Source organism: Triturus cristatus, chromosome 1_2 (assembly GCF_964204655.1).
Source record: "Triturus cristatus chromosome 1_2, aTriCri1.1, whole genome shotgun sequence".
NCBI classification, from domain to species: domain Eukaryota; kingdom Metazoa; phylum Chordata; class Amphibia; order Caudata; family Salamandridae; genus Triturus; species Triturus cristatus.
The window spans coordinates 901,018,514-901,162,692 of record NC_140580.1 but is presented as its reverse complement, the minus strand read 5'-3'; the positions used below and the strand labels follow the sequence as shown (position 1 = coordinate 901,162,692).

General features: G+C 46.0%; 2 protein-coding genes across 11 annotated transcripts in view; both read left to right on the top strand.

Moving 5' to 3' along the window:
• CPTP (ceramide-1-phosphate transfer protein) overlaps positions 1-11,408 on the top strand; it is a 148,877-nt gene extending 137,469 nt beyond the window's left edge. For all 10 annotated transcript variants that reach the window (XM_085609607.1, XM_085609596.1, XM_085609600.1 and 7 more), the window contains one exon: positions 4,730-11,408. In XM_085609607.1, the coding sequence (XP_085465733.1) occupies positions 4,734-5,252 (519 nt within the window). In that variant the 5' untranslated portion in view covers positions 4,730-4,733 and the 3' untranslated portion in view covers positions 5,253-11,408. The remainder of the gene's footprint in view (positions 1-4,729) is intronic.
• A 29,613-nt stretch (positions 11,409-41,021) lies between these two features.
• Positions 41,022-111,350, top strand: LOC146868269 (taste receptor type 1 member 1-like). The gene is made up of 8 exons (XM_085624102.1): positions 41,022-41,251; positions 51,676-51,979; positions 61,728-62,471; positions 64,830-65,042; positions 76,149-76,269; positions 78,467-79,285; positions 81,066-81,282; positions 111,206-111,350. The coding sequence occupies exons 1-8, from the start codon at positions 41,022-41,024 to the stop codon at positions 111,348-111,350; spliced, it is 2,793 nt and encodes a 930-aa protein (XP_085480228.1).
• The last annotated feature ends 32,829 nt before the right edge of the window (positions 111,351-144,179 follow it).

Sequence of the window (144,179 nt, the reverse complement as noted above, 5' to 3'; positions counted from 1 at the left end):
TCTCTCTCCATGCCCCCATTTCTCTCTCCCTGCCTCAATTTCTCTCTCCCTGTGCCCCCTTTCTCTCTCTCCCTGTACCCCCCTTACTCTCCATCCCATTTTCACGTGACCCATAGCTTTGGCTGCAGGTGAGTTGGCACAACTCCTGTGAGAGAAGTGTCTCTAGATTAGGTGGCACGTGCCCCTGCTGGGACCAGTAGTAGTAGTAAGTAATAGTTTATTAGCATAGTTAATTAAAACCATTGCAATTCATCCTTAAAAAGAAATAATAATAAAAAAACACTAATGTGTACACAATACATTATTCATCACTTAATAAAATTACATTCACGTAGTAACTGTATTTTTAATTCCTTTTAAAAAGTTCATAAGATTTTATATGTTGATAGAGTTAAAATAGTAAACGTATTGTTCTAAATGTCCTCTGTGTTTTATGGCAAGGGGACAAATTACAGTATTTACTCTTCTTCCACCTTCCATAGTTGATACAATGTAAATAGGGATCTGCTTATTTTAAGAGCCTCTAAGAATATGACGGTCGGTCAATTTTCTGCATCTTTGTTTCTACCACCTTCAAAAACTTCACAAGGCTACAATTCAACTGCGGGTCACTAGGTGTAAAACAGGCAAGAACTGCCTGCCTTCGTGAGCGTATTCCACGGTGGTTGAAGTGGTGTTTCAGTAACCGTTTCCTTTCCTCCAACAGCTTCTCGCAGGAGCACAACAAATGTTCCATGTCTTCAGATGCCTTGCCACATAGGCGACAGAGGGAACCCCCATTAACCCTCAGCCACTGCGGAAAGTGGCGTGTGCATGGTAACACGCCTAGTCTGTATTTGAGGAACTTCAGTTTTATATGACGTGAGTAGCCGAGGTCAAGGTAACTCTGGTGGCCTTGTTTGGAGTAGGAGTTTAGGATGATCCACCCATGTGACCTCTTTGCAACACACGCTTTATCTTCAATCCATGAAAGATGTTTTATTGTTCTCTTTACTATTCTTTTGATCGTGGTGTGATTGGTAGGAGTATTCCACAGCTCCTGTAACCCTAGATTCACTAGGCTGCTTTTCAAGTATTTGGCAGCTGGCGATGCCGGATACCGTTCTAATTCTGACCATAAGTAGCTGTTTAGGGTTCCTTCATTTGCCTTACGGACTTTATCCCAAGTCATTATATATGCACCTTGTCTTGCCAAAGACTGCTTCTGTCCTCCAAATTCCAGCCTGAGTTGGGCCGGAGAGGTTTGTTTTGGCAAGCTGAATATGGTTCTGTATGCTGATGCCACAGTTCTGTCTAGGGTCGCCGCATCCCTACCTCTCTGTACTTCGCTCCCATAAGTAATTGTGGGCAGCAGTTTAGCTCTTATAACTTGTGCCAGGGGCAAGAGGGAGGGACTGGTGAGCTTACCATTAAATTTTTTTAACGAAATAGATATCGCAATGCCTTTTCCTCTAATGCTTGCTTTCTCAGCGGTAAATTGGCCACCATTATCAATTTTGACTCCCAGGTATTTGTACACTGTTGTGTCTTCAATACGGTTGTTGTTCCAGAACCAGCCATAGCTGAATTTCCTTTTTTTATTAATTGACATAGTTTGTGTCTTCTGTAGATTTATTGTCAGTTGGTTATCATCAGAATACAACCGAGTGGCATCTAGGAGGTTTTGTAGCCCTATTTTTGTTTGACTAATTAACACTATGTCGTCCGCATATAGTAATGATGGTAATGTTTGGCCTCCTAGTTTCGGTGCATGGGAATTGCAGGTATTTAAAATCGGGGTTAAATCACTTAAGAATAGATTAAAAAGGGTTGGAGCCAAGACACATCCCTGTTTTAAACCCTTATTAGTTGGGATGCGTCTGGACAGATGAGATCCATCACCCAACTTAACCTGTATCCAGGTGTCACTGTGCAGGTTGATAAGTAGATTTAGCAAGGGCCTCGGGATCCCCCACTTGTTCAGTTTAGACCACAGGAGATTTCGATTGATGTAATCAAACGCTGCCTTATAATCAATAAAGCACAGATGGATTGGCATTTTGATAGTTTTCGCTTTATCGATTAACATGCCCATCGTCAAGATGTTCGTTGTTGTCCCAACATTTTTAGCAAAACCTGTTTGATTTACAGGGATTAAGGAGTTTTCTGTAGCCCAGAGCTGTAATTCTTCCAAGAGGATCCCAGCAAAGTACTTGGCCTCATTATCCATAAGGGCAATCAGTCTGTAGTTGCTTGGTTGTGATTTATTACCTGATTTGAGTATAGGAGAGATAATTGAGCCCTTCCAGGAGGCAGGTAATATATTGAACTGTATTATTTCATTAAATAATGGCTCTAGTGCTCCAGCCCATTCCCTATCGCTCCGTTTGTAAAGGATGGGAGGTATACCATTCGGGCCGGGTGCCCCTTCCCTTCTTCCCTTTTCAATTTGTCGCATGATTGTCTTTTGTAAGTTTATTTCTCTTGTATTCATGATTGTATTGCCACAAGCTTGTTTATGGGAAGTTTCACACAGTGTTGTTAGTTTATTGCCCTCATTTCCTATCTCAAAGTCAGAGGCCTTTTGTTGTGAAAAATGATCTTTAAGATACTTTGACCATGCAGCTTCGCTAATATTAGAGGATACTCCATCATGCACAGGATTTAAAAAGGAATTAATTGATTTCCAGAATTTCGCCCCATCATTTTGTTTTATGTCAGCCTGTAGTTTTACCCATAAGCTGTCCTCCATTTCTTTATTTGCTATCCACTTTGTTTGTTTTAAAGAAGCCTTCAGTTTCCGTAAGCGGTCTTGTTTCACCGTGTCGCATGAAGAGTACCGAAGTTGACGCATTGTTCGGTAGATACATTTCTTTATACATTTTATCTTCACTTGATGTTCCTTTGTGAGCGAGGGCATATTGTTATCTGCTGGGACCATGGTCAGGCGTTTGTCTGTTACACAGAAAACCACGTCTCCGTTAAACTGCAGTTTGAGAGTATTTTTGGTTATTGTGTTTATTTACTTTACCAAATGAATCATGGTGGAACCGGGAATCTGATGCCAGAGCATCCCAGGAATCCAAAAAGTAAAACTGAAAAAACACATTTTGGAGAAAAATCATGTGATGTTGCAGACATCGCTTCATCTCTTAGTGGTGTTTAATGTAGGTTCATTTACAAACCCCAGCCATCATATAAGGTCCCTGGAATGCCTTAGACCTGGCAGAGTCTCTTGATGCCCATGGGCAACAGTAAAGAGCATGTTCACCGCTGAAGAGAGTGACCACTTCACCATTCATCCCTTTGTGCCTGCAAACAGAGCTGAATACTTCACCTTTCACCACTTTGCATCTGCAAACAGAGCTGACCACTTCACCTCTGAATAACATTTGCACAAGCGTCGCTGACACCCCGTACTACCGATTTTTAGGTCTCGCCTGACCCAGCGCATGCGCTGGTCTGGCGAGACTTATTGAGAGGGCTCCAAAAAGTGATATCAGGCCAGCCTAGAGCTACAGTGCATGTGCGCGGGCGAGCGCGCTGCTTTTACCGCAATTACTTTCACTTTCGCGGCCGCTTTGATGTTTGATCACGATCACTTTCACTTTCAGCGGCACGGCCGCTTGGCATAGCCAATAGGTCTCGCTTTTGGGACCTTACACGTGTTTAGTTATGCAACTGTTGCATGGCTAAACACTTATAAAGGTCCCAAATGCAAGACCTATTGGCTATGGCAATGCTTGTTTTTATTGCATATGATGCCCCAATCACTTCAAGTACATTTGTTGTGATCGGTAGTCCCTGTCCCCTGCTATACATTCCATCGTAAATGTTTAGATCCTGTTTTTTGTATCTTTATTCATCCATTCACACTCCTTTACGTTAAAATAGCCATAGCTTTACTGTACAGTTGCTAGAATAGCTTATAATATGGTATAGTGTGTAATTTTTAAATAATCACTCCACTGCAAACAAAAACATTGATAAAAAACACTACCATTTACAATGCCAGTAGCTCCAACTGCAACAAATGCGAGACCTATTGCATTGCAAATGCTTGTTTAAATAAATGAATTACTTCCTATTTAACAATTGTTTTCATTAAGTAACTTAAAATAAAATTATTCTGATCTATTTGTTCAAATGAGTTGCTTATTATTGTTTTACATTTAATTACTTAATACTAAATATTTTTTACTTAACAATTAGTTTCAGTTTAAATTACATTTTTTTACTTGACCTAACCTTTACACTATATGTTGTATGCTGGCACATATGTTCGTATTGTTAAGGTTAGGACATAAAAAAAGTACCTGAAAGTAAAGTCCTGAGTACTAAGAGTGGCAAATATACTTGCAATGTAATGATTCCAGGTGTAAAAACCGTGATGCAATGACTCCCAATATGACTCCCGTGATGTAACAGTAGCATACCCTGAGAATGACCTGCAGGCCAATGCAGACTCGCTGTTCCTCCCTACTCTGTCCTCACAGAGCCTCCAGGGCTCCAAACTGTAGCCTTACTTTTTCCTTGCTGCTGCTTTCCTGTTCATTGTCATGTGATGAATTTGCATTTGGGTACGAATACATGTGTACGTTGTGAGTGAAAGTGAAGTTGTAGCCTAGTCTTGCTAATGTCAAAGGCTCTTCCTGTAGCCTGACCATTGCTTCCTTACCATGCAGAAACTCTTTTGGCCTACTGACCATTTGTGTGCTGACATTTTTTTTACATTTCTTTGGTAATCCAGGTTCATGAACAGTCTGGGCAGCATCTTCACGTTTGTTTCAAAAGACGCAGTGGCCAAAATCCAAATAATGGAGGGTTACCGAAACAGTGCAGCGGGCGACAAATACAACTCCTTGCAGTCCATGGTGGAGTATGAGCTGGCAACTAAACTGGTGGACCTTGAGACGCGAGGCGATCATCCCATCTCTGGCTGTCGCACCATCTTGCGCCTTCACCGTGCCCTGCACTGGCTTCAGCTCTTTCTGGACCGACTGCGGACCAGCACTACAGAGAGCAAAACGTCCACGATGTGCACAGATGCCTATAATGAGTCCCTATCGAACTATCACCCATGGATTGTCCGCAAGACTGCCGCTGTGGCCTTCTGTGCCCTTCCAAATCGTGACACCTTTTTTGATGTCATGAATGTGGGCACCCCTGATGAAGTGCTGGCAATGCTCAACGAAGCTATGCCCTACGTTGCCCAGGTGTACGAAATCACTCAACAGCTGTACGCACAACACAACCTGCTTGATCTCCCTTAGTAGAGGTTTGCTTAAGCTGTCTAGTTTATAGGACCTCAAAATTAATCAAAGGAAATTTTGGATACGGTGAAGGGTCTGATCTTATTTAGAAAGTAATTCCCATCTGGAGTCCTTCGAAGGAGAATTGAGGACACTCCTGTTTGATCTAAAATACCACTTTTTTGTTTTTAGTCTATCAACATGCCACAATTGTTCCTTACATCACCTAAATTTCAGAAACGTGTTGCCTTTTTATGGTAATTCTAGTTTGTTATAGCTCCATTTGCATTCAAAGGTGCACTTTCATCGGTGAGGGGCATTTTGGATTGATGTCTTTTGACAAATGCAGCATATAGTTTATTTTTCTTGCACAAACACGTTCCTTATTTTACCATGTTCTTAATTACAAACTTCTAGGATATTTTGTATTCTAGTGTGCTCTGTTCACTCATTCTTCATGTCTGTTTTGCAGACTGTTGCGACTGAATTACGTAGCAGGTTTTTCCACCTACATCAGGATTCATCAAACACTGTTTTGTTTGAAGACCATTTCTGGAAGTCTGCTTGAGTGACAAAGCGGACATGCTGGGCACTGTTGTTAAGTTCCTGTGTGAAAAACACAATCCAAAGGCGATGGATGTGTCAAGCTTGATGTTAAGGCATTACTATTGTAAAGGAGTATTGGATGACTTCCTTGTATTTATTGTGCTTGCTACTTTAGGGCTTCAGTGTGCTCTCAAGAGCAGGATCCCCTAAAGGCATTGCAGGTTTCAACAAAGACCTCCACAGTATTGTTGACCTTGACATATCAACAGAGCTCTGTAGTTTAGTTCGTAACAGCCTGCAGTTGAGTTTCTCTCGGGTAGTGATGGGTTAACTAAATGACAGTAAAGAATACCAGGAGAAGGAAAATCCGTCCCAGTTTCTTAAACTGGTTCATACAGATGACGAAAGGACAGTCTTGTCCACAGCCACACACATTATTCTATGAGAACAGGTAGAGCTTTCTGTAGCCGGAATTGAGGAGAATGATGCGTTTAGTATGAGTGATATCTAGTGATCAGATGGAATAGCCCTGGGGTGCCTGCCGTCCTCTTTCTGGTCTGCGTGGTCCATCGCTGTGGTGACTATGAAAGGGAGGGCGGGAGTTCTTTAGAAACATAACCAAGTCTGCTCGTCAAATGGAGCGTGGATACTGTTCTATAGATTATGGATGGCAGGGTGATCACTTCATTCCAGGTCATTACAGACATAGTCTCTAGTTCTGAATTTTACACCTACTAATAATTCAATTCAGTGTTGTGGGCTAATCTAATGGAAGCAAAGCAAGACTACAACACCCAGAATGCACTGCCCTATCACACAAAAGTCCAGGACTGAAAGCAGTGTTTGTAAAGTCATGTAGGGAGGTGCTCACCCTAATCGGTAGAGCTTAGTTTAAGACGAATGTGCCCATTTATTTAAAGCTGGATGTAGTTAGTTAAACAAAAAAATACACACTTGTTTTGTAACGTAACCTCAGTTTGTGTGTGTGCAGGAATTAACTGTTTCCCCAGACTGACCGTACCAGCGATAATGGGAGGAACGGTCAGAGTCTTCAGAAGGGCAGAACGCAAAGTGGAGACATGCTTGAATGTCCGCACAGCACACCAGCATAATGATATACAGGGCCGGACTGGTAACCGAAACCGGCCCTGGCAAACTGCTCGGCCAGCCCCCCTGGGAGGGAGGGGGGTGTGCGTCTGTTCTGTTTGCTAGGGCCGGTTTCGGCCGATTTTGTTATAGGGGGCCAATATTGCTGGCTCCCTGTAACAAAAATGGTCTGAGGGGCCCAAAACTGCCCCCCCCCCCCACACACACACACCCTGGTTGCCCACCGGGAAAACGTCCGGTGCCCGCTACGGCCAGTCCGGCCCTGATGATATATGTAGCAGGAAAATATAAATAATGTTATAGTTTGATGCGAGAGAATGGGGCTATTAATGATATCCCTAACATGTCCTGTGCTTATAGCTCCCTTAGCAGCTTCAGTGACGCCATCAAAAGTGTGAATGATGATTTGATGTGTGATGTCCGCAGTTGCTGGCACGAGGGAAGGACCTTGAGTTCTTTTTGATTGAGCTTTATTTGATTTGTTTATGATGTGCTTTGGTGTCTGGTCAATTAAATAGTCCATTGCTCACAAAATGAAGCCTTGCACAGCAACCCTGAGGCCAGGGCCTATGCCCTGCACCTTTTCCTATGCCCACAATACCCATTACACACTGCCAATAGGCAAGCACAGCAGACTTTGAACAGAGATTGGGTTATTTGCCATGCCCTTGGAACGATTCCTGTGCACCCACAGCCTCGAGCTCCTGCCATGCGTAGTAACCTACTGGCACAGTGCTAGACTTTTGGATGAGCGATGCCCCTCTCCCGTGCCCAGTTGGCCTTGCATGGCTTTCGGCTGTACGAAGCAGACTTTAAATACAGTGTGTGGCTTCACCCTGCCTAGAGCCCCTAGAAAGCACTGAATGTTTCCTGATATGTTGGCATGCTTTTCTCTCACTTCAGCCCTCTGGTCTCCTGCCCCCCCCCCAAAAAACCTATTTATGGGAAGAGACATTTTCCTCTGTATTGTTCCCTGATTTTTAAAGAATGTGGACCTGTTCGATCAGTGTCCAAAATGTAAATGTTCTATTACTTTTGTTTTACCTAATACAGGTATTTCGAAAGTTTCTAAAGCACTCCATTTTACAATATACAACTTTTTAAGCTATGGAAAGTTAAGTAATTTGCATATAAAAGGCCATTTTGTTGAAATCTGGAAGTCTGGATTAGGATCTATCAATTCTAGATCAAAATGGGGCCCATATATCAGGTCTAGCTGCACATTCATGGTTCATGGTGTTATTTGCTGTAAGCCACCTTTGGTAATACCTTTTCTCCTACTCCTGTCTGCTAAAATGCAACTAATTTCTTGTATTCTAGTTGTGTCCTCAAAGTTGCATATTGTTCATTTGGCATTGCAATGACTTGTCTGTAATGCTAGGTGTCCTGTTTGCTTTGCCTTGCATAGATTGCAAATAGGCTCAGTTTTTTGGGTGAAGTCTAGGTTGAGAGCAGTACTACTTTGGAATCAGAATGGTTGGTATGGAAGCCTTAATCCCGTTGTTCCTTTCTGAAATCTTTGCAAGTGTGTACCCCTTGTTTTCGTGGTTGGTGAAAGTGCTTACACCCCCGGAGAACCTATACTACATTTACAGGTGTAGAGTGCGGTATGCTGTTTTCTAGCATTGCAGAGTGTGAGGAGTGCCTTGATTCACGAGGAACACGCATCTAGTGGGTCCTGATGCCCCACAACTCCTTCAAAAATAGTTATAAATAGCATATAACATTGTGTTTCTGCGTATGTAATGTATGCTAGCCTGGTTTTCAAGTACAGTAGTTATAAACAAAGGCATTTAGCACAAGTACATAGACCTTGTGGGTGTGACCAAAGCGGTTTCCTCTTATAAAGTGATTCCAGAATGGAATCTGCGAGGCATCAAGCAAAGCAGGCTTTTCTTAAGTCTTGCGCGATGTTCTGTGGAAATAAAATGGTAATTGACCATCAGAGTTTAGTAATAAAGTGTAGATTGGTTTATTACTGCACCTTCCCCAAATAATGTTTATTGGACCTCATTAATTAACATGTTTGTGTATATTTCTAATTATCAAGATTATTTTGGGAAGACGGCTTGTGTTTCTTTCTGAACCAGAGAAAAGCAAGGCGGCCTTAGGAGGAAAATAACCTTGCCTTCTAAGTAAAAATATATAGCACAAAACACCCTTTCATTAACACTACAGTGCCGCTGTGCTGGTCCTGTCGTGTGATTATATAGTCTCTTATCTTGAACCAGGCATCTAGTTCACTCTTCATTTTAGGCACCCAACCATACCTTCATCTTAAATTAAAGCTACTGTATATTAGTTTGCACTGCGGGAGGCAAGAACTTTTGACATCTATTTTAACAAAACAAAAAAAAAACAAGGAAAGCAAAAAAACGAGTTAGGAAAAACTAAGTATTATCTTGAGTTCCTCCACCCACTCCAACATCATCAACAGCATTTTTAGTTTTGGTCCAAGAGTAAGAGATAATAAGCATTTTAGAAGATGAGACCTTATATTAAGGTGCTAGGAGTTTGGCACACTGACCCTCTCTGCTGCATGGTATGCCATAACCCGGAACACCTCTTAAAATAGGAAGTCGTACGTTCCAAAGTGGTGGTGTACTGTAAAACACGCTAGGTGTTTATGAATGGTTACGTCACCCCAAAGCACAATGCAAACCCGGCTCTGGAAGATAGTGCAGAAAGGTCAGAGTTTTGGCCAAGGGCTCATTGTGGAAGTTGGGTATACTTTCTAAAAGTGGGGCAGGGTTGTGTGACCTGTGCATTCTGTTGTGAACATTACGATTACACTCTGCTTCCTCTTCTCACTTTGATCCTGTTTTGCAGTTAATGTGTTGCCAAAAGTTAATTAGATTTTCTGCTACTGAATCCATTACCTATGACTCAGGTGCTTGGCTTGGTTTAGAGGCATCCTGTTCTGAGCAGTCTTCCTTGAGTGTAGCTTCAGTGGTTTTTAGGTCCTATATGGAGGATATGGCTCTTCCGTATATGAAGTTGTATTACTACTTATGGCTCACACCTGTACACTTCAGCAGAATGGATGGTGTGTTCCCTTCTTTAAAGTCTTTTGTAACCAAACGCCTCTCTCGACTGCAGGATCCTGTTTGTGCAGGAGGTAGGCGTTCTCCCATGCAAAGTTGTTAGACCACTTATCAAACCAAATGCTTACTTTTGTAAAACGTAAGTTGCAGTTTAGATCTGTTTAACCATTTCATCCTAACTGATTTGCAGTGAATAATAATTTACAGGAAACGACTTTTCTGCAGATGACAGGCCTACATCAGTGCCCATCGGACAGTGGTCACATACCCAACTCTAGTGTGTTAAACTCTAGCAGGACCACTACCTGGTGTAACTGTTCAAAAAGATGGTAAAATGTCAAATTTGCTTAAAATATTTAAAACGCCTTTTCTTTTCATTGTTTGTTGTTTTTTAAAAATGCTAATTTCCAGCTGTCTTGGATACCTACACTTGTGTCCTAGTCCCTGTGCAAAAATGGCTCAGCCTGGATTTGAAATAACCAGTTATAAGAAATGTCATGAAGGTTTAAATTGTTTTCTTTTATTCAAAGTGAAACGTTCCTTAGTTTACTGCAGCTATTCAGTTTTGATGTTGAACTGATTTTTGTACTGATGCATATTTCTGTTACAATGCCACTGGAACAGCTCAATTGCACTATTTGCCAAAAAAATGACACTGGGTTTGACTGCACAGCTCTGGGCCTTCAAACGAACATCTAGACACTTGCAAATGTATTTCACAACCAAAAAGAGTGCTCACCCTGGGAGCAACTCTCCTGCCATCCAAAGACTTTTTAGTGTTGGGTTATATTGTGTTGAATGGATATTTCTTGGGTTATGCTGTGTAGAAACTCGTACACCGGCACAACCGACAAAGAATGTAGCCTTTTGTAAAATGTACTGTACAAAATGCGTATCTTTCGTCTGTGTCTTGTTAAAAATAGAACAGCCCTACCTTGTTTATTGATAGTATGTCTGTAAACCTTTGGTCCCTGCAGCATTCTTTCTAATAAGTATAGCTGGTTTTCCCCGAAGGAGCAATTGCATTTTATTCTTTTGTACATAAGCCTCTACCTGCTGGATTTACATTCAGTGTTAGAGGATAAAGCACTTTTTATATTTTTCACTGGATAGTTATTTGGCTCTTCAAAGATCGGTTGATAAATCTCAAGATTTGGACTTTTTTAGTGTTCAGTTGTAGCGTAAAATCCTCCAATTTCTGGAGAAAACTGCAAATACTGAATAGAATCCTTGGATAAATTTCCTCTACTAGAGCAAAGATATTGTGGAAGACATTTGGCGGGTGGATTCCATTGCGTTTTTAGAGTTTCTTCTAGAAAGTAGAGGATTGTCAGTTACTGCCAAACTCTAAACCAGACCCACGGATACACGTGGAGGTTGAAATAGTACCTCCTTTTCGATTTTGGTGTTAGCTACAAAAAATAAGATGCTAGATTTTCACAGATTTTCCTGCAATAAAAACACTGTTGTGTTGAATAAATAATTTGTGTGTGTGTGACATTTCTTATTGTTTACTCAGATCTCGGACCAAACCTCCAACTGTCAAGGATGGAATAATACAGTTGGAAAATGCTCATATCCGATAGGTGACTGATTATTAAACGGACCATTGCTGCCTATGGTGCCAAGCGACTGTAGAAGAATTATCAGGCAAATAAAGATAGCCAGTCAGCTTTTGGAGAGCCTCCACCTGCAGCTGACCATTAGACATCACAATTTCCCCTCAAGTGATTCTAGATGCCATTTTTCCAATTTATTTTGCATGCAGCACCTTACGCTTGGATTTTATGCAGTGCTAATGTCACATGTGCGATGAGAATAGTATGTATTTGTGTAGTTGTACTTATGAAGTGGAAACAGAGCTGTTCAGCAGTCGAGTGCTGTTCAAAAGAAGGGGTAGAATACAAGACATCCATGGACGGAAGGACACCTTATTTATAGCTAGCAGAGGTCTTTGGTCATTTGTCATCTAGAACGGGGGGTTGTTCTCGCATACAAGGGTCTCCCTTGAAGATGTGAATCATCAATTTCCTTTGCAAATAGAGTTCTAGATCCTGGGTATTAAGAGGGGAGTAACAATCGAACTTTAAGCACATACATGCACACTAAGTCTCGAGCACATGAAGTAGTAAACTAACACTCAACAGCAATTACCCAAAACTGCTCTTTCAGACTGTATCTGGCTGGACAGTTCTTGTAGAGTGGGAAACCACCTGGACCCTGCAAAATTTAGCCTTGTGGGGACTTTCAATTTTTAGCAGCTCTTAATGTTCACTGAGCAGCTCGAAACATAGAGCTAGTATTCCCTGGGCTCCCTCACAAAGTTATGCCACTTTGAGGCTGCTCCCTGCACCTGATTTGTGGTGGGTTCCACTAGCACTCTAATTTAGAACACTTGTAACGCATTAGTTCCAGGAATCTGGAAAGCTCCAGGTTAGCTACCTGAGAATTAAAAGGAATAACATCTAGAATTCTGCTGTCTTTCGGTAATCCCAATTCAATAACATCATATCCCAGTAAACTTCCACTGAAAGGTCATCTCACTTTCACTATCGCAGATTCAATTTTGTCACCCACCCGGAGGGTCACTAGGATCACAAACTTTGGGGGGGAAATGGCTCCTGACTGAAACACACTATATTTAATGAAATGCTTTGACAACTTAATATAAACTATTGATCCCTTCATTTAACAGGGGATATTTTTGGTATTGCACACATTTCAAAACACTGCACGGTCCTTCGGAGAACGAACGGTGCACTCATGAATATGGAAAATTGGAATGTATGTGAATGCATGGAGTGCTCCTGTATAGGGAGTTTGGTACTCCATCACTGGATGGGATGGGATAAGGTGAGAAGTTGGCTATTTCGAACCTGATGGCTACAATGTCTTAAGGTTTCCTAATAGTCCACATGTTCTTAAACCAGTGAGCGAATAGACTCTTTGGGATGACATCATCAGGGGTACCTCTTCAAGATTTTAACCATCTGACCCATGGAGAGGATAATGGCCCTTGACTTCTTTGCTGATAGTGGAAAGCAATTGCTCAATGGTTGGCACTTTTCAAGAGAACCTCCAAAAGCACAAGGTACAACCTTCCAAGATGTGGTATCGTTTTTCAGAAGGCAAAGGGGAATGGAAACAATGACCTTATGGTGCTTCGGAAAGAACAGGTATTCTAGTGTGAGAGGATAGCACTCTTTGACTTTCCTCTGCTTTCACTGAGGTTGAGGTGAGGGATATGATCCTTCCCCCCTCTAGCCATAGAAGTTGCGCCAACCCTTTCAGGTGGTGACCCCTGCTCAGAAGACTTTGTAATGAATAGAATGGTTTCCTAGTTTTTAGTGATTCCAGCAATCCTAGTGTTGAGGTCCCCCAGGAACCATAAGCCAAACCTTCGGTCCACTTTCTTGGTGACATTTTGGTGACCAAGCTATATGATCTCTTTGTGGCAAGAAGACTTCCTAAAAAGGAGCCTGCTCTTGAATACTCGCATCAAAATTAGTGGGCAGTTCTCCCTTTTATTAATCTTTTCGGAGTACAATGAAAAGGGAATCTACTGTAGGTGAACTAAATCCTGACTTTCTCTCTCTGAAACGGGGCAGACACAATGAGGTTCTTATTCATTATTAGCTTTCCACCAACATATTAACAGTGTCCAGACTAAGTTACCCGAGGACAGCAATGTACCCATCTTCCCTGGAACCCAACCTGGACGTTAGTATCCTGACTGGACAGATGGGCATGGACAATAGAATCGCAAATCTATTATCCAGCATCTCCTACATACACAGCATCCATTTTCCTGGAGATTGCCAAATTGGCACTTCCAATAGAAATGCTCATGGACACTCAAAAGGGTTCAGCTAATTGGAGAATGGATCCCACATGAGATTAATCTCTGAGTGTAACACGATATGGGTATGCTATGAGGATGAAAGACCAGCAGCAAATGTAGCAGAAGTCCCACCCTTCATTTTTTTTTATTCCACCTGAAAGATCCTCCTTTTCCACCTGAGGTTGTTGAATCACAGAGACCATCAGGGGACCAACTATGGTGCTCACCAGCAGAGCCCTAGGCTGCTGCTGGCTGAGAGCTGAAAACAAACGCCCCTCTTCTTTTTCCATGTTAGACTAATCTCCCTTGTCTTGCTCCTCTAGTCCCAGATGTTGGAACAGATATTGTCTCCAACATACCTGCGAATGCAAATCATCTAGGAGACTGACCGGTAGGAAGAGAGAATGGTCTGGTCTCTGAAGCAGAAGGAGTAGATACTCCAGATCTTTAAAAACCCTTATGCGTGCAAGCAGAACAAACTAAGGGAAAGACTTCAGATCTACAGGTGTGTTGCTTGCATCAATACTGGAATATACCGTAGAATAAGGAAGAGGCAGGAGGACGAGAGGAGGGAATCTTGGGCTTAGTCAGCAATTAGATCGATGTTGTCCCCCCTCCTCCACAGCCTGTCCAGCACAACAATTTAAATTTAATTTTGGTGCGCTTTGTGGACAGCATCAAACAACAATGGACAAGTCTGTATGTACTCAGTTTGTCACAAGTTCCCCAGAAAGTACTCGCAGCCTGGGCACATAATCCTTCCACAGTGGACCTATGGCAAACTTTAATGTTAACATGTTGAAATGAGGCATTAAACCTACGTGTTTAAATGTTTGACAATCTTCCCTAATTCTTGATAAGAGACACTGTGAGCTTCACCAAAGTCCAGAAGTAATAGATCTGCAAGCTTTACAAATGATCCTCTAGTCCTGGCCAGTGTCATTCTCTTCAAGAGACCCACTATATAGCAGAGCTGGTCTTGGTTATTATTGCTAGTCTGCTTTCAACAGGATGTCCAATTCAGTGAGGTTGCTCCAGGAATCAACCTAATAGAATGGTTGGCAACACTTCTCTGGAGCAGATACCAAGGATATTTACCTATGCTTAGCTGGGTTCCACATTCCTCCTCTCTAACTCAATAGGGAAGGAAACTACAGGCAAGGAAGCAATCAATATTAATTTACCCAACTTGCAATCCATCTCAGCACTCCACCATGGGGGTTGGGAGACCAAGAGATAAGAAGATTGTAGAATTAATACAGGACAAAAGGGATATTATTGCGTGTAATTTCCAATAATGGCAACATCTGAACCATGAATGCCATAAGAAATATAGTCTTGGTCTGGCTTAGAGATGTGGTTGAAAGAAGTATGATCCAGATATTGGACCTAAGAAAATTAAAATGGCTCCAGGTACCTGAAAGGGGAATAGAGAAGCACGCTATCCTCCTAGGATGTGATGTTGATAAATCACTAGGGGAATTTACCCTAGTTTGTCACACAACATGGCCCTATGCAACAAGACACTATTTGATGAAGACCCTCCTGTACTGCTGTATCAATTTATTTTTCTATTTCTTGGGTCTTTCCCTTCTTTTTGATGTACCGGTTGTGTGAATTTAAATTTACTATATATAGGTTAATATTTTTCATGTGCACCAAGCTTTATTTCACCTAGATTTCATAACAAAATGGAACAATTGAAATGGCCTACAACAGGTTGGACAAGTAAAAAGTAGCTACATTTTTCTGGGGTTCTGGATGCTACATAGATTTGGGGGTTTGTGCTCTTTCCTTTTCCTGAAAATAATCTTTTTATGGCTCAAAATTTTCACTTAGATTTAATAAAAAAAATCCCTCTTTGTTTCGTGCTGCAATAGACTGTTTTACTGTGTGCAGTGATTTCTTCTCTGCAGTTAAGCCGCACACCTTTTGTATGTCATACTTGGGCAGTTTTTAGGTGAGTTTCTATACGTTTTGCACAATAAAGAAGCTGAGATGGCAGATGATTAGCCTTTAGGTGATATTATAAGGCAGAACCATCCTCACATAAGAACATTAACTTTAAGGCAGGTTGCCACCTATCTCATATCATGATGGGATGCAACCAAGTGGTACCTAATATGGCGAGTGGAGAGAGCCCCAGACTGTAATTGGAATTGTTGGGCTGCTGCAGACAGTCCAGAAATCCTCTGGTGAGGGTCAAAATTGGTCTTTTAAAGAAAGTATTCATAGGGTCCCTCAGAGAAATTCAACTGCCCTGTCTGTAGTACAGGGGCGGAGGAGCGTCGCCCCACTGCTTTCTTGCAGTGTGAGAAGCAGAAACATAAAGTGGTATTACATTTTTATGTTTCTGCTTCTCGCACTGTGAGAAAACAGAAGGGTTTGGTTGGGGGTGGACAGGTCTGCTCAAGGGCAGTGGAGGAGTAGCTTGCCCAATGCTGAGGGCCCTGACTGTTTGGTCAGCCCTCTGGGGCCGGCCAAACCAGTCTTGTGCACTCTCCCTTTTTTCCATGAGGCTGCATCCAGCCTACATGGAGAAAATGTCCTCCCCTTAGGTGCCTGTGTGGTCGGCATCCCAATCAATCACAACGCTGCCATTGCAGCGTTGTGATTGGCTTAGGGGAGGGGAGAGAGGCAGTGAAGACGCGGGACCCGGGAAAGGTATATATATATTTTTTTATTTAACCCCCACTTCCCTCACAACCCCCCTCCTGTGGGCAATGCCGGCCGCCACTGCTGTTGTATACTGTGTGTCCCCATTTTCTGTAGGTCTGAGTTGGTCCCTGGAATGTTGCGAGTAAATGGTGTTATACAATTTTGGCATATCATGCACAGCTAGGAGATAGTGAGTTGGTGGGAAGATGGAGATTTGATAGGACTGACGACCTGTTGTTGCTGTAATGTAAGCGCCCAACCATAAATAAAGAACTTTCCTCCAATCTGAATGGCTTCAGACATTTGTAGGAAGACCCTGCCCTCTGATTTCAACACTTGCCTGCCCCATTAATTACAGGCAGGGCTGCCACTCACAGGTTAACAGAGAGTTACTTAGGCCAGTCTATTCCTCCTTTGTGCCCTTGTTTTGGGTCTCCCTCTCTGTAGGAAAGTACCCCTTTTTGACATGGTCACCCCCACTTTTTTGCCTGGTACATGATGTGATTCCGACTGGAAGTGCACTGGGCTCTTGCTAACCTGATCCTTGTTTCCAAATCTCTTTCCCAAAACTACAATTGTTCCCCCAATTGGCAATACCTTTAGCACCGTTTATAAGTCCCTAGTAAATGGTACCACTGGCACCTCGGCCTGAGTTACTAAAGATGGTTCCCTCAAGGGCTGCAGCACAAATTGTGCCACCCTAAGGGACCCTTCACCAAAGTCATGCATGGCTCCCTTCGCAGGATGTGTGTTTTGGAGCACACAAAAGTGAAAACCCGACTGGACACACATCCCTGTGTGCCATGTCCCTTAACACTGCATGTAGTATTTGTAAGTCTCTCCACAACAGTAGGTCTTACAGCCCTAACCCTAAGGTACGATGATGAATGTCACATGTGAGGGCATACCTGCATGTGCAGATATGCCCCTGTGCCTTTCAGTTCAATAACTGCCATTGAACACAGAAGCCATTTTAGAACATGTGATGGATACTGATGAAAACGAGTTCCCCAGCTACATGATGGCCTCACTGAAAATCGGGATGCTTGGTATCGAGCATCTTGTGTTCACAAACCCACCCTGATTCCAGTGGTGGATTAGTGACTATATGCACACAGAGGGCACCTTAGAGGTGTCCCCTGAAAACCTACCAGCCTCTGGTGTATTGGCTGACTGGTCTCTGCCAGCCTGCCACCCGAGACAGATTCCTGACCTCCCAGGGTGAGAACCTTTGCTCTCAGGTGGTCAGATAAAAAGCCTGCATGGGAAGAGAGTGTTTACACCCCCTCCCTCAGAATGACCTAATGGTTAGCACTCCTAGGCTGGCGAGCCTCAAAGAAGCTCCTGCCTTGGAAATGCGAGTCTAGCTCCCTTCACAAGAGAGGAGGATGACCCCCCCCCCTCTTTGTCCAGAGTCCTCTGACACCTGGACAGGTAGGAAATTAGCTAGTTGGGTAGGTGTGCCCACCCACAGGCTAGTACCTCCTCTAAGGTGACCTAACCTGATGTGGGCACAACTTTTCAGACGTGGCCATCTTTGTGTTGGCACATTTAGGAACTCTGGGACAGGGTTATGGCCACTTCCCACAGGAAGTGGTCATATATGGGGCATAGTGACCCCAAGTGTCAGTAGCCCATTGGCTACCACCCTACACTCCCCTAAATTCAGTATTTAGGAGAGTCCTGGCACCAGGAAATCGCATCCTGCCGACCTGAAAGACGAAGAAGGATGTGAAGAGTCGCATCCTGCAAGAACTGAAGACTCAACACCTGACCTGGCGCCAACCCTGCTGGCCTACCAGCTGACTTCGACAATTGCAACAAAAACGACTTGTATTGCGGCTGCTGAATCCCCAAAGCCCAGGAGACCTGCCAGTACTTCACCAGTGCCCAAGACCTCCCAAGAAGTAGCGGACCTGCTTTGCTGCAACCATCAATCAATCAGGGGTTTGTAAAGTGCACTACTCCCCCCTAAGGGTCTCAAGGCGCTGGGGGGAGGGGCGGTACGGCTCCGTTGGGGGCATCTGAAGAGCCTCCAGTCTGAACCTGCAGATTCTTTACGCGAAGACCGATTCCCATAAAGTAAAATTGGGCACCCAATGCTGTTTGGCACCTCATGCACCTGGCCGCCCTAGTGCCGCAGGTGGTGTTCTGCTAGTGCTGCCTTTGACCTAACCCACCACTCCCCTTAATTCCTGGATATTGACCCTGTAAGTCACTGTACTGTACATGAACGTTGCATTGACCTTTCTTCCCATAGGATAACATTGCAGCTTCTAAAAATTGCACTAAGTATCGACTTTTTGAACTGAAAAGTATTTCTATTTAAAAACGTATTTGCCTGAACAAACTGCTTCTGGTGCCTAAACATATATGAATATACGTGTTATTTTTAGAAATTTGTGGGGATCTCTTTCTTGAGTTGCGTCTCATTTATTGACCAGTGTGTGCATTTTCAGATGTCATGCACTCTTCTAAGATAAGCCTAAGGCTGCTCGACCACACTACCACCTAGAGGAGCACCTTGGGATTGCTAGAGCACGCCCCTGTCCACTTATAAGGAAACCCCTGGACTTTTTAAATGATATATTACATTTTGATATATCCTATAAGGAGTCAGCTTCCTACACACTACACCCACCTACTGACACCCGAAGACAAAGACCAGTCTGAGAACATTAAGCAAAAAATAACAATCACTGAAAAACTGATCTCCTAGTTGAGTGTTAGATTACATAACCACAGTCTGCAACTTTAGTAACTATAAAGGGGGTATAGAAACTCCCAGCAAGTGGGCCAAGGCTTCTCTACCAGAATCTGTGGTTTATGTGCCAGTAGCAGCCAAGAAATTCGCTGTGGTTCACAGGTGCGGTGTTTACCGCCAACTCCCTTTATTAGATTCAGGACCAGAAACCTTAAAACTCCAACAAGTATTGATAAAAGAGGCTACCTGCACCTTGCTTTGAGAGAGACATCAGACTGACTGCTGACGGGGCATTGCAAGGAAGTGCATTTGCATTAGGAATGACGTAGAGGGACTGAGAAGGTGCTGAGGCAGGACACACCAGAAGTGTCCTCTGTGATACCAGAGGGTGAGGCCTGGAAGCCTCAGAGTTTCTCCACAGTATGAGCAGAAGTCTCTGCACCTGCACCTGTATCTGTAGGATGCAGTAGAACTTGATCCTGTCACTTTTGCTCAAGCAAGTTAACGTCTATATGGTTGCTAGAAAATCCTGACTGCATCCTGCCATTTCCACTGAAGAACCAGCATACTGGATGTGGTTCTGCACTGAGTAGAAAGGTTGTGAATTCTGTTCGATGGTTGTATGAGGTGGGATACACCTACGTCTCATTGAATGTATTCAGGCAGGTATCCCTTAAAGGTCAGTTATCCTCTGGCTATTGTGTTTTCTCCATTTAGATGGCTGTCCTCTGAGGCTAAAATGAATACCCCTTTGTTATTTATAAGGATGACTGTCTGTATTTGCTTAGAAGCTATGAGAGGGAGCACAATACAGGAATCCACTATCCGATGAGACTTCAACCAAACTGAAATAATTAGGGTGGGTCCTAAACTTGTTTGGGTGTTGTGTTATGATTGGGCCCAAACAAGAACTCAAGCGATCAGCTCTTCCAGACCAAAAGTAACACAACTCAACCCCCATGCAGTAATGGCACCATTACTATTCACCTGAAGCAGCAGCCGCACAAGTTATGGATCACTACCATATTGGCTTTACAGAGCAGGCATGACCGATGCTCACTGGGCCATGACAAGTACATCCCATCCGGGGCAGCACTCCACCTGTCAGCCACTAAGCACTGTAGACACTACCTCTCCTGACAGAACGTAACAGACAGAAGGAAGCAAAGATAAAAATACGACCCGAATGGAAGGACACATCGGGAGTGAGCATTCACCATCATTGGCCAACGCCAATACAGCTGCTCCACAGGTACTATTCATCCTGTCTTCCTCATGAGGCCCAAAGAGGCTGTTTCCTTTTTCTTTAAATTATCACTGAGACCTCTCCCATGGGAGCAGTCAGGCTGTCTCCCCCCAAAAAGAGTCAGCATTCTCTGAATGTGGAATAACCATTTATTTATCCTCAACTATCAATGTGAGTAAAAGTACTTTCTTTTTATAAGGCAGAGCATTGGCTGCACATTGCTTTAAGAATTCATTTTGGATGGTTTGTTGAGTTTTGAGTCTCTAGCCCCATTCCACCACGCAGAATAAGCTGCAGACTGTTTGTCTTTTGTAACCTCGGGGTCCAGTGCTTTATACTTGAACTTTGGTGGTTAGTTTTGGACTTAGTAGTAAGAATAAACCCCAGGAATACCAATGGTAGCCAGCTCTGATGGTCACAATCTGAACCCGGTATCCCTTGTTTTGCTTTTTGACAATCCCTTATGGCTAAACGTAATTTGTAACCAGTCGCGGTACCGGATTCTCAAAGACATCTTTTGGTACTGGAATAATGGTTGTCTAAGAGTTCTTATGCCCTTGTCGAAATGTTCAGGAGATAAATCATACAGGTAAACACACCTGTAAGCATTTCTTTGCTAAAAAAAAACTTCCAGTCAGAAAACTGAGGGGCATATTATCAAGGAACGGCGTTAAAATTGTCGCCGCTTTAGTGGCAAAGCGGCGATAATGGGCTTGATAATATGCCCTTGAGAATTCCCATAGAAGCCCATGTTCTGGTGTCAACATGGGCTTCTATTGGAATTCTCTACGGCATATTATCAAGCCCATTATCGCCGCTTTAGCGACAGTTTTCAGCCGCAAAAGCGCCGATCATTTTAACGCCATGCTTGATAATATGCCCCATATTGGGTCATATTAGCAAAACCGGTGATAAAATTATCGCCGTTTTAGTGGCAGGAAACTGCTGCTAAAACCGCGATAATGGGCTTGCTAAAATGCATTATAGAATTCCAATAGAAGCCCAGGTTAAATGTGCAGGACATCTAACCTGGGCTTCTATTGGAATTCTATAACGCATATTAGCAAGCCCATTATCGCCATTTTAGCAGCAGTTTCCTGCCACTACAACAGCGATAATTTTATCGCCGGTCTTGCTAATATGCCCCCTTGTTCTTAGGTGCAGGACAACCTGTTGAAATCTGCTATGGTTAATACAGTACTGCGGAGGTCTTCTCCTGGCTGGGAACACCGCCTTACATGTTCGAGCAAAATGCATTGAGAAGGCCCAGAAGTCTTGCACCAAATCTGTTCCATCACTCTAGAGTCCAGCTTCCTCCAGGGTCTAGATACATGTGTCCTGTTGTTGCATGGATCTGGAGAGGCAATGCTGGTAACCCGAAACTTAAGAACCCAAACATCTTGTCTGTATGTGAAAAGCACTTCAATGGGGGCAAATGGGTTTATACTCCCATTCGTGACTCTATGCTAGATCTTATTGTGGCTTCTTCTATACATCTAAAAAAAGCACAAAACTAAGGACAAAACAGGTTGGATGACAATGGAGAGTACTGTTCTGCACTGGTGCTGGCACCAGTACTATCACATCCATACCGAGGCTGAACTTCGGTATATGCAACAATACGACATCCTTGAACCTTTGAGTTGTCTCTGGGACAGGAATTTGAACCTCTTGAAAAAGTCCACCTAAGAGCTATTGTCAACACTCCAGTAGAGTCCTCCTGCTCCATCTTCTATTTTTTATTTAGAGTCCTTTGCCATCTGGAACTTTTGTTCACAACCCCTGCTCTGACCTGGTTCACATATAATCCGGTCCCTAAATTAAGTAGTTTTTCAATGTCTATAATAACACTCTAAACAAAGACCCTTCTCAACTTTTTTTTTTTTTTTACAGCTATCCCTCTTGTCATTCAAAGGAACTCAGCAACGCCCCCCCCCCCCCGTAAGCTTAGGAGGAGTTGTTGTTTCATGTGGTTATGCTTAAGACCATGCATGCTATGAGTTGGTACCTCCATCTAGGCATGTTGCTACTTTTCTATTTTCCACATGTACCCCCTTAACACTGTTAAAGCCCCTATTGGCTATGGAGCTCTATTATTTAAAACCTTCAGGGATATCGCGCCAGTCCACTCCTAATGAGAGCTCATATTACCTAATTGTTTTGCCAGAATGGGGATGTTCTCCTGAAGGCGGCCACCTACTCCATGCTCCAATAGAATGAAAACAGAAGTTTTTGGAACACAGGTAGCAGACACAAAACCAAATGGCTGCCAACTAACATGAGGAAAGTGGCCAGTTGCTGATTATCAGGTGTCCGTTCAATCTGAGGGCGTACTGCCTTGAAATCCAAAGTGGAACAGGTTACGCCCCGTCCAACACAGCCAATGTCTCATTAATATTTGGTACTAAAGCACAGCAATCTACTTGTTGCAATTTCTCACAACCAAGAGTCAGATATTTTCCAAGCCAAAACTATCGATAAAGTCCACTCCACTGCATCCACAGGTTCTGGACTGCTCTCTGCCCACATCTCATTGAATATTTCAGTCGACTCTTTCCCTGTACTCAAAATAACATACTTTTAAGTTTTGTTTGACTGGAATGACCTTTTTTTTTTTTGCTTTACCTGGTGGGAGAATCTGTCCCCTTTTCCTCTGTGCAAAAGTCACTTTCACATTTGCATATTTATTTAATTCCCCCCTTGAACACTGGTGCAGTGTGTTGGCATGCTAGAAATGGGATAACATTTCATTTCTAAATTGTGCTGGTGGCATCATTTTCAAACAAGTTTGCAGCTTTGAAAATAAAAAGTAGAGGCAAAGAACCCAGTTTTGTGAATCACGATCTACTCGTATGCATATACCTTTACATCATTGGGTTCAAATTTCTTTTTCTCCCTAAAATATGAGTCTCATACTCATGTGGAAAGTTAGTCTGAGTCAACTCACATACATATCTCCCTAAAGTCTATCTCAGTCTGACACTGAGGCAGAACATACGACTGTTCCATCTGTCCCTAGCAGTTGGCTTCCTAAGCGTGAGATTATTCAGCATGGGCGACATCTTCTACAGGCCACTGGGGCTCAAGCTGCATCTTGTAAAACTGCAGCACAGCAAGGGTCTTGCTTGGGTTCAGAGACTCAGGCACTGAGGGTTTCTGTTCATCTTAGTTGTGACTCCTTCAGTTGATGGAGCTGCTCCTCATTGCGGCCACGGACACTGTGGGAGTTGACATGGGGCCCACGACCCAGGGGCTCTCATTGTGGTGAGCAGTAGAGCTTTTCAACAAGCGCCATTGTTTTGTCCCATTAGTACTGAAATTCCTTCATTCACATATGAAAAGCAATGGTCAGCCTATGATCACTTCCCTGATCCACCTTTGATTACTTCCAAGAAACAAATCCTAAAAGCACAAACTGAAACTTGAATATTGAAACTTTTCAACTTCCCAACTTGACAATTGTCTCGTGTCACAATTTCATCCAGTCCTGGCTCTTGAGGCACCAAGGTTCTATATTCTGGATCCTGCACACGCCTGTTCTACCAGCATTATTTAAACTTGGGTTATGTGATTCAGGCCCCATCAATAAGGCTCCTACGTTCGCTTGATGCTAACAATATCTATGCTGATTCTTTCGCCTCTTGCAAACTCAAAATAGGATTTACAGAACTTTCTTTGACTGCCAGAATCCTCTACATGTTGACTGTCCTAAGCACATTATTACACATGTTGGCGAAATGCCCAACCATGTTATATTTAATGCGTTCATTGCCTTTGGCTGGATAATTTGTAGCCCCACATTTATGACATCTATTTTTAAATCCGTTAACATTGTTATCCTTATATTTCCTGTTTGCCCTTAGAATTTCATTTGTGGACATTATTGACTACAGCAACTTGCTCGACCTGTTACAGTGCTCAAAACCTTTTTCAATATCTACAGTCACAACTAGTGTGGGATTACTATGTCTTAATAAGTATTTCTGTATTTTTTGGACCAGCATATACTTATTTGATCCATAGTGCTGGAATTGATGATATCCCTAAAATCACAGTTTGCTGCTACAACCACCAAGGCTGCACTGTATGCCTCGATTGGCTCCTTCAGAAATTGGTGTCTATTAAAAAAGGTATGCCCGTCCATCACTGTATGAGTTTCTTCCTTAAAATGTAGCTGTAACCTGAGACCTCTGTCTGCTCATCATAATCTCCTGCATCACCAACTCTTGTACTCCACACCTAGCAAATTGAGTAATAATGCTTTCTTTCTCGACGGTTAAAACGTCTTGCGATCTATGGATAACATAATTATTAAAAAGTCATTATTCCCATCTCATTGATGACTCCCATAGATCTTGCATGAAAGTTGAATGAGGTTGCCACACTGCGTGATAAAGTGAACCACTGAAGGTAAAAAGCGAACGTGTGACAGTGGCGAGCGAAAGCTGGAGATTGTCAGTGGAGAGAGAGAGGAGGTTAATATAGGCTTCAAATATCTGAACTTGGAGGTATATTAATTCAGGGAGAAAAATGATGGTACTCCAACTGCATTAAAAGTGCAGAAATTTACCTTGTTTTTGAAAAACACACTATATAGAAAAATACCTTAGTGGAGGTGTAATAATGATGCCTCTTGCTGGTGTTTGAGAACTCAAATGATGGTCATAAATAAAGTAATTCCTGAATAGCGATAATTTACCTGACTTGAAAGTGGCACAGCTTACAGTGCGTAATACCAGGTGGCTTGCCAGTTGAGCTAAATCTTTTCTTACTTTGCTGAGACCAGGATGTGCTGTTGGGACATTCTGGAAGTGATGGTGAGGTGATGGGCCTCACTTATTCTGCTATCAGAGAATCCAGGAATGAAGATGAAGGCGTGATCACTGGACATCTGAAGCAGGCTTGTTGGATCAACTGGAGTTGCATCCACAGCTTTGGAGGCAACAGAAATTGGGCTCTGAGTGGGTTTGTGTTCCCAGGGCTCTGGACAGTCACAGTCCACAGAGCTTTTGAGTCATAGTCTCACAACAAAACTTACCGTCTAGCTTACCACTTACACATATAAATGAGGATCAGAAAACCACACATTAATGAGTGCCTTCGAGTTTTAAAGTGAGTCTTTAGGGAGCAGTAGTAGGCGGATCACACATACTAATTAAGGTATCTAGGGGGAGCCTTTAATGGCTGTTGGTAATAAGAGCTCCAGGGAGAAGTGTTGGAAGAAGATGGGCACCTGAAGACCAAGCATTAGCAGAGGGAGAAATGAGAAATGAGGCGGGAGCCTGCGCATGGACACCCATTAGCTGGATCCTGAACCAACGTGTACACATGCAGATGGGGAGACTTTTAAAGGTTTGGGACAGGACAAAAGACTTATTCCGTAATTAAAAAAGAGAATTTCAAATAGGTAACATGATCCAGGCATATAAACCCCTGGCAAAGGAGACATTAATTAACAGTAAGCTGCCTTTGCTATTGCTTTTAGTAATCAAAAGCTGCCCTAGGTTTTCTCTCACATTCTTCCCTTTACAATGTCTAAAGATGTTATGGACTGCCTTTGAAGAAATATTATGACTGTATTTTAGGATTACCATCTTGTTCTGTGCTGCATGTCCTTAAAGCTGCCTTGCATTTGTGAAATATTTTTTATACCTGCTTAAAGTAATACCAAAGTATTTACATTATTGTAGATTAAAAGGCGTTGTAAATGCATGGCCACGTGGTCGCGAGAGCAGCGAGCGGGCGGAGTGACAGAGTAGCACAGCAGTGGGAGTCGCAGGAGCCGCAAGCCGTGGGGGAACAGGAACAAGTGAAACAACGCCGAAACGCCGAAAACACCGGATTAGAGACGGACTAAAGACGAGAGAAAGTTGCAGTGCAGCGCCCGGGTGAGTTAGAGCAGAGAAAACATGCGGAGCCATTATGGTAAAACGCTAACCGCTAACTGCCCCTCCCCCGCCCTTCACATTCCGGCCTCGGTTCTATCTCGCTCTGCTTAACTACCGCCAACCCCCTACGAACCCCCACCAAACACTACCATTCTCACTCTGTTATTTTGGAGAGGAAAATACTTTTGGACTTTGGAGAGGGAAAGACTCTTGCCGGAAAGACCCTCGCCGGGGGTCGCAGGGGATTACTGGTGCTGGTGACTGGTGCCTGACACGCCGGAACGAGAGAGGGCTACACTGCAGTGGAATCGCGGTTTCTCCGAACAGCAAGCCAGCCATTCCGTGAGAGGTGCAGGGAGCAAGGAGGGCGCCGCTCCTCTACCTCAAGCCCCTACCTCAAGCCCCCCCGCAGCCACTGACAGCCAGGAGCGAGGGCGAGGTAAGCCGGAAAAGTACCAGGTGTCGGGAGCGGCCAGCTGCGGTGCCGCGAATAGCGGGTGGCCCTGCAAGTACTTTTTCCTCTTCTTTGGTGCACGGCACGGCTGGGAGAGAGCGGGTGCCGCGAATGAGAGTGGTATGTGCACCAGCTGACTAGAAGTCAGGCGGATTCCAGTGCCGTGTTTTCGTTGCGCCTGGGACACGAGCGCGGAGTCAGGGAGCAGTGTGAACGGAGCTGCGGTGCTACGGCTGCGGTTGCCTTGCAATTGCCTTGCCGCTACGAGGCTGAGCGGCTAAGTAGTGGGCTGTGAGGTTTGCACGGGCCGTGAGGAAGAGCTGTGACTACCGCAGCACTACCACCGCCGACCTACGGCTACGACTACGTGCTGGTGTGTTGCGAGCCCGCCAAGCCCTATTGCCACAGACGGAGAGCAGGTGAACTGTGTACCCTGTGTATCCTCGCGACAGTGGAGGGGGGAGAAAGTGGCATCAGTGAGGCTGACTCAGGAGAGCGTAGCACCTGCCTAGCGTGATATGCATTATGACTCTCCCTCGGAGAAGATTACTCCCTCCAACCTCCAGTGAATGAAAACCTCTCCCTCAGAGAAGAGTGGAATTGGGCAGGGGCAGTGAGTCACACCGCGAGTCGCCGGACTGTTACTGGACTGTTACCCAGCCGCTTCATCCCCGAGTTGGGTGGGTCCGGCCTGTAATCAGAGCCCCCTGGACTTACCGGAACTCGAAGTAGAGGCTGGGCTAGGCCATGCCTCTTGGTTTCAGCGACTCTTGAAGTAATGACTCTAGTGACTTTTTAAGTGCTATATGTAAATCACGTTACTAGTTTTTACTACTATGGTAAATTGTAGTTTATTTTTTATTTTATAAGACATTTATCGTATTAATTGCATTGTTATTAACTTGGACCCTGATCTCTTGTTGTGGTAAATAATGGGGAAGAATACTTTCCCCCAACTCTGTCCTGCTACTAAGCAAAAAGTAGTTCCTAATACTCCCCTCTCTAGCTTGACAGCGATTGATCGAATGCTGCAGCAAACTATTGGGTTAGTTGCTTCTGCTATTGAAAGCACAGAAAGGCGACTCTCACTTACAGTTTGCACACTTCCTCCTTTGCCTGCTACAAATGTTTCGATGCTTACAATAAACTCACAGGATTCAATATTAGTGCCTTCTTTTGCTGGCCTCCCTGGTGTTCGATCGACACATTCTGCCCAGGACCTTGTTTCTATCTTGCCTAACTTGTCATCTCCCTCTATGCCTATTACTACCAGGTTATCTTTAACACCAACAATTCCTCCAGCAAATGTATCCTCTGTGATCACATCCTTGCCTAAGGATTTAATAAAGAAAGGAGGGTCTGACTCGTGTTTAAGTTCGCCTTTGGCTTCGGCATCAATTGTTAGTTTAGATAGTCACAGTCCTCGCGTAATAACTAGAGGGCAGAAGGCAAAGCGTAAACAAAATCATATTAATAAGGAAGGACCAAATGTATTGACTGCCAAAGGGAAGATTACCCATAAGCAACGTAAATCTACTGTAATAATAAATGAAACGAAAGGTAATAAGGGTAGCAGGCAGACAGAGATTGCCTTTCCCTCGATTAGTACAGGTGAACCAGTAGCTGGGGAATGTTTTTGGGGGAAAATGGAGACATGATATCAACTCTCCTAGAACCTATTCGTATTAAAGTATCGAATATAGAATCCAGGGTAATTAATATGGAGAAACAGCTTATCTGAAATCTGCAGTCTACGCAGGTTAAATTACCCCTTATCTTACCCCAAGTGACTCCGCCTGAAGCAAATAGCAATCCCAAAAAAACAACGGGGGCCTTGGAAAAACATGTTCAATCTAAAACCAATGTGGAATTGGGACGTTTGGAGTTTAATAAACCCAGGGGTTTAGAACCTAGCGTAGCAGGTATATCCGGTCCCCCTCAAGTGCTAACTAACAACTCTAAGACTGCTATGAGAAGAGTTAAAGATATCAGGGAGGCTGATTCGATATCAATTTTACCAATTCTTAATTTGCCCCCTGAGGCTATTCCATATACAGTGGTGTTAGCAAATGTTCCTCCTCTCCCCCCCAATGTTTATGAACACTGGTCGACTCTCAGGAATAAAGCACTTCATTTCCTTTCTACCAAGCTTGGACCTAATAGTTCCTTAATTCCTGAGTTCAAGATGGTTAGAAGAGTTAGTTGGCGAGGCCCGTTGACTAAATCTCTGAGTGGTGATTGTGTAATTTTAACATTTCGGTCACCACCATTGGTTTGGAATATAATTGAGAGGGGTTGTACTGGGTCAGTTAGTTTTGATTTTGTTAACATTCTCCCCCTCGGCTTTTTCTACTCTCCCCAATGCCTGGACAGGTTTTCAGGTCCCCATTGCCAAACTTTAAGTCAGGGGGGGTCCATGGGAGGGAGATATGGCATCCCGACGTTTAATCCTTTTGATACCCTTAGCGGTTTGGACACAAATGATTGACCACAACTCTATTCCCTTCATAACTCCCCAGAGTTAGTCATGGATCTTATGCCTGCTATTACTTTAAGGGAAAATAGCAAGGAAGGCAAGGGGTTAGATCTTAGTTTTTCAACATCTGAGGGTCTCATAGGGGGGCCGGAGGCTCTGATTGGTGGGCTAGAGAAGCGGAGCGAGTGTGGTTCTGTATCTCTACCCGTCGGTCTGAGTGTGGACTCTTCCATCTCCCCCCCTTTGGGTCCTCCTTTATGTAATGTTTGTTCTTGGAACATTGCTGGTATCAAATCTAAGATTGGTAACCCATTGTGGCAGGCCTTTATTCAGACTTATGATTTGATCTGTCTACAAGAAACATGGAGTAGGGATCTGGTCCATATAAATGGTTTTAAGACCTTTCATACCCCAGCCGTGGACGTTATCCACGGCAGAGCTAAGGGTGGACTGATGATTTATTTGTCAAATAAGTTGAACATCTTAAAGGTAACGGAGCCTGTCAAAGATACTTATTTCCAATTTTTGTTACTCGTTTTGGACTCAGACACTCCGATTGCCCTGATTAATTTGTATAATAACATTCCCCCTGGTGATGTACTTAATGTTTTTAAAAACTTGGCTAATGCATTCTTTCTACAAGGTAAAATTTGTGGTTATAATATGATGACCCTTCTCCTCGGTGATTTTAATTGTACTTTGTACACCATGAGGGGAGACAATAGGTGCGGAATCACTCAGGAAGATGGCTTGTGCCAGTCACATTTTAATCATTCCCTTTTGGGTGAACAATTTAACGAATTAATAGGCAAACTTGATTTGGGTTTTGCAAATGAAGTTTGTGCAACCCCTTTCATCTTACCTCCTACATTTATTGGGAGGGGTTGTACTTCCACAATTGATTTTGCTCTAGTAACTATTAAGCACGCTGGTAGCATATATTCTTTCAAGGTCTCAGATATTGCGTTAAGTGACCAATTTCCTCTTTGTGTAACCATTCTGATTCCAAGGAATTCTGTCCCAAAAGATAACATAGATGCAGACAGATTGCGTGAAAATTTAAGCATTGGTAGTATGAATGGCTACACGCTAAGATGGGATAAGGTGGATCAAGTAGAAACACTTAAAACAGTAATTGCTAAAAGTATGTCTGAGGTAGTGACTTGTTTGAGGGAGGAGTCTACATCTGAAGAGATTCTTGCATCCTTCCTATCTATTTGTAATGAAATCAGGTCCTCCCTTATTAGGCAATGTAAAACTAAAAACAAACAGAATGGAGGCTGGTTTAATTCTAGGTGCACAAGAGCTTATTCTCTTTTTTAAAAAAGAACTGCATAAATCACCTAGGTGTGCAAAGGAAGTGAGTAGACTCAGGATTGAGTATAAGCTCGCCCTAAAAGATAGAAAGAACGAGCTAAAAATAGAATCTTGGGAAGCATTGCATGACGCTGCGGTAAGGAAGTATAGTGCGGGCTTCTGGAAGATCATTAGAACTCCTTTCCTTAGCGATGCTACTGGCCCAACTCTAGAGATAGCAATTGCTGAAACAGATTGGATTAATCATTTTACTAAAGTATACGAAGGTCTAGGAAAGCCTAGCCCTCTTTTGAATCCCTCTGCTCATCCCATCTCAAGAAACTTAATGTTCACCCTGGAAGAGGTTGAACTAGCCTTACGTGTGAGTCAGGGCGGGAAGGCACCAGGTCCGGACGGTATCCCTATAGATATTTTTAAGGCAAATGTTCCTTTGTGGGGTCCCCTTCTGGTCCAGGTGCTTAACGCTAGTTGTATTACAGAATTATTGCCCACTTGGGTGGAATCCATAATTGTGCCCATTTATAAAAAAGGGGATAGACATGACCCGGGTTGTTACAGACCCATTTCCCTTTTAGATTCCTTTACTAAAATAGTGGGTCGAATAATTTTGGACCGCCTTTTGCTTTGGGCTGAGGATAATTCTATTTTATCTGACCTACAATATGGTTTCCGCTCCGGCTTAGGAACAGTGGAACAGAGCTTATATCTTTTAATGCTGACCGGGAAGTACACGAGGGCCAGGAAAGGGAGTTTGTCCCTGGCCTTTGTTGACCTCTCGGCCGCATTTGATTGTGTTGACCATTCCACTTTATGGATTGTGCTGGGAAAACTTGGGGTTGAATCCAATATTATTTATTTTCTTAAACGATTTTATAGTGGCGCTTCAGCTCGCGTTCGCTATGGCCTAAGGGGGCAATGCGCGGGCAAAATCCCAATCAGGAGTGGTGTCAGGCAGGGCTGTGTCCTCGCCCCATTCCTTTTTAATTTGTATATAAATGGTTTAGAGAAAGCCCTGTGCAATAGTAAATTCGACCCCCCATACGCTGCTGGTCGTCCAATCCCGGCGTTGATGTACGCGGACGATGCTGTGCTAATGTCCCGTACTCAAGTGGGATTACAGCGCGTGGTCGATAGTTTTGCCCTCTTTATGAACGAGTTGGGCCTTAGAGTGAACAGCTCGAAAACTTTCATCATGCGCTGTGGTCGAAATCCCAAAATTAAAACGGCCATTTTTATAGCAGGACAGAAGCTTGATTCCACTAAACTATTTTCTTATTTGGGTATCTTGTTCAATCAGAATGACTCTTGGGACCCGGCAGTGGCAGCCAAAAAACATGCATTGGTTCGCTCGATTGCCGCCCTTAAATCCTTCTCCATGAAACTAGGTACCAGACCGCCGGTAGAATTAATTAAGATTTACAAAGCTAAATGCGTGTCTGGTGCAATGTAGTGGGGTTTGGGGCTTTGCTGACTCTGCTCCCATTCAGGCAGTTGAAAACTCCTTCTTGAAATTTATCCTCGCAGTACCCAAGAGTTCCTCTAACTATAATTGTCATGCAGAATTGGGTCTTCCTTTTATATCTGATCTTATTAAACTTGAACCAGTGCTACTATGGCACAGGATGTGGACTAAAGATGAAACCAAGTTTAATAGAGATATATTGATAGATATCTTGGAATTGGAAGGAGCGATGAGGATACCATGGCTGAGATATGTACGTAAATTTTTAGCTGACATGGGAAAGCTGGATTATTTTTTAAATCCTCTTACTATCTCAGCCATATCGCGTAAGGATTTGAAGAAGGACGGCGTTGCTTTTTTGGATTCCGCAAGAATTTCTGTGGAAATCCTAAAACCTACTGTCCTGCAACACCAATTAATTTTAACAACTTTTAATATTCAACCCTATTTGCTGTATGTCCCTGGTAACTATGATAGATTCCTACTATCACGTTTCAGATTTGGAATCTTCCACAGATTGGTTAGTTTTCCTATAACAAATGATTGGACGCACAAATTATTGCCCTGTCCTTGTGATGATGTTTCCCCTCAAAGTACTATCCATGTTGTTTTATTTTGTAAATTTTACAGTTTTATTAGGCACGGGTCATCGGCAATGTCGTTTGGCTATGTTAGATATCCTACATTTGGATAATCATTTTTGTGTTGCCACAATTACATTGTTTTAAAAAAATGTGATTTGCACTAGGAAAAGTATAAAATAATGCACTTTATTAAGTCCTTGAATGATTTGTATTAAGAATTCTGGTGTTTAAGCCATTGAGTTATCGCTAAATGAACTGTTGTGATTTTTTTAAAAACGCAATGATTTTTTAATGTATGCTTTTATGGTTGTTTTTAACAATCGAATAAAGTTATATTTGATTTGATTTGAAATGCATGGCCATCTTTTTTTCCGATGTTGTACACTGGACATTTAAAATTGTCGTTCGAGTAAGCATAGCCTCATTTTGAAGTTGGCATAGACAAGTGAGAACTACAGGTTTAGTGGCGTCTGCTTTGTGTCGTACTCCACTGTATCAAGTCTTCAAGGTCTTCTCACATTCTTCCCACGAGAAGAGCTAGGCACCTGCTCATTGCTAGCTTGTATAATTTAGAGTCCCATGATGTCACAGGTTGCAGAATATTGAGGACTGAATTTAAAGACTGTTAGGAACTGTTAGTTGTTGCCAGGGTTCATTGGACCTCTGTCAACATGATTTGTCTTCATCTTTAGTCTGTTGACAAGTAAATTGTTGGAATTTCTGCAACATCAAGGCTGGAGTGATGCTTATTGTGATTCTTTCATAGAAAGCTCTTTTTCAGATGACTTGCCCAGGAAGGAGACTTGGAGTGGGAATGATCCCGTTGTTTGCAAGTAGGTTTTACGTAAAGTGTGACCTACTTCCCCTTGATCACATTGCAATGCATGAAAAGTGTGACCTACTTCTCCTTGATCACATTGCAATGCATGAAACCGCATTTCTTATGAGTGCTGGAGTCTTGTTTTTTTGCCAAGCCAGAGTCAGATTATAATTAATTGACATCTGCGTGAGGGAAGTGTGCCATCGCTTGTAGCCTAACAGTGGTAGTAGGACCCGCTGAATTGGAAAGAGGAACGTGGACCAGACTATGTACCTACAGTAACTCTGATACTAAATTATAAAAGTGTATATCCTAAAATTTGAAAGTGTCTAGAATGAGTATCGGGAAACTCCGAGCCGAAGACTCTGCGAAACATTATAGTTGCCCTGAAGAAGCCTGAAAGGGTGAAACGCGTTGGCTGTTTTGCTGCTATACATACAAAACTGAAATAAAAAAGGCTAAGAACATTTCCGGCTACAGAAATAATTTATTCTGTCATCATCTGTGATGAATGAAAGAGATTAACCTTTGGTCATTATAGCATTGCCTCTCCCTTCTTTCTGTATATCTGTTTTATATTTGAAACCAAATTGGTGGCTGGTTTCGGGAGGTGGGCATTTGTTGGACCACTACTGGTTGAAATAACTAATATGTGTTAGATATTGTACAAGAACACAAGTAATTGGTACAGCATCTTATACCCTGCCACTGTTCTCACTGTGTATGTAACATTCTTGCATTATCACTGTGATATTTATATAGGACAGCTTATGAAGTTTAGAATTACAATGCCATACATAATATGAAGAATATGAGATAAACTTCAGAAACCAGCGTCGCTTTTTGGTATTAAACTCATTATTTGTACCAATCAACACAGAAGTTGAAAGAAGCAGAGAAAAAAGATAAAATAATAAAAACAAAGGTAAAAGTTGTTGATTTATGTGACATATTGTTTTCTTAATTTATGTTATCAAATAAAAAAATTATATAATGTTTAAAAATAAAAGTACTCAAAGCTGTATGGTATCAAAGATACACTGTCCAGGCAGCAAGGACTAGTGAGGAGCACTGATCCTGTTTGTTGTAAGATATACACAAACAGATAAGTCTTCTGATACAGATGATGTACAACTTTATGTTCTCTGTGGATGAACATCCCACACCTGTTTCATCACTTTGTGACTTTTTCAAGGCTCTTGAGAATATATGTAGCTAGTCATTCCTTTGTACATAGCATAGTCCAGGAGTAGATCGTTGAATGGTCACAGTCGGTACACAAGAAGAGTGTACTTATCGAGGAAGAGTAGTTGTCGAACTAATAAATATGTGGTAAAAAAATGAGACATAGTTCAGGTAGCTCTCAAAGCCCAACTGTAGATATTAGACCCAGGAGTCCATGGTGAGCTCCCGTAAACGCGGCCGAGCCCCTGTGTTACTAAGCTTCTCCTTAGTCTGAACAGGAAGGTTATGATGATTTATTGATTATGCCCTGAAAAAGCGATGTGTAGAGGTGTGAAACATGCATTATCCAATGTCCTTCGGTCCTTTTCTGAATAAACAATCATATATCAAATGCATTATTGGATCACCAAACACCAAAAAAGGACACTGGTCTCTGAAGTTTAAATCATACCTCAGTAGTTTGGTTGGGATGTGTGCAAAACCCGAATTACTCTTCTTCATTGTATCTGTGCCTGGTAGCCAGTAGTCCTGTGAACCAGAGAAAGCTTATGGTGAACTGCCTGGTCACTTTTATGTGTGAGGTGATTTATCTCATCATTGTAAATGTATTGGCAGCATTAACCCTTTCTTGCATGGAATTCCATGAGTTCCAGGTGAGTCATCTACAGGTCATGTCACTGCCTAAAGTGTTAGGCTACAAGCGATGGCACACTTCCCTCACGCAGATGTCAATTAATTATAATCTGACTCTGGCTTGGCAAAAAAACACGACTCCAGCACTCATAAGAAATGCGGTTTCATGCATTGCAATGTGATCAAGGAGAAGTAGGTCACGCTTTTCATGCATTGCAATGTGATCAAGGGGAAGTAGGTCACACTTTACGTAAAACCTACTTGCAAACAACGGGATCATTCCCACTCCAAGTCTCCTTCCTGGGCAAGTCATCTGAAAAAGAGCTTTCTATGAAAGAATCACAATAAACATCACTCCAGCCTTGATGTTGCAGAAATTCCAACAATTTACTTGTCAACAGACTAAAGATGAAGACAAATCATGTTGACAGAGGTCCAATGAACCCTGGCAACAACTAACAGCTCCTAACAGTCTTTAAATTCAGTCCTCAACATTCTGCAACACCTGTGACATCATGGGACTCTAAATTATACAAGCTAGCAAGGCACAGGGCATGATATGACGTTTAAGTGGCCATCCTCCTTGAGTGACCTTACTGTTGGATACTAGCTGGTGGGAGTTCATTAAAGTTCTGGGGTTGCAGCTAGAGTGGGGAGGTCTTCTGTCCCCCTGGCTATTTTTAGCAGTCTCCAGTGCTGGGGACTCCTTTTCTTCTACAGCGTATTTTGGCAAACTCCTCTTCATTCATATACAGGGAGGGAGAGTGTGTTTGTGTACATGTATGCAAATATGCACACAAGCTTGCACTTTTGGGAAATTGATGATTACCGCCCAGCCCTCGCTCCTTTCTAGGGAGCTGTCTAGCTGGAGTACCCTAAAGTGATTTCCAGAGCTGCTTCATTTGATCTCTGTTGGCTGAGTTGCACATCCATATAGCAAGCATAGTGCATGCTGGGAGCCATGTGAGCTCTGCAAAGGAATTGTACTCCCTCGTCACATGGGAGAAAGACCACAAATCTAAGCTTCATTAACATTCTTGGATCCCAATGCTTGAACTTAGTTTTTGACCTGATTTGCAGCAGGCTGCTACTCGACTGCCAGTGACAAAAAATGTAAGTTGGATCCTCTCTCCCACTGAGTGATCAAATTAATTTGTGCATGACCTCTGTAGAGAACCCTGCTGTCCTCCTTGACAACGTGGCAATGACCAAGCCTCAAGCTTTAATCAAGGTCATGTTGCTGTGTCCTGCTGAAGAAAAAATAAAGGGGAGAGGAGTTGGCCTAACGGCTAGGGCGGTCGACCTTGGATCTGGGGAACTGGGTTCGAGTCTCACCAATGACGCTGAACATCCTGTGATTCTGGGCAAATCACTTAATCTCCCCGTGCTAATCAAAAACAAAAAATAAGTGTCCTCATGTAATGCAACTGGTGCTCTGTAAAGCGCTCTGATACCCAATTCGGGTCAAGTTCGCGCTATATAAAACTATAAAAAAAAATATTTAAAAAAAAATACTGGTGTAGAGTGCCCAATTGGCTCCATGAGGCCCAAAGAAGCAACCCAGACTACCAGAAGCCCTCCAAATCCCTCTTATAACCATTCATGGCATAGAGCTTTGTCACCCCCCTCCCCCAAACATGCTATTCGTTGTAAAGCACCATTCAAAGAAATTATCTTGGGCTGTGTTCTGTTCAAATACTCTGATGGCTCCTAAGCCCACCAGATTCCAACCACACCATAGACTTGACCACAAGGTACCTTTGTTTGCCTGTTTTCCAACTGGGACCCAACCAGAGACCAAATTGCGTGATCCACTGCTTACTTAGTCCCACAATCAGCAAGATTGAGTACCCCGTTTTTAAGAAACATTGACCCAACATCCCTACTGTCATTAAGACCCGAGATATCTAGTTTCTAAGTCCCTTAGAGTTTCTAGCCTAAATCTAAAGGCAGCCCATGTTCTCCTGAGCATTCCAGAATAGACACTTTTCAACCTTCACTGACGGTTCATGAGATAAAACCTGCAAATTTGTGTGAAGATTAAACCTGGTTGATTGTGAGAAAAGCTTTATTTGGCACACATTGAGCCATAGAAGCACAAAATAGTACAATTACATTAAACCTGGTTAATTTGCTAGGCTGAGAGAACTCTGGAAAACTAGAGTTGGAAATGTTGACTGGAGATCATAAATCCTGTAATATAAGTACCTGAAACTCATTTGGCCTAGGGACATGCTAAGAGTTAACAGAGAATAGTTGAAATTGATAAAGTTAAAAATGTATTAACTGCTTTACATTTTTAATGTAATTTTAATCAGACTTTGTTACATTGGCTTATTTCCAAAATTAACCCCATACATAATCACAGGTTTGGCTAGAGGATTAGTTGTGGGCCAATCAGTGACATCTCTCAAAGCTAACCAAGTCTTTTCTTGAAAGTACCCCCACTAAACCTGGGTACCTACATTGACACCCCCCTCCAGTTAAAATATTACAATTATTTCAGCACCATAGACCGCTCCAAAGCTATCCATGCTCTATGACAGCTGTCACAAACTAGATCACAGCTTTAATATAGAACCCAAACACCCAGTCTCCAAACTGCAACTTCAACCTTAAATAGCTAAACTATATAGGATAATAATTTTGGGGCAGTTAGTTCCAGAAATATTAGCATGCCACTAGAGTTTCAATATGCTTACAATGTTGAGGTATTTATTAAAACGTTATTGCTTTTCAAGACATAACCCAGGCTAGATTTTACTCCTTAGTGTCATTGTAATTACTGTATTTATCTTGGCTCAATATTCACACCCTCTCTTATGAACTAGACTTTGATTCCTGGACTCAGTCAGCCAGGAGAGTCAAGAAGCCGCTGGAGGCAAGCCAAGTACCATGTATCGTAGTCAGTGGTTAACATATACATTCTCACCTTTGATATTGGTAGGTAGTCACCACAACAGAAAGATCTCGAAAAAGTCCAGCCAGCACAAAAACAACCACCAGAAAGAGATATATAATCAGAAAAATACTAACACTTAAAATAAAGTTGACCTTTGTTTCCTGTAAAAATCAATTGTTATTGTCATTGTAATTTGCCCTCCAAATGTAATAAATCTGTCATGACTATGACGCAACCTCAAAATCATGACACAATCTCACAGCTTATTAATATAGTAAGGGCCTAAAGGTCTACCTTCAGAAAAGGATAACCTTCAGATTCTCTAGCCATCAGTTTGTAATGTGTATGACATCTGTAAGGTGCTAGGAATGCACCGCCCCAACATCTATCACTGGCATCCTTTTCATTTTAGCTTTACCTCCACCTCGCTCGGTGTAAATGTAACCACATGAACGCGTTGTGCCTTTTTTGAAAGCTTTTTGTGTTCCCAGTGTGATGCTGCTTCAAACCAGGAAGTTGTGTGGTTGATTCCTTCGTAGCCCTGTAAATACGGTGAGTTTCTACCCATGTGTTTCTACTGGAATATTTGCCCCAACGGCCCAACCAATTGAGCAAGGAGAGCAGGAAGACAAAGTAACAAACAATTATACTCATGGTAACTGATGCAAACTTAGCCTTGCCATTCCCTCCTTTACTAGAGACTCCTGGACTTCCCGCTGGCATGCCTAGCACTCCAAAATCCTATATGGCACAAAAACTGGTCCCACGAGGGTTAGACCTTGGCTGGGAACTTCGAGAGAATGTATATGCTGCGGTACTGTCCTAACACGTCTGGAATGTGTTGCCTGTTTGTGGTTGGGTTTCAGCTAGGCATGAAATAGGGAGACCATGGCTTGCGACTTTCAGAATGACCATCACGGTCATGCTTACTATGTTATAGAATGACGCCGTATTTGAATGAGGATTTGGACGTTTATGTCTTTCCTGTTCTATTCGCCATCTCTAACTCAGATCCACTGTCTGCAGATTCCATAAGACCCTCTGGTGAAGTTAGCAAGTTCTCTTTCCACCAGATGCAGGTGAAACCAAGAGATATACACAGAAGAAGGAAAACAACCAGGAATTCTCAACTAGTAGTGCAAACAGTCGAAAAGTCAGACCAAAATGCTCATCTGAGAGATGCTACTTATGCTACTTGCATCTGCCTGTTATAAAATCAAGGTTTTACTTTACAATAGTTTGGAAAGTCTGCATTTTATGGCGTGTCCAGGGTCTAATATTATGGTTGTGTGAAGTATCAGCACAATTTGGTAGAACGCTTTTTAAGTGCATGTTCAGAACTCTGTCCCTACTCCAATTTTGAAGTATTTTTGTCATTGCATAGAAATCTTGCATGTGGGATCCCTGGGTGTATTGCCACGGGGTTGAAACGCTCCCAGGCAACCCTACCAACCACAGTCATTTTTTGAGAGCTTAAGACCAGAGAGAATGGAAGGTGTGACATGCATGGATCTCACCAATTTGTTTAATCCTGGAATGTCCTGAAAACATCAAACTGTGCCTAAAAAAAGGGAAATGTTCTCATATTTGTGGGTTAAAGGTTCTTTTGAAATTTTGCAACTCTACTGAGAACTCACTTCTGTCTCTATGACCATAGCCACAAACGTCACCTCAGATTTGTTGACATAAACATGATAAAGTGGACCTAATATTGGTAACTGAAGGAAAACAGAGAATCAGTGTATATGTTAGCTACTGATACAATATGTATACGAATATATAAGATTTTTTAGATATAAAAGGTACTCAGTGAATTACAAGTATCTTGGAAGTGATCCAGCAAAGAAAGATAGTAATGACAGGCAGACGCACTCGCCGGCCTCGTCGCCTTTTGCATACCCATCAATTGTTCAAATTTCAGTTGCTAATTTTGCAGTCCTATCAAGATGATATGACACCAGACACATTTTCAAAAGCAAACGTGGTTACAATGGATTTATAAATGGCAAAAATCTAGTCTTCTGTTATTATCAATACCACTCTGTTGTTTATTATTTAAAAACCATTTTATTGTAAATTTGTCTGACTTGAAAGGTGAACAATATAGAAGGTCTTACCAGGGTCGCATACAAGTATGACTGATCAATTATTGATGCATGCAGCCTTGTGAGTAAAGTATCGTTTAAGGGACTAGGAGACATAATTTCAATGCTGGCTTCTTTTTTGTGCATGTTGCGCTTTACTGTGTTTTGTTTCTTTTTTCTTTGCTTCTGACATACAATGAAAACATTTAAACTAATCTGGCTCTTTTTCTCAAATTATCTGATTTCTTTACCATAAAATTGATCTCGCTATTTCATTTTCTTTGTCTGCCAAAATGATGGGCTCCTATATAGAAACTAAAACATGGAATTGAGTGCTACATACAACTGGTGGTTAAATTTGTCGCATTTCAAAATCCATTAAAATATTTTATAGAGAAGTAGGAAATTTAGAGAACCAGTCCCAAAATGTGGGTGATCGGCATGATAATAAAAATGCGACAAATATAATATTTACAGGGTATTGTGCATAAAGAGGCAGCCAGGCTTAGGCACAGTTATCATGCACGGAAATGTAGAAAAAACGAATTCCACGCAGTAACACTGAAAAGTTAACCGTTCTGCAGAAATTAGGAACTGTTGCTTTCCAGTAGGGAATTTAGCCTGCGAAGTGGCATAATTTCCCCAGGTACCAGGGCCTGCTAGTGTAGAAGCTGGGTCTCTGGTGGGTCTGTGCAGCCAGATGATCTCCGGCTCCCCGTGGAGGGTCTCTGCCTTATTAATGCACCACACTGCCTTATTAAAGAGCAGAACCTCCCTTATTAAAGCGCCTTCCTTCTCCTCCACCTCAAAGAGCATTTGTCCATGTCGTACAGCAGATCATGGTATATTCTATTGCCAAGGTCATTATGGTCCTGACCGTGCTTTGGGTTCTGTTCCCTCTCTCAGGAATCGGTGTCGGAGGCACACTCCTTAGCACTGCTGGCATGGGCAGCGAGAAGACACAGTTAAGACAACTTGGCGATTACATCCTTGGAGGCTTGTTTCCAATCCACTTTGGAACCAGGGTACCCACGATGCCCTACAGACCAGATGCCATGCACTGTGAAGGGTGAGTGTACTCTCCAGGGAGAAGGTGGTAAGTGGTGGCTTTGCAGGTCATGAACTATGTGTCTATTGCTTTCTTAGGAGAAGATGACTTAAAGGAAATTGATTGCTATCCTGGGAGTGCTCCCTTTCAGTGACATGACTTAAAGGAAATTGATTGATTTCCTGACAGTGCTCTCTTAGTATGTATGAATTTTGGGCTAACGTGTGCAGTCACAGGCAAACTTGAGAGACAAATTCTGCATACTGTTGCAACTGTGCATAGAAAATGTCTGCAGAAGATACATCTGCATACAAATCTGTATACATGTTCCACCTTGACTGTGTGTATGAGTCCAGCATAGGTTTTGTACAGGATGGGTACCCTTCCTGTACAAAGTACTATGCTCGACACAAGGGAAAGCTTTTCCCACTATGTATGCGTGCTGCACAGAGTAGCACACATGCAAAGTCGGAAAAGGAAGGAGAAATAAAAGCGTTTCTCCTTCAATGTTCCCTCTAATTTTTTTCCTCTGTGTGCGGCAGTATAGGTTCTCTGTGCGCTGCAGCCATGGCTATGTGCGCCAAGAACCAGATCGCGCGGCAGCTCCCAAATAGCCCTACAAACTTTTGTTTCAAAAACTGAAAACAACGGTGCATTTCCACACATACAGCGCTTTGTTAAGGGTCTTAAGGCAGATTTGCAATTTGGATACACACGCCATACATGAATTGGTTACACAGGCAAGTACACTTCAGGTTTAGAACAGCACAAGACTACATCGGTGGTACCATAATAGGATTTTACTAAAGATTTTTAACTGGAGCACTGTTTATTGGGTGGGGAAATGTTGAGAGCCTATAAAAGACTACATATACACATTAAGTTGTGGGATGGAATCTTCTTGCTGTAGTCTGCAACGTTCATCTTCATCTGGCAACTTCAACTATTGCCAAATACTGCAGGAAACAGTGCTTAATTTGTAACACAATAATTGCCGGGGCTCAAAGCTTAGCTCAGAAGCTGTACGTTGTTTTCTCTCTGTGGCCCTGGATGAAAATTTGTTGAGGAAAAATATGTAATGGTCCCCAGGGCGCAGTAATGATGGAATCCGCAAAGGTTCAGTGGACTCTGGTGCCCCAGAGTTGTCTCTTAGAAGGTCTGGAAGGAGAGCTATCCCACCTGCTTAAGTAGGGGAGTATTTAAGATAGATCTACTCTTTACATATTAAGAAACATGCAACATGAAACCTTTTTCGCATTTATCTTTTCCCATGTATATATATATATATATTTGTATTATAAGTTGTGTTGTGGTTAAAGTTATTAAGGAAGGTGGGTGTGTGGCATTTTAGAAGCTTATGTTTGTTTAAATCTGCGGAGTGAAGGTAACCATGGTTATGGAATGAGGCTATGTCATCTAGAATGCTTAGGGGTTTGGATACTGGCATCTGGCCAGCAGCTGATGGGAACAGCTCCTGTACTTCATACGCAAAGGTCTAGCTCGTTTCACCCTTCTTAACTTATATGTGGGTTGATCAGTGCAAGATTGCTGATAAAACACTCCCTGGAAAGCAATATGATGTTAGAAACTAATAATTGGGATGCACTATTTTTGACAGAAACATGGGCCTCGCGAGACTCTGCTATAGATTTTGGTTGGGCTTGTGCTCCGGGCTGTAAAGTTCTACATAGATGACCGGAGACCAGGAAAGGGGGGTGAGTGGCAGCAATTTTCAAAGAAAGTTGAAGTATTGCCATGTTATGAACTGGTATTGGCACAATTAATTGCCTTTATGTTAAAAGAAGGATCAAGTTGTATATTCTCTTGAATCTTATGTTACCACCTACCAGGCTTGGTGGGCTGTTAACTACAATCATAGTTTATTTCGCACATGTCCCTTACACATTCAAACTTTTTCATTCTGGGGGGACTTTAATATGTGTGCGGAGGGGGAATCGTCACAATATTTTAGAGAACTGCAAGGATCCTGTGAAATATTTGGGCTGCAACAACTAGTTTAAGGGCCAACACATCAGGAAGGACATACATTAGATCTTATTTTTGCACCAGAAGATCTAATTTTAGTTGAGGCTATTACTCCCCTGTGTTGAACTGACCATGCATTGGTGGCTTTTCATATAATGAGAAAAGAACTCCAAACCCAGAATAGGGACTTTGCCAAGGCGAGGAGACGCAGAGCTTGGCAGAAACTATCCCAAAACAAGGGAATGTTTTCTACCTGGTAACATGTTTTGATACCTTGAAGACAGTAGATGAGAACTATGACTCCATATACAATAAGATCTTAGAGACACTAGATAAGGAAATACCCATCAAAAATAGCAAAACCCATCAAAGGCCTCCAGCACCTTTGAACTGTTCATTTTTTTAAAAAAAAACATGCAAACGTTAGAAAGGAAATTGTGCAAATTCTACCTAGAAGAGGATAAACAATTATTAAAGAACACCATAAATTAATACAAAAAAGATGCACGGGAGGCAAAAGCAAATTACTATACTACAGTAATTCTAGAAGCAACAAATGGGTTTGGGATAAATGAGAGAGTAGATGTAGAGGATATATTGATGGATGTATAGGGTGAGAAATACGGTAGTGCATTGGAAAGAGTAGTAGAAAGAAGTTTGAGATGAGTCAGAAAGTTGGGCTAGACGATATATTGAGAGAAGGAAGAGTACTAGAGGAATAATAACAAACAATGGGGACTGTTCATGAAGGATGGAGAGAGGGGAATACGGAAAAAGGAGAAGGAGAGGAATAACAGAATAGAGAGAGGGAGGGAACATAGAAAGGGATAAAGGATAAAGGATAATGTGGATAGAATGGAACCAATAATGAAAGAATACATGAGGACACGATAATTGAGACATGAACATTTTGACGTGAAAATGGAGAATAAGAACATTTAGAAGGGTGGAGAAAATGTATGAATCGGCAGAGAACTGGATTAAGGAAATTTTGGAATAATGACAAAACTGGAACGCAGAGAAATTATAGGGAAAACAGAAATAATGGAAAAGCAAAGAACTTTAAGCCTGCAAATCCACAAACATGAAAATGGCACATTCCAATATCTGCTGCCTTAGCGACTGTGCCCTATGGCAGAACCACATCATAAAGAGTTGCAAAAACATTACCATAAGAGTTACACTTACTTCAACTTCGGAAAAAGAACGGGTGGTAGTTGCTCCGATTTTTAACAGAAGGAAAAGGAATAACATTTACAAAATAATCGGTTTTGAATTTAGGTTTAAAAATGGTTGAGATTTCATCACCGATTTATTAAAGCTATAAAAATGGAAGCTATAACGATATAAAAATGGAAGACACAGGATCCTTTTATCAGATTAAGAATTTTGTAAAAGGTGCTCCTCATGCTCAAATCCATGCCCAGTTTATTTTTTTCCGTGACACTGTGTTACAAACAAACGAGTCACTCTGTAAGATTTCTGAGCCCGAGATGGTCAGGTGCTGCTAACCCGGACATGTAAACACCGATCTGTCTTTGAAAATAATACCCCCTTCCCAGGAAAATAAACCAGGACCTATTGTTTGAATGGCTAACCAGACATGAGTGCACAGATTAGTAAGTATTATATGGACTCCCTGTTGTACTGGAGGCGTGGGCATCCGCTGGCGCACGCCGGGCACCGATATCACAGGGGCAGGTTACCTATTCATTTTTACAACTCTGCCTTGAGCAGTGATGATAAAGACGGAAGGTTTCCACTTAAGATGCTGCCAGACTGAATGAGATTGCCAAAGACAATAGTAAATATAGACTAGATAGGTTCTATATTCTTTGTCCAGCCAGACAGAATTTTAATATTCAATGCATTCATACACAATTCAAGCGGGACACCACCTGGGTCCTACTACCACGGTATGACAAACAAATAAGGGAAAGGTTCAGGCAACGGGAAAAAGTCTGTGAACATAGGATTATAGTTGACTTAAATAGCATGGAGACACCATTGCCAGTAAAGCTATACAGTATTTTAACATGCATATGGTGTACAAATCGTCGACGGCGTTTCGATCCCTATTTCAGAATAAGGGGATCATCTTCAGGACATTAGAAATTTCATGCCTGTATACTTTTTGTCCAAGACAGTACATAATTCTTGTCTTAGTGCATTCAATAGTAAGTTTACCAGTCGTTTTAATCGTTTTTACCGCTGGCGGTGGGTTCCACAATAAGAATCCGGTCGTTTTAACTGCTGGCGGTGGTTATTTCCAGTGAGGGCGACGAGGAACGATTGAGCTACCGTGCCTTAGGACCCCACCACAAGGTCCGGCTCCGATAGTTAGTATTCATGTTAATTGCAGCGAGAATACTATCTCAAAGGGTCATAATCAGCCCCGCAGCTGTGCACAAATAAGAAAAGAATGGAAAGCGCATACTATAAGGGAGCACGCCATTAGAAAACGGGCACCCAAGATCACGGCCACGTCCTTGCGGCTCCTGGCCGAGGTATTGGTCGTTGCGAGCAGTAAGAAGTACTTTCGGGGTGAGATGGACGTCGCTTCCTGCCGGGGCTGGTGATGAGGGGGGAGGATAGGGTGGGGGGCCTATTTAGGGCACTTTGCCCAGGACCTCGTCCTCTCTTCCTTACAGCACCGGCCCCTTGTGCAGGGGACTTCAAGAATCTTGGCAGCCTGAGGACCTTGGAGCCACACGGGCTGGTGGGCGCGTCGCCCAGTATAAGAGAGGTGCTCGGTGGAGGCTCCATGCTGCGGTGTCTGGTTGACCCGGCTGTCGTTGTTGTTTACCCGGGGAATATACGGTATTGTTTTGTCCATCGTGGGGGGACCGGGTTGTGTCGGGTATTAGTTGGGAGCGGTGTACACCCCTCCCCACCCCCTATTTTTGTTGTTTGAGTAGGCGGAGAGACGGCCGGTTTGCTCATCCGGAATCTTAATTTTCCGTAGGTACAAATTCGGTAATTGTTCTCCATCCCGGCAGTAAAGGTCTGTAGGTAAGCTCCTCTGAGGTAGGGTGGTTCTATCACTCTTGGACAGGGATTAAAGGTATTGGGGTCTGCGTTGCAGCGTGGGTGATTTAGGCTGCACCTTCGAAGGGTCACCAGTAGGCAAGCGGCCTATCTGTGGAGGTGCTTCAGGGGGGGCATCTCCGGCGGGAGTGGCTTGTGCACCTCACAGGTATTCTGTGTGTGCCTTCAACGCTGGCGTACTTGTTAGCACCAGTCCGCTCTGACTGTGGTGCGAAGTCGTCGCCGGGAGGTGCAGTGACCAAGTTACACTTGGGTTCAGGATCTGTGCATCCGGTATTACGATCGCAGAAGAGCTGTCATATGATCATGAGAAAGAGGTCTTAGTAGTGTGCTTTAAGGAGCCTTCTTGCAGTTTTCCTCTAGCCATGTTTGGTTCAGGGGCTGTCCAGACACTTCCCGGGAGAGTTCCTAGGGCTTTACATTGCGGCCAGGTCTTGCGATGTGGGTTCTACTGCCTATTTAGTGTCCACTGCAAGGGGTGATGCATATTTGAGCATGGTTAATAGCCAGGGTGTGTGTACTCGATAACCATCGCTTGGAGCGTCTGGAGATTGATTTTAGCGCGTGCACGGCGGCAAACTCAGGGGCATATCAACAACAAACGGCGATAATTATCGCTGAGCGCACTTAGCGCTCGGATAATTATCGCCGGCTAGCGCCGATTTTTATCGCTGAGATAGCATGCTATTAGCAACGCTTATCTCATCAGCGATAAAAATCCTAGCGGTAACTGGCTAACGTGGGATTATCGCTGGAAACCCAGCGATAATCTCACGTTAGCTTGTTGATAGGGACTCACAAACTTAGCCATGATATCCTCCTTCCATAAGGTTATCATGGCTAATTCAGTCCTGAAGCAGGTGTTAGGAAAGTAGCGATAACCGGTGTTATCGCTACTTTTCCTGATGCTAGGCTTCATAGCGTGGGGCTTGATGATAGGAGAAATGTCGCTTAGCAACATTTCTCCTATCATGTCAGGTCAGGAACGCCCACTTTGCATCTCATTAGAGATGCAAAGCTGGGCGTTAGAAATCCCCACGCTAAAGCAAGGTTTCACGCGTTAGCGTGACCTTGCTAATATAGCGATAAAATTATCGCCGCTTTTCGGCCGAAAACGGCCGCTAAAGCGGCGATAATTTTTTAACGCCCCGTTGTAAATATGCCCCACAGTCTGGGGTAAAAGGTCGCAAACATTGTGTGAAAAGAGGTCCATGTGGCAGTCGAGTCCGGCGGGGACAGTGTTGTATGTGAATAAGTCGCATCCGGGCTGGCGCCAACGGGCTCGCGAGGGGTGGACGTGGAGTGATGTTTTATCTTCCCACTTAATGCATTTTAAAGCCTCGCGCTATCACTGTGATTTCCGCCATCCTACACTGTTCGAAAACAGGAAAAGATGTTTGCAAAACATAGACGGGCAGCTTGGAAAATAGATACAAGGCGTGTGCAATAAAAAAGGAGCTGCAAAAGGTACAATTATGGAAAGGTTTGTGGGAAATCGCATGCGAATAACTTTTATAGCCGTGAAATGAGCGCTGCTTCCCAGAGATGTCGGATTACCTCTGTTTACAAGCAGTCTAATCTGGCTGCAGGAGCAGCGATACTCACGTAGGTCCCTGGCCTCAGTTCAAATACAGTCACTCAAATGATGAGAGCGGGACAATCATTCCTAAAAGCTAAAACAGAGGCCTTCGTTGACAAATGGTGTATACCGAAGTGTACATGCGTCAGGCGCGCAACACCCATTGAACTCAAAGGGCTTCAGCCCATCCCCTTCCCCCCCCCCCCCCCCCCCCCCTCCCCCGTCGTGTGTGGCAGCCCGGGATGAGACAGCTTCCCGAGCACTTCACAGGTCTTTAAAAGACCATTTGCATGTTAATGAGGCCTTGCTGTTGTTTCAACCCTTGTAAAAGCCCCTGCAGCTCCACTCTGCCTATTGCTTAAAGATTCTGCCCCACCCCCCCGAAATCAGCTCCACTCTGCCTATTGCTTAAAGATTCAGCCCCCCCCCGAAAAATTTTCTTAGCCCCCCCCCCGAAACTTGGCTCTAGTTGCACCTCTGACATGCGTACATAGCGCTGCTTCTGTATTTAGTTAGCTGTGGTTGCAGCACTGCTTCCCACTTTATGGAAAGTGGGGGTGTATTGTGGAGTCCACAATAGACTTGTTTTCATTCACGCTCAGTGGGTTAATACATTGGTTGCTGACAAGTGTGCACTCCTGTAGCCCAAAAGTTTGAATCTAACCGGACTCACTCACGCTTTAATTTCTTTCATTCTTCTAATGTGATGAGAATGAATATCATTGATATGTGTAATTGTACCCCTCTATAAAAGGCAAGTGTAGTTTAAATAGAAATACTGTGTATATAAAAGAAACGGGGGTTACGAACCTTGAGTGCCCACCTTTAGTAGATGTACTATGATTGTATTCCACTTTTGCAAAGCGGACAAAGGTATCACGAAAATACAATCTTGGTGGAATAAAGATGTGCACATGCACTTCCAGCGCACAATCAGGATAGGATGAATCAGCTTGTTTTCCTTTTACAGTTTGTGGGATTTCAAGCCTTGTGTACTCACGCTTGTTGGTTCTTCGGGCCTGTCGTTTTGTTGTTACATTGCCCCCCACCCTCTCAGTGGGGCTTGACAAAGTATTTCCTGCACAGTGTGTGGCTTGACAAAGTTTCGGTGCAAAGATTTGTTAAGGCCGCGATTTATGCAGGCGGCATCGGTAACTTTTCAGGGAGGGGATCACTTAACAGTGCACAGCTGCGGGGATGATTGTGGGCCTTTGAGTTAGTATTCATGCTAACTGCAGTGCACACGGGCTGCAATTAACATAAATACAAACTTGAACACAATCAGCCCCGCAGCGATGCACTTTAAGGAAAGGAATGCAGCAAGTGCAAGGGCCACTTGCTCGTGAACTCGAGCCCTCCCAAAACCCAGAGCCATATGGGAGACACTTATCTGCCACTCCCTCATGTTCTTTTCCTCCCCCGCAACCAGGAAATTACTGTTTTTCGCGCCGCTCGTGTGGTAAAAGTGGCGGCGCGAACAGTCTCTGGATGTGCGCGCTAAATAATGCACACTGCGCGCTTGGGGTGACTTCGGTGCGCGCGCGAACACGCGCGCAGGTTATTGGGAACAGTGTTCTCATTCCTTGCGCCTCGTTGAAAAGGGCGCAGTTTTCTCATGCTAAACCCAATCTGCTGTTTTTAGTAAATTGGGTTTAGCGTGAGAAACCTTGGGTGGTTGCATGGGAACGCCCATGCTTCACCCTTGGTATGACCCCGTAGCGCAAAGTAAAGCAAAGCAGCGCAATGTGCTGCTTCGCATTACTTTTACGTTATTGCCAGCGCTAAACAAGTTTAGCGGCCTGAAAAGTAAATTACAAAAAAAAGATTTTGCGTTGTTTTGTGTCACTTTTGTGACGCAAACACAGCGCAAAAGCTTAGTAAATCTCCCTCCAAATTTCTGTTATTACCTCCAGAAGACTGTAGAAGTTTTAGAGCACTAAAGATGAAGCAAAGCAGCATGCACCATGCTAAAACACCAAGCTGAAAAACCAAGCCACGTGACATAAAAATATATTATCACTCTAAAAGAACAGTTTGCATCATGAATAAATATAACATCACTAATGCATTTACTTACAGACATAAACATAAAGAGTTGTGATATTTTACTAAAACCGGTTAAATTCAAGACGAATATAGTGGATTTTTTTAAAGAAAATGAATACTTTTTTATGCACTCGCGGAATGGCAAAACCTGTGTTTAATTTGTACCTGCGGTTGTAGGAGGTCCCACAGGTATTTTTGGGGGGAATTGGGACATTTGTTTCATTTTCAGCCTTTAATCCAGCGCAATAGAAAGACAGAAATGGGAGAAAAAAAGAAAAAAATAAGAAACATTGACACAAGGATGAAAAAGAGCTTGTGAGAGTGAGATAAAAAAAAATATTTGTGTGAGTGGAATCAGGGCTAGCCAGCTGTGGTATTCTGCATTTCTGGCATTCGGCAGAACTATGGGTGCCTACACCGTTTAAAAAAAATATGCACTGGGAAAACTCATTGGTGCCGAGTCACCACGGAATTTATGATTATGTGAAGTGATACAACATGAGTACTATTCATATCAAGTCATATCAAGTGGCCCTCTGACAAATTGCTGCTTGTGTTTCTTTAACAGGGATCAGTGTTTACAAGCTCCACTCACTTTTCAGTGAATTATGTGACAATCTTGCTGAGGTACTGAGAATGTGAACGGAAAGGCTGTAGGATGTCATTTTTGTAACACACAACAAAATGTAAATACCTGTAAATTAAGTGTACACATTCAGCAGTTAGCAAAACAAAAATGAAGCACATTTTTTGTAATTCTAAAGCTTTATGGAAGCAAAGATTTTAGTAGGATCAAAACAAATCAAGACACTTTACTTGGTAAACATTCATTGAAACTTGATTAGCACATATTATCATTGTGTAAAACTGCTTGTCTGTAAAAAGTTAGTGACCATTTCAAGAGTAACTGTGCTGTTTGCAAATGACAGTCCTCTACCACACCATGCTTTATATATTTTTCTTAAAACACTCGCCTCGTTGCCATTAAAGCGAGGGGGCTCGTGAACGTTTGTCGTTCCAAATAGTGGGTTGTGGTTCTAAAAAGTTTGGAAGCGGTGTTCTAGCCTGAACGTCCAGGCCAGGTCCTCCCTGAACAAGAACACAAGCAACTCAAGACCGATTTCACCCTGATTGGGGCTCTTTAGTCAGATGTAGAGGACTTATTTTTCTGCACACATTTTATGTTCTTAGAAGCTTGTTAATGTCAGTAGTCTGTGATATTCTAAAGAAACGCTCAACTTTATGTGTTTTTAACTTCGAAAAACAGAAAGATAGTTGGTGGTGTGCTTGAATTAATTTGCGCCACTGATAATTACTCAGGGCACGTTCAAATACTTCTTTTTTGCCCACTATGGGTATAGAGACTGAGACCAGCCAGCTAGGCCCCGTCTAGACAGCAAGGCAAGCAGCTTCTGATTGGTTTTGACCTTAGTGAAGTTCAGCTTGACTCCTATGGTGAGCACGGGACCCTTGTCTGGGCAAACCTTTTACACTTGTGGGGGCACATTTAGAAAAACAGAAAAGTGTTAAGGCTGTAGAGGTTCCAGTGGATAAGAACCGGGTCCGATATGCATTTGGTGGATTGCTGTCTTGAGTGACACAGTGGGAAAATAAATGATGAACTGCAAGCAACCTGACTCATTACCAATGGCTGAGATAAATTCAAGCATAAAGGACATAAAAATAAAACCCCCAGTAACAAAGAAGCATTGTCTCGAGTAATTGCCTCACATATTTGTTCTCCAAGGTGGTTGGGGTCTCATTTGTGATCTATTTTTTTTCACAGATTGCCCTTCAATGTCCCTGGCTACCGGCATTTCCAGGCCTTCAGATTCGCCATTGAAGAAATCAACGCATCTGGTTCGGTGCTTCCCAATATCACCCTTGGGTATGAGGTCTATGATGACTGCCATGAGCCATCCGGCATTCAGGCCACCCTAAGCTTGCTGGCTGCTCCTTTGCACCCATTCGTCAATGTGGAGGAGGATGGGCGGTCGCAGCGCAGTCACATACTGGCTGTGATTGGGCCCACTGTCAGCGATACTGCTGTCATCACAGCCACACTACTCAGCAGTTATCAGCTTCCTCAGGTTACTGCCAAACTATACAGTTGTCTTCACTAGTACAACAGGTTTCCTCACAAAGATATGCATTGGAGACAGATATAGAAGATGAAGAGTCATGCTAGATGAGCAGAAAGAGCCAGGAATGGAATTGAAACTAGAAGTGGCTGGTAGGAGGAGTATAGAGTGGAGGGAAAGAAAATGATGATGGGGCAGAAGGTAGTGATGGTCGGTCGGAGGACTCGGAAATCTCTCTGGTTCCCCCATAACTTCTCCTGACCTTATTTTGAATGAGTTATTGGTCTCATTCTGTCTATGGAATGCCTGCTTTGTTTTTAACAAGTCTTCCTTTATTACGTAACATTTAGACTCTCATAGCTGCACACTGAACTTCCCAGATATAACCATGGCCTGGATTGATTCCAAAGAGACTCTCACATGCTCTGCCCGCCATGTCACCTTCTGCCACCCACCACACAACCACAAACGTGGAAGATGCAACATTTTGCTCCGTAACTCTCTCATGACTGTCCTTGCCCAGCCATCAATCCCTCCCCCATCCTCTTTTGAATAATAATCCATCTCAGTTATCACCCTATTTGAGACTAACATCATGTTTTTACCTTCATTTGGTTGGCATTCGTCCTTTCTTTGACGAACTAGACCCTTCTCTTGAAAAACAGCCTTCTCGCACATTTTTATTTTCCTCACATCAGCTCAACTCAAGGATGTTTCTTCTGTCCGTATAGTCCTTAATCTGTTTGCAGCCTTTGACACGTTGTTCACACCCACCCCCCATTATCCTCCTTAATGACTCCCAGTACCACTGGTTCAGCCCGAGTGCTTATCCTCCTACTTTTCTGGACAATCCTTTTTTTTCGCCTGGCAATCCAGCCAGGCTCCACTTATTGCATTACCAGTTGGGGTCCCACAAAGGTTTGTTCTGGGTCCTCTCCTATTCTCTCTTTTTTTCTGTCTCCCTTGGTGACAATCATCCCATATTTGGATTCTGATAATGGTTATCTGGAAATGCCCAACGAAGCTTGTTCCCAATTTTCTTGCGCCACCTTCAGGCACTTTATTCAGATTTTCTAACAGCTGCATGCCTGTGGAGAAACCTACATTTCCTCGTGTTGAACTTGTCAGAAACTGTTCTGCAGGTCCTCCTCTTCCTACCTTAATCTACTTCCCTTCCAGCACCCTGACTTCAAGTGGAAGTAATCGTCTATCACTACCAAGCAGTAGCGGCTGCCACGGAATAGTACGAGTGGGGGGAGGGACGAGTTTGAGGGTGGAAAAAGAAAATATTTCGACCAACCTGGCTGCCGGCCGCTGCCTCTCCTCCATCTTCTTCTGTTGATGCACTGCGAATGCACACAGGCTCCCAGACTCCCCTAAGCCAATAACGACGCTGCTATCACCAGAATGACAGCCTCATTATGATTGGTCTGAGCAGCCTGGTTCGGCGCTCAGACAGGGAGTGGGAGCCTGCATGTTCTCCACACGCGGCTGTGCACTACAGTCGGGTGGAGAAATGCTAAGTGCGCATGTCTGTTTGGCCGGCCCAAGACAGCCGGTCAAACCATCATCCACACTTAAGTGAACCAACCACTCCTTCCCCTGCTGGGTGTGACTAAAGCCTAGCCCCACCCTGCCCCACATCGCCCCATAAGGTAAAGAAAACTGCCTCAGTATGAAAAATAAAATGATTAGAACATTGCGTTATTATCATTTTATTTTTCCTTTTTGCATTGCTCAAAGAGCTGTAGGGCGGCGCTCCTCTGCCTTAGCGAAAGAGCCGCCATTGCAACCAATATCAATGCTGTACAGTAACTGGTTCTAAATGTATATTGGACCTGCTCTTAAATCCCATTCCACGCAATCAGGGCACAGAGCAACTCACTAGCACTGACCAATGGGATTACTGCAAGAGTTTTACTGATGGACCTTCTCAGTTATTATTTCTCCGCAGTGGACAAGTCATGAATATCACCCCCAGAACACTACTTACCTCCCCTGACACACCCCTGTTCTTTTTATCCTCACTGGTCCACCCAGCTTCCTGTTAAGAATGGGGCCTTACACTATATCCTAAGACTGGTCTGTACAGGTGCTAATGGAACATTTCCAGGCTATCTCTCTGATAACTTAACAAAATACACCTCCACTAAATTCTGTGATCTGTCAATCAGCAACTCCTAATGTCACACAGCCTCCTTGTGCACCATCCAGTTTCCAGTACTCCCAGCTGCTAGGACCCCTGTGCTGAAACTCCCTTCCAATATTCATTAAGCCCAGGCATTCATAGAGAATTCAAATCAGCTTTAAAAGGCATCTGATATGTTTGACCAACAGTGGGTAACTATCTCACAGCGCTTTGAACTATGTTTAATCGATGGCTGGACTTTGTTTTGAAATCTTGAAATCTAGGACCTCATTTGTGAAAGGTGGCACATCGCTGGGCAAAAACAGCGATGCGTCACTTTTCATAGCGCCATCTTTACGAATGCATGGATGTACCTTATTTACAATACGGCGCTCCATGGCGCAAGGATTTACAGATTCGTCAGGAATATTGACGTATATGGTGGCGCAAAAATGATGCATTGCTGGAGTGTGTCGGATAACTGAAGCAACTCCGGCAATGTGTCATTACACATGGGTGAGTCCCATGTGAAAAGCCCTGCGTCACTCCTTATGCCTGCTTAAAACAGGCGTAAGGATTGTGATGCAGTCAAGTCGTAGTCAAAATCTCATAGCTTTCACTGCGCCACTTCTACGAGGTTTTTTCAAAGGGGAAATGCCCACCCTGCTTACATTATACCTCATGCAGGTATAATGTAGCCCATGCCTTTACAAAGTGACGCATATGCCTAGATGCGTCACTTTTTAAATAAGGCGCAGTGGGGCAAATTGTTGACATCGCTGCAGCGTCGCAAAAAAGTGACGCAACAGATGCGCAAGCCCTTCATAAATAAGGGCCCTAATGTGTTGTTTGCTCATCCTTTTTTTTTTTTTTTTTTGAAACCGTTTATTACAAGACTCAAAAATATACAAATATGGGCCTACAACCTTCCGGCCGGCCGCTAGCAATGAAAGGAGCATACGATATACATTTATAAAACACATGGTGCTGCGGCCGAGCATGCACAGGAGGTAACATCGTTGCGAGCCACACTGTCCAGACCCCACTATACGGTTCCATTTTAAACTTAAAGAACAACAAATACAAACAAACCCACAAGGCAATCCTCAATCGGAAATAGCAACACGTGCTCCCCTAGAGGGGGATCCTAGCCATCCATAGGAATCTCAAGAGGGGGGAGAGATCAGAACTAGGGCTGGGTACACCTAATGCCCAGGTACCGGGGGGATGAGTTGGCTAAGGGGACGGGGCCGGCGACGGATCGGGCAATAACGGTGGAGCACAGATTCCCCCGCGGTAGGCGTTCCAGGGGCCCCATACTTTCACCCATGTCACAGGCTTACCTCTCGCCACATACACCACCTTTTCCCGAAACATGCACCAATCCATATGTTCCTTCCAGGCCGAGACAGTCGGGGGCCTCTGGGATCCCCACAGTTGGGCAATATCACGCTTGGCAACCATATACCCCAGAGTCACCCACCACGTCTGCGGCACCGAGTAATCGGTAGGCTCCCACACATTCAACAGGCATCTCCTCGCTTCGGGCAACAGCGCCACATGCGTGACCACTCGCAGCACCTCATGCACACCACGCCAGAACCCCTCCACCTCCGGGCACTCCCACAAGATATGCAGAAAAGTCCCCAGCGCACCACACCCACGCTTACACAAACCGTCCTCAGCATAGCCCATACGCAGGAGCTTTGGCCCCGTCATGTAGACCCTGTGGAGTATCTTGAGCTGGACGAAACGAAGGCGAGCCGGTATGGCCACCTCTTTCGGGGAGGTCACCGCGGAGATCCAGTCCTCGTCGTCCAGCTCCAGCCCATCGGCTACCCAAGCCTCACGAAGGGCAGTCAACAATTCTGAGCGGTCGTTGATCAGTTTTTTGTAGATCAGTGAGATCGTGCTGTCAGGGACGTGTCCATCCAGCACTCTATCCTCCAGGGGGGAACACTCCGGGATGGAGGCAACATCCGGAAAGACGGAGCCCAGCGCATGCCGGACCTGCAAATACCGATAGTACTCGCTGCCCTGCAACTGAAATTCCGTCTGCAGCATCTCGAACGTTTTAAATCCTCCCCTCGTCCAGAGATCCCCCACTTTGCTAATGCCTATTAAGTCCCACTTCTCAAAGCCCTTCGAGGTCCACAAGGAGCCCAACCGCTCAGACGCGTATAGTGGTGACGCCCGGGTCAAACGGTCCTTCCACCCCATAGCTGCATTGGCCGCGTGCCACACTCGCACCATGACACGCGTGGGGCCCGTTAGGCGAGCGTCGGGCGCGCTAGAGTAGAGCGCTCGATTATGGTCACCACCTGGAAGTAGCATCCTATCCATTTCAAACGCCGGGTTTAAGGCGGGCCCATATAGGCCCTGATTAATCGCAGCTAGCTGGGAGGCCCAATAATACCGTTTAATATCCGGGAGGGCAATCCCCCCGTCATACCATGGGAGCGTCAGCTTAGCCAGGGCAATACGTGGCCTCCCGTCCCAGAACAGGCGGCGCTGCAAACTCTCCACTTCGCGGAAGTAGCGCGCTGGGACGAGGTCCATAGTGTTCTGCAACGCGTACAGGAAACGCGGCAGCGACATCATTTTAAACAATGCCGCCCGGCCGAGCGGCGAAAGCGGCAAACGCCGCCAGCGCGCGACATCCTCTTTCAGACGCTGGAGGGGGGGAAGCAAGTTCCGATCATACCGAGCCTCCGGGTCCAGAGTAATGAAGACACCCAGGTACCTAAATCCCTGCGGGGCGACCTGGATCGGACAGCCCCGCGGGAGGATAGGAGCCTCCCCGGAGAGAACATACACACACGATTTAGCCCAGTTGATGACCAGACCGGAGTTACGACCGAATGAATGCAAAACATCAACCAGTACTATGAGTGATTTACGTGGGGAAGCTAGGTACAAGAGGATGTCATCAGCGTATAGGGATACGCGGTCCTCATACTCAGGGGTCCAGCGGAGACCACGGATGGAAGGCTCCCACCGCAGCCACTCCGCCAGGGGCTCCAAGGCAAGTGCAAAGAGGAGCGGCGATAAGGGGCAGCCCTGCCGTGTGCCCCGGCCCAGCTCGAACGGAGCTGACACTCTTCCGTTCACCACCACCTGCGCCAATAGGCCCGAATACAGCAATTTGACCCAACTGATGAACCCTGGGCCGAATCCAAACTTCGCAAGCATCGCCCAGATATATGGCCACTCAAGCGTGTCAAACGCCATGGTGGCGTCTAAGCACGCCAAAATGGCCGGCTCCCGTATGAACGGGGCACGTGCGAGCACACCGTGCAAACGCCGCAGATTAAGTGCTGTGTTGCGATGGGGAATAAAGCCAGATTGGTCCTGATGAACCAAATCGCCCACCACACCGACCAGCCGATTGGCCAGTACCTTGGCGAGAATCTTGGGCTCAGCATTCAGTAGTGAAATGGGCCGATAGGATGTAACCCGGTCCTGAGGTCTCCCCTCCTTGTGGATGACCACGATTGTAGCCAGACGCTGGTCCAGCGGGAGGGAGCCCACCGAGTGTGCCGCCAGGAACATAGCCCGGAGGTGGGGTGCCAGCGTATCCGGTCGCAACTTGTACAACTCGATAGGGAGACCATTCGGACCCATGGCCTTGCCGGAAGCGACCGAGCGTATGGCGAGGGCGATCTCGTCGGAGGTGGGAGCGGCATCCAACGACACCCTGTCATCCCCGGAAAGGGACGGCAGCGCGATATCACTGAGCAGGGCACGGGAATCCTCTTCCGAGCAGGGAGACACCGGGGAATACACCCCACGGAAATAATCCGCGAAGCAGGAGACAATTTCTTCTGGCTCAGTTACACACACACCATCCGTTTTCTCAATCAGCGGGACCACACGATTCGCTCTCTCTTTTTTGTCCAACCACGCTATAAGTTTACCAGCCTTATCACCCACATCATACAGTCGCCCCTGTTGCTCTCTACTGAGGCCCCTGGCCGCCTCCGTGACGAGGGCCCTATAGGCCGCTTGCTTGAGTTGGAGGACATGTAATGCGGCATCCGTCACCCCACCTTCTAAATTACCCTCCAACTCGGCTATTTCAGCCTCCATCCGGGTCACCTCCTCCCGCTCGCGCCTCCGGGCGTGGGAAATAAGGGATAGGGCCTCCCCTCGGAGTACTGTCTTGAAGGCCTCCCATAGCGGTACAGCGGAAGGCACCGACCCCACATTCTCATCAAAATATCGCTGAAGGGATTTAATCAATTCAGCGCGAATGGTGGGGTCGCGCAGGTACCAAGGATTGATTGGGACCACCCTACCCTCACCCCTCGGAAAGACATCAAAGTGCAGTAGGAGCGGGGAGTGGTCCGAAATACCCCGTGGCAAATGGCGCACCTCTCTCACCCTCCCAACATAGGCCGCCGGGACAAGGACATAGTCTAGTCGTGAGAGACTACCATGGGCTCCCGAGTGGAAAGTGTACTGCAGCTGCGTGGGGTGTTTTAAACGCCAGCAGTCCACTAATCCAAATGTATCCAAGAGGCCGGGTAGCCACGCCTGTGCCCGGGGGAGGTCCCTAGGGGGGTGACGATCCAGAGACCCAGATACCACCGCATTAAAATCCCCCCCCACAACTAAAAGCCCCCCCGGAAGGCCAAGGAGAAGGCGCCCAAGGTCCGCAAAGGTGGTCGACTGCAGCCCCGGTGGGATGTATACTGACACAAAGACAACCACTTTGCCCTCCAGTCTTCCCACCAAGACCGTGTAACGTCCCCTGTCATCGTGGAGCACCTCATCAATCTCCAACGGGAGCGAGTTCTTCACCATGATGCCCACACCCCTTGAGCCGGACGTGAAGCCCGAGTGAGCCACTAGGCGATAGCCACGCCGATTCATGGCGCAGAAGGAGTTGCCAATGAGGTGTGTCTCCTGCAGAAAGACTACATCGGGCGAGATTCGCTTCAAAAACTGCAGGACCACACCCCGTTTGATCCTGTCCCCCAGTCCATTCACATTCCAAGACAACAAAGTTAGTTCCCTACCCCCCATCATATACAGAAGCCATCATTCGTCCCCCGGAGAGCACTTTAGAACTAACACAAAAATACGTTTGCCTTGTGATAAAAACGAACAACACCCCATCCCTACCCACCCACCCCAACAGAACTCCCCCCTCCCTGCACCCCTGCATGAGCCCAAACAGCCCCCCCAACGTGCAGTGTGCCTGTCGCCCCATATATAGTTAGACTAACTAAACCCCCTAGAGGAGGAGGGAGAACCCCCAATAGACCCAACACAACCTCCATAGGAGGGGAACTTACAAAAACTGACGCAGAATCAAAAGTGGCAACATTTTCGTCCAGAGTGAGGCCCAATATTAGACCCTCAGTCCCGATCCAGCGTGCCGTCTCCCCCCGCCGCCCCCCCCCCCCCGATCACGATCCCCGGGCAGAGTATCCAGCCAGTCCCCGGCCGCTTCGGGACGATCAAAGAAGTGAGTGCGACCATCCACCTCCACACGCAGCTTGGCCGGGAAAAGCATGGCGTATTTGAGGTTTAGGTCCCAAAGACGGCGCTTGACGCCTAGGAAGCTCAGTCTCTGCTTCTGGACCGCTGGGGTGAAATCAGGATAAAAATTAACCTCCATATTGTCAAGCTTGACCGGTCCATGCAGTCTGGAGGTTTGCAGGATAGCGTCTCTATCCCGAAAATTGAAAATCCGGGCGATGAGAGGTCTCGGAGGGGCTCCGACCTTCGGCCTTCCCCCGGGAACCCTGTGGGCCCTCTCCACAGCGAAGAATTTGCTCAGCCCCCGTGGCTGGAGATGGGTAGCAATCAGGTCCTCCACAAAGAGATCCGCCGCCGCCTCCTCGCGTCCCTCGGGCACCCCAATAATGCGGACGTTGTTCCTCCGTGCCCGACTCTCGGAGTCCTCCAGGCGTCGATCCATAAGCGCACTCGCCTGACTAAGCCGGCGCACCTCTGTTTGCAAGGCCGCCACATCTGTCGTTAGGCCCGATGCGGTGTGGGCCAAAGAATCTACTCGGTCGTTGGTTTTGGAAAGATCGGCCCTCACCAGGCCAACATCCACAAGGACCGAGTCAATCTTCTGCGCCAGTGTATCAAACCGCTGGCCCACCGAGGCCTTCATCTCGGCAATGGCGCCCATGACATCTCGCAGAGTCAGATCTGCGGGCAGGTCTGGGGCATCAGGAGGGCTCTCAGGGGACTTGCACGGTCCATCGGGAGATCCCTTCTGGAGGGTATAGCGGTCCATACTGTTGGCCTGATGGACGGCGCCACGCCGGGTCGATTTGGTCTTTGCCCGGTCTCCATCTTGTTTCGTGGCCATGGCCACCAGTCTCCCAGTCGCACCAGCCACGTCGTGTAGGGCAGGAAAGCAGGGCCACGAGCTCGGGGGGGGGGCCCCCTCAGAGCAGCGGGGTGGATCACAGCCTGCAGGCAGGCAGGGTCTCCCAGCAAGGCCACACCACACCAACACCAAGGGCTCCGCGACCCAACCTCGCAGAGACGTCAAGGTGGTGCGAAAGCGAAAGTGCGGGGTACGCGAGTCGCCAGGCCCTGCCTGCCGCTGTTGTTCACTTTGTCACTGGATCACCCCACAGCGCAAATCCGGGGTCCGGCGAGGGGAAGGCCGCAAACCTCAATCGGTGCTCACTCCGGTGTCCGAGGTCCGATTCGGAAGCGGGAAACGGGTGCCACCTCAGCTCGGGTTCACCAACATAGTCCCCTCATCCAGGGCAGGATAATTTCAGGATAATCGTAGGAGGTTGCGGAAGTCCTCGGGAGCCTCGCACCTACTCGGCCATCTTGGTTGCGCGCTAGGCTCCTCCTTGTTTGCTCATCCTTGATGTTATTGGTACCCAATAGTGCTTGTGCTCCTCAATAGTTACCACCCGAATTGGTAGATGTAAATTACCAAATTTCCTACGAATCAAAAATGTGCGTCCTTGTTTGTATAGTATTTATTACTGAAATGTTTCTATTGCTGCACATACATCACTCCAGTTGACTTGGGCCTGTTATTATGTAGTCTAGACTCAGCACTAGGCCAATGCTGATGCAAAACAGTTGTGTATCACGTTTATTTGTGCCCCTCGTAATGACACTTGGGTGTAATGAAATTGTGAATATCCTTAGGGAGTTCCCTCCATAATGCTGACACACCCGCCTTAGTCTTGTGAGCACCACATAGCCCTCTGACTCTTCTTCCTTTCCCCCACTCTCCTGAACTCCTAATCTTCCTTCTTTCTTCCTACATCTCTTCCTGCCTTCCTTCCTGTTGTGTAGTAGAATATATGCATCATATTCAGAATGTAATGATTGTAAGTTCTTGGAATCCAGTTGGAATGCTAGGGGGTCATTCCATGTTGGAGGGGCTTCTGGTTGACAGCTTGGATGTGCAGATGTGTCCACTCCCTTGGGGGCCTCTCCTGCCTTTCAACTATAAATCTAGAAACGTGATAAGCCTTCTGTTTCATTGCTTCATTTGCAACCTGCCATCCACTACAACAGTTTTCTACTAATCCCATAACTCTCATCCTTGGCATCCCCTTTTGTTCTTCTGTTCTTTTTATTTTTGTGCTTGATCTGTTTGAAATTTTGACTCTTGCACTCTTCTTCCCACAGGTAAGCTATAGTGCAGCTTCTGAAGCTCTGAGTGACAAGAAGGCATTCCCATTCTTCCTACGAACCCTCCCGAGTGACCGGCTGCAGGCTGAAGCAATGATAGCCCTTTTGAAGGCGTTCGGCTGGACCTGGGTCGCTGTACTGGGCAGCGGTACTGAGTATGGCAGGAGGGGGAAGCAGGTGCTTATCCGGTTAGCAGCTCTACATGCCATCTGCGTGGCCTATCATCAGACAGTGACCACAATGGAGCTGGGTGAAGCTGTTGATGCGCTGGCCATGGTCCGTGAGCACAGAGCCAACGTGGTCCTAGTCTTTGGCGAAGCCAGCTTTGCCCTGGATTTCTTCAATACTGTGGTGCGTTGCAACTTGACTGGACGAGTCTGGGTTGCTAGCACCGTTTGGGCCACAGACCGCTCTATTTCAGAAATTTCAAACCTTCCAGATATCGGGACAATCCTAGGCATTGCACCACTTCCTGGGAGCATGCCTGGGTTTGAGGATTTTCTCACCAGAGAAGTTGGGGAGAAAACCCAAGACTGCAGTGCCAGACTGGGGAATATTGCTACTTGTAACCAGAAATGGGATCATTGCCACTCCCTGAACCCTGCTGATGTGGTTGACATCCCAGAGAAACGTGCCTCCTTCAGGACGTACATGGCTGTGCATGCGGTGGCACGGGCTTTGCACGAACTTCTCAAGTGCACTTTAAGTGGCTGTGCACAAAGAGACATCTATCCATGGCAGGTACACAGAGCAAATGTACACCCCTGTAATCTGGCTGCTAGAATCAAAGAAATGGTCCTTCTACTCAATGCCAATGCTTCTCAGAGAAACTGAAACAAGTTGGCTACCTCGATTAATGTCAGGCACATTGGGAATTTGCAGTCTTTTTCATAAGGTCGACCCCGCAGTAGTACCCAGTTACATCTTGAATTAAATGTTACAGTCTGTCAAATACAGTCTTTTTTCACTCTTTCACCAGAAGAGATGATGCAGAAAACAAAACTCAATTCTTGTTGGGGGTGAATCTAAAGCAAGAGTGATGCACTATCCTTGCTTCTTGACAAAGAAAGGCGGGATCCTCGCTGCCTAGTGACATGATAGCCGTTGGTTTTAACCCTGTCTAGCCTAATCAAGAGACTAAACCTGGGGAGAGATTACTGAGCAGAGAAGTAAAAGGTTTGGACTTAATAATCATGTGTGCCAACAGCTTCACATCCATAAAAAATAGCGTTAAGTCTCACTGAACCCCACATATACCTCTTAGAACCTTGCCATTTATAAATTTACGGTGAGTTTGAGGGAGAATTCCCACGTTGTCCATGCCATGATACCAAATGCCAAATACTCTACTCTAATACCCTACTGGGCTTTTTGACCACAACTCTTGGGGGCAACCTATCTTAGACGGACCCATTTTAATACAACCAGCTCTATCAAGTATGCCCATTTCAATGCACACTGCAAATAGATCTCATCAATGTAAACAGGTGAAAAAGAGGTAGGCTGAAGAGAGAGAGGTGTGTTTATTTTTAAATAGGATCCAATCGACAATTTTTAAATAAAGGAACAGTTAAGAATATGTGCATGCATATGGTACTGTCGCTCTATACTCTGATGACGCCTGGCTGTTTCTTTATCTAGCACTTTATTGAGCACTTTATTGTATAGGCATTATCGTTATAATATAAAACATTTAAAATGTTTTTTAAAAAACATTAAAAATTTCCATCTACAAACAGTTAATAAATGCAAATGCAGTTTGGCCAATAACTCTCTCTCGCTGCTCCAGAGATGGTTGCACACAGAGATATGTGGGGGTCTCTTCATGCAGGTGGGCGCCCCCTAGAGTCAGAACATGTGACAAACTGCAGTGCAGAGGCATGATAGTGTGATGAATTTCTTCGTACTCTTCCTTGGATCTTCTGTTGTTTCATTTTCACCAGCCGTGTGGTATTGGTTATTGAAGAGGAAGCCCATCAGCAACACCAATGACACAAGATCCACACGTGTTGCGCCCTAGCTAATTTGAGACCCACCTGTGTTGCTGCACATCATAGGCTCATTTGACTGCTATTGAAGGGCATTTAACATTGTCTTCATTGGTCTCTCTAAAAGCCATCCCTGATGTTTGCACATTCACATTTGCAACCAAAGCCCTATCCTAATTCAGTAATGAATCGCACAGGAGTGTGTGCTAAGATGCATTCTCTCTTTTCTGTGGCTTCTCAACATCAGGTGTGTAAGACTGTGTAAGAAGGCTATGGCTGATAGCCATCCCTGGTGAAGAAGATGTTGTCCAGCCTCTGAGTCGTCAACTGTGTAATCGGGTGACAGCTCTTCTAATACCAGCTTCCCTACTTGACCACATTGGGTTAACTCAGACACATCTCTCCGTATTGTTCAATTAAATTATCTACTAACATTAAAGTACCTAAAGGTGAGCCACCTTCCCCCAACACCAAGGACTGAAAGAAAAAGGCGTTTACATGTATTCACACAAACAGATATTCAGGATGCAGACACTGCATAGGGGCAGGTAACATTTGATTCCTAAGTGTTCATCCAACACCGCACACACCGCACACTACATCATCTCCAGACCTTCAAACTATTACAGGGCTGCCATGTGTCACACAATATCAGCTCCCTTCACATGGTAACCTGGTGAAGAACAGATATGACATGATGGAGGGGAAGGCAAGCTGGAAAGCCCTGCCCTGTGTGGGTTTTCTGGTTGTCTTTGGAGGTTCTGAACAGCCGTTGTCCATTGAAGGGTTTCAAAACAGCCAGGGACATCATTGTGAGCCTCAGAAAGCTATTATTTTTGGGAGGGTGGAAGCTGGTGGGGAAATGGAGCAGAAGTACCTCTCAGGCAAGTCTTGGAACGAAGCCCCCTCTCCTACATGACCCAGATGGTTACTTTTTTTTAAAAGTTGGTAGTTCTGCATTTCACACATATAAATTAAACAATAGTTGTAAGGAACATTTGTGTCCAGTTTGACAAAGACACAGTATGAGTTCCTGACCTCTTTATTACTTACATTTAGACCACCTGTTTCATTTGATACCAAGTTCATTCATTGCTTTCTCTTCTTTCAGCTCCTGAGAACACTGCAGCAGGTAGACTTTTCTCTCCATGGCCAAAGGGTCCATTTCGACGGGAACGGTGATGCCCCCACAGGCTTCGACATTGTGCTGTGGAATTGGATTGATGGAAGGGCGTCTTTTGATACAATTGGCCAGTACACTGTCGACCCACCTGAGCTTCATGTAAACGGCTCCCTGATCACCTGGCACACTCAGGACCACACGGTAAGATGAAGAGCGAAGCAAACCCTGCTCATCAAGGACTTCCAACCTCCAAGCTCTAAGTGACAGTCTGTTCCATCACCAGCTGTCTTCAGAGTTTAGGGTAACATATGAGGCAGTGTTTAAGCCCCTGTTTCTCAGACAATGTATGTAAATGGATAACAGGAATCTTTAGTAATTTGGACTCTACTCTGTCTTCTACTGTTTAGTTTTTTGGTCTTTCACCAATCACTAGAGTTGTAATATATAAGGCAATTTGTTAATATCAATAAGTGTTAAGAGTAGGATTGCCACCTGCCTACTATTTCAGCACCACAGCCGCTATTTTAATGGCAAATATGAATGAAAAATTGGGAAAATCTGTTAAACTTGGTATTTTTCCCCTTTGAAATATAAACCAAAATCAGCAAAAGGAAGATAACAAGCATTTACAATGCAATGGTCTCGGCATTGTTAAAGTTAGAGCTATTGGCATTGCTCATGACATTATTTTTGTTTCCTGGGTTTAAGGGGACAGACAGAAGGACTTGTTATGCTTTAGAGGACTCATCCTGAAGACTAATCACCTACATGCCAAAAGAAGTGCCGGAAATTAAACTGGAAAAAAAAAAAAAGAGACTGGATTTTACTTGGATATTTCGTGCATCCTTCATGTTGTGTAATCCCAGAACAACTGGAATGATTTGATTCTAGTGTATTTTCTCTATGGATTTACTTCACGTACCACAAAAGATTAGCAACTAGGATGTTTTTATTATATAAAAGGACCCGCACTGAAACCGGTTTCTGTCCACGTTCTGCATTCTCTCCCCTCAGATTATGGCCCCATTACATCTGCTGTGCCAGGCAGTTATTCCTACAGAAAATATTTATATTTTGTAACAGTAGGCCATAAGTACTGTGATTGGTCTATAAGCAAGGATGCTGCATCCGGTTAATCATATAGGCTTGTACCACTGCTGAATGCTAGATAGCAAGACTCAAAAGTGATCGCTAGCTGGGTGCCAAAAGAAACAGTCCATCCAGATCATCAAAAGTCAAATTTAAAACAGATACTTGACTTTGCTTTTCTGTATTTAACCCAGTTTTTTCTAAACTGTTATTTATATTAATGAAAACTGACAAAAATATGTTAATTTGTTGATAAAGACCGTCAATCACCTCTCCACAATAAATCATTATTTTCTACTGGTGTGCTGCATTTAACACTATTGATAGCCCCACTCATATTGTCTTACTATCACATACTGGAGGGTAGGAACTGTTTTTCATCCTCTTTAGATCTAATGCGCCTTGTTTCTAGACCCTAAACTCTACCAGCGGTTTTTGATAGCTTCCCAATATCCCTTTGGCGAACAGCTCAGCAATCTATTTTCCACGTTATCCCCAACAAACATCTCCAACTACCTAACCATCCATCACTTTTCCGCTATAAAATAAGATGTACTGCTCAAACAAACCATCCAATAGTAGTATTTATGTTAAACACCAACCACCGATCAAAACTGCTTAGACAGCAAATAATTACTGCTACATGGACTCCATGTCGAAATGGTTTTACAGTAAGAGTGACACTGCCCCCTCCCCCAAAAAACAACAGACTGAGTTTTATTCTTCCCCACATCCTAAAGCACTCTTCCACAAAGTTACACGGGAAAAAAAAGACACACTAATTGCCTTTTCGAAATTGTGCAGTTAAAGCTAGAGCAATTTTCAGTTGTTAGTAGTAAAGGATTCCCCGTATCACAACCACGCGGGCTCTGTGGGGTGCAGCAGCGAGGGTTGCGCTGATGCTGCTGCGCCTTGACGGCAGTTCACAACATTCAGGGACCATTCCCACCTGGGAGGGAGGGAGGACACCCACGAACCCCAGTGTGGAGTGCAGTAGTTACCTGTGCGCCAGGGTGCTGGCCGGGCCCCTGTGGGCGGCGGTTGAAGCTGCGCTGTACGTAATAGGGCGGGAAGCGCCGCTGCCTGAACTGCGGGTGCCGCTGTTGCCCCTGCCCTCGGGGATCTCTCCGTCGCCAGCTTGGTGCTGTGGGTGGCGCGCGGAGTATGCCTAAAGGAGGCGAGGGCCCATCACCACTGCAAGAAGATGGGCATGGGACAACTAGCCTAGCTTCACAGACTTCCACTGTCACCGACGACTTGTTAATCTGCAATCATCATAACACAGAACAGAAGGGTACTCGACATGGATAAGGGACACGTTTGTAAACACTCACCGAATGCAGCTCCGTGTAGAATAGATGGCCATCTTTGAATGGCACAACGTCCACTGAACGAGAACGGAATGGATCTCTTAAACTATGAAACAGAACATAACGATTGTCTTGATCTATATTAAGGAAACGCAACGCTCTTAACGAATCAAGAATATTTACAACACGAAACATATATTTAAAAGGGTGCTTTGTTTCTTTCTCACATACAAAATACAGAATCGATGTGTATATACATGTTTTACTTAGATCTGTTTTTATAGAGCGCTTCTTATTTAGACTCCTGCTACATACAGCAATTGACCCCATGCTGAGGCAGGGACGGGGCAATCGACTACGGGGGAGCCTGCAGCTGTGAGCAGGCAGAGATTGGCTCAAGCACCAGGGATAGTGCAGAGTCCCCGATACAACCGCCACAACTGCCAGAGCTACTCCAGGAAGGGGGTCCAGCAACGGATTACACAAGAGGAACAAGTACACCACCGCCTTTCTCCGAGGCGAAGCAGAAATGCCTCGGAGAAAGGCAGCGGCGGTTTCGAATTCGGGGGCGTGTTTTTCTTTTCTCTCCCCTTGCCATTGGCTAGAGGAGATAATTAGAAAAGTTGCAAAAAACACGCCCCCGAATCCGAAAAGGACGGGGCCTGTTCGGAGTGACGAACCTCTTCTCCAATGGCTGGCCAGCATTCAAGAGGCCAGCCAATGGAGAAGAGGGGAGAAGAGGGGCGGGTTCAAGCCCCTCTTCTCCAAGTCATTATATCTCACGAGCGAGACTGCGCAAGCGCAGCCTTCGCTAGCCGAGACCTAAAAAGCACTTCAAAAATATTTTAACATTATCCAAAGTGCTCCTACATGAAAATTAAAGTAAACTGAGACTGTTTACTAGTATTATTAGGGTGAATTGACGTGTTATAAGAGAATACAGAAGATTTTACAAAACTCATATTAACTTACCTGCTCTCTGTAGTTCCAGAATCTCAAACATAAAATATGACTTGTATTTTTCTGTTAGGAAGTAATTGCAACCCTAGTTGAGAGACATCGAATGCTCAATGCAATAAATGTGAAAATGATATACTCTGGCCATAAAAACAGATTTTCACCACTAACTCGTTGGAGTAAAAAAAACAATATCTGGAGATTTTAAAGAGGCAAAATGGGTATTCAGACCATGCAACTAAGTAGCTGTGCATCCCATTTCACACAAACCTGTAACTTCCACCCAAGTATAAGACTAGAACACAACAAACTTTTCCAGTAGTGGCGGCAGGTGACCTATGAAAGTGATGGGGCGTAATACTTGCTACAAGTTCACCCCATTGATTTTATTATTTTAGTTTGCCTTTGGTGTTCCGTATATGTTAAGTATTATCTCCAATGTGCCTATGCCAGTATTTTGTCATAGGTACCCCCTTATGTCAAGAATTAATTATAATATACTAGTACTAGAATTTTGCCTTTGATACTGCCCACATGCCTTCAGTGGCCAATATGCTAAAAAAAAAAACGGGCTTCAGTATGTCAGAGCCAACATTTTATCATAGTTTACTTCCCCTAATCCAACTCTCTACGGCTGCCCTCTTTGAAGTTACGAATTACCTCCAGTATGCCAGCACCAACATTTTGTCATAGGTCTCCCCATATGCCAAGTATTACTTCCAGTATTTCAGGGTCTGCATTTGCCAAGAATTAAATCAGATTTTCTAGCAGCAACATTTTGCCATGGGTGTCCATTAGCCAAGATTTTCATCCAGAATGTTACTAATAATTACTTTGATTATGCAATAGGCAGTGGCAGATTGACAAGAATAAAATATACTAACAAATACACTTACACACTCACACTATCTTACTCCCTCTAACATTCCCATTCTTTCCCCCACTCAATTTTACTCAGACTCTTATTCAATCTCACTCTGCCACTCATTGTCACTCACACACAAGTGTGCTCACACTCACTGGTTCTCACTCTAAAATACAAACACACTTGAACACACTCATCCCTTCAAACTCACTGACTCTCACTCACAACTCCTGTTGTACAGGTGCTCTGCTGTAATAAATAGGATTTGGTAGGCCCTCGAACTTTTGGGCCTTGGTGCAACTACACTTGCTACGCCATTAATAGCTACTCCCATGACTCACTCCCACTCCCTCACACAATCTGCCTTCATTCACTCTTAACTCACTCACACTCCTTCACTCGCTCCCTCACACACACATTCATTTTTAAAGTCTTTCACTCTCACTGATTCTCACTCGCATTCACATTCACTCACACGCTCAAACACACTAACACATAATTATTCAAATGTAATCTCATTTCTCACAAAAATACACTCACACTTTTACACGAGCTAATATACTGGAGGTAACTTTGACATAGGGGTCACCCACGTAAATGGCCAATATCAATGACACAATTCTGGTATTGGAAGATTGTATGTCATTCTTGGCAAATGGTGGTACCCATGTAAAAATGATGGCAGTGGCACACTGGAGGTAAATCTTAACATATAGGGAACACCCCAAGCAAATTTTGAAAAAAATGGTGTGAACTGATGACAAGTCTTATACCCGACCTCTCTGAAAGATTACCCGCTGCCATTGATTGACACTCTCAACACACACCCACTCTCACTCAATCTTATTTACTCTCAGTCACTCACACACACTCACACCTGCACATTTCTTTTTTACTTAACTTACCTTGCTTTATTTTATGTCAACTCAGAGGCTCCATAGCAGCAACAGGGCAGCAATCCGGTGTTGGTCATTGGAACCAGCAAGACATGATTCCCAATGAGGAGCCAGAGAAAGCAGCAGGGCCAGGATTGAAAAGGGAAAACCCCACCTCTGTCCCTCTCCCAGCTTCTTGATGGGACGGGAATACAGCCCTATCAGAAGCTGGGATAGTGCTGAAGGTCCCGCCGCGGCTTCTCTGTTTGGCTCCTCATTGACATCGAGGATGCTCTGATGTGAGCCCTGACCACCACATTTTAGCAGATATACTATGCAGCCTCAGGCATGTGCAGTGTGTCTGCTAAATAAAATGGCCTCTGCCTATGTGAGGTGATCATAGCTGCATACCCTCAAATAGGTGCATTCGGGACATCACCCTACAGAGCAGCGTGCTTTTGAAAAGTACGCAGCCCATCAGTCACCTTCCTCCACCTCTCATCAGGAGCTTGGAAATCAGGCAGAGAGGCCTAACCTGTGCACTGGCAGTGTACAAGAAAACACGAAAGTTGTGTTTTCATGAACACTGCCAAGTAAATATTAAGCAGTTGTGGGCAGAGTCAAGGGGCAGTGAGTGGCAGCTCACAGGTGGAATGGCTGCACCCTGAAGCCTGTTAAGGAACCTCCACTGATATCTAGCACAGCAGGTGGTGGTGCAGGTCTGCCCTTGGCCCCTCACACATACAGAAACCTTGTCTCGTGGATTGTATCTATTATGTTCGCAATTAAGCATGCACAGTGCCAAACCCATATTTCTTAAATAGTTGCTTAATTATCTTCAGCAATACAGCCACACGTGTTTTGTCCCCTACCATTCATGGCTTCTTCAAGGCTAACACTTTAGAGGATTTTGTGGAGAATGTCTTTGATTTTCATGGAATCGTGTTTGAATATGGTGCATTTAACCATCTCAAGGTTGTGTCGTTAGTACTGATTAAAATCAGTCACCATTCTCTGGTTATGACGATAATCCATCCAATGGTGTAGCAAAGGTTACTCTTCAACTGGACCTGGGTAAAGCATCCTTAAGTATAATGCTCTTAAACATCCCAGTTGTGTACTGGAGGAGACTCCCTTGTAGGGATGGTCAGAGACTACGAGCAGAGCTATTGGAATCAGTGTCACTATGCTGCAGGGCTTATCATGCCCATTCGCTTTGAGTACCTTTTTATGAGTTCTCTCCTTTAACACTTAAGAAATAAAGACACCAACAGAAGCTTGAAGTTAAAGATTCTTCATAAGTAGTTTTTTTTTATAGTTAAGAATCAAATATTTTTTTTCATCATACTCTGCATGTTTTAGGTGGGCACCAATGTCCAATCATTTGGTATGTGCATATACTTAACATGGTGCTCTTTGCCTACCTCCAACCATGACAGTGAAACAAACATCATTTGCCATTGATACACAACACCTAGCAGCTATATATACACATTCCTTTGTGGGTACCAGCGATGTGAGAACATTGTCGTGCGGTGATATACTCATGGTAAGCTCTTGTCTCCCACCCTTGTCTTGAGGACCACCTGGCCCGAACTTCAATCATCTTATGTCATTTTAAACATATTGTGGGCATCCGTGCCAGGATGGTAGCATATCTTGGCATACAATTGCTATCTATTCGCATGTACTGCCAGCTACTTGCAAACAAAGCTGGGTGGTGAGTTGAAAAACAGTCCTTGCATCCTGCTCTGTTGATGGCGAGCCATGTTTCAAGGCTACTTTAACTTTTCAACAAGTACCAGTCATATATTCATCACTGTCATCAACTTAATGTATGCACCCAAGATCTCATTCGTTAATACATCCATCAGTGGACTCCATCAAAGTATTCATCCATTCACATAGTCAGCTGCCTACGCCTTTATCCACACATCCATGCTTCTAAACACTTATTGATCCATTCATGTACTCAATCCCTCACCCAATTATTGCCACTAAAACTAAAAACTGCACCTCTCACTTCCAGAGACTCCCCAACCTTCCCTTACAACTCTCACTGCCCCTGCCGCCACACATTGCACTTAGACTATTCATCCATTCATACACTTGATTATTCATCTAGTCATCCATCTATCCATTCATGCACTCACCCATCCAGATATCTGGTCATACGCTCACTCTTTGATCCAGGCAGTCATTCACATACCCATTCACAAACGATACTCCATAATGCATCTTTCCCCACAATGTTCCCCCTTCTACCCCGCTTCATGGGGCCTTCCTTGCTCCCTGCACTACCTTTGCTCCTTCACCAATTCATGCACACACAAATCATTCACACACTCACCTTCGATGCACTTATTCCCTAAATGCATTCACTCAATCACTTTCATTTATCTATCCATTCACTCATCCAGTCCCCATCCACAATTGCAATTAATAAAGACACTTTCCATTACAAGCCTGAGCAAGTGACTTTGCCAATGCTTGCCCTACACTGTACATGCCTCAATCAGATTTCTTAAAATACATGTTTATGTATTTAAAAATAGAATGTGACACTCAGAAGAACATTACCCTGGCAACATGATTTACTTTGAGGCACATAGACAGGAAACAGATCTGTGTCAGTTCTCTTCATTCATGGCCTTGAAATGTGTGTGCATTTACTACTTGCATCTCTTGCAAAATAAGCAGTAAAAGAGACAAAAGTATCACTTTCTAGCGAAACCACAACCTTTTCACCCCTGAACCAGAGGTGTAAGGCTCTTTGGAGTACTCATCCCCTCCAATGTGTTTTCTGGATTTTCAAGATGATCTCAATCGGGTTAGCTCTGGTTTCTTTCTGTTGGTTATGTTACAAAGTGTGCAATCTGCATAGGCACTCCAGGAGCAGTATCTTGGGTTATATAGGTATCATCATCATCTTTATCATAATTATTGTTATTATAAATGTAAATGCCAGCATTTGTAAAGCGCCCAGCTACCCCAGAGAGGTGTCCCAGGGGCGGCCTTAGGCATGTGCAAGCTGTGCACCTGCACAGGGCCACCAAACCCCAGGGGCCACCACGAGGAATCGGATACAATACATATTCGTGGCGGCCCCTGGCAGGGATTTGGCGGCCTCTGGCTTCCACTAACTTTACACTGAGTAAGATGAGTACTAAAACAAACACAGCTGCTGCATTAGTAATCAAGCAAGTTAATTTACAAATAGGAATAAATATGTGACATTATCATGAAACAAAAGGATAGCGGGTAAATACAATAGAAGCGCTTAAGGTATGCCAGCAAAAAGGATGGTGACAGCCCAGCTTTTCTAGAATTTTGAAACCCTTCACAAGTCGCCACAAAATATTAAAAAATGAAATATTTACTTCAACTGGGCGGTAAGAGTAACCTTGTCCTTCTGTTCATTCTCACCTCTCTTAGAGAAGCAGGCGCCGTGAAGCAATCAGCCAGCGTGACCTACGCGGTCAGCTGACATCCATGAAACGCTGGGGTCATCACAGCTGAACAGGGTAGAGCTAAACCCGGGGCATGGCACTCCAGGCCTGCGTGTCATCCAGTACGAGATGACGGTGTCACGACCAATGCCCCCCTCCCCCCCCCGTATTTTTTCCTTTGGCACAGGGTGACCCCCAGGTCTTCATAGCTACCCAGTGGGCACATGCATTGTTCGACACCTTCAGACATTACCGCTTTCAATTCCACCAGGAGTAGTGTTTATTCTCGGATATTTAGGCCCACGCTTATGATGAGACAAGCAAACTACAAGTCCCAGAATGCAAAGTGCAGAGGGACAAAAACCTAGGACTGGCTAAACGTCTCTCACTAGACGCGGGTGCTGGCAGCTGTGGTGCTTGCGGGGTGCCTCTAACACTCTACATGTGCCCCCCTTCATTTTATAAATTTGGAGAGAGATTGGTAAAGTTAAGAAAGCTTTGATTAGGCACCGTTAGCCATAGAGCTGCTGCAGAGGTCTGTGTAGAATTTGTAAATCGGGCGTTCATCTTGCCAAGGTTGCAAAAATATGTGCACCTTAATTAAGGTAAGAAACATATATTTTATTTAAACTAAAATAGAAAATATATATGTGGTATGCGCTCTGTAAGTGGTCAGGAGTTTAATTTCTGCATCAACCCGAAGCGTCATGGCCCTGCAGCCGTCTGTGCCAGTCCCTCACGTCGTGTGTCACAATGCCCTCTTCCTCCTCCTAAATGTTATCGTTCTGAGACGAATTCGGAAGGGTAGGAGCAGCCGCAGGTACTGGTCATCTAACGCCTTTTCTGGACGTTTTATTAAAACACCTTCCTGAGCTCCGCCCCGCCCGGACCCCATCTTCCGGGGCCCCCTACCTACACTCCCTGCACAGGGCCACCATGAGCCTAGAGCCGCCCCTGGGATCCTGGCGCTGGGGGCTGCCGGGAAGATTAAGCAAGCTATTGCCCAGAGTCACACGGTGCTGGGATAACCTGCAGCCGGAGCCGGGAATCGAACCGTGAACCCTGTGTTCCGGAGTCAGGGACTCTGTCGTGCTGTTGCTAGTATTGATACAGCTATTCTATTATTTTTTGTGTTTATTATTTTCCTACATACTTCTAATCAAAGGAGAGGATTATTTTCATTACAATACATTTTTCGTTTTTTACACTTACCATTTGTAGAAACAAAGAACCATTTCCGTAGCTCTGAATGGAAAGTTACATAGCATTCGTTTTAAATTCAAACTTCAGAAGTTTCTCAAATAGACACACGAGGGCACTGTTGCTCAGTAAAGCTGATGCTTGAATTTTTCTTCGCATCACCCTTTTTCCGATCCCTTTCACTGTCCATAGAGTATTATAGAAATGAGAGCTTCTCTTCACAGCTCTGAGCTTTTCGATGTCAACCACAAGCTTATCACCTTATAAAGTTTTTTTAAAAACACATAGTTGTTTACCATTCTGCTTGTAAGGTTTCTTGATGATATAAGAGTTTTTCGTTATCGTAACATAGCATTTAATATGTGCTTTTGTGGTTTGACTCCATTAAGATTACATACCTGATTGAAGTAAGTGCTTAATAAGGGAGAGTCTGAATATATTCCAAACTACTTTTAAAATCAGAACTATTACTTTCTTGCACTTGCTCAAAAATGTAAACTAGTCGTGGCAGTACATCTCATCCCTTTTGGAATAAATCAAAATCAGACTGATACAAAATACAGTGACAATCAAAATATTGTGGTTAGCAACTAGGTACATTTAACAGAACCCTGGTTAAAAAAATATAATTAAGGAATGGTAGTGGACAAATGAGAAGTCGAATAAGCTCAAAAGCAGAAATAAAATCATAAGAGAAAGTCTGACAAACAGAATTCGTAAATATCTCTTTAAGAGGGGCATACATTGAAACATCTGTATGTATGAACTGTTCATTTTGAAAGCACATCGATAAGGTATAGTATTGAGGAAGACTGATAGTCCTGTTCGCCTTTTGTCCTCCAAATTATAGGTTTTATGACCATCGGTCATAAGGTCCCAGATGTCTTAGCTGAACAAGTGCCATGGGACATAGTTACCAAACATTCAAAAATACCTAAGGTCCTGAAGAAGGCTTGTAACAACTGGTGACCATACTGAAACTTGACATTTTCGGTCAGAAATATTTAAATATAGATAGGTGTTTTAGTAATATAAATTAGCTGACAACTTTTGTCTAATGAAAACTGAGGATTTTGCATTAGAAAACTGTCGATTTCCCTAAGAATTAACCTGACACAGTAATGAATCCTAATGTGAGATTCATTTGGTTTCTTTAGGAGATGATATGATCATAATCTCTTAATATGGATTGTGAAATTATTAAATTGTAGGTTAATTATCGATTTCAGCATTTTTTTTTAATGTTCCTAAATTGTTTGAAATTGGTACCAATTGTAATTGATGTAATTGATGTTTCTATACTGATATACCTCCATTTTCGATCACCATATCATTCACTGTACTCGTAGTGAAGGTGAAAAAAAGTGATCCATAGATAAATAACATGGGTAATGTGTATTTTCCAAACAACATTGCAATGTTATAACATTTAAAGTAGCCTCGGTGTCCCCTTAAAGGATAAGTCCTAGATACTAGGGAATATATTATGTCATCACCCAATAAGCAATGAAACCCGTCATTCGGCACTAAAATGGTTAAATCTGCCTCTTCTGCGTTGCCAGGTCCCGGTGTCCGTGTGCTCAGAGGGTTGTGCGCCTGGGCAGAGGCGGAAGCAAGCTGGCATCCACTTCTGCTGCTTCCTGTGTCTGACGTGCCCAGAGGGAACCTATGCCAACCGTAGTGGTAGGTAAAATATCCGTAACGAGGAATGTGGCCTCTTCCTTTAACCTTTCAAGGGCAGGCCCAGGCTTGATTTGTACAGCCCTGAAGGCCTCATACTCACAATAGTGTGATCTTAATTGCATGATTGTGTGATCTTAATTGTATGTTTTGTATACCTTCACCTTATTTAAATGTATTTGTAAAAAGAGCACATGCCAGATGTGTGTAAACCATTTCTGCAGAACTAACATCTGGTGGTCTGTTCTTCCTTTGCTTCTCAGACACTTTGTAGAATTTTCTGTATTCCTTTGAGAGTTTTTCACCCATTAAAATGGAAGGGACACAATGCAATTTAATTTTCACCGAATTCTATTTTCAAAACACCCGCGATCTGGAATTTTTATACCTATTCGTTCATTTTTATAGACAATTTAAGCCATGTTTTTGTTCTTGTGGTAACTGGTCAAACTCTAAGGAAATATGGTACAGATGTACTAATTCAAGGGTGCAAACCAGTTGGTGTATTTGCACCCTGACAGATTTATGACATGGATTCATTTTGTGATGCAGGTGATGTCCCAATAAGTCGCATTGCAAATTCTACATTAATACTTATGAGGCAGGAGACCTTGTACAACCACTTCCGAAAGCGTGTGCATATAGGGATCAAAGCTTTCTTATAAAATGTTTACATAAAAGGAATGACGTTGGTAGGAGCATGCATCCTTCCTTCCAGCCTGGCCATCGGTATTCACAAAATGAAAGCTGTCCAGGACTTTTCTGACTCTCAAAATGGCTACTGTAAAATGCTACTTATGCTTTTACAGTTGCAAAGTTTGTCAACTGCAAACATTTTATATAATAAACATTTTCCCATAAAAGTGGGTCTTTTTGGGTGTCGCTGTTTCAGGTCAGGTAGCTCTCAAATTTAGTTCTGAGGGATCATTTCCACAAGTTACTTTTTCAAATTTTGAAACTTTTACCGAAATTTAAAAACCTTGCAAAGATTTTCAAAAATACGTTTTGTGGAGGAAAGCCCTTACAACTTCACATACAGCCTTCATAGGGGCTAATGGAAGTGAACCTCAGTGAATAATTGGATTTTCCCAGACTCATGCACTTTGATGACTGGATAAGAAATGTGGTTCACAGTTCGACAACCAGCACGACAGCCGCTACGCTTCGTCTTCTTTCCCGTTAAAAAGTGCTTGGCTATTCTGAAGATTCCATCTGCCTTGAGGACTGGAGGTCCAGGATATCCTCATAATATCAAACACCCTCTTCACCAGAACATTAACAAGCTGTGGAAGATATCCTAGCTAGAGGGCCACTGACCTGCTGCATCACAGTCGGATGGGTGAAGCGTTCAATATTCCTGTAGCTGCCCCAAAGGAGATATTATTTGGGCTGATATGTTCCTTTGCCAGCAATGTTCATGTGTCTCAATGTTTTCATTGGCCTGGTATTGAATGGGTAGAGAACAGCTTTTGCTCTAGTCGCCGGGAGTTTTAGTTTCCTTCTCTTCCAATCTCACGCTCACTTCCTTCTAATATTGGCGGCAGCGTGGACACCAGGATGCCAAGAGATTTCCAAATAGGGTGCTGACTCTTGAAATACTGCAAGGCTGAGACATACTTAGCCACCGGTTAGTTGTCACCTGATCTGTGTGTGATGCTACCACACTCTTATCAATCCACTAGAGGAGTCCCCCAGTTTGTCTTTGAGATAGTCACATCCAGAGTATGGGTGAAATGCGGGTTGTTCACCTTTGGATCTTCGTAATAATCCAAATCCAATTTAAGCACTTTCTTGTAGGTAGAGGCTAAAATATTTTAAAATACATAGTTAACATAGTCAATAAGTTAAGTGTATTCCATTTTGTATCCCCTTTACTGTTGATGCCTCTCTGAACAGAAAGTACAGGAAGATGTGAAAGACTTATATTGACACATGTCTCTTTTTGTCTGAAGGTTATTATGGTGCCTAGCCAAATTTAAGTAGTAAAAGATGTGTGTAATGTTTTCCTTTATTTTAGTTGACTTTGTAGCTTAAGTGTTTTATATTAGTGGTAAATCTCCTAAAATTCATTATACAAAGGGGAGGGTTCTCCAAGTTAGTTATTGAGTGAGGGTGGAATCATAGGGTCAGCGATTAAGTCAAAGGCCCTACTTCTTCCACTAAACAAGATATTCCTGTCCTATTTTCTTTCCCTTTGCAGATCCAGACGCGTGCCTTCCTTGCCAGCTAGACCAGTGGTCACCCGCAGGAAGTTCGCAGTGTTACCAGAGGACCACCATTTATCTCTCTTGGAACTCCAGGGCTTCCATGGGGCTACTGATCCTTTGCTCTGTTGGGTTGGGGCTGGTGTTTGCTGTGGCAGCCATATTCTATCGGAATCTGGACACCCCAGTGGTTAAAGCGGCCGGAGGACGGCTCTGCTTCTTAATGCTTTCTCTGCTCGCCATGAGCTACTGTAGCATATGTACCTTCCTTGGAAGGCCTACCAAGCTGACATGTGTTTTAAGGCTACTGCTTTTCCCAGTTAGCTTTACTGTCTTCCTTTCCTGCCTGTTTATTCGCTCATTCCAGATTGTCTGCATTTTTAAGATGGCGACCAGAATACCCAGGGCTATTGCTTTCTGGATGAAACCAAAGGGCCAGGTCCTGCTGCTTGCCTTGAGCTGTGCCTTTCAAGTTCTACTATGTGGTGTTTTGATTGCAATGGGCTGTCATCAGCCTGGGCTGGACCACCGCTTCAATGATGCCATCATCCTGAAGTGTGGGAAGGACCCTTCATTGGCCGTCGCCACCCAGGATGCTCTCCCTGGTCTCTTAAGTAGCCTCTGCTTTCTTTTCTCCTTCATGGGAAAAGATTTCCCCAGGACCTACGATGAAGCCAAGAGTATCACCATCACCGTTGTTATTTACTTCTTTACACTTGTCTGCTTCTTCACCGTGAACGTGGGCGAGAACGTGAAGCAAAGCGCGCTGCTTCTGGCACTCTGTATCCTGGTCCGGCTTTTTGGGGTGCTGGGAGGTTATTTCTTACCTAAGTGCTACATAGTGCTCTTCCGGCGTGCCCAAAACACGCCTAGCTATTTCCAAAACTGTATTCAGAATTACACTTTGGGTGGTGGTGATCCTACCTGAAGGAGGTTTAACAGTGGCAAATGGACAGCTGATAATACTTAAAACGTCAAAACCAGTTTTGTCTTATTTTATTATTTATATATCAGTGTCTCTTCCCGGAACTGAACAACACAGGGAGGATGTAGATGACCAAAGGCCCAGCCCCACTTGTGCACTAAATTTACTTTCTTTTCCTCTTGTTATGATATCAAAATACGTAGCTCTGCTTTACCATTGTTGGCCCGATCATGTATGGACAAGAACGTATGACGATTCTTTGGTTGATGTCAGACTCACTGAGGTCATGGAGGCCCTACCTATCATCAGTGGAAAAGGAAAGGTTAAATGGGTCATTTTTTACACCCAATAGATATATCTATATGACTGTATCAATATTTATATATCTATATTTGTTTCACACCCAATAAATATATCTCTATGACTGTACCAATATGTATATATCTATATTTGTTTCACACTCAATAAATACATATTATTACTGTATCAATATTTATATATCTATATTTGTATCTGAATTTCTCTATCTATCTATCTATCTATCTATCTAGCTATCTATCTATCTATCTTGTACTCATTCAATGAGAATGCTCCATTCGACACAAATACTATATGAATGTACCATTTCAATATTTGAAATATATTAAAAATGGTCTGCTTTACTGTTTGGATGACATTGAGCTTAACGTTTCTATTTCTTAAAATGTTTGGTCAGTTTGTGTGGTGTTGAATCTGTAACTACAATTTCCTGGGTAAAATGCACTTTCTGTCGCTGTAAGATCTGTACTGTATTCAGACAGTACTAGATGGTAGTTTGTGTATCACACAGACCGAGTTTTAATATTTATTTTTATAATAGGGCATGGCTTATGCTTGGTTTATTTCAGATAGTGCTTTACATTCCATAAATTGGAACTGGTGCCATTAAACTATGGTAAGTAAAAGAACACAGTTGTTAAAGGCCTACTTTGCTGTTTGGGTGGAAAGTTCTGGACTTTTGGTGCTACAATTATCAGGGCCCAAATTAGTTGTGGCACATTCCTCGTAAATGGCTGCACCCAAGAGCCATTGTAGAATTGAGTATGGGGAACGATAGAGGGTTGTGCCCTCTTAATTGATCAACGTTGGTAGGCAATAGACATCAAAGCATTTTTCTGATATTTGTCACGTGCTTGGTTTTATTTGTATATCCATAAAAGAAATATAGATAGAAAGTGTAAACAGAAAAGCCGACACGTGTTTCGCCCTAGTGGCCCGTTGGCCGTGGGCTTTTTCAAGGCGGAGCTTCGTTATCGTCAATATATTCCTTTGAGAATCAATTCAGTCGTCTCTGCGGTCCCAGAACAACCGAGTTCCGGTTGGTGCTGTTAGATATAATCGGACACCTGTAATGACGTCATTACAGGTGTCCAATTAGGGCGAAACACGTGTCGTCTTTTCTGTTTACACTTTCTATCTATATTTCTTTTATGGATATACAAATAAAACCAAGCACGTGACAAATATCAGAAAAATGATTTGATGTCTATTGCCTACCAACGTTGATCAATTAAGAGGTCACAACCCTCTATCTTTCCCCATACAGTTGTTAAAGGCCACCTTGATATCCCACACTGCACAGATTCTAAAAATGTCCACCTGCATCATTCTCTGTCATGCTCCCTTTCAAGGTACTCACTGTGCACAAAACCCTGTACTGCAGCAGCCCAATGCTCTCCCAAGTCCAGCATTTTTCATTAAAGCTGCTTCAGATGTTAGCCCTTGGTTCATGGGCTCACTTTTGGGTCCTCAGAGACTACGTTCATCATGTTTTCCACTTGGTGGGCTTGTGAAAGAGAAGGTCCTGATACACTCTGGTCTCAAGAAGGGACTTGAGTTCATGGTTTGGTAGGATTGAGTCCCTGCTCGTTCCCCAGTAATGCTATTTGCACATCCATCCCTCACTGCCATGGCAACCAGTGGGGGATTTCGCAGAAAACCTAATAAAGAAACGAAAATAATAATCCCCAAGAAGGGCAGAATTCCATCTTGAGAGGAGTAACACCGCCTCCACCCAACACAACTACTGGGTGACCACACGAGACGCAGAGTCCTCAAATGATATTGCCTACATGAAAAATAGTGTCTTGATAAAAAATGTGTGACCTCACAATCACACATGACTAATATTTATGTAAGAAAAAACCCTCTCCTAGCCAAGCCTACAAGAGAAAACTACAACTGCACTATGTGACACCCTGGCAGCCTGATCCTATCTCCCACCATACGCCCCCCACCCATGTCCCAAGACAGCATCATTCTACCTCTACTCACACCCTAGTCCCTCAAGGAATGGAATGCATGAGTACACATTCGGTGCCCCCAGCTGACTGCCATCCTAACACCAACTATCTAACAACTCAAGTGAAGAATGGGAATTACTTAGTGGCCTTCCTGACTAGGATCCGACCAGCCCCAGAAAGCTTCACAGTCCACTTGGGTCTCCCGCAAGGCCTCACAGGTAAGACTATCTTGGTAAGACTTGCTTAGAGGCACATGAAGAGGTGGATGGTGGGAAGGAGTGATGCTGCTCTGGTCCAAGTGGCTGCCCGGCAGTTTATTCCAAGGCAAAATCTTCAACTCAAACCTCTCCAACATAAAGTGTACCTGGGGAGTAGATGCCTTAGTCAGCTGCCCCTGGCTAAGTTGTGTTATGAGATAATAGCAGCCAATCCTGTCCCTGTGCTGTTTATTGGAAGCTGTAATGCATCTCGTCACGTACTAGTTGACTCTCTGCCTCCACCATGTACATCCTCTGTCACAGAGCAGCCCTGATGTAATTGTAATTGCATTTATATAGCGCCTACTACCCTTAATGAGGCGTTAAAATGCTTTTCAGCGAGTGTCGTGCTACTCCGGAACCCAAAAAGGATTAGTGGTGAATTGATATAGGGATATATTAAATTAATTTTGAGCGGTGGACATGTGAGCTTGCTATGTGGATTGATAAAGGATAGTGGAGGGATAGAAGAGGGAAGGGTTTGCACTTATATAGAGCTTGCTACCCCTGATGAGGTGTTGAAGTGCTGTTCGGCGAGTATGGTAGGGTAGTGGAGTAGGATTCGTGGTGAATTAGTATAGGGAAATATGAAATTAATTTGAGTGGTGGACATGTGAATCTTTTGCTGTGTCTGTGCCTGAAGATTGACCTGGCCTCTCAATACTATACCTCTACCATGTCACATATGGTGTCTTGAATGTTTGGCAGTGCTGTCTGGGCAGCTGCACTACCGTAAAGTTTCTCCCCACTTCCCGTCCCTTACTTTTCAATCCTCATCTCTCACCCATTATCTTTCACTCATCAGCCTTCATTCCTAATCTCATACTTTATTTCTCAGCCCTAACCAATGAAGAAAGCTAAACTCCATTTTACACGAGTGAAACGATTCATAGGAACCCACAACATATATTTATGCAATGATTTTTTTATGAATCTTTATGTGATACAGTCAGACTGGCGTGAAACCATTCTGCTCTGTTCATTTTACTCAAGTGGTAAAATGCACTGAGGCCATCTTTTGTAGCACAGCAAACCTAGGGTAGTACGCTCAGACAGTTGTGATAGTTTATAAAATGATGCATACCTTTTTGCACTATACTTCTTGCGTGTGTCTTAGGCTTGAAACAAAGCATTGTTTCTCCACATTTTAACTCTTTAGGATTACATTTAGTGCGAGGTACATTAATTTAGCGAAAATGTCAATATGATGTAGACAGAACAAAAATCATGTACTCAGATCTATATTATCCATGACGCACAATGTTACAAAACCAATCTGACCACGTTTTGCATGAACTGAGATTTGTATGCTGTGGCTCCAGGTGTCTCTCGAGCTCTGACTCCCATGAATGGTAAACACATCTTCTGAGCTGCATCCAGTGCTTAATTTGTAAAACAATAAATGCCAGGGCTCTAATCAGGAGGCCTCCAAAGGGTGCACCACCCATTGCCACTGCCAGGGTTGCCAATGACAGTACCTGCACAACTACTAACCAGCACACTGCTACAAGTGTGACTATTCAGACTATTCCCGCCCCCCAAAGTTATAATAATGGCTTGGGCGGCAGGTTTTAGTTGTTTTTAATGTATGCTGAATAAATAGCTATTCTGCTCATCTCTAAATTATTCAAACAGCGCCACCATGTGACAGCTGTCATGAGTGCCAGGATTGACAATTAAGTGACAGTGAGGAGCACCGGAAACCCCTTGCTCAAATTAAGCATTGGCTGCATCTGGCTTCCTACCTTTTCTAACGTCCTGGGGAAAAAGTAACAACAACATTATACTTCAGTTTCTCTTTGCTGCTGCAGCTGTTTTACCAGTGGCGGCTCCACCGCTGAGGTGGAGGAGCGTCGCCCCATTGCTCTGATACTCGTTATTATAATTACATTTTTCAGTTCCTGCTTAGGTGCGGGGCAGGGCTGGCCAGAGCAAGGGCCAGGGGGAGGAGGGGTGAGCACACTCTAAGTGCGCATGATGGTTTGGCTGGCCATCTTGGGCTGGCAAAACAGTCATACACACTTTGCATGTTCTCCACTGGCAGGTATTGCACAGCTTGTGTGGGGAACATGCACAGTCTCATGGTCCCCGTCTAAGCACCGAACCGCAGCCTCAGACCAATCACGATGCTGCTGTCATGGTGACAGCAGCTTTGTAATTGACCAGGGGAATCTGTGTGCTTCATGCTTCCTGCGTGTCGTGGTCCGAAGAGGTTAGTGGATTTTATTTAATCTTCCCCGTCACCCTACCCGACTACCCCCATTAAGCAGTCGCCGCCACTGTATTTTACAGAATTACCAAAGACTATGGGCCTAATTTATGCAGCGCTGCAACGTCACTTTTTTGACGTTTCGGTGGCACAGCTAACCATTGGATCTTGTAAAACTTTTGCACAAAGTTCTTCACAGTGGGACTCTTTGAGGAAGGAAAAACTTCATACCAGATTTGGGGATGAAATCCATGTGAACAGTAGAATGAGGGAAACTCAAAAGCTGAATGCAGTGAGGTAACCAGTGTAACCAGTGCTGATATTGTCTATTTTCCTGATATTCCTTAATCCATACTTCTCGCAAAATAGAATCCTGTTGTTTTCAAATTTCTTTTAATAAAGTCTTATTTTTATCTTGGGGTGGGGGGTGTCCCTGGCAACAAAAAAAGGTAGGGAGTTCACTTGATAGAATCCATTATTTGGATTTTCTGGTGGTTACCAGGATCAATGAGATATTACATCGAAATCTGGAGAAACATAATGAACAATCAATCAATCAATCAATCAATAATTTCTAAAGCGCAGCTCTATCACCTTTAGGGGTGTCTGGGCAATGAGGTTGCTGTGCCTGCATCGAAAAGCCAGGTCTTGAGTTGCTTTCTGAAGACTGCCATGGAGGGTGCCATTTGGAGGTGGGGAGTGTGTGTGTGGGGGGGGGGGTAATTCCAGGCTTTGGTGGTGATGTAGCGTATTGAGCAGCCCCAGTTGCAATGGATGCAGGGGACATGTGCGAGGGAGAGTGAAGTGGAGTGCAGGTGTCTTGAGGGAAGATGGAAGTTCAGCCGGTGGTTGATGTAGGGCTTTGTAGGCACGTGTGCGCGTCTTTAACTAGTATCTTTTCTGGACACGGAGCCACTGGAGATTTCTGAGGTGAGGAGAGATGTGGGTATGCTTGGCGAGGTCTAGGAGGAGTCTGGCGGCCATGTTCTGTATTGTCTTGGGTCTTCTGCAGAGCTGGGTTGAGGGCTTGTGTGATGATCTTTCTGGTGTTTACTGGATCCATTGGAAAATGTTGTGCAGCATGCAGAGGGTGTGGAAGCTGTAAGAGGTAACTGCGTTGTTTCATGGTCAGGTGACTGTCCAGGATTATGCAGAGGTTGTGAGCGTGGTCAGTTGGTGTGGGTGTGGACCCAAGTTCTTCCGGTAACCAGCTGTGTTCCAAGGCTGAGGTGTTCTTTCCGAAGATCAGTGCCTCAGTTTTGTCAGAGTTCAGTTTGAAGCAGCTGTTTCTCATCCAGTTGGCTACATCGGTCATGGCTTTGTGGAGGTTGGGTTTGGTGTTAGAGGGGTCCTTGGTGAGTGATGGGCATGTCTGGGGTTGATGCCCTTCAAAGATTTAATATATGCCAGATTTTTGTGACCAGTCAAGAGAGTGATGGAAAAAGAATATTGTCTTCAATTGGCAAACGCTTCACGAATTGCCAGTAGCTCCCTGTCATAAATGGTGTAGTTGTGTTCAGCGTCTGTTAGGATGCATGAAAAAATGCTCTATAAAAAATGCTCTATTGGCTGTAGTTCCTGGGGTCATGGATGATCCTTGGAAAGGATAGCTCTTAAAGCGAAAAAGGACGCATCTACTTTTACTATAAAGGATAATATATGATCTGTATAATTGGCTAATGAAGGATTAGTGCAGTAGAAAATGTTTTTTTTAGATGAACAAAGATATTTTCTTGTTCCATTCTCCAGTGCAAAGGAGTTAAAGTCTAAGTAAGTTTAGTTTCGTTATCGGAAGAACAATAGTGGAAAATACCCGAAGTAATTACTGATAGACTTTAGCAAAGAACTTATGAATTTCTTTGACCATGTTGGGAGTAGATCAGACCCTCAGTGCTTCATACTTTTCCTCATCCAGGCGAATACCTTTCTCTGAAATATAAAATCCCAGAAATGCAACTTCTCCAAGTTTAAATATACATTTCTCCCTTTTGGTATGGAGAGAATGAGCCCTTAAATGTTCAAGAACAATTTTCACACATTGTCAATGTCTTGCTAGCAAGGTAGAAAATATTAATATATCTGTCACTTGGATGACGACAACATAGCCTAGCAAGTCCTGAAAGATGTCATTGCTAAAATGTTGGCGTGTGTTGCACAAGCAGATGGTGTAACCAGATTCCCACAATGCCCATATCAAATATTGAAGGTGATTTTCCATTCATCTCATCTCAGATGCAAAGAAGGTGATAGACTCCTCTTAAATCGAGATTTTTAAAAATTCGAGCATTATGAAGTTGGTCGACTAGAACTGAAATCAATGGCAATGGATGCTGGTTATGAATAGTGATCTGAATCAGTTCTCTGTAATGAATGCTCTCCCACCAGTTTTGAAATGAAGAAGACTGGAGCCCCTGCCAGTGATGTGGAATGATGAATGTAACTCTTATTTTAACTTCTCTAGATATCCTTTAAGGACTTGACTTTGCGTATGCTTTAAAGGACAAAGACCCATTCAATAGCTTAGTGTCTGGCTGTATGATGATTGCACAATCATTGGGCTTGGTGTTTTCAGGAAATAACATTACCTGGCAAAATAATGTTCTTCACAAAATGAACTGGAGAAATAAATACTGGCCACCACACAAACAATGTATTTTTTCTCATCCAATAAATTCCCCAAAATTCTATAAAGGCAGGAGCATTATTTAGATCAGAGACCTCTGTTTTGAAAAGGCCTGTCTCTGTGGCAATGCCCAATTGTACTGTTTTCCACTCATTGGTACCTTATGTAAATGCTGTTCCATCAACCCCTTTGACTTCTTCTGCCACTTCTTTTCTAGCACAAGGGTCAGTTTCTCTTCTCTCGGTAAGCTAATGTCTATGGAACACTTAGGGGGAGATTTACTAAGCTTTTGCGCCATGTGTTTGCGTCACAAAAGTGACACAAAAGGACGCAAATCTTTTTGTTGTAATTTACTTTCCAGCGCTAATGCCAAGGGTAGTGCATGGGCGTTCCCATGCAACCACCTAAGGTTTCTCACGCTAAACCCAATTTACTAGAAACATTAGATTAGGTTTAGCATTAGAAAACTGGGCCCTTTTCAACTAAGCGCAAGGAAGGAGAACTGTTTTCATTTTCCTTCCTTTTCCAACTTTAGATGCGTGCTGCACTGTGCAGCATGCATACAAAGTGGGAAAAGCTTTCCCTTGTGTCGAGCATAGTATTTTGTACAGGAGGTACCCTCCCTGTACAAAACCTAATCTTGACTCATGCACACACCCTAGCGCTGCGGAGCTAAGGTGGGTGCATGGCACACGGCAGCTGTAATCAGTGCCGGCGCAAGGGAAAGGGGAGGAGATAGCCATATGCATGACTTTTTCGTAAATCTCCCCCTTAGAGGCTTCTCAACCAAATAATGCCAAGATCTCTAACAGACCTCTTGAGAAGCTAATTTAAAGTGAGATAACATATTGGGTCTTGGAAAAGACAATCCCCTTTTATGAAAACAATTGATCTCAGTTTGCCAATTAATGTTGAGCCGAGTAGTTTCCAAGTCTCTTAGGAGAATTCTGTAAGAAGCGTCTAATTTACCATAATAAAGGTGCAGGCCTACTTGTCTACCATTTCCTTGCTCCTTCCGAGTTAAAAGTTTTCCTAAATTATCAAGGTTCACTGGTTCTTATGTAGAACACTCAGATAGAGAAATGCTCTCCTTTCTTGGAGCTGCTTGAAAATATTGTGGCTCCCATCTCCTTTCCATCAGGGGGTTCTTCTCCTCAGATTTTATATGTAAAGTAAGATCAATCAGATCATTTGAGGAATCCAGGCAGTCTACTACCAAGGCAAGGATATCTCTGGTCCTTCCTCTCACCTCATTGTAGAAGAAAGTGGATGCTGCTTCATCTGTCCTTGCCGCTTCAGCAAAGAATTGTTTAAACAAACTGATAAAGCAAGTAGCGCTGAAACATTTCAGACACTCACCCCCAGTCACAGATCTGGGTTGAATCCATCATCGTTCTTTAGCTCACTTCGCCACCTCAGTTCAGACCCAGCTATACGCAAATCAGTCTTGACCCTGTGTCTCATGGAAATAGTTCAGTACGAACTGCTAAGCCAGGTCTTCCCTGAACTGGAAACAAGCATCCTAGGATCGGTACTGACATACAAAACAAGATCTTGAGGGGCTTGTTTTATAGTTAAGAACCCTACATAGGTTTCTTGTTTGGCTTGTCTTTTATTGACTATAGCCTTAAACTCCTTTCAGAATAGGTTATAATTCTACAAGCAGGAGTATTGATTTAATATCAAGGGTGTTGGCCACGCTAAATCATTTTGTAGATAATTAAGACAAAACAAAACAGAATTTGGCCTGATCTCTGATGAATGATGGTAGATGCGCTAAATATGTAAATTACAGTGAGCCAAAGCTGTGGAAAAGGTGTGCAGATCATCAACATATTTTTAAGGAGGAGGCTTTCCAGCTGTGACAGCAGAAAAAGCACTCTCTGTTCCTTACATTTCTCCACAAGATGGTGGAGTATTTCCTGGTGTGGAGAGTCCGGCAGACCCTGTCGTAGCATTAAAGGCCTTAGTGACAGTAGGACCTGAAAGTGAGGTGATTCAGCAGTAACCAATGATGACACATGAAGAATACGTGTCACCCTTAAAGAGCGGGTCGGAATAAAGATGCAGTACTCACAGTTACCCTCGGTGGTGTGTAGCTATTGCACCTACCCACGTCTGCTGCTGCCGGGTGAGATCAGATGGCAGCCGTGGCCAGATTTTAAGGAGAGCCGGAAGGTTGAACTTCACGCCGCGCCTGACCCAGAGGCAGACCGGAGGGAGGAAGCGACGTGATTACCACGATCACCATACTTTTAGGTAACCCTCAAGTATGCCTGCTTTTCCCCCCGTAGAGGCCCCCCCCTCCATCCTGTAGGGTAAGTGAGATCTTTCCATTTTCCTATGTCATACATTTACTTTGTACATGTTATGAATTTTACAATACGCTGGCGACAGCGATGAATCCCTGCCGTCTATAGCGATCAACCATGTTGCATGTCACTTATCGTTACGCTTTACTGAACAAACGATTAGTAACTAATTGAACATACCTATTCTGCTATAAGATACCTATCTGTTTGTGGTCTGAAAACAGTTTCATTTTAATTTTGATGTCAGTCATATACACTTAAACATGGATTCTTTATTTCCTTTGTCTTCTCCAGGTTAGATAACTTCTCTGAGGTAATTTATGGTATAGGGTGGAGGTTTTACCCCTTAATCCTGAAATAATTGAGAAGGGTAAAATCTTTGTTGTTTAGATTTTTAGGTTTTTTTTTGTTACACCTTGTAACGTTGAGAAAAGGAACAGAAAGACAGCCGACACGTGTTTCGCCCAGTGGCCGATTGGCCGAGGGCTTTTTCAAGGCTGAGAAGGACCCATAGGTATATGAGCAATACATATATTATCAGTGCAAAAGTTGTAATTAAATACAGTGAAACCCAAAATAGTGGATGTAAAAGAGTTGTGAGTAAAGTGAATACAGTAATACTAGGAACAATGGGGCAACCTCTCACCACATTTCCGGATGCACAGCGGTAATATGTGCATACCAATAATGCAGCACGTTAAACCAAGTTTGTTCCAAAATTTATTTAAAGTTCATAAAAGTTATTCACGGTGTCCAAGATTTATCCATAGTCACTTGTGAGACATCTGACTTTAATCACTGTAAACTCAAACTCTAGAGACATGCCGAGGCCTTAATCGGTAGCTAGGAGTGCATGCAAGTAATCTTCATTAGTTCATCACGATAACCCAATGCATTTCGGGCATTACCATGGCCCTTCGTCAGGGGTATTCTACAATTAAAAAACAATGTTTCAATCCAAAAACTTTCCAAATCGATGTTTCTTTGCACATGTTTAAACACTTTATAAGCGATTATCTCGTAACCCATTCACATATCAACATTTTCCCGCTACTCGTGACCATAAACCGCCACAAAATTAAATTGTGCTCGTGGCCAGTCAATGCACCATAATACCGAGTGTCCATATCTGTCTCTAATCACCATGTGGGCCTGAGGCCCAACATCACACTGGCGACAAGGGGGTCGTTCCCCTTGTGAGCTGTGGAGCATTTGAACTTTATCGTGAGGAGAAGAGGTGCAGCACACACCGCAGTCACGGTCACGACAGAGTAGTGCTCTCGCAACGGAGTCTGACAGCATATGTACAAACGTGGTGCTCATGGACCTACTGGTAAGCTGCAGTGAGGAACACGAGAAGGGCGGCCTGATGAGGGGTAATATGCCATCCATGTTCGCTGAAAGATAGACCTCGGACCAGCTCTGTGTGTGCTGGCTGCCGCGCCACTACCCAAGTACAGAATACACACACCACCGTTACATAAAGCATACATGCCAACATTTCAGAAGAGCAAAGTGGGAGATTTTTTAGGAAAAATCGGGGGAATTATGGGGCCTTGAATCGGGTTACTGTCAAGTATGGGCTTTGGAAGTGTGCTGTTGCAGGATCGGACATTGAAATGCACGTTTTTTTCTTACCTTTCAAATGCATGGAGAGAAATGAGAGGCAGAGAGAGGGTGATGCAAGTGTTGTGCACTGGCCGTGCATACACCAACACCTCCCCCCCCCCCATTGTGTGTGGCAGCCCGGGCTGAAACAGCTTCCCGGGCACACACACAGCAGCCCCCGAGTACTTCACAGGTCTTTAAAAGACCATTCGCTAGTTAATGAGGCTTTGTTGGTTTTTCACCCCATCTAGAGCCCCTGCATCGCCACTCTTGACTAATGCTGGAAGAATTAGCACGTTACACAATACTAAGCCCTGTCAGCTGAAACCCCGAGGAATCGGGTTTCTGGATGCTTGAATCGGGAGGCGGGAGACTAGCCTTGAAATCGGTAGTCTCCCGCCTGAATCGGGAGGGTTGGCATGTCTGATAAAGTGCCCCCACTACCTGCTGAAGTGCCTCTCAGAGTCGCTGCCTGCCTCCACCTGTCCAGGAAAACAAGGGAGGAATACTGTCTAGACTGCACACGGCATCAGATCCTGCAGGTCCGGGCAGGAATGACGTGCTGTCGATGCCCGCTGAGGTAGTCACTAGCAGCTGCCATCGTGTCACACGAGAGTGAGGGCCGCGAGCAGAATCCCCAACTGGGGTGAAAGCACCCGCACCTGAAGCGAGAGCGGTCGCAGGACCTCGGCATGAGACGCACTACTAAGCGCCGCCCAGTGGTGGTTCATTGCGCTGCACCCAGGGTCCAAATCGGTACAAACACGTGGAGACCCAGGGGCGGAATAACATTCATTAATAAAAGTCCTGCCTCCACTGGCCACAGCAAGCTGGTAGTACTCCCGTGCCCCTCCCAAAACAACCGTAGAGACTGTAGCGAGGCCTGCAGAATTGAGAAGGCTGCCGCAGCTGGTGGAAAACAAAGCAGAGTTCTAGCACTGCATCAGTGCCATTCCCTGCCCGCAAGTAAGCTGCTCCACCGTGACACATAGCCCCGCACCCGAGGCCTACAGCAAAAGGGAAAGGCATGATTCACCTGCTCTGCACCGCACCGGAGGGCGAGCTGCGTGGAGATCAGCATAGAAGCACCTGCATTGCCATCTAGCTGCCGCCTCTCCACACTGCACATGGCGATGGTAGTTGAGGCAAAAAGAAATCATGCCGCCTTACGTGGAAGGAGTGACAATGCCCCTGCAACTTTACCCCCACACCGAGGCCCAAGTTTGAAAGTAAAGAAGGGCCCACAGTGACATTCTGCACTGCCCGATACCGCAGGAATTAGACACATGTCCCAGCCAGAACGAAACTGCTTGAGTGTGTAGGGGATTCATCGTTGTTCCCAGCCATTGCCAGCCGGGCTGCAGAGACAGATCTGAACAGGAGCTACAATGTTGGTAACAGGACCAGTAGTCCGGCGAAAACTATCCTAGAGAGATCACCATAAAAAGAGAAGCAGCACAGCACCCGTAGCTGGCCTGAACTCGCGCAAGAACCACACTCCGCTGTTACTTGAAGCGTAAAAGGCCATTTTATTAGGACATGGTTGCAATCATTTAGACTTTATTCGACAGTACATAAATGCACTAAAAATACTTTCCCCAACCCATACCGACTCATTCTCCTTTCATCCATTCTCAAAACCATCTCACCTGTTAGACTCTTCCCCCATTCACTCGGTGACCTCCTTCCTCTCCCCATCACTTGCCCTCCAAGCATCCTCAGTGTAATTTCCTTCATTGCTTCCCGCGCCCGCTATCAGTCACCTGTGTACCGTTCTCCCCTCCCGAGGGGTGGATCCGCCCGTATGTGACTACCCACCCCTCCAAAGTACCGTGACGCCTCTACTCTGCAACCCTGCCCTAAACTGGCACGCTCAGCCCAAAATCTATCCCCACCCTTCGCCTAATGTCTGTAGGGTGGGTGGGCGGACAAACTTTTTTCTCCCCCCGGTGGTGCTCAGGTGTCAGGAAGAGGCCGGATACTCCTCTCCTGACACCTATATACCCTCCCAACTCCCGCCCCTCTCCTTCCTATGATCCCACCCCCACCATGTCCTTCCGGCCGTTGCGCGAATTCCCCGGGGGAAGACTGGTCTGCGACCTTCACTTCCCCCGGGGCCCGCAGCGCGCAAGAACCACACTCCACACTGTTACTTGAAGCGTAAAAGGCCATTTTATTAGGACATGGTTGCAATCATTTAGACTTTATTCGACAGTACATAAATGCACTAAATATACTTTCCCCAACCCATACCGACTCATTCTCCTTTCATCCATTCTCAAAACCATCTCACCTGTTAGACTCTTCCTCCATTCACTCGGTGACCTCCTTCCTCTCCCCATCACTTGCCCTCCAAGCATCCTCAGTGTAATTTCCTTCATTGGTCATTGCTTCCCGCGCCCGCTATCAGTCACCTGTGTACCGTTCTCCCCTCCCGAGGGGTGGATCCGCCCGTATGTGACTACCCACCCCTCCAAAGTACCGCCAACCAGGGAAACCCCCGGAGGGCGGTTCCCTGCCCCACCCCCAGTTCTAGTGCGCCTTTCGCCTCCATCCAGTCTACCTTGCGGCACCCTGTGGATGACCCCCCATCCCCTAAAAACTTGCATCCCGTACAACGTTCTCTCTCGCCAGGACACCCCAGACTGCGAAAGGCGCACCTAGTCGAAGTAGGACCACCGGTTCCCCCAGGTTGCCCATCCTAACGCTCCAGACACCAGGTGGATGACCATCCACCCCTGAAACTATGTCCTGCGGCAACCAGCAGCTTTTCCCCCACGAACCCCGCCCGTGACAAAATTGTACCATCGCAAACAACCACCTGTCTGTTTTTCCTCCGTCTCCTTAACCGCGGACCGTCCCCCTGTTATCCTGGTCCATCTCCCCCAAACTCCCTTCTTGGCAAGGCCCCGTCGGTGGATGACCATCCACCCGTACAGCCAGTATCCGTTGTAATCCAGTAACCTTCCAGCCAATCCCCCAACCCTGAAGAGCGTCCCAGCCCCAACAAGACCGCCTGTGCCTCGTCCAATAGTCCCATTACCTGCGGGCCATACCCCCGTAAGCATTTCCAACAGCCCTCAAAATCCATCCTCTGCCAGGCACCCTCGGTGGCCTACCATGCACCCATACAGCCAGCGCACCTTTCCGACAAGGTACCTTTCCAGGGCAATCCAGCCATGAAAAATGCTCCATCCCAAAACCAAACATCCCCTCAAACAGTCCCCCCGACCTGTGGGCTAGTAGCCGTAAAGCATGTTTAACCGCCCCCACAAAAGTTCCTCCTCTGCAATGCACCATCGGTGGATGCCCATCCACCCGTACTCCAGTGTCCCTCGTAAACCCAGAAACATGTCCAGGAGCCTTCCCATCCATGAAAGCGCCCCCCCTCCCCAACCAGGCCATCAGTGTCCCCCAAACAGCCTCATTCACTGCAGCCTGACTCCTTGTAAGCATGCTAGACATCCCCCAGAGACCCGTCATTGCACTGCGCAGTGCTGCTTCCTAACCCGCTTCCCAAGTTCCCCGTCATTGAACCATATCCCTAGCCAAGTCTCTTGGAATAAACCAGACCTGCCCTGTTCCCAAGAACCTTCTCCCCAATGCTTTTGCTTGTAGTGGAGCCATTTCCCATATCGTATGGCACAGTCACCCACTGGCCGCCACGCTCACCCCGAGTCAATACCCCTGTTCCCCCACAATCAAACATACATCCCAAATGACTGCGTTCCCCCTGCCAGATGACATCCGTACACCCGCTATGTCGCCTCTGGTGCTGCCCAACATTTGGGAGAGTGTCCGCCTGTTCATGCGACCACACTGGATCCCAGGCCACTCCCCCTACCTGCAGTAGAAAAAAGGAATAATTAGTCCCGCAAGTATTATGTTTCTGTCCTTTCCATCCCCAATCTCTCCAAAACCCTCGCCCAAACCCTTCTATTCCCTACAACGGCACCACACACCCTCCTATGCCGTAATCTCCCCAATCTCCGACTTCCCCCCGCCACCCCCGAACAGCCCTCCTGCTGACACCTCTGTGCCCGCCCTCAGGCGTAAGATTCGTGCCACTCCGTAAAGGAGCCACTTCCCGTCGGCCCCAGTCCTCGAACGAAACCGAAACAGCCTGTAGCGCCGTTAAACTACCGTCCACATTTGGCAACCCCAAATCCCCAGCCATAGGCCTCCCTTCGCTTACCACCAATCACTGGTGCCTCATTCCCCCCCCCCCCCCCTGCACTCCCCCTCACCACAGCCACTGCGCCCATGTCCGCTGCCCCACCGGTACCACGTCATCTCGTCTCTTGTGCCCTGCACTACCATACTCCCAGATGCCCCCCGACGAAATCGCCATATTGTCAGTGGTGTTACGACACGACCACCGTGTGTTGGCTCCTCGCCCCTGACACGTAACACATCCCCTGATGTGTAAAGAAGAGTGTGACAGTTACCACCTTACGATACCGACAGCGTGTGCGGAACTCGAACCCCTGTCCTGCGAGATCCTTCACAATTGTAGGCACAAGACTTACCATTGAGACACAGGTCCCGGCCCCCTTACCTAACCTGCGCCCTGCAAGTCCGAATCCCTGCTTCCAACTTATTGCCAGCTACAACCCCGGTGACGATCCCCAAACGCATCGTGCAGTGCCTGAAAAACCCCCGACCCCGTCCGGTTACCTCACGCAGCGGCCCCAGCCTTCCCCGTCTCCTCCGCTACCCCTCCGGCGCACCCCCGCAGCCCTGCACTGCGACGCCTACCGAGAGGTGAATATCTTACCAAGTGGCCCACAAACTACCTCCACCAGTCCCCATGCAAGTCCCCACCAGCAGAACACTGCCCTCGTCACGCCTCGCGACCCTCGCGCGCCAAATACTGCGGCCCCCCAGGCCCCTGCCTACCCTGCATGTATCACCACCGAACTCCCCTGCTGCCTCCGCTGCGCGTCAGTCGGGCCCTGAGTTCACCAGGCCCCCAGCATCGTCCCCACCGTACTGAAGGACTACCATTGCAGACACTGAGGAATGAGCACCCGGTGCCAACCAGGGCGTGACACCTAAGCTTCCAAGTACAACTCCGAGACATTCAACCACCCCCTTCATTTACCTGAGCATCCGTCCAGGACCTCCTCTGCCAAACCGGAGCCGCCATCCCCTTTGGATCTCCTTGCCCCCCGCTCCGACTGCGGCCGCACTCGCCTGAAACAAACAACAAAATGGACTGGTTACCTGCCCACACCCCCCCCCTTCCAGGGCAATCCCCCAATCCAAGGTCCATTGGCGACATACCAACCCTTGCATGTATCACCCCCGAACACCCCTGCGGACCAGCTATGCGTCACGTGGGCCCTGGGTTCCCCAGGCCTCCAGCATTGTCCCAACCTTATTGAAGGAAATACCATTGCCTACACTCAGAAATTGAGCACCCGGTGACAACCAGGGCGTGGACACGGTATCGGCAACGTACGACCAAGACTTAAACCCCCCCAGTCATTTACCTGAGCGTCCGTCCAGGACCTCCACCTCCAGCCCGGGGCTCCATGCCCCTGCGCCGACGAAAGGCCGCACTCGCCTGAAACAAATAACAAATGGACTGGTTACCTTGCTCCCCCCTCCCTCCAGGGCAATCCCCCGCTCCCAGGCCCCATTGGCGCCATACCAATCCTTGTATGCATCACCACCGAACTCCCCCGCTGACCAGCTGTGCGTCACGTGGGCCCTGGGATCCCCAGGCCTCCAGCATTGTCCCAACCTCATTGAAGGAAATACCATTGCATAAACTGAGAAATGGAGCACCCGGTGACAACCAGGGCGTAGACACGGTATCGGCCAAGTACGACACCAAGACTTAAAACCCCCCCCCAGTCATTTACCTGAGCGTCCGTCCAGGACCTCCTCTTCCAGACCGGAGCTCCTTGCTCCAGCGCCGTCGAAAGGCCGCACTCGCCTGAAACAAATAACAAATGGACTGGTTACCTTGCTCCCCCCTCCCTCCAGGGCAATCCCCCGCTCCAAGGCCCCATTGGCGACGTACCAATCCTTGCAGGTATCACCACCGAACTCCCCCGCTGACCAGCTGTGCGTCATGTGGGCCCCGGATCCCCCAGGCCTCTAGCATTATCCCAATCTCATTGAAGGAAATACCAGTGCATAAACTCAGAAATTGAGCACCCGGTGACAACCAGGGCATGGACACAGTATCGGCAAAGTACGACACCAAGACTTAAACCCCCCCCCCCCCCTCAGTCATGTACCTGAGTGTCCGTCCAGGACCTCCTCTTCCAGACCGGAGCTCCTTGTCCCTGCGCCGTCTGAGGCCGCACTTGCCTGAAACAAATAACACAATGGACTGGTTACCTGCACTCACCCCCCCCCCCGCCCCTGGCAATCCCCCTCTCCAAAGCCCCATTGGAGACGCATGTCGCTCCTTGCACTGACCTAAACATTAGCACCCGGTGCCAACCAGGGCGTGAACACCTAAACCTCACAATATAACGCCACGCCATCGGACATCCTGCCCATCGCACTGCATCCGGCACACCAACTCCTCTTTCGTCGTCACAGGCTTCCATCTGCACCCCCAACCCCAGCCATACCACCCATCACACCGCACATACTCGGAACTCGGTAGTATTCACAAGGTTGCGTTGCTCAATGCGCGAATCCCTCGAAGGAGGGCAGGCCGCCGCGGACCCCCCTACTGCTTCTGGCCAGCGTCTCAGAGCCGTTGTGCGCCCCGCTGGCAACACCCCTCATCTGCCGGCCTTCTCCGCCGGTCCTGGATCCCCCCCCCCCCACTCGGTCGCTAAACTGAGTGGGTCCCCAGCACCACCGGGTCTCCTGCCGTCCTGGCAGTCCCTCATCCGGACTCCGATGACCTCAGCCACCACTGCCTGCTGCTCCCTGACTCCCCTTGCACCTCCTTCCCCAGCAGCAGCCTACGCAACGCCCTGCCTCGCTGCTCCTGCACTGCCCCTGCTCCCGCCTCCCCCCCCCCCCGAAACCTATGCCGAACCCTGCCTAGCTGTGGGTAAAGCCGCTGGGTGAGCCCCACTGTCCGCCACCGAGAATAGGCTCCACAAATGCTGGGCAAGCCAAAAAACCACCACCCGTGCCGCCCCCCCCCCACCCCGCACCACGTCCCTCTGACCCCCGTGGGCAATGTGCAGAGCCCATTTCGCATATTAATGGATAGCGCGACTCGCCACAGGGTAGTGGGGTGCTTTCCCAGGCCCCGTCCCGCATTGCCCATTCCGTACGGGGAGATGAAGTGATGTGCCCCAGCATCCCAGTGGGGGGGGGGGGGGCGCGACCGCGAGGCTCGAACCCATGAGGACTGCGCGCCGGGCGACACACGCATACCCCGCCTTCCCTCGCCTCAGTCCCGCCCTGAGCCGCCTGACAAGATCGCGCTGCCGAGCGAGCCGTCCCTGCCCCCCCGCCCCCCTCCCGCATGGATCTCCACAGCACGCTCGCGCAAACGACAGACGCGCCCGCATGCAGAGCCCCCCCCAACCCCCCCGCATCCCGGACACTGCGATAGGGCAGCCCCCCCGCCCCCTACCTGAAGAGGATGGTCGACTCCGCCAGCCACGCCGCCCCAGGACGTAGAGTATCCGCCCGGCCGGCCCAGCCAAGACCCCATGCCGCTCCAACGTCCGCCGCACCCAAATCACCATGCCGTCCAGCCAGTTGTGGCAAATTCACGGTTCCCCGCCCTCCCAACCAGTGTCAGCCCCCCCGCCGATCGACAAATCGGCAGATGGCCTAACCCTATAATAACTCTCCACAAACTTTTTTCTCCCCCTGGTGGTGCTCAGGTGTCAGGAAGAGGCCGGATACTCCTCTCCTGACACCTATATACCCTCCCAACTCCCGCCCCTCTCCTTCCTATGATCCCACCCCCACCATGTCCTTCCGGCCGTTGCGCGAATTCCCCGGGGGAAGACTGGTCTGCGACCTTCACTTCCCCCGGGGCCCGCATTGCCACTACCTTCACCACTGCCTGAGCCCTGCCACACACACTGGGACTTTTACCTGTGAAACAAAAGAGGGTTTTCTGTGTTCTGCGATCATAGCAGCAGCGGCAAAGATGTGACAAAAAGGTTAAACACACCAGTGGCTGGCTCCAGGTAATTTTCGAAGAGAGAGATTGCTATCCCCACCCACGGCACAAAGCAGCCCAAAGCTGCCCTAGCTCAAAACAAAGCACCAAGGATTAAGAACTCCCAAGAGCTAAGCTAGACCCAAGCAGCAAACCTAATGATAGCAAGCCCACAAAGGGCACAAGGAGAATGTGCACAGCGCACACCCACACCCCAGTGGCTACTGATGCCACTACAAGAGAGGAAACTGCACCACACGCCAAAAGGGTGAACAGTCACCACCTCAAGCCAGAAGAACGGGCACACCAATGCCAGAAGAGGGACCAAGAACGCGGAGTCGGAGGTTGCAACGGATGCACCCAGAAACCAGACAACACGGACGAGCGCCCAGAAGAGAAAGACATCTCCACAAAGATGCACTGCAGAAGACAGAAGGGAGATCCTCTACATCTCCACCATGCCAGCAACGCCCCACAGCGGGCCGAAGGCAAAACAGTGTCCTCCCTCGCACTGCCTCAAGATGGAGTCGGCAGTGACCCGCGACAGGCAAGAGAGGAGTCGCACACACCATGTGGCAGGCAGCCACAACAACAGGTGCTCCGACAACTGGCGAAAAGTGCCCGGACGTCTCGTCGCCCAGCAAGCAAGGAGCACATCACCCCAACGGACCAGTCCGGACAAGCACCCCGAAACGAAGGCAGAAGCCGGCGCCGCCTCGAGGTCCAAGCGCAACGCCGTCGCAAAAAAAAAAAAGTGACAGCCCTGTCTGGGAGAAGACCGAGGACTTGTACAGCAAGCCAAGAGCACACCCTGACACACCGGACAGCCATCAAGCCGGACCAATGGCCCTCGAGACAGCACCAAGGGAGAACCAAGAGTAAGCCGCAGCAGGCGCAAACCGAGTCTCATCCCAACGCTTCCCCAGGTGAGCGTCAATCGGCGTCCCTGGATACAGCCTCAAGGGAGAACCAAGAGTAAGCCGCAACAAGTGCAAACCGAGTCTCATCACAACGCTTCCCCAGGTGAGCGTCAATCGGCGTCCCTGGATACAGCCTCAAGGGAGAACCAAGAGTAAGCCGCAGCAAGCGCAAACTGAGTCCCATCCCAACGTTTCCCCAGGTGAGCGTCAACCGGCGTCCCTGGATACAGCCTCACGGGAGAACCGAACATAAGCCACAGTAAGTGCAAACCGTGTATCATCCCAACGCTTCCCCAGGTGACCGTCCACCCCAGAGTGTCAGCAGTCTAAGTCAAACGGCATCCCTGCTTCTGACTACAGATGCCAAGGGTGAAGATCAGCGCCGAGTGTCTTTCCTCACACCGCCTCAAGACGGAGCCGACAGTGGCCCCAAGCCAGGCAAGGGAAGATCCACACACTCTACGTGACATGCCACCACTGAAACTCAACCTCGGCAAGGCGGAGGCACCTGGGTGCCAAGTCCCTCCTGACATCCAACTTTCCCAGCAAGTCACCACCACCTGTCATCCCGAGTCACCCCATAGCTGGCAACCGCCATCACACCAGCCATCAGCACATGCGTCAAACACCACTCCCAGAGTATCAACAGAGTATCAATGGACTGGAGTCCCACGCTGTTGCAACACCAGCCGAGAAAAGAGACCAGAGGCTATCTGTGAACAGGGCACACCCCAGAACCGCGGTAGTGAGAGCAAGCATCGGCCAAGACATCTCCACCCTAGAGGGTTGTGCATGCGACCAAGTAACGGCTCCTCGGTGGTCCTGCAGCTGCCTCCAGTCGGCACACAAGCGGCCCCAGCGTAGCCTTCCTGCAGTCCCACAGCAACCCCGACAATGGGCCTCCCCAGGCGGGAGAGTGAAAAGAGACTTTGCCCCACCAACAGGTCATCGGTTACAGCCAAAAGGTTCCACAGAGACAATTGATCAGGCATCACCTCCAAGAACTGTTACCATGAACTCCATTCATGCTCATGGCGCATCCCATTGAAAGAACTGTTAGAATTCACCACAGATCATTACCGACGTCAACAAAGGGGAAGCCATGCAAGACATGTCATCACAAGTGAACTGATGGTATGCAGCGGACGTCTCCAAGCCAGCGGTCGTGTCCTGAACCCTTCAGGTTAAACTACGAGTGCCAGCCGACGTCCGACGTCTTCCTGCCACCTGTCTCAGAAGACTGATGGACCCTGTGGTGTTTAGTTAATTGTTTGTTTGTCCCCACAGGTTGGACTAACATTTTGTTTGTTCTTCAATAAAGTTGGGAAGGAATGTAGTGTCCTGCGGGACACGTTCTAGTGTTCCGCAGGAAGCTCTAATCCCAGCCACTCCTTTGAGGGCTGGACACACTGCACCCCCACACCCATCCATCACGGGTGTCATGAGTGACGTGGGTCCGGCAATAAAAGAGCCTGGGCGCACTTGCTCGTGGTCAGTCAATGCACCATAATACAGAGTGTCCGTATCTGTCTCTCATCACCATGTGGGCCTGAGGCCAAACATCACAGTAAGAACACATAGTTCACATGCTATCCCAGAAAAGGATTACTGTGACTAAAGTGAAACATGCATATAGAGATAGGAATGACTTTTATAGTGGCATGTTTCTAGTGTGTTATCATGCAAGTCACGATACAGTGATTAGAGGATTTAATAAAGCCAGTAATGCATCTCAGCATCTTTGTTTAGTCCTTGTTCCACCCACTTCACAAATAAGAAGAGCACAGGACTCGGTTACTAGCTCGGAGGCTGAATCCCCTGGAGCTGAAATTGTAGCAACCACAACCAAGGTGGAGGTGAATTTTTTAGAGGAGGCACAAAGATACCGGCTAGGCTTTCGGAACACACTCACACCAGATACCAGAATAACACACCAAAACGCCCCAAGTATATCAACTTCAAAACCAGTTGGGGGAGTAATTACCAGAGCCAGAAGACGACAGGAAACAGAACCCAAGACACCGACAATCTAACGGTCAATATCTCAGGCCAACCTAATACCAACTTACTGATAGATACTTTGGATAAAGGACTCTCCTTCTGTTTTACAGCCTCTTGGGACCTTACTAAAACCATGATAGACCTTTTCAAATTCACAGGAAAACTCAAACTCACTGCCTCCTTCCACAACAGACCACCCATGCCCAAAGAACGCAGAGCACCAATCAGAAGTCCTCTGACAGTCCAAGACTTGGAAAATATACACTTGCTAACCACACTAGCCGAGGACCCAGATGACCTTCTGACTACCCCATCTGCACTGGCACAGGAGTTGGACATTGACACTGCCTACTCTGACCATAATATTGTTGGCTCCAAATCAATATTCTGCCCCCAGCTGCCCAGTGGTAACCCCATTGATTTATTTTTCACAGCAGTCTCAAGGGACTTGTTTCCGGTTCAAGGAAGACCTGGCTTGGTAGTTCGGGCTGGACTGTTCCCATGAGGCACAGGGTCAAGACCGATTTGCATATAGCTAGGTCTGAACTGAGGTGTTGAAGTGAGCTAAAGAACGATGATGGATTCAACCCAGATCTGTGACTGGGAGTGAGTGTCTGAAAAGATTCAGCACTCTGTCCATCATCTCCTTGTGTTTACTTTTAGAAAGTTGGCATTTACATACCTTATCCATTTGGTGTCTGCAGACTATCTCTGGGTCAAATGACTGGGTGTAGGTGACAGCTGGGCTTTGTGTATTCCTCCTAAACAGCTACACACAATGTGGAGTGTAGATGTTACTGGTTGGACAATCACTGGCAGGATGGGAGGGAGGAGCTGGGCACAGCCCTACTTACACTTGAATAGGTTGTGTCCTTCCTCCACACAAAGGGCTGCACACCCCCTGTAGCTAGCCTGGAGCCAGGTAGGCAGGGCACCAGAGTACTTCAAAGGCATGCCCCTAGAAGGTTCTCCCCACTTAAAAGACACAATTGTGTATAAATATTTGACATCAGACACCAACTCTTCAGTACACTTCTGGACCTGTGGATACTCTACAATGAAGAATGATGCTGTGTTGCTACAAGGACTGCCACTCTACTATACTGCTGTTCTAAAGGAATTGCTGCTTTGCTGTGCTGACCTGCCGCCCACTGGTCTGGGGAAGGAGAACTGGGGGCTTATTTACCAGCCCAGTGCCCCACCGTAACGTCACTTTTAATGATGTTCCAGCAGCGCACTAAGCTTACCCATATCTAAGAGGCCACGTAAAGCCACCCAGCACGGCTTTTCATAGCCTGGTAGATATGGTGCGTGGCAACACAACTCAAGTCACTGGGTTGCCTCACACTGCGATGGGGGGGCGTGCTATGGGTGTTATGGTGGGTGTTCCCACGTAATATATAATTCACAAGGAGAGGGACAGGGAACAGAAAAAGGAGGTCCAGTACCCATGCTCCCAAGAACACATATCAAACACACTGAAGGGTAACTGTTCCCATGTAGGTACACCGGTCTGCTAGGCTGCGGGTAGATTTTTCAGAAGAGAGGTGAAGATAACTTAGATAGATAGGTCCCAGGTTAGATATCATAGAAAGTGGGGAAATTCCTCAAATTTGAAGAATTGTCCTCACACACAGGTTAAGGTGACATGCTTCGTCATAGGACGTTTTTGCTCCTCGTGGGGTTGGCGCTGCAGTCCCCCACTGGCCCCACGAGGGGGCTCTTTAGCGGAGATCTTTTAAAGGGAGAATGCCGTAGTGGTGTGTGCGGGTGTGTGGAGTAAGTGCAATGGTGAGTTAAAAATACTGCGACGATACCCCTAAAGGTAATTTATTCTTGGGTCCGTCCGGTATGGTTAAAAGCAAAACAACTAACTTTAGACCTTCCACCAATGAGGAGGATTAGTTTGGTTCTAAGAAAGTGAATAGTGATAAAGGTCATATAGTCGACATGTATCACGCCCTTGTGGTCCGATCCGGATCCTTGGCATTTCTTCAGGACCGAAAAGAGTTAAAAATAAGTTAAATGTGCAAGAAAAACAGGGATCAAGGATAGATATCTGCCCTGTGGGACAAGCCTAAGTTAGGCTCGTGGTGGTGTTGTCATGAAACAGTATTGCACAAACACCTCAGAGAAGTTCAATCAATCAATTAGGGGTTTGTATAGCGCACTATTCACCCGTGAGGGTCTCAAGGCGCTGGGGGAGGTGAGGCGGCGGCTCCGGGTCAGCTGAAGAGCCAGGTTTTGAGGTCCTTCCTGAACGTGTGCAGGGTGGGGGAGCATCTGATGTTCACAGGGAGGTTGTTCCAGGCTTTCCCTGCGATGTAGGAGAAAGCTCTCCTGCCGGTTCTCTTTCTGTGGATGCGGGGACCTCTGCCAGGGCGAGGTTGGCGGAGCGGAGGTCCCTCTTGGGTACGTGGATAATCTCTCATTGAGGTAGTTGGGTCCGATGTTGTTGAGGGATTTGCAGGCATAGAAGTTAATGTAGGAAGGCCAGGGTGTTGGTAAATCTGGGATTCACGCTGTCCTTGTAATGACCCAATATGATGCTGGTACATGCCTCACAAATGGCTACACCCAAAAGCCATTGAAAAAGGTAATTTATGGTAGAGGGTGGAGGTTTGTACCCCTTAATTCTGAAATAATTGAGAAGGGTAAAATCCTTGTTGTTCAGATTCTTAGTTTAGTTTTTCTTTGTTACACCTTGTAACATTGAGAAAAAGAACAGAAAGACAGCCGACACGTGTTTCGCCCGGTGGCCGATTGGCTGAGGTCTTTTTCAAGGCTTAGAAGGACCCATTAGGTATATGAGCAATACATATATCATCAGTGCAAAAGTAGTAATTAAATACAGTGAAAGTAAAAATAGTGGATGCAAAAGGGACGTGAGTAAAGTGAATAGAGGCCATAGGAGCAAGGATAAAAAGAGGGTTGTGAAGCGGGCAGAGACAAAGGGGACGGAAAGAGGGCAGGGGAAGATAAGGTAGATGTAGGAGAAACAGGACACAGACGTAAGGGTAAGGGTATGGAAAATGGACATACACAATGGTATACAGTATTTAAACAACTAGTGTAAATTCATCATCATAAATACCATATAAGCAAAATAAAAAGACAGGTTGGAGGAGAGAGACACAAACAGATATAGAAAGATCATAAAGCCAGAAAGATATACCAATAATATCCTATATGATCACATATATAGTAGTACAGACATGCTTACTAAAAGGTATGGCAGCCTTTATAGAGCTTTAGATTAAACATGGCTCCATGCGCATCACAAATATGTAAAGGTGAAAATTGTTGAGAATGTTCGTGAGAGCTGTAAAAACTGTAATAGAGGGGGATGTTTGTCAGGGGCAATGATTCAAAACGTATGGCTAACATAGCCTCATCAATAATTAATGAAATGTCAGAAGTAGCAATAAAACTCCAAAGAGAAATAGCATGAAATATAACAAAAAGACAAACCCAAAAATGCACGTGCGAAAACAAACAGTCACAATTATTGTAAGGAACCGGGGACTGCTTAAAATAACGTGTCCCAACATATGCAGCTGTAAGCAAAAGGACAAAAAAGCAAGAAGTAAAGAAAATCACTCAATAATGATTCAAGGGTGCCCGTAGGCCAGACAGGGTTGACAGAGAGGAAGGAAAGTTAAAGGTGAACTGCAAAACGCAAATGACAAGCCGCCTCAGCGTGCCAGGTGGAAATAAAAGAAAGTCGGGCTATATAAAACGAGAGACAGAACAAACTTACCGATCTGTTGCAATATTCAACGTGGTCTCTGCGGTCCTTAAGAATTAAGTGAACGCGAGGTCGAGTCAGGCTGTAATAAATGGCCTCTGACTCAAAAAGCGTCAAAAGCGTTGGGACCGGTTTCGGGGTAACACCCCTCATCAGCCAGGCTAGCTTTAATCCAGTGGCAAAGTGAGCAAGGAACCCACGTGGTGAGCAAAAAAACAATGGATTTGACCCAGATGTGTTGACTGGGGGTGAATGTTTTGATTTGTTCTGCATTCCGTCCATCATTTGTGTATTTTAGCTTTCTAAAAGTGGCATTTTCAGAGTTGCAATTTAAAATCCGACTTCACCATAAGTTAGGATTTTAAATTGTGATTCTAGAGATGGTAAATATAAAGTGGTTAAATTTTGTCATTTGGAAATTACATTTATAAAATATAATAAGGTAATTCCAATGTTATCCTTAGGGAGAGGTAGGCCTTTAAGATTTTTTCACAACCCGGATATTTAAAACTCAAACGTACATGTCCAACTTTTTAAATATTCTGCAGCCTGCCATTGAGGCTGTCCAGGGCCTACATAAAGGGTGACTTACGTGTATTAAAAAGGAAGATTTGGGCCAGGCAAAAGGTTTATCCTACCAGGTCGAAATGGCAGTTTACAATTGTGCATTCCGGCTCTGCATTGGCAGGCTTGAGGAATGTTTAAAGTTCTTCTTAAGTGGGTGGCACAAAGAGTGCTGCAGGCCCACTCACCAATAGCATGTAATTTACAGGCCTTGTGCACATGTAGTGCCACTTCACTAGGGACTTATATGTCAATTACATTAGCGAATTGGGTATAAGCCGATGTTACCAAGTTTAGAGGAGAGAGTACAAGCACTTTAGTACTGGGTAGCAGTGGTTAAATGCACAGAGTCCTAACGCCAACAAAAATACATTTTGGAATGAAAGGCAAAAAGTTTGGGGATGACCCTGCAGAAAGGGCCAAGTCCTACAACTTGCTATCCAAATAATTTTGCAATAATTACTCAAAAACTAATCAGCAAGAGAAGTGTGTCCACCAAAGTTAGTAACATGATATGCTGTGACTAGCTCATGGGCTACCAGGATTGACGTGGAGATCTGAAAGAGTTTTAAAGCGTTGAGGAGGGCCCATCTTTGAACATTATCAGTAAACCCGGCTGGCCGGAAGAAGAGTTTGAAGAATGTCTCTGCTGCCACAGATGGTAACTTCAGCAACACAGAGGGCAAAGGCAAAACAGCCAAAGTCGTACCTAACATGCCCATATTTCTGGAGGACCCAAGGAAGGCAAAAAAACGACAAAAACAGGGGAATTCAACGGGGGTGCTAACGAGATGGAAAAGTTGGGAGCCTAGCAACCACTGCTACCAGGCATCAAATACTGTCTATGATACCCTTTTAACTGATACTACCTCTTTTTGTTTGAGAAATGTTAACTGTATGCATGAGAACGTTTTGTTAATGTAACCCAGAAGCACCAAGACCTCTGATCCCCACTGCGAAAAGCCTTCCTAATCTCCATTTCCTAATCTACAAAATGTTGAGGCCTGTGTTGTCTTCCCCAATGATGTATCTTGTTATGCATGATTGGTACCCTACCTAGGTTCCTGCCACTGTCTTAAATGTTCTTAGTTCAAGTGGCTATTGTAGATTTCTCTCAACTCTTTCCCCTCTCTTCAAGAGTCAGGAGTGATTTAGGCAAATGACGATGTCCTGAAAATTATACTGCTATATATGGATATTTTTATCCATACTCCGAATGCCTCATTTAACTCCTCAAACCTCATGCGTCCTCAATAGTTCTTCCTTTTGTAGTGATGAGGGAAAGTGCTGGTGTTGATAGTTGGCTTATAAAAAGGTGTGTAGTGAGGTATGAGGAATGAGGGTCCATGTACTAGGGGATGAAGAATGAGGAATTCGGAATGAGATTAGATGATTGAGGGAAAATGAGTTAGCCTTGTGGGTTGAACTAAAAGGAATGAGGAGAAGTGCGAATTCCAAAAACTATTCAAGTGCTACTCCTGGCATACTGTCATAGCTGCCTGAGCATGCACCTAGAATGTCCAAAATATGTTCATCTATTCCAAACACAGGAGTAAACTAGGGATGTCGTATTGTGATTTGTTTTGGAAATCGGGCACCACATGTCCATGTGCCTGGACACCTCAGTCCAGATGCTCATAATCTCCATGTTCCTACCTTTTCAAACTTCTTCTCAATGTCTGTTTTCATGCTCTAGATCTTACATGCTTCAAGTCAATGTGGTCCATGCTTCCAAAGCCGGTCAGGCTCACCAGACTATCCATCCAAGGGCCTCAATCACGCGCATCGTGCCGCCATGCAATCCGCCTTTTGGGAGCACTTCAAAGGGTCCGCTCCTCGCCCCCAAGCGCGCGCGTGCCACGCTCTGCCGGGCTTGTCTTGTTTTTTGTTGTATGCTTGTTGAGAAAAGAATTGTCTCGGAAGGACACCATGTCTAGATCCCCGCGACCATCTGCAGGACAGACCATTAGCGCCTTTCATCTCTCCAAGGCTCCCCTTGTGTTGCTATCTTTTGATCTGCAAACCGATCCTTTCTGCCCCTTCCTTGTTTGGCTTCTCACCTTCCCACTTCTCTTTTATCATTCGCGCTCCTCATGTGCCGCATGTTTCTGCAGTCCTCTCGCAGGGACCTTACTGTAGTTTGTACCGCCGCCATTCGCACCTTGGCCACGTCACAGATAAGGTGTTAAATCTACCACCACACTTCAGAGGGCGCGCCTTTTGTTGTGTTGCTCATTTCACCTCTGTTTTTCATCACTCGGTGCCTCTTGTTTCACCAGCTGCGGGGGTGAGTTCACTATGTGTGGCCTGAGACTCGTGAAATATTTTGCGCCGCTTTAAGTTTTTGAAAACGCAGCCAGTGCAAGGAATGTGTACACCACAGGTATAACTTTTAATGTAGAATTATGTTTAGTTAGTCCGGAAAAATTATTGTTGAGCAAACTTATGTACGGCTGTGACAGACAAAAATAACACAATTAACTGCACATAGCGCTGTCTACTGTTTGTTTGGTATCTAGGCACTGATATGTATATTACTACCCAACTCCGTGCTACTCAATTTTTTTTTCGACCTCTGAAGGATGAAAGACTGTATTTGTAGCCTGTTATTATTATTATTATTTTGAGATTTGTATAGCGCTAGCTAGACCCGAAGGTATTATAGCGCTTTACACGTTTTGATCACGTTTTTACTCTACAGTGGAATCATTAGTTCACTTAGCTCTTTCACCAGCTTCCAAGCTGAGAAATAAATCGCGTAGCTCTACAAACGTGCCTTAAGAAGGATGCTAGTGTCTCCAGGCACTTCTGAATGAATGGGCTTTGTGTTCTGTAGCATACTAAGATGGCCCCAGCTCCTTTAAAAAAACCGCCTCATCTGCTACTTTGGTCGAAATACTCAGAATCCCACATCTCATTTCAAAATAGTACCGAACCAGCGCTGGGGCGCAGCAATCCGAAGTGCAACAGGTGCAGGTGCAGTGGCACCAGGAGCCGACTGCATCCCTTCCACGGCTGATTTGTATTTATTTTTAACTACTGCACCATCCACCATGGGATGGGGGCTGGCTCTTTTTTTAAACTTGTGATGGAAGAAGTGAGGGAGGAATCTCTCCTCGTGGGACATCATGTGACAAAGACGAGTAGGGTGATGGGGGTCAAAATGTGGCCAACAGTCACAGACAAAGTTAATGCTCGGCTCTGTAGTCCCCAGAAAAGCAGAACGCCAGAACAACCTGGTCTGTAATTTAATGCAAAGTACAGCAGCAAATCCTTTGCGACGAGTGGTGCACCAGCCCAGAAGTTGGAACATGTACTTGAGAAGAAGGAGTTTAAGTATCATCAATTCCAGCAGCCTGGAAGAACTTGCAGGAGGCGTGGAAGCACAAAGGGGCACCTACCTTGGTAAGTACCCAACAGCATTCACTATCTTTATTATGCAGGTGCACTGTTAAGATAATTGCCTTTAACATTGAAATGTTGGCCCATACTAGATGAAGTCCTCTAATATTGTGCCTAAATGGTGTGTGTGTAGGTAATACTCATGTTGTATGATGTTGATCCACATTCTGGCATGTGAGACAAGCAGTTGGATCAGCAGTGGTACATCAACCGCAAAGTGCATATGTGTGGATCGGTAGACACCCACTGTTACCCCTATCCTGGACCCTGGAATCCATTGTCATGATCATCAACCAAACAGTACCATCTATTATCATCAAATCGAATATCAACTGTGTTCTTGCTGCTGTTCCCAAAGAACTCACCTAGGGGCAGATTTACTACGAATTTATGCCTTGTTTGTCTTGTAAAAGTGATCCAAATGGGCACAAATTTTTTGGTTCAATTTTCTTTCCAGAGCTAAACTTGTTTAGCGTTGGAAATAACGTGAAAGTAACACAAAGCAGCGCTTAGTGCTGCTTTGCATTACTTAACGCCAAGGGGGTGTACCATGGGTGATGCATGGGCATTCCCATGCAACTACCCAAGTTTCTGAAGCTAAACACAATTTACTAAATGAGTAGGCAGGGTTTAGTGTCAGAAAATAGCGCACCATTCAAGCAGGCGCTATGAGGGAGAAATGTGTTTTTCAACTTCGCATGTGTGCTGCACTGTACAGCACACATAGAAAATGTGGGGTTATGTTTACAATGATTCTAAGCATAGTATTTTGTACTGGAAGGTTATCCTTTCAGTACAAAACCTATGCTTGACTCATGAAGACACCCTTGCACTATGGCGCAAAGGTGTCTCCGTGGCGCACAGCAGCTGATTATAGCACCGGCACTACGAAAAGGGGAGGAGAGAGCCATATTTTAGGAAATTTGGTGCTCTCCTGCTCTCTCCTTCTCATGCAGCACATCATTTGCGGCTGTTGCACTGCGCTGTATGATAAATTGGTAAATCGGGCCCTTAGTGTGTTTACCTAGTGGTAAACCAATTTCAAATCACGGCACTGCAGCCTGCATAGTGCACCAAAGTGTACCAACGTCGAATGGACTCTACAAGCAGGAAGACCTGATAACAACTAGGGACAACAGGAGGTATGATATCCAGAGAAGGAGGAGAGAACAAAGAGGAAGGTGCACCAGATAAAAAGAGTCCAGATCCGAACAGGTATCCTTAGTGTGTCCTTTTATTTTCTTTTAGTATAAAGAGATTAAACTCAGCCAACGCGTTTCGTTCCACACAAGAACTTCAAGGCACAATTTGGTTCTTTATGTCACTCAAAGATGAAATGCAATGTGACACAATCCCACATGTATGAAAGATTCCCAAAGTCGATGATCCACTATTTGAGTGACAATCGTCTTTTAAAAGAATATATATCAAGCATCAAAGTCTACGAGTTTGTATTTTAATGTATTTGGTATTTTGACTCCATAATACGAGCACAATCAAAAGGGTTCCAATAATCTTAGAAGTCCCATAACCCAAAAATCCAGGGAAGCAGTAATGACACGCGATGAAATTATCCGTCGAGATATCCAGAGAAGGAGGAAGCATCAATATTCCCTCAGCTGCTGCATACTTGACCCCTTGAGAAATCAGCCTGTATAATCAGGAGTTCCCATGTCAACAACTCTGTGATTATGCAGACAACAGGTTGTTCAAAAACACCAAGGTCACAGGTGTTAAAGAATAAGAATAGAATTCAAATTGTACCAATACATCCTCTGCTTAGCACTAAATATAAATCTCTTGCAATATATGACATAATGCAGGAGGACGATGAAAAGGAGGAGCTAGCCACAAGCCGCTCAAAGTCACCTACCTACATGTCCATCCAGATGGGCCGCAAACATGGCAGGAAGCACCACATCTGCTGACACTCCTGTAGCCACCATGACCACCATTGCTGCTGCAACACATGTGGTCACCACATCCACCCCCTCTGCTTCAACACTTGTAATCACCACATCAACCACCTGTGCTATAACATCTTCTTCTGGCATTCACCATTGCATGCCATACTACTGCTGGGCACAGCATCAGTGGCACAACTGCTATAAGCAGAGAAACATTCAACCACAAGTGCCATATCTGTCAAAGTTGCTATTACCCCTGCCTCAGATGCCACCCCATCCTGAGTGACTACATCTATTCTCACAAATCTGCTTTTGACCGCCCTAGTCTTAGGCTCATTTCTTACTGTTGAGGCAAGAAAGGTAGAGCTGGAAGTCAGCCAAGAGGGCGAGGAAGCCTCTCCACAGGTGTCTTTCTCAAGGCACCAGCGAAATATGAGGCAAGGGACACAAACATTTCTGGCACAGCTTCAGGAAATACTGAGCATGCTCCTGAGTTGGTCCAGTTTCAGAACAAAAGACTAGGGCGTTTGAGGGCATTCTTAAGTGGTTAGGGTCCTACAAGCAGAGCACTGTAGCTTAGTGGTCCTGCAAGCAGAACACTACTTTACTGGATAGCTCTGGGGCGACGCTGCTTAACTAAGAGTGTAAAAAAGTTTGGAGCACATAGAATCAGTTACAAAAGTAATCATGAATCAATGTATTTTTCTTCATCACTAGTGGTCACACTTGTGTAGTGGTTGTGGAAGAACAGCTGATTACATAAAACGATCAGGACAACCAAAATGTGTTTTATCATGTTGGACTTAATCAAGGCTTCAATACAAAAAAATAGAAAAAATATATAAACCACATTTTATCTATTTGTTTATAAAGTAAAAATACATTATCATTTTGTTCAACCCATCAAATCAGTACGAGAAACAAAGGTGAGAACCGAGAGGGTGGTTTATAGATGAGCAGCGACCTGCTCCAATGTGTTAAAATGCATTGTTCCAAAGTGATAAAAGAAAGCTGAAGCCGTAAGTGAACATGGCTCAAGATGAAAAGCAAGACAAGAAGGCCGTGCACATGAGGAAGACATGTGGCAAGCAAATATACATAACTGCCATCACCAAGTAATGGTGGTTGAATACCTGAGAACAAATGGTAGATTGAATGACAAATAAAGTTAGTATAAAAATAGTTATTTGTTCATATAGTACCCTGTTATTGCATTATTTATATATTCTCGATTTATTGCTGTAGAAACAAGAAGGACACATAAAAATCAAAAAAGTTATTTTGTGTCTGGACCGTTTTAATAGTATCATAGTCGTAAAAGCATTTGAAATCCTTGAATATACTTACAACGGTACAAAATTAAACATTTGGGGGCAGATTTACAAGCCCCTTGCGCCACTTTTGCGTCACTCTCCCATGTTAAAAGTGACGCAAAAGTGGCGCAAGGGGCTTGTAAATCTGCCCCTTTGTCCCCCAGGAGGAATAGTATGTTGCAGGTAGTAGAAGTAGAAAGGAGTATGAGCGAAAGTGCTCCAGTTCAAAGGCCGTAGGACGCTCAGTAAATAGCTGATGTTCAGTACAGTTTCAGGCCGTGATAAGCCACCAAATAAGGACACAGGCCTCATGTCAGAAAAACCATTGGAAACACATGATAGTGGTGATATTGCTTGAATGTTAAATCTAAACACTTGCAAAAACGCAGTAATGTCCAACCAGTTTTGAAAGGGAGAGTAAAACAGCCCAAACAATAGGTTTTGCGGTGAGTAAAAGGTCACTAATCCAAAGAAACGAAAAATAATGGGTGGAAAGAACTAGGGGGCATATCAGCAACACCCGGCGATAATTATCGCTCAGCGCTCTTAGCGTGAGGATAATTATCGCCAGGTAACGTGGAATTTTATCGCTGAGATAGCGTGCGATTAGCAACGCTTATCTCCTCAGCGATAAAAATCCTCACGCTAACTGCCTAACGTGAGATTATCGCTGGAAACCCAGCGATAATCTCACGCAATGTGGCGTTAGCTTGCTGATAGGAACTCACAAACTTAGCCATGATATCCACCTTCCAAAGGATATCATGGCTAAGTCAGTCCTGAAGCAGGCGTAAGGAAAGTAGCGATAACAGGGGTTATCGCTACTTTTCCTGCCGCTATGCTTCATAGCGTGGGGCGTGATGATAGGAGAAATGTCGCTTAGCGACATTTCTCCTGTCATGTTAGGTCAGGAACGCCCACTTTGCATCTCATTAGAGATGCAAAGTTGGGCGTTAGGAATCCCCACGCTAAAGCAAGGTTTCACGCGTTAGCGTGGCCTTGCTAATTAGGTGATAAAATTATCGCCGCTTTTCGGCCGAAAACGGCCGCAAAAGCGGCAATAATTTTTTATCGCCAGCTTGTAAATATGCCCCTTGTTTTGTTACAACAGGCCAGTTAAATAGAAGTAAAGAAAGGACAACCGGCGCCCACTTCACAAAAAGTCTGCAGCATAAACAGATGGTTTGCCTAACTGAAAGTGGCACAAGGGAGTTATTATAGGAACATTCCGACTGTTAGGTATAAAAGTAAATAGAAAATGTTCAAAACAATTTTATGAAATTTGGAATGCGAAAAATTATAACAAGCATTGGCAAAGCCAATAGGTCTCGGCAATGGCCAAGCTGCAAGCTTTTGTAGTTGTTAATGGGAATATTTTTTAGCTGTATGTTTAAGACAGACATGAATAGCAGTCTGTAGGACTATTCTTTTAGTTAGGTTTCTTCACTTAATGGCCTTTTAACTCGATAGCAATCTCTAACTGGCATCATTTAAGGCCGTGCTGTTCTCACAGTGCTACAACCTAAATTTTCACCATTAGTATTACAGTGGGCCCACATTCACACAGTCACGAAAAGAAAAAGAGAGTAAATGCTTCTGCCTAAGCAGGAGAATCAAAGGTTGGAAATAAAAATGTTACATTAGAAAAATGCATTTAATTTGAAAAGAACAGCAGGGGGGTTTCTGACCAGGCAGGTGTACATAGATGTTAGAACAGGTATAGAAACAATTAACAACATGGGGAAATAAGCCGGCCCACTTAAGCCACTGGCACTCTTTGTATTGGCATAGCCAATAGGTCTCGCCTTTGGGACAGTGTAAGTATTTGGGCATGCAGAACATTATTCTGGGTGCTACAACATCTACTGTCCTTTAACGTGTACATTTTGAAACTAATAGGTACATTATAGCACTGCATTGAGAAGTACTTAATTAAAGTGTTACTTTTGTATATCTGGTAGTCTGAATTCATATTTGGAAGTGGTTAAAACGTGATGATGAAGAACTAGACTGAATTATAAAAGACACATAAGTGACACATATATTATTAGTGAATCCAGAGATGCAGCGTGCAATACATGTTTGCTGTTCCTAAGAAGCATCACGGAAATAAAACTTAATGTCACTTGCAGCAAAGAGGTTCCAGAGTAGGTACACAATGTTCTATTTTTAAGTAATAAATCAGAGAGTTGTTAATTTGGGCACAGAGCACAATTCACCTTTAACCCCTTCCCCGCTCATGACGGAGCCGCTCCGTCATGAGCCACGGTGGCCGTGTGCTCATGACGGAACGGTTCCGTCATGTCACGGCCGTTGGCGGCCGCTCCGCCTACGCGGCGCTGTTTCCCCGCCTGTGCGGGGGGACAACGCAAATGGGCTCCGTCATGACGGAACCATTCCGTCATGAGCACAGCTCAACCGTGGCTCATGACGGAGCGGCTCCGTCATGAGCACAGCGCCACCGCGCTGCCCCCCGGCACCCCCCAGCGCTGCGGCGGAATTCCCGCCGCAGCGAAAGGGTTAACATAAAACACAACAGCCACTTCCTCAAGAAGAGGCCGTGGACACACAATATGGCCCGTGTGTACACACAAACCATACACTCCCTACGTGTGTTCACAGAACATCTGCTTACAGGCTCGCACCACATAAAGCCTAAGTGAGAGTACAAAAAAACAGCCTGTGAGTGGGACCAACTCACAGACTAAATAGTTGTGACCACAGCCTGCGTGTGTGCCCCCCAAACCCCTTACACAGCCTTGTTCAAAGCCAAGCCACAACGCAATCAGTGAGTAAATGCTAACCACAACCAAATAACTAGTGAGAAGGCACAAACCAGAACACAGCCTGGTGCTGGCACAAACTATGAAAAGTTGTATTGGAGGCAGAAACATCAAAATAGCCTGTGAGTGGGTCCAAACCCCAACACAGACTTTGGTATGGCAGAACACAGGCTGTGTGCTTCATCTCTAAGGAATGCACAGCTTCACATACCAAATCACTGTGTCCATGTGTCATGCAGTACAAAGCCGTTTACAATGTAGAATTTCATCAGCCTTGATGGACAGAAAATCTGGATTTTATTAAAAACACGGAGGCTAATATTATTGCAATCTTCTTTTATTGCGCCACCCACAGCAGCACCTTTAAAGAACAAGAACAAGAACATTGACCAAAGTTCTAAGAATCAACAAATTGCCAGAATCACCAGCCATCTTCCTTCTTTTTTGTGAACTGCAACTAAACATAAACATAAGTCCTTAAACGACATCTTGATAAAACCAGGCGAAAGTTAACTACCTTTAACCAGAGACCAACTTCTTCACTCATTGTTGACCACGTCCTGTGAAAGAACAAACAAGGGTAGGGATAAAGGGTGGGATAATATTAGCCTCCGTGTCTTTAATAAAATCCAGATTTTCTGTCCATCAAGGCTGATGAAACTCTACATTTTAATGCAAGACCGGAGGCTAAGATTATTGCAAGTTTAAAGCTTCTCTAACAAACTAGAAGCTGCATTAATCACAAGTTTAAAATAAAACTTTTCTAAAAACTGAGTCATTAGACCAGTCAGCACATCTCAAAATATCAGCCAAAGCACCACCCAGCATAAAAGCTTTCGAAGCAGAAGCACCTCTCACTGAATGAGCACCAAACCTGCTCACATCAACACCAGCATTCTTCATCACTTCTTTCACCCATCTAGCTAGAGTTGGGCTAGACACAGCCTTGTACGGTTTCCTATAAGATATTAGAAGTTGCTTTTCATTTGAAGAGCGAATTCTTGAAGTCCTCTTTTCATACTCTTTCAAACAATGCACAACACATAAAAATTAATGTTCATCAAAATAAGAATAGAAAATGATTTCAGAATTAGTTTTCGTTCTTCTGCACAAGTAGAAACATACACCCTCTGGGTTAAAAATTCCAGCACAGACATCTAATGCTTTCACATCAGATACCCTTCTAAAAGACAGCAAACATAACAAAATTGTCAACTTCCAACTTAAAATTATCAAATCCAACCCACAGTTGTCACCTAAGTTCTCCAAATAAGACAGCACTTTCGACACATCCCAAACAGAAGAATATCTATCGACTGGATGTTTGGAGACTTTCACACTTCTCATCAATCTTCTAACCAGGACACTTATTTGAGGAAAGCTGCAAAGTCATGTATTACAACAGTAACCTTGTGAGTGCTTAATTTGAGCCGGTGGTTTCTGGTGCTTAGCACTGGCACTTAATCATCAACACCGGCGCATTTCATGAGCAGTAGTTAAAGACACATTCATTTACGGGCAGATTAAGTGATTTGCCAAGACTCACAGGATGTTGAGCTGATGCCAGGATTTGAACCTGGTTCCCCAGCTCCGAAGTCTTCAGGTCTGGCCATTGCGCCACATCCTCTCCCCATTTTCATGGTTGCTAGTTGGTTCTGTTTTAGGTGGCGCTAACAGGAGAAATGGGCTAGTGCAAGCTGCCTCCTGACAAGAGCCCCACCACTTATTGTTTTACAAATTAACCACTGGTTACATTCATTTTAACACATATTATTAATTTTGACCTCGGTTATATTCAGTTGAACTGTATTCTATTCAACATGTCATATATATTTCAATGCATGTCATATACACTTTAACACTTGGCATATTCAGGCATGTGACTTATTCATTTCATTGCATGTGTATTGCTTTCAGCAGATGGCATATTCACTTCAGGGTAGGTCATATCCATTTTATCATAATTCAAATTAATTTAAATATGGGTATATTATTTTACATGCATGCCATTTTAACTTAATAAATGGCATATTCATATCAGCATAGGTCATATTAATTTTAGTGTATGTCATATTCATGTCAAGATGGCTTACATTCATTTCAACACATCATAATCTTATAAACACGTCACACTTTTGTCATCATGGATTTCACTCATTTTAAAGTGTAATTTTCATTTAAACATAGTTCATATTAATTTTAGCATTTGTCATGTTGATGTCAAAGTGTTTCCTATAATTAAAATGCACATTGTATTAATTTCACCATATGCCATATGATCCTCACTCTGTGTCATACTCCTTTCAGTGCATCCCATATTAATTTCAATGCATGTCACATTGACTTTATCATAGATCACATTCATTTTAACACATTCATTTCAGCACTATTCATATTCATTTGAACTTGTCTCATATTCATTGTGGCTTATATTCATTACTACATATCTCTTACTCATGTGCATCATAGTAATTTTAAAGTTTGCTATATTCATTTCAATACGCTGCATATTCATTTAAGTGTGGACCATATTAATTTAAGCACCAGTCCTGTCATTGCAATTTGTGTACGGAGTGTTACGTTTTTGTCAACTAGTATTATATTTATTCCAAAATATAATATATTTATTTTAATGTGTGTCATATTCACTTTACTGAGGGTTATTGTCATCTCAATGATTCATATTCATTTCAACATGTATCGGATTATTCTGGAAACATCAGTTATTTCAGTGAATGTCATTCTTTTTAATGCACAATATATTAATTTCAGTTCTTGCTTTATTCTTTTTATTGAGGGACAGATTATTTTCAGTATGCTTGATATTCATATTAGTATATGTCTTATTCAATTTAACATATGAGTTATTCCAAGGTTTTCTGTCACACAGATTATTCTGAGTTAAACTATTGATTCATGAGTCTTAGTTACTATATAGTACACGTGGAGTGCTGCACGGTTTCAATATGTTACCATTATTGTTTAACCTGTGCCTAACTCCATTAGTCTGGCTATTTGACCCCTCTGGACTAAAATTCTATCTACATGCAGGCCCCCTCCCCAGCCTCCAAGAGGCCCTGGCACCCCATCCCCGGGGCTGCATTTACAATTAAGGGGAGGGGGCATGCTGCCCACCTACCTAAGTCTCTAAGAGGCCCCTGGGACCCCATCCCCTGCAGCCGTATGAAAAAATAAGGGGAAGGGGGCAGTGTTCTGTATGGTAGAGTGTGGGCATACCCTGCCTGTACTCTCTCAGGCAGGAAACAGACGTTTGCTCCAGCCTGGGTGGGAGCAGAAAAAGAAGCTGCTCTAGCTTAAGCAGGGGCAAAGGAGAATGATGCTGACTCCTGCCAGCCCCATGTTGGGTGCTGGCTGGGGCTACAGTGGACCTTGGGCGTCCGCCGCAGCCCCAACTTTTAGGTACATGTGGGTGCCCCGGGTGGGCAATGAGGACTCACAAGTTTGTATTTTAAAAGCAATGGCAGGAGCCACTAATTTATTATTCACTGCTCCAGACAATTGGCATTAGGCGGAGAGACAGGGACACCACCAAGCAGTTTTTGTAATGTAGTGGGGGCTGCAAGATGTGCAGCAGCCCCCAAGCAACATTTAAAGAACACAGCAATCTTTCTGGGTCAATAAATCCATGACCCCAAAAGAGCTTTCCATATTTTTTAAAGCGCTCTCAGATGGAGCTAAATGCTCTCCAGCTGGAGTGCAGGCAGGGCCCCCTCCTTGCAAGTGATTCTATGGCTGCACTTTGTGGCCTGAAAAATGTTAAAAGAAAGACTTAAAGCCACATTGATTTTTTTTTAATAAAGCTTTATTAAAACAATGTTATGACAATTACTTTCATTAAACATTGTAAGGTGTGAATGTGTATAATATACATTTGAATATATTTATTTCTTACTTCTTGACAAAGGCAATAGGTCTGCTTTATATATGTTTTTATGCTGACCCCCTAAATTAAGCCTACTTTGTATGTTTTGATGTCCTGACCCTTTCATAAAGTCAGTAGATCACACTTAAATTGAGACACTTTATATTAATAAATCACATGGTCAGCCGTGCATGCCTGCAGGGGTTGGGTGCCCATGGTGAGTTTGGCCACAGGGGCTGGCAACAGGCTAAGCCCTGCGCCCAAGTCCACGGTATCAGGGGTTTATCGCCAGCTCGGGCGGGGGGTGGAGCTCAGGGCCCAACCCCACGCCACTCACAGCGATGAGATCTTACTTTACAATAAAAAAAATCAAAATTCACTCTCAAAAACACAGGTTAAAGTCACGTCATAGTTGTAATAATATGTTACTTTACATTTAAAAAACTTAGATATTGACTGAAAAACCCAAAGGTTGAAGGGCTGTTATAGCTAGGTGTAAATGTCAGTTTAAATATAGCATTTTAAGCAAACAAAAACACTGAATTTCACCAGTTATAGTTATCTCAAGTAACTATAACTCATGCCCTATAGTAAATATAACTTGTGCACTCGCCATGCTCTGCCAATTACTTCCAATATTACATCAATGGCGCCATTGATGACCACACTGTGGAAGGGTCCACCTCCTCTCTTGGGTTCCACTCCAATCAATCACTCACTGTGCCTCTTCCTTTGCCCCACAACAGTGCTCCTCTTTCTTTTGCCTCGGTTCACCTATATAAATACCACCTACCCAGTTGCACACCGGTCAGACTGTGGTGGAGCAGCCCTCCATTGAATACCATGCTTAAGAATGATAGCCCATTTCAGATACAAGATACAATTTAGTATCATACATGTTTGTATCTTCATGCCTCTATCGACACATGCACTCATGTTTTTTATCAAGGAAAGGACATTGATGGAGGAAGAATATGATCCAAATTAAGTAGGATAATGACAATGAGCACTTCTTAGCAACCTTTTAAATGGAAAGTAATAAGCCTGGTGCAAACAAGTATGGTACTGTTAAAGTGTTGGTCAGGGTCCTCTTGTTTTCCAAACTCAGCATCACTCCTGGAGTCTTACCATAGATAGTTTTGCTGTCCATGGGACTTCTTGCTGAATCATTGACAGTTACAGGTGCAATCAAGTTTTTTTTTTAGAAATTGCTTATTTAGTGTTTACATCTGTACCTCCTTAGACGTATCCTGGCCAGGAGTATCTTCGATGCTACTCCTTATAAAGGCAACTGTGTTTCGTTCAAGCCTAAACCAAATCAGGTAACACTTGGGGAGGAAGAAAGCTCCCAAGATGCCTTGAGTGCATAGCAAAATAACACAGACCTGCACGGCTGGCTTGTATACAGGCTGGACTGTGGAATAAGTTGGGAGGAGGAAGAAGATCAAGGCAATAAAATACATCAGCATTGCATACCTGATGCCCAGAGCAAGGTTGTACTTTCTGGGCAGGCTGCGCGCCATGAAGGTACATAAGAAGCATGCGCAGGCCAGGCTTCCACTGATGCTCAGTAACAGTGCGAAGCCCATCCAAGACTGAATGACACAGTTAGCACCAGGATCGCCTGGTCAGAATCACCCTGGCTATTCTGTACCATAGGCGGCAGCACCCTGACGTACCACACACAAACGGCACTTTGAATCAGCAGGCAAAGAGCCATAATTACCCAGGCAACTTTGCCTTGAAGCAACTCTTGGTAATACTTGGAAAAGCGGGGGATCTCAGAGGCCAGAACAAGTTCCAGTGATTTGACCAGGAGGGAGGTGAGGCAGGCAGTCAGGCAGAAGGCCAACAGTGGCTGTTGGACAGCACATTTGTACTCAGTGGGTTTCCCCATGTAGATGCCACTGGTGCCACAAGTTACCAACAGCGACAGCAGGTTGACGAAGCACAGTGGCCCCCAGGAGGCTTGTACAAGAGGTGTTTGGAAATTCTTCAAGAATATCACAGCAATGGCAAAGATGAGAATCATGCTGAGCCCAGTGAGGACCAGCAGCAGCATAGCAAGTGGGTGGTCCCAGGAGAGATATATCAGAGTCTGACTGTAGCATTGGGAACTTCTGGCTGGAGACCACATTAGATCAGGACACAAGGAGTGCATACCTGATCTTCTGGAAAACAAGAGAGAGAAGTAAACATGGGCTTATGATTTATTTGTTGCATTAAATAATTTCATAAAGTTAAATCATTCGATCCCTATAGGAAAGTATTTTTATACTGTGCATGAGCACAGCTTCAACACAAATAGATAGTGAATGAACAAACACTTTGTTGCAATACGAGAACATTAATTAAAAGCTATTGGCTTGCTGCGTTGCCAGTGGGTACAGTCCTTAATGACCTGAAACCCTACATCAGAAATGCCAACAGTGAAGATACAGGAATGAATAAATGATGCTGACCGAGATCTGAATGTCAAGGAGCGGTGTGGCAACCATTCTGCAAATATATGTTGTTGCTAGTGCGAGCAACACTTTTATTCCGCCCACACTTATTCAAACTTTGACGCTGGTTGCAATCATTGCATTGATTCACCAAAATGGCCGGGGTATTGAAAATGACACCTTTCCCCCCAATTACATCAGGGTTTGAACCTATGTCCAACACAGCCACTCAACAACCCCTGATTTCTAATGAGAAGGTAAGGGAATAGCAAGGGATGGGAACTACAAAAAGTAAAGAGAGGACTTAGACCTCTGTTCACTTCCTGTGTCTAATTTACATCCATGTTCTTTGAGAAGATGGGTAGAAGCGCACTACCTGAGGTACCAAATTGGAAAGCAAAGAGTAGCAGCTGCTACTCTTGGCAATACCATAACTGATGTTCAAGGTTGTGGTCTTTTGGCGAATAAAGATCTTCATCGCCTCCTTCACTTATTAAGTTAGAAGAGGTGTTTCCTAACACCATTCACTGTGGTGCACTAAGAAAAACCTCTGAAGGCTCTAAAGAAAAACTGAACATACCTGGGTGTAGCTTATGAATGTTATTTTCATATGTGTCTTCATGTTTCTCCTGCATGTGTTTAAATAATTATTTTAGAAACTAATCTAATACACGCACTCCTGGATGACTATTTTCCTCTAAGAAAATACACATGATTACAGGTCAGAATGGGTCCCAGCACTCGTCCCCGCCAACATCACAGAACCCCCTACATCTTCCACATCCCTGCTGCCCATGCCCTTGCTACGCCCGCCACCATCACCTGAGCCCGTGGCTGACTCCCCGGTCTGCTTACCACTCTCCACACTTTGTATCTTCATGGAGATGGGGTGCAAAGGCCTTGATATTTACTTGTGGGGCAGGATGTTCCACCCAGGTGACTTCCCACATTATGTAATCCAATATCCAGAGGGGCAGTTGGAGGTTAGCTACTCCTCCAGCGAAGACAACAAGAAAACTTTAGTTTGCCCAAGCAAAGAGATGTTTCATGAATATTCTCGATTAAACGGGCATAGCTAATTCTTTTGCCAACCCCTAATGATGAGCTGATTCAAATGTTGTCTAAAACATGCCTCTAAGATTACCCATAACTGATCTGAACCACGCGTGTCGTTATAACGCAAGCGTTGCTATGCTTGCCTTTACCACGCATATTCTTTTCCACGTATGCTGTTAGACGGACCGGGAGGGTCGGCCGAGGACAAGGGGAGAGGTCTCCGGGGAGAGCCGTCTCCAGCGATCGTACAGACGAATAACTTCCCCCCCACAGACGTACACCACACAAGGATAGGCTTTAACGTTCTTTATAAGCAGTTTAAGGTACGATGGAGTGATACAAGGAGGTCTGGACTCAGGGGTCCCCTCGGTTCTAGTCTCTGGGTTTGGGAAAGGGGGTAGCGGGACAGTCTGGTTACCAATCTGGTAGATGAGATGATGGATAGCTCCCAATCCTCGAGCTCGGTGTTCTATTTTGGACGGGCCGCGGCAGCGCCAGCAGGTCCCGGTGAAGGTGGTCGTTACACGGTCCGCGGCAGCGCCAGCAGGTCCCAATGAAGGTGGTCGTTACACGGTCCGCGGCAGCGCCAGCAGGTCCCAATGAAGGTGGTCGTTACACGGTCCGCGGCAGCGCCAGCAGGTCCCGATGAAGATGGTGGTCACACGGTCCGCGGCAGCGCCAGCAGGTCCCGACGAGGATGAAGGATGCAGAAGGCCGCGGCAGCGCCAGCAGGCAGGATGACAGTTCACAAGGCAGGGCTACGGCAGCGCCGGTAGTCCGTCAAGGATGAGTTCTTCTCGGTGTCTCTCGACTCCAGGATACAACTGCCTTCCTGTTCTGGAGCTGCCCTAGTTATAGGTCTGGCGCCCTTTGATGTCCGGACCCTCGCACTTGGAGGTCGGGAGGTCCGGGATGAGGGAGTCCAGACACCCAGCAGGGGGTGGAGCCAGCGCCTGGGGGAGCTGGAGGGCGAGCGGCACCTGGCGGGGGAGAGCCATTGATACTTCCTTTCTCCCATCGACCTGCCAAGTGGTCCGTTCACCTCCTGGGTGGATGGTGGTGCCGGGATGGCGGGGCCTGGCCAGGCCTAGGGTTAGGGTCGAGCTGAGGCCACGCGGCCTCGTGGTGCAGTGTCCAAGATGGCGGCTGGTCCGGCCGGGGGAGCCGGGAGTGGGTCGGCCCCATGATACATAGATGTCCGGGGGCAGGAGTACCGTCTGGAGACGGGGTGCGGGTGGTTTCGGCGGGTCACACCTGGAGGGCCGGGGCTTGGGCCTTGTCATGCGGGGAGGGAGCAAGCCCCTCATGTGGCCTGTCCAACATGCGTCCCCCCCAGCTGAAGGCGGGGAGAGTCACCCATCCTCTTGGGGACTTTCCTCGTCGAGGCGGAAAAAGCGTGACAGGCCATCTGCGTTGGCGTGGTCTTGGCGACTCCCACGTATCCTAGAGTCTCCTGAGGCGGAAGCCGGGAGTGTGCTGCCACTGTTTTAACTATTGTTTTAACTTTTGTGTGTGATACCCTGTAGAAATACCTTTTTAAAAACTTGCTCGATCTCGCCTGAACAGCGTGTTGTAACGCTGCAACGTTTCCCCTGACAACCGCCACTCCGAGGGCGAGGCGCGTCATCGGACACGCCCACCTCAGCTGGCCACGCCCCCGTGACGCCCTCCACTTCAGTCATAAATTATGTGTCTCGCTAGGAAGCGCAGCGGACGAGCGCAGCGGGAGCGCCGTTTGCGCGCCGAAGGCGCGCCTAAGGCAAGCCCGTCTGCGCCCGTCCGCGATCAGACCGCGGCCGGGGCCAGACATGCTGCCAAAAACGGTACATCCGGCGGACGGACAGTATGGTCCGGTGAGGACCTAAAGGTATTCAACCCACCATCCAACTGCTGCCCCCACTCTATAGATCCAGCAACTCCTGACCCCGCCCTAACCTGCAACAACTGTGGGATAACATTCGACAACGCCGCCCCCGCAATACAGCCCATCCTTAAAACCCCCCCTCAAACCCACATCAAAGCGGGTCTACTCAACTGTAGATCCCTTGTCAAACACACTGATGAGATCTGGATCTTACTAGAAGAACAGCACTGGGATATCCTGTTCCTAACTGAAACATGGATCAAAGAGGACAGCCTGTCCTCTACCGCTTTGGCTATCCCTCTGGGATTCAAAATATGCCTCGCCAACCGGCCTGGGACAAAAAGAGGCGGAGGCGTAGCAATCATTTTTAAAGAGCACATAGTACTGACATCCTCGGCTGCCACGACGATTCAAGGTATGGAAGGTCTCCACTTTTGCTTTCAAGTGAGCCCTCAGCTCTCACTAGCAGGGCTAGTGATTTATCGTCCCCCGGCCAGCGCAGACTTCATCCTCACTTCCCTATTAGATACAATAGTACAGAGTTCACTTCTTCATCCCCTTTTTCTTGTGGTGGGTGATTTTAATATCCATATGGATAAAGTAGATTGTGTCTTGGCAGAGACACTCCGAACAACGTTAGATGCGGCCGGCCTTAGACTGATCAATGAGGGCCCCACACATACTGGGGGCCATACGATTGATCTTATCTTTACCAACATTAAGGACGTGCGACCTGAAAAACCTCTCCCTCTGATATGGTCAGATCATTCACTTATCACAATCACCTTGGACTTCCGTAGTGATACTAAGGTGCCCAGTAAGCGCTACTTTATGAAAAGACAATGGAACAAACTGACCCCCGAGGTTATGCTCCCGGCACTGGCGAGTACCACTCCCCTCCTGACAAATAATCCCAATAGGGACGCAGTGCTCCTTAATGAATGGATAGGAGGAATGGTATCCTCTATCGCCCCGGCCTCTCGTGCCCTATCTAAAAGACAAGCCCCCTCAGCTCCCTGGTTTACGCAGGAACTTAGAGAGGAGAAAGCGGCCTGTAAAAAACTGGAAAGACTTTGGAGAGAAAAGTACGATCCAGTAGGAAAAGCTATATATAAGGATGCATTAAAAAAATTCCGGAAAGCTATTAGGAATAATAAAAAACACTTCTATGCGGACTCGATTAGGCAGGCAGAACAATCCAGCAAACAAGTGTTCAAAGTTGTACAGTCCTTCCTCAAACCTCAATGTATTGAGAGAGAAGTCACCCCCACACCATTACTCTGTGAGCAAATTTCAGAATACTTTGACCATAAAATCAAGAGAGTTTATGATTCCTTTGGTCCAGCGATAAATACTGAGAAACAAGACATAGCGTACAACAGCGAAAAAAAAGAAACCCTCACCCAGTTCGCGCATGTCTCTCTGAACGAGGTGAGGCAAGAGCTCAACCGTTGTAAATCCGGCTCACCCGATGACCCTTGTCCGGCTAAACTTTGGAGCACCTTAGCGGGCCCTGTAGCGCCCACACTCCAAAGCATCTGGAACTCTTCCATTACGTCAGGAATCTTTCCGGACGCTTGGAAGCATGCTACGCTCCTTCCCCTAAAGAAAAAACCAAATGGGGATCCAGATGATCTGACGAACCTCCGCCCAATATCCCTTTTAGCCGCACCAGGAAAAATGCTGGAAAAAGTGATACAACGCCAACTGAGTAAATTTGTGGAAATCAGCAACATTCTCCATGAAACTCAGTCTGGTTTCCGGCCCGGTTTCAGTACTGAAACGGCGCTCTTAGAGGTGGCCGAGTCAGTGAGGTGGTCGATGGATGCAGGAAGTTCAGCTATGCTGGTACTCCTGGATCTATCGGCCGCCTTCGACACGGTGGACCACGCCAGATTGCTTTGTCGACTGGCAGAGATAGGCATTCAAGACCACGCGCTGAGCTGGATTAACTCCTATCTATCTCAGAGAACACAGAAGGTGGCACTCGGGACGATCTCTTCCACACCTAAAACCCTCAACTGTGGAGTCCCGCAGGGCTCAGCCCTCAGTCCTCTTTTGTTCAACATCTACCTGGCCCCCCTCTTCACGCTCATTGCCAACTGGGGTGTTAAGGCAATTTCTTATGCCGATGACACCCAGCTGGTATTCCCCTACACAGAAATGACACAGGAATCTTTTGCAAATTTCAAAGGCTGTCTCCAGGACATTGCACACTGGATGAATACCAACAAACTAAAATTAAACGCCAATAAAACCGAAGTCATCTTCTTCGGTAAAGGCCCTGTCCCAGCCCCAGAGCTATGGTGGCCGGTGGAAATGGGTCCCTCACCCTTGCCCAGTCATTCGGCAAAAAATCTTGGAGTGAGATGGGATGATAAGATGTCTTTCTCTTCCCATGTCCAACAAGTGGCCGGCGGCTGCCTAAGTAAATTAAGAAACCTCCGTAAATTTCTTAAACTCCTTCCCGAGAGTTGCAGGAAAATGGTAGTCCACGCAACTGTCACTTCACGGCTGGACTACGCCAATGGTCTTTACCTGGGCCTCCCTAAATTCTTAATCCATAGACTGCAGGTAGTTCAAAATGCGGCTGCGAGGCTGCTACTGCGAATTCCATTCAAACAGTCAGTCTCTCCGCATCTTCGAACCCTGCATTGGCTGCCTGTCGCCAACCGGATAAAATTCAAAGCCCTGACACTCGCGTTCAGATCTCTGCATGGCTCCTGCCCATTCTACCTAAAAAAACGCCTTCCTAGGTATACCCAACACCGTGCATTACGGTCTAATGTCCGTACCCTGCTGGCTGTCCCACGAGCAAAAAAGGCGCGCCTTGGTGGTCGCACCTTTTCAGCAAATGTCTCTGTGCTATGGAACTCCCTACCTCAAGCAATCCAGCAGGCTCCATCTGAACCCTGCTTTAAGAAGTTGCTAAAGACTTGGCTCTTCTCTCAGCCTCGCTAGGTCTCCCTCTCCTGCCCCTGGACCTCTGTGGTACGTTCCCCTCTTCTAGCGCCGGGACACCTCCCTGTGAGGTAGCTGTTCGCGCTCTATAAATCACATTATTATTATTATCATTATTATTATTGGCCCGGTCGATGTTCCACAGTGAAGTCCATCCCCTGCAGGGAGATGGACCAGCGCAATAGTTTGGGGTTTTCCCCCCGCATCTGCATTAGCCACTGCAGGGGTCGATGATCTGTCTGCACCCGGAAGTGGGTACCGAAGAGATAGGGCCGGAGCTTTTTGAGGGCCCACACCACTGCGAAGGCCTCCCTCTCGATTGTGCTCCAGCGCTGTTCTCGGGCCAGGAGGCGTCGGCTGATGAAGGCCACCGGGTGGTCCAGTCCCTCGGGGTTCAGTTGGGAGAGGACCGCCCCGATGCCATGGTCGGAGGCATCCGTTTGCACAATGAATTCCCGACTGTAATCGGGGGCCTGGAGCACAGGGGCAGTGCACAGGGCGGCTTTCAGCTTCTCGAAGGCCGCTTGACAGTCGGGGGTCCAGTTAACCTTCTTCGGTTGGTTCTTGGAGGTGAGTCCCGTGAGGGGCCCCACAATGCTGCCATAGTCCTTCACGAACCGCCGGTAGTAGCCGGTGAGCCCCAAGAAGGCTCGGACCTCGGTCTGCGTGACGGGTGGCTGCCAGGACTGGATGGCAGCGATTTTGAGTTGCAGAGGGGCCACCAGCCTGCTTCCCACCTGGTGTCCGAGGTAGGTCACGGATCCCTGACCAATTTGGCACTTGCCGGCCTTGATTGTGAGGCCGGCCCGCTGGAGGGCCTGCAGGACCTCTCGGAGGTGGTGGATGTGGTCGGACCAGTGGCGGCTGTACACAGCGATATCGTCCAGGTAGGCGGCGCTGAACTCCTCGAGCCCCGCCAGGACCTGGTTCACTAGACGCTGAAAAGTAGCTGGGCATTCTTCATGCCGAAGGGCATGACCTTGAAGTGGTAGTGGCCATCGGGGGTAGAAAAGGCGGACCGTTCTTGGGCCCGGGGTGTGAGACCGATCTGCCATTAGCCCGCTGTCAGGTCGAAGATGCTGAGGTAGCGGGCAGCCCCCATGCGGTCGATCAGTTCATCCGCTCGGGGGATGGGATGAGCGTCGGTTCTGGTGACAGCATTCAAGCCCCGATAGTCGACGCAGAATCGGAGCTCAGGAGTGGTGCCAGGGGCAGCAGCTTTGGGGACCAGCACGACCGGGCTGGCCCAGGGGCTATCCGAGGGCTCGATGACCCCGAGCGTGAGCATCTTGGCTACTTCTTCTTGGATGCAGGCCCGTACTCGATCCGGTACGCGGTAGGCCCGGTGTCTGACAGGGGGACTGTCCCCAGTGTCCACGTCGTGCAAGCACCAGGGGGTGACCCCTGGGGTAAGGGAAAATAAGGTAGAAAACTGCAGCAGGAGGTCCCGGCAGCCTTGGCGCTGCTCTGGGGTGAGGGCATCGGAGAGCCGGACCCCGTCCACGGAACCATCTTTCTCCTGAGTCGTCAGGAGATCCGGGAGAGGCTCGGAGTCTTCTTCTGCTCCACTGTCTGTAGCCATCAAGAGGCTGAGCTCTGAGCGCACAAAGTGGGGCTTGAGTCTGTTGGCGTGGAGGACCCGGAGGGGGTTCCGGGGAGATTCCATATCGATGAGATAGGTGACGGGACTCTTGCGTTCGACCACTTTGAAGGGTCCCGTCCATTTGTCCTGCAAGGCACATGGTTCCGTGGGGGACATTACCCACACTTGCTGGCCAGGTTCGAATTCGATGGAGGAGGCATTTCGGTCGTACCATTTTTTCATGTCCTCCTGACTGGCCTCAAGGTTCGTTTTGGCCATTTCCCTGAACCGCCGGGTCTGGTTACGTAGTGCCAGGAGGTACTTGAAGACGTCTGGAGGGGTCTTTAGGGGGGCCATCTCCCAACCTTCTTTGACTAGGCTGAGGGGCCCTCGCACAGGGTGCCCGTACAAGAGTTCGAACGGACTAAAGCCGAGGGACTTCTGGGGAACTTCCCGATAGGCGAAGAGGAGGCACGGAAGTAGTACATCCCACTGGCGACGGAGGGGCTCTTCCAACCCCCCAATCATTCCCTTGAGCGTGCGGTTGAACCGCTCGACCAGTCCGTTTCCTTGGGGGTGATAGGGGGTCGTGAATCGGTAGGTGACCCCGCACTGTTGCCAGAGGGACTTCATGTATTTCGAGATAAAGTTCGTGCCTCGGTCGCTGACGACTTCTCGGGGGAAGCCCACCCGGGAGAAGATCCCCATTAAGGCCCGGCCGACCACCGGGGCTGTTACAGTTCGCAGGGGCACAGCCTCGGGGTAGCGGGTGGCGTGGTCCACTAGTACCAGGATGAACCGATGTCCTTGTGCTGTACGGGGGTCCAGGGGCCCCACAATGTCTATTCCCACCCTCTCGAACGGGGTGGTAACAACTGGGAAGGGCTGCAGAGGTGCTTTAAGTTTGCAGCCGCTCTTCCCGCTGGCCTGGCACGTGGGGCAGGACCGGCAGTGGTTGAGGACGTCGTTTCTCATCTTCGGCCAGAAAAAGTGTGTCACCAGGCGACTGTAGGTTTTGTCCTGGCCCAGGTGTCCAGCCAGAGGGACATCGTGGGCCAAATTTAGCAAGAAGTCTCTAAAACGGAGGGGCACGACCAACACTCGACTGGCCCCTAACTCCGCGATTCTCTGTTCACTGTATAGTAGGTCGTTGTCCCAATAGATCCAATGGGCTCCGGTGGTGTCCCCTGCGCTTTGGGCGAGGGCTTGCTGGCGGAGTCCCTCGAGGGAGGGACAGGTTTTTTGCTCTTGACGGAACTGTTCCTGGGTGGGCCCACCTTCTTGACGCCACTGAGCCAGGTCGGGAAGGTCCTGGGGCTGGGCGACCCCTTCGGGGGTTTGCTCTGGGGGGTCGGTATGGTCGGTGTCCTCTACTGGAGCGATCGGGGGAGGAGGTGCTGGCCATTCTGGTTCTTCTGGTCGGGGGATGGTACGGGCGGCCATGGACCGGGTGGTTACGCACGCCCAGTCCGGGAGGCCCAACATCCCCAAATGCTCTCTTCTTTCGACGGCGGCCCACGGGGAACTCCCCAGATCATTCCCCAGGAGACAGTCCACGGGGGCATCATCCCGGACCGTCACCTTCAACATGCCGGAGACTCCTCCCCATTCGAAGGGGACGCAGGCCATCCGACATAGACTTTCTGAATTGTCGGCCGAACGGACGGGGCAGAGAATGTTCGGCAGGATCTGCTCTGGTTTTACCAGGTGACAGCGGACGGCCGTCACACTGGCCCCTGTGTCACGTAGTGCCTCGGCCCGGCTCCCATTAATGTTCACCCACTGGCTATATTTTCTGGTGTTGGCGGGTAGGGGGGCCCGCGGGACCATGTCTCTTCCCCCTAGGCACGCTAGAACCATGGCGCCTGGTTCCCACTCTTGTTGGGCCTGCTCGTACTCTTCCTGTTCTTCGGAGATTTGTTCTCCCCCCAGGGCAGCGGCAGCTACCTGGCGGGGTTTTGGCGTTTGGTTCTGCGGGCAGTTCGGGTCATTGGCGTAGTGGCCGACTCGCTGGCATCGGTGACACGTGACGTTGGCTCGGAACCCCGGGCGCATCGGGGGGTTGCCCCGGCCGGCCGGGGGCGGGGTGCTGGCAGCGGGAGTGGCCGGGACGGTGTCTCTCCCTCGCCCCTGGCCTCCTCCTCCTCCTCGGGGACGGTGCTGACCTTGGTTGTTCCGGTTCTGTTCGGGTGGCCCTCTCCGGCCCACTCGGGTGCTCTCCCACCGGTCAGCTTCGGCGGCGAGTTGCCGTGGGTCAGTTAATTTACTGTCGAGGAGGTGCTGCCTGAGCTCGACGAAGCAGTTGTTAGAGAGGTGCTCCCATACCATAAGATTAAAAAGTTGCTCGTAGGTCGTCATGTGGCTCCCCTTAATCCAACCCTCAAAGGCTCGGCTGAAATAGTTGACATATTCCACCCAAGTTGTACCCGGGATCCGGGTGCAGTCTCAAAACCTCTGGCGGTACATTTCGGGCGTGAGCCCATATCGGGTGAGGAGGGCAGCCTTCATGTGGTCATAGGATGACATCTGATGGTCTGGGAGCTGTAGCAGGGCATCACGGCCTTCGTTGACGAACCTCCCCCATAGGCCGGCTCCCCAGTCACTTCGATCGATCCGGTGGGAGGTCATGGCGATCTCGTAGGCCTTGAACCACTGTTGTATGTCGTCCTCTCGGACATACTCTCGAACGACATCCTTGGGGATGTGGACTTTCTTTTCTGTCGCTCCAGGGGTGCGCGGTCGCTCGGGCACCTCCGGTTCTTTGTTCTGCTTCCGTAGGTCTATTTCTGCCAGTTTGCGCTCGTGTTCGTACGCTAGTCTCTTTTCTTCGAGCTCTCTCTGCCTCTGTTTTTCTTCCCGTTCTTCTCGGAGCCGCAGATGTTCTAGGTTCAGTTTTTGCTCGGCTAATTTTAGTTCACCGTCCATTTTGAGCCGTGCCATTTCTAACTCGTGCAGTCGGTTTTTCTCTCTCTCTTGGATCTCTTCCTGCGAGAGGCCCGTTCCTCGCTCCTCGGGAGCCGTGGCGATCCTCTCTGCTGCTGTACTGTTCCGGTCTGGGGATCTGGTTACCCCGGTTTCTGCCCACGACTCAATGGCGTGCTTGAAATCGTCTTTGGTACTCAGGCCGGTGGTAGCAATGCCTAGTTCAATGCAGAATTGTTTCAACTCACGATGGCTATACTCTTCCAATTTATCCATCTGGAATTTCTCGGTGGATCCGCTCTCTTTGGTTGACATTGTGGTTTTGTCGTGGGGTGAGCTACTCTCTGTACGATTACGCATTGATTCGGATCGCGCCGCTGGCCACCAATGTTAGACGGACCGGGAGGGTCGGCCGAGGACAAGGGGAGAAGTCTCCGGGGAGAGCCGTCTCCAGCGATCGTACAGACGAATAACTTCCCCCCCACAGACGTACACCACACAAGGATAGGCTTTAACGTTCTTTATAAGCAGTTTAAGGTACGATGGAGTGATACAAGGAGGTCTGGACTCAGGGGTCCCCTCGATTCTAGTCTCTGGGTTTGGGAAAGGGGGTAGCGGGACAGTCTGGTTACCAATCTGGTAGATGAGATGATGGATAGCTCCCAATCCTCGAGCTCGGTGTTCTAGCTTGGACGGGCCACGGCAGCGCCAGCAGGTCCCGGTGAAGGTGGTCGTTACACGGTCCGCGGCAGCGCCAGCAGGTCCCAATGAAGGTGGTCGTTACACGGTCCGCTGCAGCGCCAGCAGGTCCCAATGAAGGTGGTCGTTACACGGTCCGCGGCAGCGCCTGCAGGTCCCGATGAAGATGGTGGTTACACGGTCCGCGGCAGCGCCAGCAGGTCCCGACGAGGATGAAGGATGCAGAAGGCCGCGGCAGCGCCAGCAGGCAGGACGACAGTTCACAAGGCAGGGCTACGGCAGCGCCGGTAGTCCGTCAAGGATGAGTTCTTCTCGGTGTCTCTCGACTCCAGGATACAACTGCCTTCCTGTTCTGGAGCTGCCCTAGTTATAGGTCTGGCGCCCTTTGATGTCCGGACCCTCGCACTTGGAGGTCGGGAGGTCCGGGATGAGGGAGTCCAGACACCCAGCAGGGGGTGGAGCCAGCGCCTGGGGGAGCTGGAGGGCGAGCGGCACCTGGCGGGGGAGAGCCATTGATACTTCCTTTCTCCCATCGACCTGCCAAGTGGTCCGTTCACCTCCTGGGTGGATGGTGGTGCCGGGATGGCGGGGCCTGGCCAGGCCTAGGGTTAGGGTCGAGCTGAGGCCACGCGGCCTCGTGGTGCAGTGTCCAAGATGGCGGCTGGTCCGGCCGGGGGAGCCGGGAGTGGGTCGGCCCCATGATACATAGATGTCCGGGGGCAGGAGTACCGTCTGGAGACGGGGTGCGGGTGGTTTCGGCGGGTCACACCTGGAGGGCCGGGGCTTGGGCCTTGTCATGCGGGGAGGGAGCAAGCCCCTCATGTGGCCTGTCCAACATATGCCTATACAAAAGCCGGTAAAGGCATATGCGTGGTAAAGGCAGTCAATGCTCTAGACTTGGAGCAAATGGGCGGATGTGAGAGGTGTTGTAGATATCCTGCCCAGACCTCCTGCTTCCTTCCTGCCTGAGGCTTGGTTGGGGTTGGGTAGTTTTCAGGGCTTGGGGCTGGGCTTAGGGTCGGGGGGTCAGGCACGTTTTTAGGGCTGGTGGCTGATTGTAGGGCTCAGGACGGGGGCTGGGTTGTTTTTAGGGCTGGGGTCAGGGTAGTTTTTAGGGCTGGGTCCGGTTTTAGGGTTCAGGGCGGGGGACTGAGTTGTTTTTAGGGCTGGGGTCAGTGTAGTTTTTAGGGCTGGGTCTGGTTTTAGGGATCAGGGAGGGGTGCTGGGGTGTTTTAAGGGCTGGGGCAGTGGTAGTTTTTAGGGCTGGGGGCCGGGTTTTAGGGCTTAGGACGGGGGAATGGGGTGTAACTTTTACCATGCATATCCCTTTACCAATAATGCCTTTACAATGAAATTCGTTGTAAAGGCATGCGTGGTAAAGACGCCGTTGTGGCAAAGACGGCTTGTTAAGGCATACAAAGTAATTGTATGCGTTGTTCTGTCATACAACCACCTTACACAGGTAGTGAATCCCTCTCTTAGAAAGTGACTGTCGAACTTGATTACTTCAGAAGGAAGTTCTTTCAATTGTCAGGAATCTACAGTATTTGATGGGATTAATTTGTTAAATTCCGTATTTTCAGATGATATGGTATCTACTGAACCACAATAAAACCGAGATGAAAGAAATTCTGTGATGAGCACAAGCTCCGTTGATCAGAGACGAGATGTCTCAAATAAAGTCTGTTCCGCTAATTTCTTTGATAACACAATGTTGAAATTTAATCTCGCTATTTTTGCTGTTCCAAGAAATGCACCACTCGAGTTTGTGAATGCCATCATGGATGATTAATTAATTTCTTTGACTCCATAAGTGCTTTAGTAAGCAAAGCTTCAAATGACACATAAAATCATAACTCTGCTGCTAAAAAACATTCTATAAAGGCAGTGGGCCTGGTCAGGGCTTTAAGTGGGAAGAAAAACCGGGGGGGGGGGGTCTCTCAAAGGGGCGTGGCCATTGTAATTAGGGGCGTGGCTTAAAATACTGTAAGCTAAACATCTGTGCCACCCGACTTGTATTTTGCTGTTTCTGTCATTACATCCAGATATATGATATAACAAGTAACATCATACCTACAAGAAGTCAGGACTATTGGCTTTGTCAATGGTTGTTAGTAGCATAAGATAAATAAGCAGCAACTGTGGCTTGTATATAATATTGAAAAACCTTCCACTTAAAGCCCTGGTGACACCACGATAATGTACAAAAAGAGAAGAGAAATCCAGAGATAAAATGACTCTCTTTAAAGGATTTCCCTTCCCCTACAACGCTCACCTGGCATGACGTCATGCCGTAACTTCTCCACTGGTGAGAGGTGAGCAGTGTGAGCAGCGCACATCGATGTGCCTGCTGTCACAGCAGTCAGGAAAATAATGGACCGCCTCTGCCAGGGCACAAAACAGAGCCCGATAGAGACCCGTTTCGAGCCCCCCTTCAAACATGCATTGGCATAGCCAATAGGTCTCGCTTTTGGGACCTTTTAAGTATTTAGTTATGCAGCACAATATCCTTGGTGCAACCACATCAACTTTTGCGTGTCTAAACACTTATAAGGTCCCAAGGGTGAGACCTATTGGCTATGCCAATGCTTGGTGTGGTTGTGTGTGTGGTTGTGTCTGTGGAAGTGTGTGTGTGGTTGTGTGTGTGTGGTTGTGTGTGGTTGTGGTTGTGTGTGGTTGTCTGTGTGGTTGCGCGTGTCTGTGGTTGTGTGTGTTGTGTGTGGTTGTGTGTGTGGTTGTGTGTGTGCGGTTGTGTGTGGTTGTGTGTGGTTGTGTGTGTGGTTGTGTGTGTGCTTGTGTGTGTGGTTGTGTGTGTGCTTGTGTGTGTGTGGTTGTGTGTGGTTGTGATTGTGTGTATGTGTGGTTGTGTGTGTGTGGTTGTGTGTGGTTGTGTGTGTGGTTGTGGCTGTGTGTGTGTGGTTGTGTGCATGTGTGTGGGTGTGGTTGTGTGTATGTGTGGTTGTGGTTGTGTGGTTGTGGGTGTGGTTGTGGGTGCGGGTGCGGTTGTGGGTGTGGTTGTGGGTGTGTGTGTGGATGTGTGGTTGTGTGTGTGGTTGTGTGTGGTTTTGGTTGTGTGTGTGGTTGTGTGTGCTTGTGTGTGTGCTTGTGTGTGTGGTTGTTTGTGGTTGTGGTTGTGTGTGTGTGTGGTTGTGGTTGTGTGTGTGTGTGTGGTTGTGTGTGTGTGGTTTTGTGCGTGTGTGTGGGTGTGGTTGTGTGTATGTGTGGTTGTGGAGTTGTGGGTGTGGTTGTGGGTGTGGTTGTGGGTGCGGGTGCGGTTGTGGGTGCGGTTGTGGGTGTGTGTGTGGATGTGTGGTTGTGTGTGTGGTTGTGTGTGTGTGGTTGTGGTTGTGTGTGGTTGTGTGTGTGGTTGGGTGTGTGCGGTTGTGTGTGGTTGTGTGTGTGTGTGGTTGTGTGTGTGGTTGTGTGTGTGGTTGTGTGTGGTTGTGTGTGTGTGGTTGTGGGTGTGTGTGGTTGTGTGCGTGTGGTTGTGGTTGTGTGTGTGTGGTTGTGTGCGTGTGTGTGTGTGGTTGTGTGTGTGGTTTTGTGTGCGTGGTTGTGTGTGGTTGTGTGTGTGGATGTGGGTGCGGTTGTGGGTGTGTGTGTGGATGTGTGGTTGTGTGTGTGGTTGTTTGTGTGTGGTTGTGTGTGGTTGTGGTTGTGTGTGTTGTGTGTGTGGTTGTGTGTGTGGTTGTGTGTGTGTGGTTGTGTGTGCTTGTGTGTGTGCTTTTGTGTTTGGTTGTGTGTGTGCTTGTGTGTGTGGTTGTGTGTGTGGTTGTGTGTGTGTGTGGTTGTGGTTGTGTGTGTGGTTGTGTGTGTGTGGTTGTGTGGGTGTGGTTGTGTGTGTGTGTGGTTGTGTGTGTGGTTGTTTGTGTGCGGGTGTGTATGTGGTTGTGTGTGTGGGTGCAGTTGTGGGTGTGGTTGGGGGTGCGGTTGTGGGTGTGGTTGTGGGTGCGGTTCTGGGTGCAGGTGCGGTTGTGGGTGCGGGTACGGTTGTGGGTGTGTGTGTGTGGTTGTGGTTGTGTGTGTGGTTGTGTGTGTGGTTGTGTGTATGTGTGGTTGTGTGTATGTGTGGTTGTGTGTGTGGTTGTATGGTTGTGTGTGTGTGGTTGCGTGTGTGTGGTTGTGTGTGTGTGGTTGCGTGTGTGTGGTTGTGTGTGTGGTTGTGTGTGTGTGGTTGCGTGTGGTTGTGGTTGTGTGTGGTTGTGGTTGTGTGCGGTTGTGTGTGTGCGGTTGTGTGTGGTTGTGTGTGTGTGTGTGTGGTTGTGTGTGTGCTTGTGTGTGTGCTTGTGGTTGTGTGGGTGTGGGTGTGGTTGTGCGTGGTTGTGGTTGTGTGTGGTTGTGTGTGTGTGTGGTTGTGTGTGGTTGTGTGTGTGTGTGGTTGTGTGTGGCTGCGTGTGTGGTTGTGGTTGTGTGTGTGGTTGTGTGTGGTTGTGTGTGTGTGGTTGTGTGTGTGGTTGTGTGTGTGTGGTTATGTGTGTGGTTGTGTGTGTGGTTGTGGTTGTGTGTGTGTGGTTGTGTTTGTGGTTGTATGTGTGTGTGTGGTTGTGGTTGTGTGTGTGGCTGTGGTTGTGTGTGTGGTTGTGTGTGTGTGGTTGTGGGTGTGGTTGGGTGTGGTTGTGGTTGTGTGTGTGTGGTTGTGTGTGTGGTTGTGTGTGTGGTTGTCTGTGTGTGGTTGTGTGTGTGGTTGTGTGTGGTTGTGGGTGTGGTTGTGTGGTTGTGCGTGTGGTTGTGTGTGTGGTTGTGTGTGTGTGGGGTTGTGGTTGTGTGTGTGTGGTTGTGGGTGTGGTTGTGTGTGCGTGGTTGTGTGCATGTGGTTGTGTGTGTGTGTGTGGTTGTGTGGTTGTGCATGTGGTTGTGGTTGTGTGTGTGGTTATGTGTGTGACAGTAATACTAAAAAGCATCTCAAAATAAAGGAACACAAACATCGAGTTTGTGGAAAGAGAAAGCACGTTGTAAGTCAAACGGGCGCAGCAAAGCATTAACACAACAACAAAACAAACAAGATCACTTAGCGAAGACTGAGTGCTGATAATGGATACACACAGCCCATCATCTTAAGAGTTCGATTGCAGCCAATGTGCACTCAAACCTTCCCCCTCCTTGTGAGTTGCACCCCATATTTCATGAGTTGTAACTGCTGCACCCACCATAGCGCTTTGAAATCTAAAGCGCTACATAGGTCTAATCGATTAACCAGTCGCCAACATGCTGTGCTTTTAAAGAGAATGTGGCAAAAGTTTCCAGCTTCCTTATCATGTCCTCATGAAAGCGCCAACGAAAGGACTCCCTGAATGGTGCAATGGACATGAAGCAGCCGCTGCGATCAGAAATAAACACTGTGAACGTTGTCCAGTTTCACAGTAACATTTCCTTAACCCCTTCAGCGCGGCGCGGATTACCGCGCTGTGCTGAAGGGTTCTTGTGCGGGCGGGGCCGTGACGGAGCGGTTCCGTCATGCGCACAGCGCGACCGACGCGCATGACGGAACTGCTCCGTCACAAGCATCGAAAGGGTTAATGTTTTTAAGTCACAAAACAGTAATACTAAAAGCATCTCAAAATAAAGGAACACAAACATCGAGTTTGTGGAAAGAGAAAGCACTTTGTAAGTCAAACGGGCGCACTAAAGCATTAACACAAAAACATGTTCTTTGATGTTTGATGTTCTTTGAAAGAGAACATCAAAGGGGCGCTGCGAAAGTGAACGCGGGCAAAAGTGATCGCGGGCGCTTAATGAGCATGACGAGGTTTGCCAGCCTCTGCTCCTAAGCGCGCCACATGCACTGTAGCTCTAGGCTGGCCATGGTAACATTTTTTGAGCCCTCACAAAAAGTCTCCGCAGACCACCGCATGCGCTGGGTCAGGCGAGACCTAAAAACTGCCGACGCTCAGCATCGGTGAGACCCGGCCCACTTAAAGCCCTGGGCCTGGTTTAGAGTTCGGTGGACCGGTGCTCTGTCACAAACGGAACTAAGATAAAGTACTTGTAAGTAGGCAAACGCGATAGCTGTCACTTTTGTGGTGGAGTACCTTTCCAGCACACTCTGAATCTGCCCCAATATCTTGAAAAGAACAATATTGCCACAAGCAATGTGGACATGTCCTGGTCCATTAACGGGCCACATTATATATGGAGATGTTCCATTATTGACTGTTTCAGTGGCCCTTGTACTGAGACACATAAAGGTGACCTGGAAGGCTGGCAGTTTCATCACAGAGCATTCATGGCAGCCATGGTGAGTCATATTAGATACATGGGGCCTGAGTCACAAAGATTTTGCTGAGACTTACTCATATAGTGCTTCTGAATTCCAGGGGTAAGTAAGAAATACTCCTAGCTTACTCATGAAAGTCATAAGTAAGCCAGGAATACTATAAGAATATGGGCCTTTGTTAGAGCTTGGCAGACAGGGTAGTCTGTCACAAACGTAGTGGATGCCCCATCACCGTAGTGGATGCCCCGTCACCGACGCGGATGCCCGCCCGTCACCGTAGTGGATGCCTCGTCACCGTATTATAAATGCATTATAGTCAATAGCACTTGTAATATAGCAGACGGGACATCCATGACATTTGTGACAAGATCTAAACGTGGCCTCAAATCCTACTTATGCATGTACTAATCTTTGTGAATCGACCCTGGGGTTTTCCATGACAAACCTGTAAAGTATGGCTTGAAAAATGTAAAGCTGTGGAGCACTTGATGATTATTTCACGGCCACTTCAAGTATTTAGTATATTTTTTAAACTGCATTAATAACATTTTAATGTTCAGTTGTAGATGCTTTCTAGTTGTACTGTCATTTATTTGCCTTCCCTCTCCAGTGTCTGTATTAAGATAGTGAAATATGTTTAGGGTGTAGTGAATACAGATGACTTTTTTGTTACCGAAGAGTGATTTATCAAAGTTGTTTTGTTACTGTTGCTCACTCTGTGCTTGCCTCATGTATATTGGGTATGTATTTGGCTTAGTATAGAAGTGGAACTTAAAAAACACTGTTTATACATTTTTAAGATAACTGACAGATTCCATATGCACCTTGTCTGTCTGTGAATATATTAAGTTCCCAGAGAATGCTCATTCAGTGTTCATATCTGGATAATGATGTCATGACACGAGGTCCGGCACTGTGTTTCAAAACCTGTAATTTAACTCTAAACTTTGTTAAACTCGTTAAACTTTACACTTGCGAGATCCTGGCATGATTTGTCATTCTGTGTTGCAACCCCTGCTTTGGGGCAGGGAGTAAATGCTTTATATGCATTGATGTTGAGCACTGTTCTGTCACTCTGATCCAGGGCTGACATTTTCAAAGTCTTGGCTGTGGGGTAAAAACTCACGGTCACTTAACTTTTTGTTGAATACAAGAGGTGCACATTGTGATGTAGCAGAGTGCTACTGCTACCAACACAACTTTAACTTCACCCTAGAGAAGGTTATTGGAAGCAACAGCTCTTCGTTGTATCAAACCTTTGGTAAACCACTCGACCAGGAGAGGGACTACATCACATCATGATCTTAGCAATAGCAGGTAGGTAAAGTGGGTCAGGGTTTGTCCTGAAGTACTCTTCTTGGGACATTTTTCGCAGTACAGTAATTAGAACTAGAAGGTACAGAAAAGCTTCACTGGCTTTGACCCTTGCTCTGAAGTATACCTATCTCTCTGTTAAAGAAACCTGGAATGACTGTTCCTAGATTCTGCTTGTTTCCCTCGTTCCAAAATTGTGAAGCTCAGATTTCTGATTCAGCCTTTGGGGATGGTTGTTAGAAATTGGGGTCCTCATTTACAAGCACATTGCGCCACCTTTGTGTCACTGTTTTTGACGCACTGGCAGTGCAATGAGCTTGCCCATATTTACAAGGCCATCCAAAAGTCACTCTTTGCGACTTTTCATGGCCTTGTAAATATTGGACCCTTTCACACATAACTCTGCGTGAAAGGGGCATTCTATGGGTGTTGATGTGGGTGTTCCCACGCAACATCCATGGAACCTGACACATTCCCAGATTTACAACGTTTTGTAAAGCTGGGGATGCGTCAGAATCCTACACCTCGTGCAACGAGGAGAAATACTTTATTTTGCCTTGTTTTTTCCTCTTCCTATGCTTTCTGCATTGTGCAGCAGGCACAGCAAACAGGAAAATGCCATTAATGAGTGTTTTTATGCAGGAAGTTGTTCCTTCCTGCACAAAAAACAATCATCCCCGCAGCGCAGGCACCCTTGCAACATGACGCAAGAGTGTGTGTGTTGCCGTACCACTGCTATCTGTGTGCCGGCGAAGGGGAGAAGGACAGGAATGTGCTGTATCTTGTAGATACGGCACATTCCTGCCCTTTTATTTTGATGCACGGCATCGCAGCAGAAAGGCTTGCTGCACTGACGTGCATCAAAATATTGCAAATGAGCCCTGGTTCTTTAGTTGGCAGAGGTTTGTACCCTGTTCAAGTAGGGACCGCAGTCTTAGTCAGGGTAAGTCAGATACAGAACCTAAATTAAACTGTGCTCATCCTCTAGTAGCTTGGCACGGAGCAGTCAGGCTTAACTTAAGAAGCAATGTGTAAAGTGTTTGTGCAACACTTTAATTGCAGTAACGCAGTGAAATCACCACAAAAGACTCCACACCAGTTTAGCAAACCGGAGAATATTTTTATGTGTAAAACAAGACTAAAATGACAAAATACAATAAGTAGAGTTTGAGATATGAATTTTACAAGATTGAAGCCAGTAGCGCACAGGGGTTACTTGAGGTTGCACTAGACTGTGGTAAATCCAAAGTTCTGGCCGACTGCAAAGAGGGCAGGCTGGCTACAGGACTAACGCAGGTCCTGCAGAAATAGCATCTTGAATGGAGCAAGCATTGGCATCGAAGACTGGATGAGTCAGTTCTGATCTGCGCAGTTGGGTAGATGCGTCATCGTTGAGCCTTGCAGATGGGTCCCGTATCGTCGTCGAACCACTTTGTGATGAAGGTGATGCATCGTTGTCGAGCCTCGCAGTCGGGTCCCGCTCCATCAGTAAACCACTTGCGATGCAGGTGATGCATCGTTGTCGAGGCTCACAGTCGAGTCTCGCTTCATTGTCTAGCCACTCAGGGATGTTCTCGAAATGGCGCTGCGATCGATGTCGAAGGGCAGTGCGTTGGTTCCGATCAATGCATCATTTTTTGCTGAAAAAAAGCTGAAGAATCCACCTTCAAGGCCCAGGACTTATTTGGCACCTCATGGCAGGGCAGGACTCACAGTTGGCAGAGTCCAGCAGCTGAAGCCAGTCCTTCTCACTCCCAGGCAAGGGGCAGCAGGCAGCAGGCCAACACAGCAAAGCAGTTCAGCAGAGTGGCAGTCCCTCCTGGCAGCACTGCAGTCATTCTTCCTGGAAGAATGTCCACGGATCCAAAAGTGTACTGAGTTTGTGGTGTCCAGTACTTGTACGTACTTGTGCCTTTGAAGTGGGGGGAGACTTCAAAGAGAGTCATTTGAAGTGCACAAGGTCCCTGCCCTTCCTGGCCTGGCTCCAGACTCACTATACGGGGGTGTGCAGCTCATTTTATGGCGACGAACACAGCCCTATTCAGGTGTAAGTGTCAGCTCCTCCCTCCCATCTAGTTCAGGAAGACCCATCAGCCTGACGATGGTCTGGGAATGCACAAAGCCCAGCTGTCGCCCACACCAGATGTGCATTCAGAGACATGCAGAGGCACAGAGTGGTTAAAGTAAGAAAATGCCAACTTTCTAAAAGTGATATTTTTTAGACTTGCAACTTAACATCCAACTTTACCATAAGTTGTGATTTTAAATTGTGAGCCCAGTGACACCAAACTCCAAATATCTATTTTTTCCAAATTGGGTATTATACTTAAAAGATGTTTTAAGGCAATCCCAATGCTAACCTATGGGAGGGATAGGCCTTGCAGTAGTGAAAAACAAATTTAAGAGTATTTCATTACTAGGACATGTGGAACTAAAATGTACATGTCCTACTTTTTAAATACACTGACTGCAGCCTGCCCTTAGGGCTGCCTAGGGCCTACCTTAGGTTGACTCACATGTAATAAAAAGTAAGGTTTGGGAATGGCAAGTAGGTTAACTTGCTGGGTTGACATGGCAGTTTAAAAATTGCACACACAGGCTCTGCAGTGGCAGGCCTAAAACATGTTTAAAGAGCTACTAAACTGGGTGTCAAAATCAGTGCTGAGTGCCCACAAGGAGCATTTAATTTTTAGGCCTTATGCACATGTAGTGTACTTTACTAGTGACATAAGTAAATTATATATGCCAATTGGGATTGATTTAGTAAATTAAATGTGCCTATTGTGAATAAACCAATCTTACAATGGTTAGAATACAGAGCACATGCACTTTAGCACCAGTTAGTAGTGGTGCTTAGTGCCCAGAATCCTAAAGCCAGCAAAAACGAAGTCAGCAAAACAGGAGTTCAGATGGCAAAATGTCAGGTGAAACCATGTCACGGATGCCAGGTGTAACACTGGTAAACCCTGATTCACCATGATTATAAATAGTCTGCTTGACCCACTGGAGAATTAGCTGCTGAAATGTAAGGGCCAGATTTACTAACAATTTGCCTCCTGGTTGCGCCACTTTTTTGCGCAGCCATTATGCAAAATGCTAGTAGATATTTACAACGCCATGCAAGGTGCAATTTGCGCTGCCTTGTGTGGCTTTGTAAAGAAATGTACCACAACACAGAGCCTTGCGCTACAATGCATTATATTTCATTCTGGGTGGCATTCCATGGGTGTTCCCATGCATCCACTCATAGAGCTGATAGAATCCCAGTTACAAAGTTATGGAAACGTGGGATTACGTGTAATCGCTATGCCTCCCAGAGGATGGCGTAACGAGGAGAAATATCTTCTTTTCTCATTATTTTCTCTTTCTAAGTGAACTGCTTTATGCAGCACACATAGAAATAGGAAAATACTTCAAAGACTTGTTTTTGTGCAGGACGGTATTCCTAGAAGAACTCCCCAGTCTTTTACATTGAAGCACCTTATCCATTTCACCCACTCATCCATCTACCGACTCATTCATCCATTCTTCTTTCATTCTTTTCTTTCACACTTCTTTCTGTTAAATATTCCTCCCTTCTCTCCATTTTTTAGCAAGTGAGCCAATATTCCCTTGTCTTTTACATTCAAATATCTATCCATTCATCCTTTACCATTTCAGCTATCTGCTGATAGCCATTATTTCACTTTTCATTCTGTCATCAATTCTAATTATTTCACCCATCATTCAGTCTTTCCCCATTTCATCCATCCACTGAGCCATTCATCCATCCAGCCATCCATCAATCAACTTTGCCATCCATCCATCCATCCATC

Excerpts from the sequence above, each read along its gene's own strand:
- LOC146868269 (XM_085624102.1), top strand. The coding sequence starts at position 41,022 with ATGGTATATTCTATTGCCAAGGTCATTATGGTCCTGACCGTGCTTTGG. Across the intron at positions 65,043-76,148 it reads GGCACACTCAGGACCACACG|GTCCCGGTGTCCGTGTGCTC; the intron begins GTAAGATGAAGA and ends CTGCGTTGCCAG. Across the intron at positions 76,270-78,466 it reads AACCTATGCCAACCGTAGTG|ATCCAGACGCGTGCCTTCCT; the intron begins GTAGGTAAAATA and ends TTCCCTTTGCAG.